Source organism: Anomaloglossus baeobatrachus, chromosome 5 (assembly GCF_048569485.1).
Source record: "Anomaloglossus baeobatrachus isolate aAnoBae1 chromosome 5, aAnoBae1.hap1, whole genome shotgun sequence".
Taxonomy (NCBI): Eukaryota; Metazoa; Chordata; class Amphibia; order Anura; family Aromobatidae; genus Anomaloglossus; species Anomaloglossus baeobatrachus.
The window spans coordinates 27,403,614-27,547,792 of NC_134357.1; the positions used below are offsets into that span (position 1 = coordinate 27,403,614).

Sequence of the window (144,179 nt, forward strand, 5' to 3'; positions counted from 1 at the left end):
CATTGGCATGCCTAGAAAACATCTCTTTCCACTACCTGAACTGTCTTAACCCTTTCGCTTGTGCAGTTTAAAGTTTTCCCACAATTTTGAACTTTTTTAACCCCTGTGCATGCGCAATATAATTTTTTACTATGGTTCTAAACCTTTATCCTAACTGGCACTCACTTCTTCCTTCTTAGAGGCAATTTCTTTATTCTTCATGTTTTTCATCACAATAAATGAATGCGCACATATCGTTTCGATAAATCTTATCTTATTACACTTCTGGCTTAGAAAAATATATATAGATATAATTATACATGTACATATAGAAATTTATAAATGTAGTTAGTTTTTTGAGGACTCACTCAGCGGCTAATCATATAGCCTATAGGGATTGATGACCTCTAACATTCTCCATGCACTGCTTCCACTTATGAGTAGTGATGGGTGAACTCCCTGATTCTCGGGATCGGGAGACTCGCCCGAGCTTTTTGTAAAGTCCGCGTTCGGGGCTGGAGATAACGCGAACTTACATCTGAACCCTGAGCTTGGACGTTACAGTTATGGGATGAGGCAGGGAGGGGCTGTAAAATAAAGAATATAGTTAATAATAAACATTGTCATTATACTTACCAGTCCCGCAATGCGTCCTGAAGACCCACTGTCTCCCGCCTGCTTGTGTGTCCAATCATTAACTTCCGCCGGTATTCACTGCACTGCTCGTCACTCGGCAGTCTTCGGCTTTTTTCGGCTGTGTTCGCGGTGACGTCAGGGTTCACCCGAGTCCATGGCTTAGCCATGGACTTAATTGAACTTTGACTATCACTGTCAGCCTGCTTCTCGCTTTGTATAGACAATTGTCTGTACAGTGCGATGACGCAGAGCTGACATTGCTTTCCCTGTGGACTATGGAGGACTAAAGATTTTTTTTATAGTAAAGATGGAGTCTTGTTTTATTTCTAATAAAAAAAAATGTGTTGTGTTTTTTTTTTTTTTTTTACTGTTCACTATAAAATAATCGTGGCCATGTCTATTTTGGCGTGACAGCATAAACTTTGGGCTTAGTACCAGCTGATGATAAAAAGGTTGCCCTATCCCATTTTTACCCAGCGTGCCACCGCCATCAAGGCTGCTGGACGAGCCGGGTAAAATGCTTCTATCAATGCGCATTTTCCGGGGTGGCTGAGGGCTGCAACTCGCAGCAGGGGAGGCTCAAAACGCTTGGGCCAACCTGCGCTGATGATTCTAGCCCCCCGCTGCCTGGTTTACTTGGCTGGTAATTAAAATATGACTGAAGCCCACACAATATTTCTTTTAATTATTTATTTAAATAATTTAAAAAAATTTGACTTCTCTGAATTTTGATTGCCAGCCAAGGAAAAGCCAGGCAGCAGGGGGTGGCATCCCATAGCCGTCCACTTTATCTGCGCTGAGAATCAAAAATACTGTGGAGCGCAATGTCATTTTTTTTTAATGATTTATTTATTTTTATAGTACTGTGATGTCAGGCAATCACACACACCAGCACAGAGAGTGGGCATCTGTGATTACCTGTTGGAGTAACCTGAAACCAACCCATACATTCGTATGTGGCAGGAACTGTACACAGCCATAAAGCTTATAGAGGAGGGGACAGCCATGTAGTCTTGCTCAGCTGATCACACACAGTAACCTGGAGGCAGATCATACACTCTGGGCTTGAACAAAGGAAGATGACAGAATGTATGGTCTCTTTCCAGGTATGATGTAATTTCCCTCATGTGAAAGGGGAGTGTGCAAAATGCTGCCCAATGTTTCCAGACTGAATAAACTTTTATAAAGTCCACATTTACAAGGAGTTTTTTATGCTATAAGTAAAGGTCTGGGGGCACCACGCCGTTGATTTTATAATTATAGTGGATGGGTGATAACATAGCAATGCCCACCAAGCAAGTTAATGATTGGACCCAGAAGCAGAAGTGGCCGGAAGAGAGCGGCTAAGCGGGCCTGCAGTACACGTTGCTGGACTTCAGTGATTTTATGAATGTTTTTAGTGTTTCACTTGATAATCTACAAGGCCGGTATTGTAACAGTGGACTGTCCCTCCAGTATTTGACATTTTGGCGGGCAGTCCTCTGATGTGGCTCCATATGTGTTTATATAGAAGTTTGTCTTCTGCTGATGTCATACTGTTCTTTGATGTCCTGATAATGGCGACAGCGATCTCTGAAATGCGTTGACCTGTACAAAGAATAAAGAGATTAAATAATTTACATCGGCTTCCTTGGTGATAGTGCGGCACATACCCAATTTCTCCTCCTGTACACTATTAAGAAAGGAGAATTGTTAGAGCAACGGCCATATGGAATACCTCTATTTTCCATTTTGTAACCTTTCAGGTAATTATGTTATTTATTTTATTATAATTGCATAGCTTTTCTTGCCGTAACGCCCAGGCTCATTTTCTTTCTTGGAGTTATGCCCAGATTTTTTGTTTCCTACCATCTACTTCAATCTAATGTTGTTTTACAGTTGCACAAATTAATTGAGCTCTTTCTAGAGAAATGGCTGCTTTTTAAAGGGGACTTTTCACCAGTTGGAGCATGTTAAACTGGCCACACCATAGAATAGGGGCTGCAGAGCTGAATATAAAGTTTTTATTTATTTTCTCTGTTGCAGATATTTTAGCTGTTAAAGTTTTGGTTGTAATTTATGCTAAATCCAAGTGGGCATTATCCAAGACTAAATAAGAGTAAATGGTAATCCAGCACCCATAGTCCAGTCTTCAGTGAATATCAAGACATCCTTTACTCACAAAATATTAGAGATGAGCGAACCGGCGTGGTTCGGCTCAAGTTCGGTTCGTCGAACGGAGGTCTCGTTCGAGTTCAGTTCGGCGAACTGAACTCTAACCAATAGGAAATAATGGGAGGCAATCACAAACACATAAAAACGCATTATAAATGTACACATACAGTTAATAAACATTGCCATAACACTTACCGGTCCCCGCGATCCCTCCTGCACTCTGTCTCCTGCCGCTATTCCATCCGATGATCGCTGAATCCTCCCGGTGACCAGCACTGCCAGCAGTGATGCAGGACCTATCGTGACGTCAAAATAGCCATGTGACCAGTCACGTGGCTATTATCTCATTGGCTACAGACTGGTCACATGGCTTTGACGTCATGTCCTGTCCTAGGTCCTGTCATTGTACTCTCCGGTACACGGTGCACATTTGTGTATCGCCGTGTACCGGCGACATGCTCTAGCACACGGTCGACTCCCCATTCCGTTAGGGACCGGCTGACACAGCCGGTCATTAACGGAGATCACTGTTGCCATAGCAACGCAGTTAGCGGTGACATCACCGCTAACCACGGCTCCGGGAATTACATGATCGGAGCACCGTTGCTATGGTAACGCGTCTGTCAGCATTACCGCTGTTACCGCTAACAGCCAGCAGCACTGATCACTCCGTGAAGGCTGCACGGGAAGCAGCGTCTTCCCCCATGCAGCAGTGATGGAGCAGAGCTGCATTTGTTGAACGAGAAAGATAGAAGACCATGGATCGTGGAGGTGTGACACGGGGTAATAAAGATGGAGTCTCTAATGTGTCTGTGTATTTATTTCTATTAAAGTATTTTTTCTCTGTGTGGTGTCTTTTTTTTAACCCTTTATTGGAGATTCTTAATGGCCGGGTCAAACGTGCCTGACATTAAGAATCTCTGGCTTAATACTAGCTAGTAAAACAAAGCTAGTATTAACTCATTATTACCCAACAAACCACCCAGCTGTTGGAAGACTTTGATACAGCGCCAGATGATGGCGCTTCTATGAAAGCGCCATTTTCTGGGGCGGCTGCGGACTGCAATTCGCAGCAGAGGCGCCCAGAAACCTCGGGCTAACCTGTGCTGCGGATTCCAATCCCCAGCTGCCTAGTTGTACCTGGCTGGACACAAAAATGGGGCGAAGCCCACGTCATTTGCTTTTTAATTATTTCATGAAATAAGTGAAAAAATTAAAAAAAACGGGCTTCCCTATATTTTTGGTTCCCAGCCGGGTACAAATAGGCAACTGGGGGTTGGAGGCAGCCCGTGGCTGCCTGCTGTACCTGGCTAGCATACAAAAATATGGCGAAGCCCACGTCATTTTTTTGGTGGGCAAAAAACTTCTGCATACAGTCCTGGATGGAGTATGCTGAGCCTAATAGTTCTTCAGCTGCTGTCTGCTCTTCTACATACAGACAGACAGCAGCTGCAGAACTACAAGGCTCAGCATACTCCATCCAGGACTGTATGCAGAAGTTTTTTGCCCCCTGAAAAAATTATGTGGGCTTCGCCATATTTTTGTATGCTAGCCAGGTACAGCAGGCAGGTACGGCTGCCCCCAACCCCCAGTTGCCTATTTGTACCCGGCTGGGAACCAAAAATAAAGGGAAGCCCTTTTTTTATTATTTCATGAATTTCATGAAATAATTAGAAAGCAAATGACGTAGGCTTTGCCCCATTTTTGTGTCCAGCCAGGTACAACTAGGCAGCTGGGGATTGGATTTCGCAGCACAGGTTGGCCTGAGCTTTCTGGGCCCCACTGCTGTGAATTGCAGTCTACAGCCGCCTCAGAAAATGACACTTTCATAGAAGCGCCATCTTCTGGCGCTGTATCCAACTCTTCCAGCACCTGTCTGCTATACCTGGCTAGCATACAAAAATATGGCGAAGCTCACGTCCTTTTTTTGTAGTTTTTTGGCAAAAAAAATAAAAAATGCTTCCCTGGATTTTCCATTGCCAGTGAAGGTAACACCAAGCAGTGGGGGTTAGCAGCCAGTAGCTGCTTGGATTACCCTTAGCTAGCAATACAAAAAATGCAGCGGTAGCCCATATATATTTTTTTTAATTATTTATTTAAATAACTAAAAACAAATTGGGCTTCCCTGTATTTTGATTGCTGGACATCACAGTGCTGTAAAAATAAATCTTTAAAAAAAATGACGTAGCGCTCCGCGGTATTTTTGATTCTCAGCGCAGATAAAGCAGACAGCTATGGGTTGCCACCCCCATCTGCCTGCCATTACCTTGGTTGGCAATCAAAATACAGGGAAGCCCATTATTTTTTCTATTTAAAAAATAGTTAAAAAAAAAATGACGTTGGGTCCCCCCATTTTTGATAGCCAGCTAGGGTAAAGCAGACGGCTGTAGCCTGAAAACCTCAGCTGGCAGCTTTACCGTGGTTGGCGATCCAATGTGGAGGTCCCCCCAGGCTCTTTTTTTCTAATTATTTTATAAATATTAATAATTACACAAAAAAAGTAGGGTCCCCCCCAAATTGGATCACCTGCCAAGGTAAAGCGGACAGCTGTGGTCTGGTATTCTCAGGGTGGGAAGGTCAATAGTTATTGGGCCTTCACAGCCTAAAAATAGCAGGCCGCAGGCACCCCAGACGTGGCGCATCCACTAGATGCGCCAATCCTGGCGCTTCACCCCAGCTCATCCCGTGCCCTGGTGCAGTGGCAAACGGGGTAATAAATGGGGTTGATACTAGCTGTAAAGTCACCTGAGATCAAGCCCAGCAGTTTGTGATGTCATGGCGTCTATTAGATACCCAACATCATAAACTGTCAGTACTAACAAAAAAAAAATCGACAAAAGAAATTTATTTGAAAAAACAGTCCCCAAAACATTTCCTCTTTCACCAATTTATTGTAAGAAAAAAAATAAAGGGGTCCCACGACGACTCTGGACCGTCTAGAATATGGGGGGGGAGACACTCAGGGAACGTATCCCCCGTTTTCTAGGAGTGCTGACCCTTCATGTGAGGAGTGTGGGTGCAATGAATCTGCACTCACTCTCCCCGGGTCCAGAGCAGCAGAGTCCATGTCGTAATGGTTGCTACCAAAGCTGCAATGCCCTGCTCATGAGGTAAGGGCATGCCTAATCAGGAGAACTATTCTACATTTCCAAATATTGGTATTTGCTGATATTATTGCTATTCCACCTACTATATATTGGGGATAGGATCTTGGAGATGGAATACCCCTTTAAGTCCAGTTATCCAGCTGAATGAATACTTAACAACAGAGCTCGCTATTTAGATGTGTTTTCTTGTGGCGTATAACGGACTCTCATGTTTGGTAGTCGTTCAGCAGGGAAACTATAAAAGCAAATCCCTCCATTTGGAAATGTAGTATATAGCTCTCCTGATGAATTATGTTCCTTACCTCATGAGCAGGGCGTTGCAGTAATAATAATAATTTATTAATATAGCGTTATTAATTCCATAGCGCTGTATGTCTTTGGAGTGTGGGAGGAAACCGGAGTACCCGGAGGAAACCCACGCAAACACTGGGAGAACATACAAACTCCTTGCAGATGGTGTCCTTGGTGAGAATTGAACCCAGGACCTCAGCGCTGCAAGACTGCAGTGCTAACCACTGAGCCACCGTGCCGCCCTTTTAGCTTACAGATGCATAACCACCACTCACTGTGTCTGAACACAGGAAGCTGAGCTGACAGCCGCTCTGTGCATGCGGCAGTGGCTATTGTGAAGGAGAGGGCCGTGGGGGGATCAACGCTGCACAGGTACCGTGGGAAACCGGGGAACACCGGTGGGGTTATAGGGGGTGACCTGGCAGGGCCTGGGGATGAGTTTTCTGTCGCATGTGTCATGGCACATACGACAGAAATCAGAGGAGTAGGGTGAATGCGGCCGGCGCGCTGCTGTGCGCGCGGCCATCTTGGATTTCTGGGAGGGCATCAGGGGGGGCATTTTGGCGACACCGGGGGACCGGAGGGGACTGGGGAGGAGATTTATCATGTTTGTTCATGCCAGATGGGAGATAAATAATTTTTTACCGGCGCTGTCATTTACTGTAACGTGATCATCGGTGTACGGTGTATACCTGTGATCACGTGAGCGGGGACCGGAAAAACCGTCCTGAATCATGATCTCCAGGGTCTCAGCTAGCACTGAAACCCCGGAGATTTTCTGACGCTGGGGGGCGTTATTCACTTATTTCTGCCTGCTGTTTATAAACGGCAGATCAGAATAAGGCTACATTAACACGACCGATCCATTTTTGCGGTCTGCAAAAAACAGTTCATTTTTTCTGCAAAAAAACTGAAGGAGGGGAAATACATAAATTTACCCAGGATCCATAGCTTCATCCTACACGAGGCGGTCACATGTTCACTCCAGTGCCATTTTCTACTGCTTTTCACAGCGTAGAGCGCTCTGGTGATTTTCCTGTGCTTGTGCACTTCATATCAGTCTTTTCTGTCATTATAATGGCAGAAAGACACATAATGTCCTACTCTCCTACATTTTGTAATTTTGCACCCTTTGGTGCCTTTCATGTGGCACTAAGGGGTGCTTAGCTTTGTATTTACCCAAAAAAATTTAAAAAAAAAAGTGACGTAGGGTTCTTCCTATTTTTGTAGCCAGCTAGGGTAAAGCAGACGGCTGCAGACCACAGCTGGCAGCCTCACCTTGGCTGGTAATCGAAAACTGAGGGCACCCCACGCTGTTATTTTAAATTAAATAAATAATTAAAAAAAAAACAAACACGTAGGGGTCCCCCCAAAATTGGATCAGCCAAGGTAAAGCAGACAGCTGGGGTCTGATATTCTCATACTAGGGAGGTCCATGGTTATTGGACTCTCCCCAGCCTAAAAATAGCAGGCCGCAGCCGCCCCAGAAGTGGCGCATCCATTAGATGTGCCAATCCTGGTGCTTCGCCCCAGCTCATCCCGTGCCCTGGTGCGATGGCAAACGGGGTAATATATGGGGTTAATACCAGATGTGTAATGTCACCTGGCATCAAGCCCTGGGGTTGGTGAGGTCAGGCGTCTATCAGATACCCGACATCACCAACCCAGTCAGTAATAAAAAAAAATAGACGACAACCACATTTTTATTTGAAAAAACACTCCCCAATACATTCCCTCTTTAACCAATTTATTAGAAAGAAAAACAAATCCAGGTCTGGTGTAATCCAAGGGGGTTGCCATGGCGATCCACACTGTCCTGGTCAATGAAGAGCAGGATGTTCCCCATTGGCTGGGAGAGCAGTGCAGTGACCTGAGCTAACATCAATGGGTCAGCCCAGGTCACTGCAGGGGATGACAAGTGCTGCTGTCAGCGAGGTACATTACCTGCGCTGATCTCCTGCACTGCTGACAGCACCTGTCACTGAGTTCAATGACCGCCGCCTTCACAGCCAAGTATCGCGAGCGGCCCGTGACGTCACCGCTAGTCAGTCTCGGGTCGGAAGCGAGAAAAGGTGATGTGACAAGCGGCGGCCATGGAGGATAGTGACAGCGCTGAGGTTGGGACTTCATCACCGCAGGTAAGCCGAGCGGGACCATATGTGCAGAGTGCAGGTGGGCGGAGCCATGTGTGCTGGCAGCGGAGTGCGAAGTGGGTGGCGCTGAGGACGTCAGTGTCGTGGACTGCTTGGCTGGGGACAGGTGAGTGTGAGTGTGAGTGTGTGTGTGTGTGTTTGTGTACATGCTGCGTGCAGGAGGGGGTGGAGTGAGCTGAGCGGGGAAGTGTGGGCTTCCTGCACGTAACTAGGATAAACATCGGGTTACTAACCAAAGCGCTTTGCTTGGATACCCGATGTTTATCTTGGTTACCAGCTTCTGGCAGGCTGCCAGCGATGGCTCCTGCACACTGTAGCTGTAAAAAGCCCTGCTTTTTGCTGCTAGAACCGTTCTTGAACGTATCTAGAACTATCGAGCTTTAGCAAAAAGCTTGAGTTCTAGTTCGATCTAGAACAGCCCCCAAAATCACTCGAGCCGCGAAGTGGAGAACCTCGAACCGCGAACTGCGCTCAACTCTACAAAACATGTTAAAAATATACATGTTTAAAATCAGAACAGTCTTACGCGTTTCAGGTCATAGAGACCCTGTTCTGATTTTAAACATGTATGTTTTTAACATGTTTTGTGAATCAAGGATGTTTTAATATTCACTGAAGACTGGACTACGGCTGCTGGATTACCATTTACTCATTCTGCAAGTCTGGACCTCCCCCTTTTCTTCATCCGCGCACCCTAGCTGGTTTGGATCACATGGCTATGGTAGGCTGAAATTTACTCCATTTCACTCGGAATTATCCAATACTCTTCCCTGGGGTAATGTACATGATTGGTTCACTGGTAGCATACATTTTCTTGTTTTGTTGATTTTATTTTATTATGCTATAACTAAGGGTACGTCTGTGTCAGAAATGCATCAGCAAATGCTCATTTTTGCGTTGTAATGTAGACCAATAAATGGAATGTTTTAATATACCAGATGGTTTGTGCTGCACTTCTGACTCCTCCTCTAAGTGCCTTCAACCTTCTCTGGGGATGGTAACTCTTTTCCCTGCTAGACACTAACCAATGATAAGCAGAAGTAGTCATACAGGGGAAAAAGAATACGCCCCAAAGAAGCTTAGAACAGGCTCTCTTTGTGTGATGTGGACAGACTTATAACTACACACCGTCCTGCAATGCTCACTGACCTCACTGCTAGTATCTACTGCGATTACAAGCTTGGGAGGTGAGTACATCAGAGCCGTGTGCCAAACACCTCTGAAATCTGCATTTTTCACAGCATTGTCAATGTGTGTGGAGGAAAGTTGAGCAAAGCTACAGCATGTCATTACAAATACCTCTGCATATACAGCTCTTATCTCACAGTGGTCAGATATGCTATACACCTGAAACTATGCAAATCATATACTCATTGTCATGTGTTGAACGCTTGGCAAGCAGAGTGAATTCCTAATGGGGTATATACTGCAAAATGCTGGGATATGGCAAGTTGCAAAGATTTCCAAACATTTCCTCAGGGGTAGACATCCTCTTTACAGAACCTTATGAACCTAAGAAACATGACTCATATTGCTATCCCAATACCAAAAGAATTACTTTGTAGGAAATTTTGATACCAACATCCTGGACTGAGATTATACAAGAACAGTTGTGAACAGATTTGGTCTGAGAATAAAATAATACGCAGAGAGTTGTGATAGGTATTGAATAGGGATAATCAGACCTGTGAGAGTTTGGGTTTGCCAGGTTCAGCCAGGCTTTACTTAACAGTTCTGTTCAGGACCCAGACTTTACCCAAGTTTTACCCCGAATCCCATATAGGTCAATGAGGATCTGAATTTTGCTGCTGTACAATGGCTGTAAAATGGACATTGTAAGGGCTAGGGGACTGCAAAAAGGAAGCAACATAAGGGTAAGAGCAGGACAATTGCCCTGCAAACCAATGTAGATAGAGAGTAAATTAAAAAACAAAATTACATGGGGTCTCCCTAGTGTTTGATAACCAGCCAAAGTAAAGCAGACAGCTGATAGTTGCTATAATCAGGCTGAGAAGGCCCATGGTTTTTTGGCCCTTCAAAGCCTAAACATAGCAGCCCACAGCCACCTCAGAAGTAGGGCATCCATTAGATGCTCCAATTTTGATGCCTTGCCCTGCTCTTCCCGATTGCTCTAGAGCGATGGCAATTGTGGTAATACTTTTGGGGTTGATGTCAGCTGTGAATTGATAGCTGGCATCAAATCCATGGGTTAGTAATGGAGAGGCATCCATCAGACACCCCCATTACTAACCTGGCAAGTGTACAGTTAAGAAAACAAAAAGACGCAGGGAAACATAGTTTATTTGAATAAAGACTATTATTAGAATAATACTATATTTATTAGATTCCAATCTTCCGAATTTCAAAACTTTTTTATTATTTAATCCCAATCTAGCTGCTTTAATCGCTGCACTTATCCTAAATGAATGTGAAGAAATCTTTAAATCACTAATGTTCATTTTGACCAAGCAGTTCTTCAAAATTGAATTAAATTGAAATTAAATTGCAGGCGAACAGTTTTTTGGTCTTGCTTTCCTCAATTTGCTATTGTACAAATTGATGATCTGTCTATACTGTTAAGTTTAATACAGCCACCCCTTTCCAACTGATCTGTTTTTGGTCTCCTTATATAGACTAGAACAACCAACTTTCGTAAGCAAACATCATCAAGGACAAGCCCTGAAATCACTGACCTGTTTGGAGACACCTATTCTTCTGACTTCATAACTAAGCTGCAAGTGTTGGGCACTCGAGACCAGGGCTGTGGAGTCGGAGTCGGAGTCGTGGAGTCGGAGTCGGAGTCGGAGCTCATTTTGGTGGAGTCGGAGTCGGAGTCGGAGTCGGTATAAAATGCACCGACTCCGACTCCTAAAATATATAATAAATTGGGGACAGGAGTGCAATGCAGAATGTGCTGAATATTTTACTAAATAATAACATTTAGTATAATGCTTATATTTAAGTGAAAAATTTATTGTAGTACAATGTGAACATCAGACATTTAATTGTTTTTATGATACAATAATCAAGATATTTGGATAGAACATAAAATATTTATTGGAATACAACTTTAGAACACAAAAAACTAATAAATTGTAAATATGTAAAATATATATATATATATATACAGTGTATATACACACACAAGATATATATGTAATCTACTGTATATTACATAGTGTATTACATATTTACAATTTATTACAGTTTTTTGTGTTCTAAAGTTGTATTCCAATAAATATATTTTATGTTCTATCCAAATATCTTGATTATTGTATCATAAAAATTATTAAATGTCTGATGTTCACATACACATATTCATGTACTACAATAAATTTTTCACCTAACTATAAGCAATATATGTAGGAGTCGGAGTCGGAGCCGGAGTCGGAGTCGGAGCCGGAGTCGGAGTCGGTGCAAGAGAATTTGAGGAGTCGGAGTCGGAGTCGGAGTCGAAGGTTTGGCTTACCGACTCCACAGCCCTGCTCGAGACACCATTTCACACAAACAGACTTCACCAGATAGATGGAATTGACTGCAAAAGCATTTTTGAAGATTCCAGAAGAAATGGTTTATTTTCCAGCTGAATTCTTGTACTTTTGCATAATACTGTAGATAAAAAAGACTTTTCTTTACCAGAGCTGCATATAGATGATGCTAGCAAGATGGATGACAAATACTAACTGGGGAAGAAGGAAGGGGTTACTGACATCAGAGCAGCTACAGGGAGAGGAGGACAAGTTTCTAAAGAGGACAAACCTTATTGCATGTCAATGTAACAGTAAAAATACAATGACAATACAATACTGTATATTTCCCAAGTCGTGGCACATGATACTCCCCATCTGAAATCTTTAGATTTCAATATAATCCAAACTTGACGCAATGTCCTTCAACAATGTTCATGGAACCTGAAATACAAGAAAAGAAACACACAAACATGCAACAATTAAACGACAGACAGTTGTATTATTATTATTATTTATTTATAGAGCACCATTGATTCCATGGTGCTGTACATGAGAAGGGGGTTATATACAGAATACATATACAAGTTACAATAGACAGACTAGTACAGAGGGAAGAGGGCCCTGCCCTCGCGGGCTTACATTCTATAGGATTTTGGGGAGGAGACAGTAGGTGGGGTGTAGGTTGGGCGGCAGCTCCGCATGGTGGTGGTGCGGAAGCTCCGCACGATGGTGGGGTCATTGAAGATTATAGGCAGTTCTGAACTGATGAGTTTTCAGGTTCCGTTTGAAGTTTGCAAGTGTAGTAGATAGTCTGACGTGTTGAGGCAGCGAGTTCAAGGAGACTGGGGATGCTCGGGAGAAGTCTTGGAGGCGGTTGCATGAGGAGCGAATGAGAGAGGAGGAGAGAAGGAGATCTTGGGAGGACCGGAGATTACATTTTGGAGTGTAGCGAGAGATTAGTTCAGAGATATATGGAGGAGACAGATTATGGATGGCTTTGTAGGTCAGTGTTAATAGTTTGAACTGGATATGATGCAAGATTTGGAGCCAATGGAGGGATTTGCAGAGAGGAGAAGCAGGGTGGTATTGAGATCAATTCGGGCAGCAGAATTAAGGATGGACTGGAGAGGGGCTAGCGTGTTAGCAGGGAGACCACAGAGGAGGATGTTGCAGTAGTCGAGGCGGGAGAGTATGAGGGCATGCACTAGCATTTTTGTAGATTGAGAATTGAGGAAGGGACGGATTCTGGAAATATTTTTGAGTTGAAGATGGCAGGAGGTGGTATGGGATTGAATGTGTGGTATGAAGGACAAGCCTGAGTCAATTTCAGTCCGAGGCACCGAACTTTGGGTGCTGGGGAGAGCGTGATGTTATTCATTGTAATAGATAGATCAGGTAGAGAGTGTAGGGGAGATGGAGGAAAGTTCAGTTTTGATTAGTTCAGTTTTGGCCACATTGAGCTTTAGGAAGCGAGAGGAGAAGAATGAAGATATAGCCGATAGACACTCTGGGATTCTGGACAGCAGAGAAGTGACATCTGGACCAGAGAGGTAGATCTGAGTGTCATCGGCATATAGGTGGTACTGGAAGCCATGGGACTTTATGAGTTGTCCCAGGCCAAATGTATAGATGGAAAAGAGTAAGGGTCCCAGGAAAGAGCCTTGAGGGACGCCAACAGAAAGATGGCGGGATGAAGAGTGGGAGACACTAAAAGTGCGGTTGGAGAGGTATGAAGAGATCCAAGAGAGGGTGAAGTCTCTGACACCAAGAGAAGAGAGGATCTGTAGTAGCAGGGAGTGGTCGACAGTGTCAAAGGCTGAGGATAGGTCTATAAGTAGCTGTATAGAGAAGTGGTTGTTAGCTTTGGCAGTAAGTAAGTCATTTGTGATTTTAGTCAGGGCAGTTTCAGTGGAATGATGTGGACCGAAGCCGGATTGTAGGTTGTCAAATTGAGAGTTAGAGGAGAGGTGGGAGGAAAGTTCAGCATGGACGTGCTGTTCCAGGAGTTTTGAGGCGAATGGGAGTAGTGAAATGGGGCGATAGCTGGTAGTAGAGGTTGGGTCGAGGGAAGGTTTCTTTAGGATGGGTGTGACTGTTGCATGTTTAAAGGCAGAAGGGAAGGTAGCAGTTGTTAAAGATAGGTTGAAGAGGTGGATTAAGGCTGGAATAAGGATAGTGGTGAGGTTGGGGAGGAGGTGGGATGGGATCGGATCAAGTGCGCAGGTGGTGAGGTGCGCTTTTGAGAGAAAATGTGCAAGCTCTCCTTCAGTGATGGTGGGGAGGAAGTTTTGGGGGAGGGGCAGTGGTCTGTTATATGAAGGGGTTGTGTGGTAGAGCAGAAAAGACTTGTCTGGTTTGGTTGATCTTTTCTTTGAAATATGTGGCAAAGTCTTCTGCAGAAATGAGGGAGGTTGGAGGGGGCAGTGGTGGGTGAAGGAGGGAGGTAAAAGTATTAAATGGCTGTTTGGGGTTGTGTGTTAAAGAGGATATGAGAGCTCTGAAGTAATCCTGTTTAGTAGAGGTAAGGGCAAAATGAAATGTGTGAATTGCATTTTTTAATGTGGTGAAGTCTTCCTGGGAGTGCATTTTCTTCCAGCGCCGCTCTGCAGCCCTAGACACTTGCTGAAGCTTTTTAGTGAGGCTGTTGTGCCAGGGCTGTCTATTGATTTTTCTCACTCTGCCATGCACAAGAGGAGCAACTGAATCAATAGCTAATGTGAGAGTGGTGTTGTAGAAAGTGGTGGCACTGTTTGTGTCATGGACTGAAGATATGAAGGACAGTGGTAGGCTAGAGTCAGAAAGGGAGTGTATGTTGATGTGTGCAAGTTTTCTGCGGGGGTGTGCTAGGTGCTGGATAGGGGGGGCAGGTGAGGAGGACAGGGCTGAAAAGGTCAGTAGATGGTGGTCAGATAAAGGGAGAGGGGAGGCTGTGAGGTTAGATAGAGAGCAGAGACGGGTGAAGATAAGGTCTAATGTGTGTCCATCTTTATGGGTGGCAGAGGCGGACCACTGAGTTAGACCAAAAGATGAAGTGAGGGAGAGGAGTTTGGAGGCAGCTGACTGGCGGGTGTCAGTGGGGATGTTGAAGTCACCCATGATGATAGTGGGAATGTCAGCAGAAAGTGTAGAAGCCAGGCAGAGAACTGGTCGATAAAGGCAGTGGTAGGGCACGGGGGTCTGTATACGATGGCCACTTGGAGGTTGGAGGGAGAATAGATGCGGACAGAGTGTACCTCAAAAGAAGGGAGGACAAGGGAGGGTAGAGGTGGGATTGAGTTAAAGCTGCAGTTGTTAGAAAGAAGGAGGCCCACTTTTCCACCCTGTCTATTGTCAGGGCGAGGAGTGTGGGTGAAGTGGAGGCCGCTGTAGCACAGTGCAGCAGGGGAGGCAATGTTGGAGGGTGTCAGCCATGTTTCGGTAAGACCCAGAAAGGATAGATTGCTGGAGGTAAAGAGGTCGTGAATGATGTGCAGTTTGTTACAGACCGAACGGGCATTCCAGAGCGCTCCAGAGAGAGGGGGCGGCGGAGTGGGTGAGGGGGGAATGGATTTTATATTGGAGAAGTTGCGGTAGTTACTAGTAGGTGGGGAGCGATAGGGGGATGATAAAGAGGAGTGTCTCATCTGTGGGGGTCCAGGATTGGGAGATATGTCACCAGAAGTGAGGCGAAGTAGAGAAAGGGAGAGCAGGTGGGAGAAGGAGAGTGGACGGCATGGTCTGCGTGTTATTAAGAGAGATCTGAGATTTAGGAGCAGGTCAGCAGATGACAACAGGTGGGGAGGTAAGAGGGAAGGGGAGATGAATATTTGTTTGGAGAGTGCTGGCGTTTGGGGATAGCAAAGGAGAGTGAGGAGAAGAGGGGCAAAGACTGTGAGGACATAGGTGAACAGGGTGAGTTTAATGTTTACATATGGGAATACGAAAAAGTGTATGGAAAAAATGCAAGTGACAGACACACAGTTAAAGAGGTAACGCTCACCTTCTGGTCACTTCTGGGACATTTCTGGAATATTTCTGATTGCCCACTTAAAAAATCCCACAGACAAGGGTCATAACAGACCAGTGCCATCAAATTTATACATCTCAAGACCGTGTCTACAAATTGGGATTTTGAACTGGCATATATCCTAAGTCATATGCAAAGGATTGTTAAAAATCCACTTTTGACTTTTAGGATCGCTACTTCCAATAGGTGGCGCTGCGCTAGAGTTTGTCTCCTTTCCTGGAGAGACAATTTGTACATATCAAGAGGCATAGAAAATGACTCGGGTGTGAGCAGAAGGGAGGGGTTGGAGGAAGAGAGGTCTGAGAAACACACCAGGGGTGAATTAGTAAGTATAAACTAAGAGAAACATTTGGACTACTTCACAGCAAGAAAACAAACTACTTAAGATGCAGAGGATATAGACAGGTGTGAACTAGGATCAAAGAGTTAGAAGAATATGAAATTCAGAGAGAGATGGCAGTAGTTGGAGCAATATGACATACCAGTAGAAATAAACATACAGGAAATAATAGGCTTCAATGGAGATGGCAGTAGTTATAGCAGTAGTAGGCAGTAGACACAGACCAGTTGTAAAGTCCAAACTTATGATTGGTGGTTCATAGTCCACAACAGTAGTATAATCAAAGTCCAAAAGGAAACCCATTTTTGGATTGGGGAAGTCACAAAATGCAAATCTTCCACCAACCCAACAATCCAAATTGTGAAAGTTCAATGACCAAACATAGCTTACAGCAAATGCTGTAAGCTATGAGGTAGGCTCTCCGCAGTAAGCTATGTCCAGCAGTAGTGTCCTAGTTCATCTGATGCCTTCTCTCATGAAGTACTTGGTGACATAAGACACATGGGCAATGTACCGCACAATAGATGTACAGCTCAAGAAGAACCCAAAAACATAAGACCTCAGCTTCAATCTTGGCACCAAGGATGTACAGCGTGTAGCAATGGCTGATCTGTAGTAATGAGTGAGCACTAAAATGCTCGATTGCTCAGTACACACATTGAGTAATGAGTGTAATGGAAGTCAATGGGAAATGCGAGCATTTTTCTGAAAGACCCAATGAGGAGGGCTGGGGTACAGGAACATTTCTGAAATGGATGGAAACAGCACTCAAATGGAATGGGAACAGCATGTATAAGATGCCTGGACAAATCGGTGACACCCAGGTCACAGCTGGGACTAATGTTGTCAGAGTATTACGCCACATTTACGGACTGAAAATAAATCACACAAAACCAAAGATAAAATGGATTTTACAGGAAAAATTGTTAGGAAACATTATTTCTTGTATAATAACTTGTACAGTGGCATGTAAAAGTTTGGGCAACCAAGGTCAAAATGACTATTATTGTTACATTAATTAGCCTGTTAGGGTTATGGCTTGTTCAATATCATCGTTAGTAAAAGCCAGGTGATGCAAATTTCATAGCGTTATAAAAACCAGCCTCATCTAACCTTCTGCCAAAAAAAATAACAGCCATTGGTTCTTCTAAGTAGCTGCCTAGCACTCTGAAAATGAAATGAGGAAGAGAAGGCTACAAGAATATAGCAAAGTGTTTTCAAGTTGCCCTTTCCTTAGTTTGAAATGTAATTAAGAAATGGCAGTTACCAGGAACAGTGGAGGTCAAGATAAGGTCTGGAAGACAAAGCAAAATTTCTGCTCATAGATTTGCTAGAGAGGCAAATCAAAATCCCTCCTGACTGCAAAAGACCTTCAGGAGGAGTTAGCAGACTCTGGAGTTGTGGTGCATTGTCCTACTGTTCAGAAACAGTTAAACTTCCTTCATGGAAGAGTAATCAGAAGACAACCTCTCCTGCGTCCTCACCATAAAATTCAGCATTAGAAGTATACAAAAGGACATCTTAATAAGTCAGATGTATTTTGGAAACAAGTCCTGTGGACCAAGGAGGTTAAATTAGAACTATGGCCACAATGATCAGAGATGTGTGGAGAAAAAAGGGCACAGAATTTCAGGCAAAGATTATCTCGCCAACCATTAAGTATGGAAATAGATCAATGATGCTTTGGGGGTTGTGTTGTAGCTAATGGCACAGGGAACATTTAATGAGCAAAGGGAAGAATGGATTAAATGAATTTTGAACAAATTCTTTATGCAGCCATAACAGCATCTGTAAAAATGGCCGAAGTTGAAAAGAGGAGAAAAGAGGAGGAAAGAGGAGGAAAGAGGATGGCTTCTACAAATTGATTATGATCCTAAACACATGTTTTTACCCCTGGTCCCCCTCTTTGCTTCATCTCACTGGGTCCCATACACCAGTAAGGGCAGTAATGCCCTGATAGCAGTCCTGTGTACACACAGGCACATGCACACACATACATAGACATACTGTAGGCAGACAGGAATATGCACGCGCACTCAGGCACATAGACAGGTGGAAGCAGATGGCAGACATTTGAATTGGTGAAAAGTGCTACAAAAACACTGAAAGATTTGACATGCTGCATGTTGGTAAAAATGCCAAAGGGTCAAAATATGTGTGGGAAAAAAAATCCCCTGTGTGCGCATGACATTCAGAAATATCATTGATTAAACTGCTACTGTCAAACATGCATCAATGCTGCCACAACACCATGTGTGAACTTACCTTAATATTTCCATTTATTAGAATAGAAGAGCATTGTTGAGGAAAATGCCTAATACAGATATATCCGACAATAAGAGAGTTGTGTAATTTCTTCTACTCCGTGCATGATCGTAGTGCAATTATCTGCTCTCCCTTTGTCCCACCATATGGTATTTGGGTTTGTGCACACTTTAAGTATTTGCAGGAGAAATTTTTGCACCATTTCTGCAATTCTTGATAGGAGAAATGTGCAAAATCAGCATATCAGCATGATTTTCCCACAATTTTTGTTGCAGATTTTCTTCTATTCATTAGTATTAGCTGCAAAAATACTGAAAGAATTGTAGTGCTGTAGTTTTAAAGGGAACCTGTCAGGTGCAATATGCACCCAGAGCCACGAGGAATTTTGGGTGTATATCGCTATTCCCTGCCTAACCGTCCCTCTATACACTAGCATAGATAAAGGGATCTTTAGAAAAAGTATTTTTAAAGAGCCTTCAATATATGCTAATGAGCGCGAGGACTAGTCCCAAGGGTGTTGCTTTCCTTGCTAGTCTGCCCCATTAGCATGTTAGCATGCCCCTGTAGGCCCTTGTGGGTGTAATATCATGATAATGAATACGCAGCGTCACAGGATGATCTCACCTCTCCGCTGCCATCGGCGCCCGACGCTGGACTTCGGCTCAGTGCACATGATCCCAGAGTTTAGGTCATGCGCACTATAAAGTCGGGTGTACGCATCCTAGCTTCAAACTGAAATAGTGCGCATGACCGAAACTCCGGGGTCATGCACACTGAGCTGAAATCCAGCGTCGGACGCGATGGCAGCGGAGAGGTGAGTGAGATCATCCTTTGACACTGCACATTCATTAGCATGTTAGCACACCCACAGGGACCCACAGGGGCACACTAACATGCTAATGAGGGGTGACTAGCCAAGGGAACTAATGCCCTTGGGGCTACTGTGAAAAAACCCTTAAAATCCTTTATTTAATTTAGATTAAAATTAGATATCCCACATACAAACAAATTGCACACAAAAATACATAGAGATACACAGAAAAAAGGGGATGCTGCAGTGCAGAGTGGGATTGGTCAGATGCCCTCAAACTTTTCCCTACCTTGCCGCGGAGGTTGGCACCCTAGGGGAACGTAGTGGTGCCCCCACTCAACATCGGCTTGGCTTGGCTTGGCTTTCTCTTGGCCACCAGCGATTTGGCTGAAGTATGACTGATTGGCGATTTGTCCAAAATCTGCGCTAAAGCTAAGTATCACTTTAGCCAGTGGAAATATCATATTGGTTATATTGTAGTTACGTTTCGTGCTGTGAATTGGCTTGCAGTGGGGTGCATTTTTTCCATATCTTTATGAATGCTGGGTATTTGTATTTTTGTGTATACTTGCTGTATAGGAGCCTGATCAATGCTGTATGTATATCACAGCAAAATATCTGACACTCATGAAAAGTGGTGCTTTCATTAGCACAACAGAGATTTTTTGAGCAAATAACTGCTACTGCATGCACAGCACTTTAAAGATCTTTATAAATCATATGTTGCTATTATATCAATTGAGTGGAGAGTTTACATAACAGTATGCATAGCACTTTATGGCTTCCTTTGACCATATAGCACTATTGCACTTTATGACCCATAATTTCTCTGGTGGACTGACTGTCCCTTAAAGGCATTCTTTTTATCATAAAGATTGGATACCACATGAGCCTTTTATCTGTGTAGGGTCACACCTCTATTTATTGAATGTAAAACTGTCAATAGGCTATATTCCTGACAGTTTTTGACTTGTATTTTTTGATTATAACTGCAGTGCAGTGACTATCATCTATGCACTCCTATACTCCCAGACAAGCTGCACTCTAATTTAGTGCAGGGAGAGGAGGGCGAGCCGACGTTGAGCGGGAGCGCCACTACGTTCCCCTAGGGTTCCAACCTCCGCGGCAAGGTAGGGAAAAGTTTGAGGGCATCTGACCAATCCCGCTCTGCACTGCACAACCTCCTTTTTTCTGTGTATCTCTATATATTTTTGTGTGTGATTTGTTTGTATGTGGGATATCTAATTTTAATCTAAATTAAATAAAGGTTTTTAAGGGTTTTTTCACGGTTTTCTGTTCTAATCATCCCTTAATGATATTTTTTTACGGTTTTCCTTGGGGCTACTGCCCTCGCTCATTAGCATATCATAAAGGATCTTAAGAAATACTTTTTCTAAAGATCTCTTTATCTATGCTACTAGATACAGGGACGGTTATGCAGGGATTAGCAATATACACCCAGAACTGCTCGTGGTTTTCCCTGCATATTAGACCTGACAGGTTCCCTATAAATCTGCTGTGAATTTGCAAAGAAAAAAACAAGCAACTTGTGCAGGAGACTTCAAGATTCTCATTCACTTTCCAAGTAGTAGGAAATCCTTCAGGTTTTGTGGCAAATCTGCACAGGGAGAAAAAAAGAACTACAAAATGTACACAAACCCTTAGGGTTATGCCTGGCAGAATTGTTTTATGGCTTCCTCACGTCTGCAGCTTCATAACTCTGAAGAAGGGCAGCCCTCCCTTACTGCATACCTGTGACTAGGGGCGTGGACAAATGAAAACGTCTCTGCTGAGTTGCCGGCTATTCCAACCTGCTAGAATCTTCTACCTGGCCGTGAGCACACCGTGTACTGCGTGTAAGGTGCAGACGAGCTGTCGGTACAGACGTTCACTCGGCTTCTGCAGCAGACACAATTGTAATAGTAAAACTATGGAGACCAATGATAATCAAGATCCTGAAAGTGCGGCCATGATGACTCGTGAGAAAACCGGTGAGTCCTACTTTCTTCCTTGTCCGTGTGTGATTGCAGCCCCCTCCAGATTGTGCCGGATCAGCCCCTGTCCTTTCTCCTCAAAGAGCTGTTCATTACTGTTATCCCAAGATGAGTATTTGGCTATACACAGTTGGTTGCTTTTTTTTTTTTCATTCTTTTTGCACACATTTGCTGGGGAAAAAAAATGCCCGTTACCAGCAAAATGAACCAGATTTCTGAAATCTTATGCAAATGCAGCTTAGTTTTTCCTCACAGAATTAAATCTGCAGGATGTCAATTTTTACACCGTTTTTTTTACAGCGTATTTCATTCATATTAATCAGTGGGGAAAAATGTGGAACAAAACACAATAAAAATGTGTATAAAAAGCTCGTACGAAAGGCTGCTGATAAGTCTTTGGCTTTGTGATTTTTTTTTTTGTTTCTGTGGTAATGAATGTTACATCACATGAAAGCCTTAGGCTATGTGCGCACTAGGCCGTTTTACCCGCGGATTTACCCGCGGATTTGCTGCGGAAATTTCTTGAGAAATGTCTGCAATCTTTGTGCAGACATTTCCCAGCAAATCCTATGAGAAAAAAAAATAGCTGTGCGCACGCTGCGGATTTTTCTCAAGAAATTTCCTTGATAAGATTTTCTTGAGAAAATTTCTTGAGAAAATGAGCATGTCAATTCTTTTCCGCAGGTACCTGCGGATTTCTGCAGTACAGCCTGCAAAATCCGCAGGGAACAACATGCGGGAAAATCGTGGCTAATCCGCGGCAAATCCGCATGCGGATTTACCGCGGATTTGGTGCGGATTTTTTCCGGAGGTCCGGAAATCTTCCACTCCCAGAAGTTTCTCAAGAAATTTTCTTGAGAAACTTCACATTTTTAGTGCGCACAAAGCCTTAAGGAGACATCCGGCACATCGCATATAGAGCTCCACAATATATAGGAATAACCCGACCATATAAAAAAATAGTCCAATCGCTCACTGTAAGATCATGTATGGGTGGTGCTCAACAAAGAGGCCAGAGAAAAGCTGAACTTTCAAATGTGATAGGAAGAAATAGCAGTGGCACTCACCCAGTGAAAATGTCTTCTTTTTTTGTTTAAAACATCTAAAGCTCAGTAGGGGATGCAGGAAAAAGAGGGGACGACAGCAGCCATTTCACGCTCAGTGGCGTTTCATCGGGTCCAGTGAAAATACAATTACCGTCCCTTCCTTATTTAACAGGTGTACAAGGGAGTACGTTCTTAGTGAGAGGCAGACTAATTAGTCAAAATAAGCGAAGGGGTGTAATGCACATCAAAATCAAACTATGCAAACATACAAAATAAATACAATTAAAAATATATTGAAAAGATACAAAATTCAGTATACAAGCTTTTAAATAGACTAATGGAAAACAAAATCACATAATAGCGAGTTTATAAAAAGACAGATATTTCATTTTCGTCATTGAGACCAAGCAGCCCTTGAGCCTTGGTCTCGATGATCCAGCTTGCTTCTCTTCTGAGAAGTATTCTGTGGTTATCACCACCCTGTTTTAGATAGGATACTCTTTATACCTGCGAATTGCAAGACCTCCGGATTACCACTATGGACTCCTCTAATATGATGTATTAACCGCGGAACTCCCTTTTCTGTAAGAATGGCGTTAAAATTAAAAGTTAAATGCTCTATAAATCTTATGTATAACGGTCTAATCTATTATAGAAGAAGCCGCAAGGACAAAAAAGGATATAGACAACAAATTTGTTTTTTTTCATGTAATAAAATCTTTCACTATGAGTTTTACACCCAATAATTAATGGATTAGTAACCAGATGAAACCTGCAAAAAGAACAGTCATCGCATTTAAAGTTCCCTGATGGTGCGGTATTTTGTAGCCTTGTTTTTCTAAGAATTAAACGATTACGCACAAGAATGTCTCCTAGATTACGGCTTCTTCCATATGTAATTACAGGTTTAAATCTGACAATATCTTTTAAAGCCTCGTTTGTCTCAAACATATGCCAATCTTTATTATTCGCCCAGAGAATTACTCTATCTAGCGGGCCATATTTAAAATTAAAGAGGAATCTGGTTTTGTCCCTTTTTCTTTACTATGGCAGAATGTGGATTGCTAGGTGAGATCTTAGGAATTTTAAGCACTTTTTATATGGCATTTTCAATCAGATTTCTAGGGATGCCCCTTACTAAAAATCTCTCTTTTAAATGTTCTGCCTGAGATAGAAAATTGTCATTATTGTTATTAATGCGCCTTAACCTCAAGAATTGACTATAAGGAAGAGATTTTTTGATGTGGGTAGGATGGGTAGGATGTGAACTATCGAAGTGTAACAGCATGTTAGTGGAGGTGGACTTTCTGTAAACCTTTCTATCTATTCTTCCCTCATTGATTGTTAATTTAACATCAAGAAAATTTAGTTCTTGATCTCCAAAGACATGGGTAAACTTTATATTCATACAATTATTCTTATTAAGATAACCAACAAAGTCTTGAAATTCCTTGTCTGTGCCATCCCAGATCAGAAAAATGTCGTCTACAGATCTGGAAAAAATATTTGATGTTTTTCAGAAAGGGGTTATCCAAGCTGTATATATAATTATTTTCAAAAACACCCCAAAAAAATTTGCTAAAGAGCAAGCTACTGACATCCCCATTGCTGTCCCGTTATTCTAAATATACCAGCTATCTAAAAATTGGAAGGTATTATTTTTTAGAATAAGTTCAAAAGCCCCACAAATGAAATCCACTAGCATATTATTTTTTTCAGCATGTAAGAGAGTATCTCTTACTACATTAATGCCCATATCTTGGGATATACGTGTATATAGATTTTCAACATCAATTGATGCTAGATGGAAACCATCCTGCCACTCTGTCTCATCCAGAATTAACAATAAATCATTTGTATCTTTTACATAAGATGGGATCTTATTTAGTAAAGGATGTAGATGCCATTCTATGTATCTGGATAGGGATTCAGTAACGGATCCCACACCAGATACAATAGGCTGCCCAGGTGGTACAGTAATAGATTTGTGTATTTTTGGCAGCAAGTACCAATGTGGTTTCGTAGGAAATTCAGGCAGCAATTTTTCAGCTTGTTTTTTAGATAGAGCTCCATCAAGATCACTTTTATTCAGAAACCCACATAATTTGTTTTTGATCTTATTAGTGGGATCAGAACGCAAGGGGGTGTAAGTAGATGTATCGTTTAATTGACGTTTTGCTTCAGTTATGTAGTATTCTCATGACGTCTTCAAGTTTTTTGATTTTTTTTTCAATGGCCAGTAATTCTCCAGGAGCAAGAGTCTTAGGAAATTCTGGATAAAATACTGCCTCTATTTCTTTAATAACTTGTTCTTGGACTAGATCAATATCGTTACCCGGGCTGACAGGGGGAAGAAACGTGGATTTATTTCCGCCAGTAAATGGTTTTTATCAGATTTTTACTGTATGCAAATTTACTGATTTGAGGATTATCAGCATTGATCCCTAATAAAAGGGTAGCATCATCTCTAATAGATTCAAGGGTGGAACTCATAAAAACAATGGGACCAATAGTGTTCTGGGAATCTTCATTTAAGTTGGTGATATTATGACTTATTTCATTTTTTTACCAAAATGTGTAAATAAATGCATTTTGCCGTTTGCCTTATATAAGTCCACCTGGAAATCACAGGTCACAATGACACAAACAAATTGTCTTTTGTTTTACTATCGATGGCTCCCATACAGACAAACTCTTCTAAGATTTTTAACATAAGATTATTATAATGATCAGTAGGGTCATTTTGTAGTTCCATATAGGTATCTGGATCCTGTAGATCAAAAAGAGTTAATTTCCTATATAGGCCAGAGTCGAGCAGGACAATCGCCCCACCTTTATCTGCCTGTCTGATCACTATGTTGGTATTATGGGTTAATTCAGACAGTGCAGTTCTCTCACCTTTTGTGAGATTATCTCTGTGGGGGGAGGGTGTCCTGCTCAGCTCCGTTAATTCTTGTACTATCAGTTCTTGAAAAGTGTCCATTATCATTGGTCGTGATTGAACTGGATAATATGTGTGGTTAGACAGCTAAATTTTTGATCTAATATCCTCAGAGTAGAACTCCTGATTCTGGTCCGACTGGAGTAGGCGGAGGTCCATGATGGCTTTTTGTTCTTGGAACAATGGATAGTCATTCACAGTATAAGGTATATTAGTTGGTACAATATTCTCTTGGATTTTTTCCGTATCCTGAAAAAAGTGTCGCTTTAATGTTATATTTCTGGCAAATTTGTTCAAGTCTAAGGCCCCCTTCACACGTCCGTGATACACGTGCGTGTTTGGTCCGTTTCCGTATATACCGGAGACACGGCCAAACGTGCACCAATGTTAATCTATGATTGTGGTCACACGTGCGTTATTTCATTATGTCCGTGTGTGCGTGTCCGTGATCCGTATGTGTTTGCGTTTTGCACGGGTGCATGTCCGTTATCTGCACGGAGCACGCACACGTGGACACAATGAAAGTCTATGGGTATGTGCACACACGTTAGTAAACACGTATGCATCTACCTATAGTCCGTGTCCGTTTGGTGTTTTTATTTCTAGTGATGTCGGCTATTCTTTCTATTTCTGTGTATGTCGGTCAATCTCCCTGAGTCCGTCGGTCTGTCTCTCTGTCTCTCTGTTGGTCTCTCTGTCTGTCTGTCCCTCTCTCACAGTCTGTCGGTCAGTTTCCCCCCCTCTCTCATACTTACCGTTCCCCGATCTCCGGCGCAGCGCTGCACGGCATTCACACTGCTGCGGCGGCTTTTACTATTTTGAAAAAGCCGGCCGCTCATTAAACAATCTCCTATTCCCTGCTTTCCCCGCCCACCGGCGCCTATGATTGGTTACAGTGAGACACGCCCCCACGCTGAGTGACAGGTGTCACACTGCACCCAATCACAGCAGCCGGTGGGCGTGTCTATACTGTGCAGTAAAATAAATAAATAAATAATTAAAAAAAAACGGCGTGCGGTTCCCCCCAATTTTAATGCCAGCCAGATAAAGCCATACGGCTGAAGGCTGGTATTCTCAGGATGGGGAGCTCCACGTTATGGGGAGCTCCCCACCCTAACAATATCAGTCAGCAGCCGCCCAGAATTGCCGCATACATTATATGCGACAGTTCTGGGACTGTACCCGGCTCTTCCCGATTTGCCCTGGTGCTTTGGCAAATCGGGGTAATAATGAGTTATTGGCAGCCCATAGCTGCCAATAAGTCCTAGATTAATCATGTCAGGCGTCTATGAGACACCCTCCATGATTAATCTGTACATTACAGTAAATTAACACACACACCAGAAAAAATCCTTTATTAGAAATAAAAACACACACATATACCCTGGTTCACCACTTTAATCAGCCCCGAAAAAGCCCTCCATATCCGGCGTACTCCAGGATGGTCCAGCGTCGCATCCAGCGCTGCTGCATGGAGGTGACAGGAGCTGCAGGAGACACAGCCGCTCCGGTCACCTCCACGCAGCTAATGAAGACAGCCGCGCTATCGGCTGAGCTGTCAGTGAGGTTACCCGCTGTCACTGGATCCAGTGACAGCGGGTAACCTCAGTGACAGATCAGCTGATTGCGCGGCTGTCTTCATTAGCTGCGTGGAGGTGACCGGAGCGGCTGTGTCTGCTGCAGCTCCTGTCACCTCCATGCAGCAGCGCTGGATGCGACGCTGGACCATCCTGGATTCGGCCGGATATGGAGGGCTTTTTCGGGGCTGATTAAAGTGGTGAACCAGGGTATATGTGTGTGTTTTTATTTCTAATAAAGGATTTTTTCTGGTGTGTGTGTTTATTTACTGTAATTTACAGATTAATCATGGAGGGTGTCTCATAGACGCCTGACATGATTAATCTAGGACTTATTGGCAGCTATGGGCTGCCAATAACTCCTTATTACCCCGATTTGCCAACGCACCAGGGCAAATCGGGAAGAGCCGGGTACAGCCCCAGAACTGTCGCATATAATGTTTGCGGCAATTCTGGGCGGCTGCTGACTGATATTGTTAGGGTGGGGGGCTCCCCATAATGTGGAGCTCCCCATCCTGAGAATACCAGCCTTCAGCCGTATGGCTTTATCTGGCTGGCATTAAAATTGGGGGGAACCGCACGCCGTTTTTTTTTAATTATTTATTTATTTATTTTACTGCACAGTATTGACACGCCCACCGGCTGCTGTGATTGGGTGCAGTGTGACACCTGTCACTCAGCATGGGGGCGTGTCTCACTGTAACCAATCATAGGCGCCGGTGGGCGGGGAAAGCAGGGAATAGGAGATTGTTTAATGAGCGGCCGGCTTTTTCAAAATAGTAAAAGCCGCCGCAGCAGTGTGAATGCCGTGCAGCGCTGCGCCGGAGATCGAGGAACGGTGAGTATGAGAGAGGGGGGGAAACTTCAGTCACTCGGGGGATTAGCGGTCACCGGTGAATCCTTCACAGGTGACCGCTAATCAGTACTCGACACAGACAGAGCCGCGGTATGAGGATGAAGTCGGGTGAAGTTCACCCGAGTTCATTCTCATCGCGCAACTCTGTCTGCTGTCAGCCGACATTTATAAACGACATTGTGCATCACACACACGGACATTACACACGGACATTCCACGTACACATACACGTTAATTCCACACGCACACACGGACGTTCTGCACACAAACACGGCTAGCATACGCAATTCACACAGGTGCCACACGGACCATAAAAACGGACACAAAAACGGGACACGGACCCGAAAAACGGCCCGTAACACACGTGCGTGTTTTTCACGGACGTGTGAAGGGGGCCTAAGATGGTATGGAAGACATCAAAATTAACTTTGGGTGAGAATCCCAGGCCCTTGCTTAATAATTGGGATCAGACTGGCAGTTGCAGATAATATATATTTATGAATAATATATTAATTTGCAAATTACTCATATAAAATAGATCCTTTTAAATGTATAAATCTAATCTATATTGTATGCACCTGCCAGCTGCAGAAATATTTATCTGTATAAGATACATTTTAACAGCATTTTTTTATTTCATTCCATCACTCCCTTTATTTCATATATGCTGTTTTCCTTTCTTCTTTCTCTTGCCCTTTATTTTCCTTTCTCTTCCCCTTTTTCCATTTTTCAATATTTCTGCCTTTTATTTAACTATATTTTTTCTGAAAACCGCATTCCATGCACTTACTAATGTGAACATCTAATGTGATAGACTTCCAAATGTCGACATGTGTATGTAATTAAGGTGGGTATGTGTTACACCTTATAGGAAACCGACACTCTTTCCTTTTCAGAACATGATTAAGACTATGTGTCGAAACGCGTAGTTCTGTGGGGTTCCTCTCTATGTCCCCTATACTCTTCTAGCTGACCGCTTTGTACACCACTTATTTTTAACGGATTTATCAAATAAAAGAAAAAAAAAAATTTAATTGCAACTTGAGGACTGCGCTGGACTTTTTTTCATCCTGATACTGAATTTTTTGGGTTAACAGAAATTCAAGCCTTTGGTTAGAACTGATATCATCGAGTCGTCAATAATATGCGGAGTTAGGTTAGTCACACGATTATTATCCGGATCAGAAATGACCAACGGATTTTTCATCTCCAGGAGACTTGTTTCTTTTTATACTGGGATGTTTTCGTGTTCTTTCTCCTGCCCCTCGTGATGCACCTTGTAAAGGTAGGGGGGTCTGGTTCGTAGTGCTAAACGTCGGTTTATCAGCTCTTCTATTAGGAAAGTCCTCTGACATGCTGGAGTCTGAATCTGTTGTCCAAAAATCTTTATTTTGTCTCCTTTTAGCATAGTTACTTTTGTACTGTTTTCTCTTAAACCTGGGATTATCAAAGGAGGAGCTATTCTTATTTTTACTCCAGGAGAAAACTTAGTTTCATAATCCTTTTTATCCCTTAAAAACTTCTCTTCTTTCCTCTGTTTAGTCTCGGTTTGTATAGGTGACATTTTCTTTCCAATTTCTCAGAAAAAACAGTCCATTTTTCAGGGAAGAGGCGCGATTTGAACGCAGTTTTATTTTTATCTAGCTCAGCATTAATCAGCTGGTGATCACTAGCATTTTTATCAAGCACCAATTTAAGTAATTTCGTAGAGCAGTCCATTTGTATATCCTCCCATTCTATATAACTGAATATTTTATTGAATTTACTGTGGTCGCAAAGTGTCCATAGCTGCCAACCCCCTCATAGGGTTAGAGTTACCCTGGTTCCTCCTATAGAAGAGTCGGTAAAGGAGGTTAGGGATTAAGATATTGCTAAAGCTTTATATTATCCTCCCATTCTTTTACAAAGGAGGGGTTATCCTGGGCAAAAGAAATATTCTTTACAATCCTCAGGCTTTGGCTGGACTCACACAAACGTATTAAAAAACGGTCCCATTCTCGTTTGCGAGAATCGGACGAATTTTTCTCACTTGTCAGTGTGCTCTCAGTGTGCTGTCAGTGTGCTGTCCGTGTGCAATCCGTTTTTAACTCAGCAGCTATTAGTCATTTACAGTCAATTACAGGAACATTTACAGTGTTCTATGCTACATGATAGAATTGTTTCCATAAATACAGATATCACTAGGATGGTCCGTGTGCCGTCCGTTTTTTTCTCGCACCCATAGACTTGTATTGGCGATTCTCGGCCGTTTAACGCATGAATACGCAGCATGCTGCCGCTTTTCTCGCATCCAGAATCTGGATGCGAGAAAAGCTGACCAACAGCTTGCACTCCTAGAATAACAATGGTCCGAGTGTAATGCGAAAATTTCTCGCATTGCTCTCGTCCGTTTTTGTCACTCATGTGAGCGTACCCTTCTGGGAACTCTATCGCATTCCATGTAGGATTTTAGAGATTGTATAGTCAAAAATAATTTAATTTATTTTTCTGCCAGGGAATATGTTTTTAATTTTTTTATGGTTTTATTACCTATAATTTCCGTATCGTCTTTTGTGTTGCATTCCATAAAAAATCAGGGAACTTTAAATGTGGTGACTGTTCTTTTTACATGTTTCATCTGGTTACTAATCCATTAATTATTGGTAGTAAAACTCATAGTGAAAGATTATATTACATGTAAAACCAAATTTGTTGTCTATATAATTTTTTGTCCTTGCGGCTTCTTCTATAATAGGTAAGACGATTAGACCGTTATACATAAGATTTATAGAGCATTTTAACTCCATTCTTAAAGGAAAGGGAGTTCCGCGGTTCATACATCATATTAGAGGAGTCCATAGTGGTAATCTGGAGATCTTGCGATTCGCAGGTATAAAGAGTATCCTATCTAAAACAGGGTGGTGATAACCACAGAATACTTCTCAGAAGAGAAGCAAGCTGGATCATCGAGACCAAGGCTCAAGGACTGCTTGGTCTCAATGACGAAAATGAAATGTCCATCTTTTTATAAACGCGCTATTATGTGATTGTTTCCGTTAGTCTATTTACAAACTTGTATACTGAATTTTGTATCTTTGCAATATATTTTTAACTCTATATATTTTTTATGTTTGCATAGTTTGATTTTGATGTGCATTACACCCCTTCGCTTATTTTGACTAATTAGTCTGCCTCTCACTAAGAACGTACTCCCTTATACACCTGTTAAATAAGGAAGGGACGGTAATTGTATTTTCACTGGATCCGATGAAGCGCCACTGAGCGTGAAACGGCTGCTGTCGTCCCCTCTTTTTCCTGCATCCCCTCCTGAGCTTTATATGTTTTAAACAATAAAGAAGACATTTTCACTGGGTGAGTGCCACTGCTATTTCTTTCTATCATGTTTGAAAGTTCAGCTTTTCTCTTATCACATGACGCATCTATAAGGGATAATCAGGTTATCCTGTAAAACACACCCCCCGTACCATATCTACCTAAATGAAGACGAGAACCACGACTTTATTGCAGGAATGGCCACAGTTTTATTTTACCGTATATATGTATACCAAACTTGTGGCCCAACATGCCACTCAATTGTTAAACTTAACCTTATACATATATACCCGTATAACCAGAAACACCGATAGATCCGTCCGAGAGGCAAACCATCATTCCTAACCCCCCGGCCGTAACCTCCAAACCGGCCCAGAGGACCACCTCGGCCGTGACCACCCGGCCCGAGGTGAGGGGTAACAACGTTCCATCGTTAATTACCCCTACCCAGAACCTGCGGGACCTCCACCCACAAGTTCCCATCCACTCCGAAGCCACTCCCCTTGAGCGACTTCGTACCAACAAGCCGACTGTCGGTACTCCCAACCTCTCAGACGGACCTATCACCCCGCTGTGACAACAATAAATTAGCAACTCAACCTTGTATTCTCCTTTATTCCTCTTTTTTTTTTTTTTTTTTTAAAAGTTCTTTTTTTTTTTTTTTTTTTTTTTTGAAAACCATCACCTTTTCACCTTTTTATTTTTTTTTTTTTATCATTTTTTTTTTTTTTTTTGAACATATACATATAATTATATATCAGGGCGGGCGGGTGGGACACAAAGATCTATCGACGGAAGGGGAGGTAAACAGCACACCCCCCTCTCTTATACCTCTCCCAACACCCCACCCCTTCCTTGCTCCCCCCCAATCCCCTTACAGCTCCCTACTACCAATCCTGTACTCCCACACATCCCCCATCCCATGCAAACCTATTAACCCTTTCCTAACCTTGCACCCTCCCGATCGTCATGGGGTCCATTCACCCCTATGGGGCTCACTGCCCTTCTTGACGCATCTATAAGGGATAATCAGGTTATCCTGTAAAACACACCCCCCGTACCATATCTACCTAAATGAAGACGAGAACCACGACTTTATTGCAGGAATGGCCACAGTTTTATTTTACCGTATATATGTATACCAAACTTGTGGCCCAACATGCCACTCAATTGTTAAACTTAACCTTATACATATATACCCGTATAACCAGAAACACCGATAGATCCGTCCGAGAGGCAAACCATCATTCCTAACCCCCCGGCCGTAACCTCCAAACCGGCCCAGAGGACCACCTCGGCCGTGACCACCCGGCCCGAGGTGAGGGGTAACAACGTTCCATCGTTAATTACCCCTACCCAGAACCTGCGGGACCTCCGCCCACAAGTTCCCATCCACTCCGAAGCCACTCCCCTTGAGCGACTTCGTACCAACAAGCCGACTGTCGGTACTCCCAACCTCTCAGACGGACCTATCACCCCGCCACAGGCCGGCCAAGTGACACCCTTACTTGGCCCGGGCCCCCCACACCCCCAGTGCTTGCTCTAGGCCATCCCTCAAACCCAACATCCATAAATCCAGACCCACATCAGTCAGGTGAACCCCATCTCTCCTTAGATACTGCTCCGTGGACTCCTCCAATTCTCTATGCCGCACCACCAACCCCCCATTTCTCGCCACAAACCTGCCAATAGCCCGGTTCAGCTTGCTCCGAGCCCTATTAATACGGTCCACCGACCTCCCAAAACGCCACTGCGTCCGAGCTATAATGTCCGACCAAACGATAACTATGCCCGGGAACGCCCTCCACAAATGTAACAGGTCCAGCTTTATATCCCTTTTCAATTCCCTCGCCGACCTTACTCCCAAATCGTTCCCTCCCACATGCAAAATTAACACATCAGGGACACGATCCATACGGCTATAATAAGCCACCTCTGGGCGCACTCTACCCCAAGTCATGCCCCGAATTCCGAGCCACTTTACTCGGGCTTCCGACACCGACACTCCAAGCTGCCGACCGTCACGCCGCACATCCGCCCGTAACGCTCCCCAATACACATAGGAGTGCCCGAGGATCCACACAAGGCATGGACCTATAAAATACAAAGACCACGAATAAAAACAGCAACAGCACAAGAAATTGCCCACAAACCGGCATCTAACACCAACCTTGAATCCCCCACCCCTGACCATCACCTGACCAAGTGAGGCCTAATGTACAAACGGAACCTGGAAGACTCCCACCTCCCAATCCGCCGGATACAATCCTCACTCAAACCCCACCTGGCGGCCTCCGTTGCCGCCCCAATCCGGAAGGAGTGAGACCCGTACTCACGTGGCTCCTCCCCCACCCTTGCTAGAGCCATCTTCAGCACCGCATTGAATTGATACCGCGACAAAGCCAATCCGTCCGTATGTCTAAGAAAAACACCAGGGTAACCGCCGCGCACCTTTAAAAACTCTGACACATGTAACACTGGGCACAACTGGTGCCCCGGTAAAGCGTACAACACTACTAAGCGCCCCCGGCCCCTCTGATCCGTCTTAGAAAAACGAAGCCGACATTCCACTCTATCCTCCCCCAGCATCACATCACCCAACAGCAAACCACCCATCGCTTGCTTAGTCGGGCTGACCAATTCGCCAATACGAAAGGCCCCAAAAAACGCCAGTACAAAAGCTACCGAGAACAACACCCGCTCATAAGGAGACGAACACAACTCCCCTAAACACCCCACCAAACGCACCAACAATGGCAATGACACCGGCCGCCTACAGTCACGCGACTGAGCCCCTTTTCGAAAACCCTTCATCGCCTGTCGCACCAGAAAATCCTTAGTCGCGTCCCGAACCCCTTGCATCTGGAACAAAAAGGCCAACGCCGCCAACTTGCAACCAATCACCGAAACAGACCTGCCTTCCGAAAAATCCCCACTTATTAACATCAGTACCCCCAACACTCGACCCTGGTAACCCGACTCCATGAACTCCCTACTTTCCAACTCTGCCCATTCCTGCCACACCGCCTGATATCGGCACCAAGTAGCCTCAGACACCGATCTCCGAATTCCCTCAAAAGCTACACCGATGCCAGGTCCCACAGCCAGTTCGGGCAAGGTTCCCCCTCCGCGTCCGCTTCCGGCACCAGCTTCCTGAACCTGCAAAACTGAAACCGTGATAGCGCATCAGCCACCTCGTTGCGAATCCCAGGCACATGCCGAGCCACCACGCAAATGTTTAACTCCAAACAACGCAACACTAGATGCCTTAAATACCCCACAACCGGCGGGGATTTTGCCGACAGTGCGTTGATGGAATGCACCACCGCCATGTTGTCACAATGCATGCAAACCCTTCTTCCAGCAAAAACAGGGCCCCACAACTCCACCGCCACAATAATGGGAAACAATTCCAACAGCGCCAAATTCCTCACCAAACCTGCTTCCACCCACCGCCGCGGCCACTTTCCCACACACCAGCGCGTTTGAAAAATTGCTCCAAAACCTGTCGCCCCAGCCGCATCCGTGTACAATTCCAGCTGGCTATTGGACACCGCCTCGCTCATCCAAAGGGTCCGACCGTTGTACCGGTCCAAGAACTCCTCCCACACCAACAAATCCCCTTTCATCATTTTTGTCACTCTGACAAAGTGATTTGGAGCTTTTACCCCTGCAGTTGCGCTCGCCAGTCTCCTATTAAATATCCGCCCCATCGGCATAATGCGACAAGCGAAATTCAATTTTCCGAGCACTGACTGCAACTCCCGCAACCGCACCTTCTTGGCCTGAGACAAGAACCGCACCGACGCCTTCAAATCCAACAGCTTTCCCTCCGGCAACCGGCATTCCATTGCCAGTGTATCAATTTCGATACCTAAGAAACATAATACCGTCACCGGCCCTTCTGTTTTGTCTTTTGCCAACGGAATACCCAGGCTCCGCGCGATCCGCTCTAACGTAAACAACAACAAGGAGCAAACCGAAGAGCCCGCCGGACCCACGCAAAAGAAGTCATCCAAATAGTGAATCACCGAATGGACTCCTGCCACCTCCTTGACCACCCATTCCACAAACGTACTGAATGCCTCAAAATAAGCACACGAAATGGAACAGCCCATCGGCAGGCAACGATCCACATAGTATTCACCATCCCACATACACCCTAAGAGATGAAAGCTCTCTGGATGCACCGGGAGTAAACGAAAAGCTGCTTCCACATCCGCCTTTGCCATCAGGGCCCCCCGCCCCGCTACCCTTACCAGCTCCAAGGCCCTATCGAACGATACATAACATACCGCCGACAATTCCGGTGATATCCCATCATTCACCGACAATCCCGCCGGATAAGATAAATGATGAATGAGCCGAAATTTGTTTGGCTCCTTCTTAGGTACCACCCCAAGGGGGGAAATCCGTAAATTAGAGAATGGCGGGTCCTGGAATGGGCCCGCCATCCTCCCCAACTCCACCTCCTTCTGCAGCTTTTCCTTCACCACCGCCGGATGTTCTTTTGCGGACCGCAAGTTTCCCGGGCGAAACACCGGCGCCTCAGATTCAAACGGAATCCGAAAGCCCTCTGTAAAACCACGTTCCAACAACTCCGCCGCCCGCACATCCGGATATCTACTTAAATAGGGAAGCATCGCCTCTACCCTCACTGGCGTCCTCCCTTTTTCCAGACCCCTCCCCCGCCTTTCCTTTGCCTTTCTTGAAGCACCTGGCCAGAGGGTGGGACCCTCCACATCCGGAACACTCGTGTCTGAACCGACAAGAGGCCCCGAACTTACACTGTCCCTCGTTATACTGCCAACAAGCTCCCTTTTTCTGTCCAGCCGAGGACCCGCCACTCGCACCCGGGCTCCCGGCACCCCCTCGAAAGGGCTGAGCCGGCGCCGTCATTAACCGCATCCACAAAGAAATATCCTTGTGGCCCCACTGAACTCCCGGCCGCAGAGCCTTCCGCTGCCGGAACTGCTCATCATATCTCAACCACCCCAAACCGCCGTATACTCTATACGCTTCCCCTATCGCGTCCATATATCCAAATAGGGCGGAACAATGCTCCGGCTCCTTTTCCCCGATCACACTGGCTAAGATAGCAAAGGCCTGTAGCCAGTTAGTAAACGTCCTCGGGATCAACCTATACCGCCGTTTTTCCTCATCCTCCTTCTCCTTTTTTGTATCACTAGGTTTCACCTTATCCAAATTAAACTTTTCCAAGGGAAGCAGGGAAAAAATTTCCACATACTCCCCCTTCCAAATCTTTTCCCTCACCTCCTTTTTTAAATGAACCCCTAACTGACCTTCAAAACACACATAAATTTCACTCCGTGCCCTATCATCCAAACGCACTACCTCATCCTCCTTTTCTTTTTCCTTTTCCGCCTCCTTACTCGCACCCACGGAAGCCGCCCCACCAGCCTCCTGTCCCGTACCTGCCGCCGAGGTCGTGTCCCCCGCCGCAACATCGCGCACCGGCGCTTCTGTCCGCACCACTTCCGTGGGGCCTACCCACGCCCCCACCGGAGCCCCAGGCCCAGTCCGACTACCCCGTTCCGCAGACAACCCCTGCAACACCCCCAAAAGCTGCCCCCAAAACTCTGGACCCGGTAAACCAGACTGCCCGACCGCACTCGCCCCCAGCGCAACGCGTCCCGCGACGGAACCCCCGCCCTCGCCCGCGCTACCCACAGCATGTAACATTTCTGTTGTCTGCTCACCAGGCTGCCGTTGAGTCGACGCCGGAACAGCCGTGCCACGATCTTCCAGCTGCCGCTCCGTCCGACCTGCCGCTGCTCCTTCTTCCTCGCTGGAGTCCGATGCGCTGCCGAAATCCTCAGGGGGGACCAGCGAGGGGACAGCCCGCACCTGGCGGCCGTCGACCCCCACGGTCACCGCACCCCGCTCGTCCGGGCGACTCCTGCTTGACCTCTTCCTTTTCTCCCGCCGTGGCGCCCTGCCGCCGTCTCTTCCCGCTGTAATCGTGATATCCTGCTGCGCCGCCCCTTCTCCTGTCGTCCTCAGTGGGCTCCCTCCCTGCCGACTGCCGGAAGGCCGTGCCGAGCTTGCTCCTCGCCGGGACCCACCCCCAGCACGCTCCTCGCCGGGGGGGACCGTGACTACCGATCTCCTCTGTGCCTGTGGGCCACCGTACCCCTCCTCGAATCTCCTGACCTCGCCGCTCACATCCGATCCCGTCCCCCGTCCTGTTGCTCTCCCCTGCGGCCTGCAGGGAGTCTCCTCCAGCAATCCGGCACGCCGAGCGCCACCCCCAGCCGGCACATCACTGGGGGCTGCCGTCATCCATGCTCCGGTCTGGTGCTGCGCAGGCCGCGGACCGGAAGTGGGCCTCGCAGAGGCTCCGCCCACCCCCGACCCACGGGATCTCCGTCGCGGATTCCTCCCGGTGGCCGGCTGCTCCCCTAGGTTAGTTGGAGGGCTCCGCCGCTGCTCCGGAGGGTCCCCGCAGGGGCTCCTTGATCTGATTCTCCCCCTCCAGCTGGGGGAGTAGCGCTCCGGCGGTCGCGCCCGCCGAGCACGTAGCCACGGCCCGGGCGCTGGAACAGCAGGCGGCGCCGCTCCAGCCCCACAGACCGCTGCCAGCTGCTGCCTCAGGGCATCCACTCCCACGACCTCGGATGCTCCCCGCACCATCTCCAGGAGTTCAGCAAGGGCAGCCATGGCAGGAAGCAGCAGCAGCACTACGTCCTGGGACACAAAGATCTATCGACGAAAGGGGAGGTAAACAGCACACCCCCCTCTCTTATACCTCTCCCAACACCCCACCCCTTCCTTGCTCCCCCCCAATCCCCTTACAGCTCCCTACTACCAATCCTGTACTCCCACACATCCCCCATCCCATGCAAACCTATTAACCCTTTCCTAACCTTGCACCCTCCCGATCGTCATGGGGTCCATTCACCCCTATGGGGCTCACTGCCCTTCTTGAAAGCCTTATGTGTCTGACTGTGTGTCTCTGTGGAGCATATGTGTGTCCGTGTGCTCCACATGTAGACATGTCCATTTTTCTTCGGTAGCACAGATGTCACACGGCCCTCACACTCATGTGCTCCGTGTGACATCAGTGTGACACGTACCGGAGAAAACACGTGTCTGTGAAATAAAAGGATTTTCTATACTCACCTGTCTCCGGCACTGCTGTCACTTGCTTCCGACCCCAGCTCATTTTGCTTATTGCATATTCACCACACCGAGGACCGGAATCGGAAGCAGCACCGGACCCAGCAGCACCATGCACAGGTAAGTATAGAAGTTTATGCTGTTTGTCTGCTATCTGGATGTCACATGGAAAGCACACTGACAGCACATGCTGAACACACACACACACACGTACATACGCACACACACGTACATACGCACACACACGTACATACGCACACACATATACACCTACACCACGGACCTTGCAAAATATGTGTGTTTTGCAAGGACGTGTGAAAGAGGCCTAAAAAAAACAAATTGTGCTTCCGTTACTCTTCCCTGTGAGTGGGGGAGTGCAGCACAGGTTGTTTTTTTTTTTTAACTACAAAAGAACCTGGGAACAGAAATTTTCTAAAACCTGAAATTCCTTTTAGGAAAGTGTTAGTTTTATCATTTGGATTGTTATTGATAATAATTATTATGCTTAGTCTATTTATTGCTTTATTTATTTTACAAAATTAAACATTGTGTAATGTAGAGGACAGTCTTTGTTACCGATTGACCTTTATTTCTGCCTTTTAATCTTTATATTCTACACTTTTATTGCAGGTTCTTCAGAATCTTCACATAAGAAGAAAGTAGTTAATAAAGGTAATAAATTATTTAGGATCAGTTGCGATCGATCTATCACTAAAGGCCACTCTACATGCTACGACATCGCTAATGCGATGTCGTTGGGGTCACGGAATTTGTGATGCACATCCGGCCGCGTTAGCGATGTCGTTGCATGTGAAACCTATGAGCGATTTTGAATCGTCGCAAAAACGTTCAAAATCGCTCATCGCTGACATGGTGGTCCCTTCTCAATTATCGTTGCTGCTGAAGGCACGATGTAGTTCATCGTTCCTGTGGCAGCACACATCGCTACGTGTGACACCGCAGGAACGAGGAACCTCACCTTACCTGCATCCCACCCACAATGAGGAAGGCAGGAGGTGGGCGGGATGTTCATCCCGCTCATCTCCGCCCCTCCGTTTTGATTGAGCGGCCACTTAGTGACGTCACTGTGACACCAAACGAACCGCCCCCTTAGAAAGAAGGCGGTTCACCGGTCACAGCAACGTCGCTAGGCAGGTAAGTAGTGTGAAGGGTCCGCGCAATGTTGTGCGCCACGGGCAGCGATTTGCCTGTGATGCACAACCGATGGGGGCGGGAACGCATGCTAGAGATCTCACTAGCGAGATCGGAGCTTGTAAAGCGGCCTTAAGAGTCGGCTCCCTGCTGTGAATGACAGGAGCCGCCGGCACCACAGTGAAAGCTGCTGAATTCTCTTAACGGCTCTGACTTTGCATAAAATTCCATTGTTCTGCAGAAAAACTCCTCCCACCTGAACATAACGCCACCACTCACCATTTTAATTGGTCCCTTGGAAAACGCCAAGTACTTACTGTTATGGAGTACATCTGCTGGCTGATGAGTGTTAAGAAAGTACTCGGTTATGGTACTGAAAGTTCAGCTACTGGGAGAAAAATAACTTTATTTCCCTTGAGTGCTGCCGGCTTTCAGTCATGAAGGCAAGGCTACAGTCATCGCCCAGAGAGCTGCTGTTAGCGATAGCGAAAGTAACCCAGTAAGAGTGCAAAAGTTACTCTCTTTCCCCCCCTCGCTTTCCCCCCCTCACTCTTCCCCCCCCTCACTCTTTTCCCCTCACTCTTTTCCCCTTCACTCTTTTCCCCCTCACTCTTTTCCCCCTCACTCTTTTCCCCCTCACTCTTTTCCCCTCACCCTTTCCCCCTCACTCTTTTCCCCCTCACTCTTTTCCCCCTCACTCTTTTCCCCCTCACTCTTTTCCCCCTCACTCTTTTCCCCTTCACTCTTTTCCCCTTCACTCTTTTCCCCCTCACTCTTTTCCCCCTCACTCTTTTCCCCCTCACTCTTTTCCCCCTCACTCTTTTCCCCTCACCCTTTTTCCCCTCACCCTTTTTCCCCTCACCCTTTTTCCCCTCACTCTTTCCCCCCTCTCTTTTCCCCCTCACTCTTTTCCCCTCACCCTTTTTCCCCTCACCCTTTTTCCCCTCACTCTTTCCCCCCTCACTCTTTTCCCCCTCACTCTTTTCCCCCTCACTCTCCCTCTCCCTCACTCTTTTCCCCCCTCACTCTTTTCCCCCCTCACTCTTTTCCCCCCTCACTCTTTTCCCCCCTCACTCTTTCCCTCCCTCACTCTTTCCCCCTCACGCTTCCTGGCTCTGAAAAACAATAACGGTAAACAAACGGAGATGTGCGGCTGTGGTGGCAAGTCAGCACAGGTCTTATGGGGAGGGGGAGGGGAGTGCAGCACAGTTTGTTTTTTTACTATAAATAAACCTGAGGACAGAAATTTTCTGAAACCTGAAATCCCTTTTTAGTGATGTGAGTTTTATAATTTGGGTTATTGATACAACAATACCTATTATGCTTAGTTTGTTTATTGCTTTATTTATTTTACTAAATGAACCATTGTGTGATGTAGAGGACAGTGTGTTACTGATTGTAATTTATTTCTGCCTTTATTCTTTACATTCTACACTTTTATTGCAAGTTCTTCACAATCTTTATCTAAGAAGATGGTAGCTAGCATTAAGAATAATACAGGTAATAAATAATAAATGATGCACATTCTCATCTCTCTTTATACTATCGTGTGTGTGAGATACAAAAAAAAAATTTTGAAGGGACATTATTGCATCAAATAAACCCACAGCATAACAATGATTGATATTTCCTTTTCTTCCTATTAGCAGAATTTACAAACTTCAGTTTTTGATGCATATTCTGGAGCTTATCCTCTCTCTAAGGCCGGTTTCACACATCCTTCTTTTTGCCGTTTTGCCGGATCTGGCGCTCTCCCGTACAGTGTATACAGTACACTGGCAGCGCAACAAGCGCCGGTCACATGCAGTCATGTGACCGGCGCATGTGACCCGGAAGTTACAGCGCTGTCATTGTACTGTATTCACTGTACGGGAGAGCGCCGGATCCGCCAAACCGGCAAAAAGAAGGATGTGTGAAACCGGCCTAATCCAGCAAGATCCATGAGATTTCTGTAGTGTTGTGCCTATGGGGATTTTTTTTTTCCTTGCAGATTTTGTTGCAGGGCTAATCTGCAGCATGTCACTTGTTGGGGCGTTTTTTCCTGTATGTTTTTTTATGCCTACTACCCATTGACTTCATTAAAAAAAACACGTGGCACTAAAATGCACCAAAACGCATGCGTTTTTAGCAGTGTTTTTTCTGCCAGAAGGTGCAGATTTCATGCAGAAAATCTCTGCACCAAATCAGCAGCGTGTGCACATACCCTTAGATCGTGGAAATGCTCCCTAAAATGTCTGCCTCCTTTAGTAGCACCTCTCTGCTAAATTCATCTGTTAAAGCACCACTCCAGCGGGTTTTTGCTGGAGCAGTCCTGCTAATGTAAGTTCTCTGACCCTGTACCCTGTCTCATACTTTCCAGCTGCCATTTTCATCTGTCATAGCTGTTGGTCTCCAGCAGTTTGTGATCTGTTAGATGTTTCCAATGCCCTGAAAAAACCCCACCAGAATTGCTGCACTTCGGTCACCGCACTTTAAAAGAAAAAATGCAATAAAGCTATCAAAATATTTTATGTACACCCAACATTGTACCACTAAAAATGACAGCAACAACAAACAATTGTTCTGACATAGGAGGTTAATATAAACTATATAGTATAGCAGCAACAGTTTTCATTTCAATTTTATAGTTTCTGAATCCTATAAATAAATTTACAAATGTACTTTTTTTTTTTTTATTGTAAATCACTTTATAGTAGCATAAAAAAACAACAACTTATAAGGCTATGTGGGCACGTAGCAGATTTTTTTCTGCACATAAAACTACATCTCTTGGTAGGAAAAAAGCTGCTGGAAAAAAACGGGGGTTTTGACGCTTTTATGCTTTTTTTCATGCTTTTCATGCTTTTTTTTATCTATTGAGATAGGGAAATCACAGGAAAAAAAAGCAAACAATTGACATGCTGTTTCTTTTTTTCTGCAACAAAATCTGCAAGGAAAAAAGGAGCCACGCGCACACAGCAAGTCAGGAATCTCATAGACTTTGCTGGAATGCGTTTTTCCTTGCTTTTATTGATTTAAAATAAGCAAAGAAAAACGGATGAAAAAAAGCAGCAAAAAGCAACGTGCGCTGTTCAATCAGCAGATAGCAATCACTAAGGCCTCTTTTACATGATTTACGTGAAAATCAAGCACATTTTTCACGGACGTGTCAGAGGTGCGTTTTGCCCTCCTTGAGCCGTGTTTATGGCACTACGTGTGTTCTCCGTGTGTTATCCGTGATAACACACGGAGAATGGGAACTTTCTACTCACCTGTCCCTGGCGTTACTGTCCGTGGTGCTGATCTTCGGTCTCTGGTCCTGCTGCCTCCCCGCTGCTGCTGCTTCCGACCGCAGTGAAGTGAATATTCATTGAGCATAATGAGCGGCGGTCGGCAGCAAGTGACAGCACCGGCAGAGATAGGAGGGCTGGAGAAGGTGAGTACAGTTTTTTTTTTTATTATTTTCTCAGACACCTGTGTTTTTTTCCGGTGCGTGTCACACGGAACACCTTCGTGTGGTCCGTTTGCGTTCCGTGTGACACCCGTGATGCCGGAAAAAAAACTGACATGTCTACGTGTGGCGCACCTGGACACACGTATGCTTCACACGTACACACGGTCCATGGCAGAACACGCACGTGAGAGCAGACCCATTGATTTTAATGGGTCTACGTGTGCCCGTGTCTCCGGTACGTGAGGAAACGGACCAAACACGTACTGGAGACACGGACGTGTGAAAGAGGCCTAAAGAGTATTCACAACCCCTTTCTCTTAATAATTGAACAACCCCTTTAAAGGGAATCTGTCATCAGTTTTTTTCAGAACTGAACCAAAAGTGTCACCTTCTGCAGCTCCTGGGCTACATTCTATGAAGGTGCACCTTGTTCCCTGACTCCCCTCACAGACCCCACAAATACCTTTATGAAATCTGCTGCCACGTAAGTAAATTAACTGTTCTGGTCGTATGGGCGTCCTTTCCTTCGGCTCCTGTCCCTCCTTCTGCCGTTGTTCGCCGTCCTCCTTTAACAATTGACATGGATGTCGCCTCCCTCATCATCCACGTTGGTATGTAAAATCTCACGCCTGTGCAGAATCATTCCCGGCTCACACAGGCGCAGTTCGCTCTGCCCCATCGCGGGTAGAGCCAAAGACATAGGTGCGCTTGCGCGAGCCGGTTAGCTCCTTTACTCAGGCACAAGATTTTGGCTGGCGATGTGGATGACGTCACCTGCGTCATTCTTGTACCTGACCTAATTCTCGTGCCTGCGCACTTAGCTCTGCCTCAATGTTAATGCGCACGCACTAGCCACTGTTTTTGCTGAACAGCACAGCTCAGTCAACTGTATTCTGACCACAGCGGGGTATTGCATATCTGCCCCCTATTTTAATTAATATGGGGTGCATGTGCAGTACCCAACTGTGGACACTATGCAGTTGATGGAGCTGTGCAGCTTCATAAGGCTGGTTTCACATCAGCGGTATTTTGCCGCATTGCCAGATCCGGCACAAATGCGGTACAGTTCTATACAGTTCACAGGCATCGCGGCATCACAGGCATCGCGTCACAATCGGTCATGTGACCGGAGCATGTGAAAGCATGTGACCAGAGCTTGCCGTGATGCCTGTTAATTGTATAGAACTGTACAGCATTTGTGCCGGATCCAGCAATGCGGCAAAATACTGCTGATGTGAAACCAGCCTAACCGAGCACTTCAGTCGGCACCGAGAATAGCTGATAAGTGAGGGTGCTAGGAGGGTATATAAAGAAAAAGTGCAAAAAAAAAAAGTGCTGGAAGGAGCCCATTTTGGGGACCACACTGTGGCCAAAATAGAAGCTCTCCTGGGTCAGCTGAGGATGTTAGAGGGGACGTGTGGCTGGAGAAGCAAGTATCCAGCTTGCTGGTAGGAGAAGTGCCGCAGCCCATTCCTGAGTGATGTGATCAAGAGTCAAGGAGAACAAGGCCACCTGAGAGACTGAGCCCAGACGTTACCCCTCACTCCAGACATCGACTTTGGAGCCCTCCCTGTCGCAGGCGCCCCTATGCTTCTTCCGGACGTTGCCTGCGGCCTGGCAGGAATCTGGCTAGTCAACTTGGGGCTGTGGGAGGAAGTAAGCTGCAATGCATGTTGAGTGTGCAGCCTATTTTTGCTTTTCGACCAAAAGTGTCAGGGAGGCGGTGGGCCCTTGCAGTGATGTGCCAGTCACAGGGCCTGCTTGTGGACTTCAGGGGGAAGTGGTGATTATTTACAGTATGTACAGTGGATGTGGCGTTACTGTCAGGGGACATTACTAGCAAAGACTAATATTGAGGCAGCTTTTAAGCTGCTAACGGTTCATCCAAAGAGTATACACTTACTAGGGTGTCGTTGGGATGGTGGCTTTTATCTAGATAGGTGTTTTCGATGGGTTGTGCAATTTCTTGTTCGCTTTTTCAAGCTTTTAGTTTTATTGTTGGAATGGGTAGTTAGAGATGTTTCCACTATTCAGTCTGTTCATCATTTAGATGACTTTTTGTTATGGGTCCACCTAATTCAACAGTTTCTAATAATTTACTTTAGACCATGGTTTAGATTGCAAAGCCTTTCGGCATCCCATTAGGTAAGGAAAAAAATAGAAAGGCTTAGTACACAGCTGAGTTTTTCTTTGGGTAATTTAATTGACTCAGTAGCAATGGAATGTAGTGTGTCTGAGGATAAACTGGTATCCTTACTGCAGGAGGTGGACATAGCCCAACAATTGCACAAGTTGTCATTGAGGGACGTTAATGGCCAAGTTGAAATTTGCATGTACAATTATTTTGATGTTCACTATATTTTGCCAGATGTTGGCGACGGCAGGACTGAGAGAAAAAACAAAAAAAAGAGCATAAGGATGACTTGATAGTTTATGGAATATTTTGAAATGATTATAACAGACAGTCCCTCATTCAGAGGGAAGTGCAGAAAAACTTTGATCAGGAGATTTACATGGATGCTGCAGGTGGTGCCGGGTTTGGAGCTTATTGTAGAGGTCAATGGTGTGCTGGTGTGTGGACCGGAAGAGTGAGGCAAACAGGGGTTTTTGAAGAATTTGACATATTTGTAACTATACCCAATTTTAGTGGCAGTGTCCATTTGGGGAGAAGAGTTTTAAGACCGCAAACAGAGTTAATTGTAATAACCTGGGCATGGTAACTGTTATTAATAACCTCATGGCTTGAGATGGGGTTTAGCGGATGTGATACCAATGTGATATGACTGAAAGAATGTGTGATTAGATAGGCATAATCATAAAAGATAGGAGTGATCCCAGATATTATTTGACCTATCAATAATTCAGTATCAAAAAGATGTCCTTTGGATGGCCAATAATGATGACCAAGGAATACATGTCAACCAGGTTTTGACAGTTTTTAGATAATAAGGAAGTAACATTTACAGTTCCACTTACCGGAAACTTGTGGTTAGCTTAAAGACAGGTTTAAGGAAGCTTGCATATGAAATTTACGGCTCATTGCAATATTTCACTAACACTATGGTCAAACTGTGGTCAGCCAGTTGTCAACTGGCAGGATGTGCAGGAAATCTGCAGGAAGCTGCCGGTGCCCACAACAGTTTGTGGTCAAGTTACATGAACATGACTCAGCTGTCACATGCTGGTGACCATGTAAACCCAACCTACAAAGTTTTCCTATAAAAAATACACCGAACTCTCTTAATGTTAAGGGATACCTTCCAGGACATTGAAGTGTACGTACGCACTGTTCCTGTGATGCAAGATGCCATGATGTTGATTCCTTATCATTAACTCGAGTTCCCTCCGATGTGAAAGGATTGCTACAACATAACGGTAATGTTGATGCATATTTCTGTTATTGTATAAGTTTCTATGACTATAGTTCTTATGCCTATGTACCATTGATTATATTCATGTGCTATTAAAATAAATAGTATCTTGCTATAAAGAATATTAGTATTCGTGCCTGATTAGGATATCAGTGAGCGCTTCGTAAGTACGGGCTTTCAGCCCCCTTTTTAGTAGAATTTAGCAAGACAGCGGATGAGGGTAAAATATCTCTATTTCAAGTACTTTGGTTTACATGTGCAAGACCTGATGGTGTCAAGAATCTTCCCAATCTTCGGTTCTTTATAATTGAATTTATATGTTAGTAAATGGCCGTTGTGGGCTATTTCTCAAAAATAAAGTCTCCTATGGTTGTTGTTATTATAGTATAGTAGTTAAGGTGCTGTGAATGAACTAATAGCTGCAGGTGTCTGAATGGAACAAATTGGGCAATGGCCATACTCTGTCATTGGACTTAGACCTGTTAAGACCCTTTTCACACGTCATTGTTTTGCATCAATGTGTCATCAGTATTTGCCAAAAAAACAGGTGTCAGTCTTTCAATTACAGTTCTTTGTAAGTTCCACCCCTGGTTTTGGCATACAAACACTGATTAAACACTAATGCAAAATACTGATGTGTGAAAGAGGCCTTAAGAATTTTTTTTTCCCCTACAGGGATTATGTCGCGGGCGGGGGATGCGCTGCTCGACCACGCTTGCGGCTCGGGTCCGGCTGCTGTTGCTGCTGCTGCTGCTGCTCGGTGGCTCGAGCGGTGGACCGGATCCGGGGACTCGAGCGGCGCTCCTCGCCCATGAGTGAAAGGGGTGGTTTGGTTTGGGAATGTAGTCCGTGATGCCACCCACGGTTTGTGGTGATAATGGGACACCACCGCTGCTCTGGACGGGGATCCCAGGAGCGATGACAGGGAGCAGCTGGGATGTTTCTCTCCCCTCCGTGGGTAGGGGGATTCGGTGGTCCCGGCGCCTGGTAATGTGGACTGGAAGGTGGATGGCGGGAGTTGGGGAGGTGCAGGGTCGCGGGGGCAGCGCGGTGCCAGGCGGCACAGTGGTAGTCACTCAGCCAGTAATGCACACAGAGTCTCTGGTGAAACAAGCGGCTCGATGGACAGGTCCCACAGGCGGCTGCGGTTGTTACTCCCAGTAGGTTGGCGGTGAATGTCTCTCTCTGCACCCCTAATGTGTTTTCGGCCCTGATGGCTTCCCACCGGTAGCCCGCTCCCCAGCGGTGTGTTTGCCGGAGGAGCCCCTTTTTGCCTGCAGGCTCTGGCCCTGGGAACTCTAGCTGTGGCGGTAGCTGTATTTCCCTTCACGGTTGAGCGGTTGCCTTCAGTCGGGTCTTTGCTGCTGGGGAACCCCGGAGGTTCCCGTCGCTGATGGATTTGACCGGTTTAACGGCGACTCCAAGCCTGGCCGGGGTCCGTAGGCCCTGCCGAGTGGTGCTGGCTTTTCTTCGCTCCCCGGTCCGGTACCGGCGGGCCACCGCCCAACCCCGGTCCTTACGGTTGTGCGTCAATCGGCCTCGCCTGCAGACAGTCACCACCGTCTGCCAACCTTGCTCTTAGGTGCCCGGGCCACGTACCCGGACACGGTCAGTCAGCTCCTCTACTACCACTTTTCTGAGCTCTCCAACTGAACTCCAAACTGAACTGAACTCTTTTTCCCGCCTCCAGGGCTGTGAACTCCTCGATGGGCGGGGCCAACCGCCTGGCTCTGCCCCACCTGGTGTGGACATCAGCCCCTGGAGGGAGGCAACAAGGATTTGTATGTGTGACTGATGTGCCTAACCAGGGTGTGGGGTGTGTTGTTGCAGTACCTGTTACGTCCTGGCTTGTCCAGGGTGCCACAATTATACAAAAGTAAACAGGTAAAAAGAAGTAAGTCACATCTCTCCGCCATGGTAAGAGGGAAACACCACTTTAGCAAAGTTCTTTACTTAGTATTACTAAGGCTACTTTTACACATCAGTTTTTTGGCATCTGGCACCATCCGGCATGTGCCTGATGCAACGGATCCGGCGCAGAATATGCAAAAACGGATGCGCCTGATCCTTTTTTTTGATGGATCCGGTATACCTGATCCGTCAAACGGATCCGGCGCATCCGGTTTTTGCAATCATTTCGTCCGATTTTTTTGCTGGATCCGGTTTTTTTCAATAAATTGGAGCATGCTCAGTTTAAAAAAAACGGATCCGGCCTCTGCATCTGTTTTTTGCCGCATTGCGCCGGATCCAGCGTCCATATGATTCCATTATAAATCACGCCGTATGCGTCACGATACGTTTTTTTTTCAGAGACAAAAAACATTCAATGAAACGTTTCATCCGGCCGCCGCACTGAGTAATTACGCCGGATCCGTCAAAAGCCGGATGCAACGCAAGGCCATTAGGCACAATCCGGCACTAATACAAATCAATGGGGATAAAACGTATCCGGCGACATTTTATCCATTTTTTTCCGGATTGTGCCTGATGGGGAAAAAAACTGATGTGTGAACGTAGCCTAAGAAATAACTATTGTGTCTAACTGGGCAGTCTTCTTTTTTTTTTTTTTTGGTGGTGGGTAGTATTAGGGTATGTTCACCTTGTGTGTGTGTTTTTTTGGGGTTTTTTTTGTTTGTTTTTTTTTTGCTGGGGGAGCAGAACCTGGGTGGAAACTCTTCAAATCCTTAAAAGCATACAGTTTCAGCTGCAATACTCAGCAAAAAGACTCAGTGTGCACATACCCTTATAGCCTTGACATCAATATTGATTAAAATAATATTCTTAAGGTACTGTCACACATAACGAGATCGCTAGCAAGATCGCAGCTGAGTCACCGTTTGGTGACGCAGTAACGATCCCATTAGCGATCTCGTTATGTGTGACACTTACCAGCGATCAGGCCCGTGCTGTGAGATTGCTAATCGTTGCAGAATGGTCCAGGCCATTTTCTTGAAAGGCGATGTCCTGCTGGGCAGGGCACATCGCTGTGTTTGACGCTGTGTGACAGGGTCACAGTGACTGCTGAGATCGTTATACAGGTCGCTACTGCGACCTGTATTGTTCTGCATCGCTGGTAAGATCTCTGACTGTGTGACATCTCACCTGCGACCCCCCCCAGCGACTTATCTGCGATCCCTATCAGGTTGCATCGTTTTCGGGATCGCTGGTAAGTCGTTGTGTGTGACTGGGCCTTTAGTGTTTTTTAGTTGTGTAATCATTTTAATCTGTGGTGCATGTGTAGTGGGTTAGTAATAGCATCCCTTGTGTCTAGGAGTTTAGTTAGTATATCCATGGTATCTAATAGTTGTACCCCTGCTGTCTAATAGATTAGTAATTCTTGTGTTGAGTGGATTAATTATTGTAATAGAATCACATACACAAATTGGCCACTTTCAGAATCTGGGGTGTTTCTTGATGTCAGCACAGGATAGCCCTTGTAAAGCTGGTCAATACTTTGTCATTGAAAATGTCCACATTAAAAAATCCCTATACGTAAGCCATGTACTATCTGTTTTATTTAAATTCTTTGTATGGAAACTAAGACATAAAATATTGCCCAAGGAAAGAGCAATCTAATGGGATTATTTATAAGTGAACTAGCCAGTGTGGAATTTTGATTCAGAATGGGCAAATAATTTGAATAATACTTTTATATTTTGGACTGAATTTAGTTGAAAACGTATTCGGAACATCAAAATTGTTTTTCTTAAAATATTTTTTAGATTTTTTTTATTCTCCATCAGTTTTTTACATGTGGACATTTTCCTTGTAAAGCCTGTCAATATATTGCCAAGGGTAAAGACTTTGTTTCCTCTGTCACAGGTTTGCGATATCAATTGAAGAGACACATGAATTGTAACAGCAAAAGTGTCATCTATCTGATAGGTTGTACCACCTGCCTTAAGCCTGCTTTTTACATGTTACGATTTCGCATACGATATCGTATGCGATCGTACCCGCCCCCATCGTGTGTGCGGCACGTTCAATTTGTTGAATGTGCCGCACAAACAATTAACCCCCGTCACGCTTACATACCCGTCCATACGACCTCGATGTGGGCGGCGAACATCCACTTCCGGGAGTGGGAGGGACGTGCGGCGTCACAGCGACGTCACGCGGCAGCCGGCCAATAGAAGCGGAGGGGCGGAGATGAGCGGGACGTAAACATCCCACCCACCTCCTTCCTTTCGCAGAGCTGGCCGGGAGCCGCAGGAGGCAGGTAAGATCTGTTCATCGTTCCCGGGGTGTCACACACTGCCATGTGTGCTGCCTCGGGAATATTGAACAACCCAACGTGCAATTTGTCAGGATTCAACGACGTGTATGCGATGAATGTTTTAACGTTCAATCGCAATTGTGGCGCCCCTGAGGCTTCCATCGCCACAGGTAATTGCACCCCATCCAGCGGTGTGATGCCCCATTCTGGGAGAGGAAGAGAGTGAACTCCGGTCCCCTGGTAAATCCGCACTACACCCATTGCTAGGAACACACTGGGACCAGGGAAAGTGGCAGGCAACCCTCCCATGCTGCATGCTGGGAGGGGTCGTAAGACCCATCCCTGCTCCTATAGGGTAGAACAGGGCAACTGGGGAGGTGGGAGGAGCCACAAGAGAGCAGACACAGAGAGGAAGGTCAAGTTTAGTCAGTCTACCTCAGGGAGTGAGAGAGTGAGCATGTAGTTGGAGAAAAAGAACGAGAGAAAGGAGGGAGGAGGAGGCCTGCTGGAGGCAGGCAAGGAGGAGAAAAGAAAGAAGGAAAGAAAGCTCCAAGTCAGACAGGAGCAGAGAAACAGAAGGAGACGCTTCCTGGTGAAGATCCTGGGACCCAGAGGTCCAGGTGACACCACGTAGGAGACAGAAGGAGTCGCAGGGCCACGGGTAGTCTGTATAGCTGTCGGGGCAGTTTAGAGCTACGGTGGCCTGTTCCACAATAACATCGGTGGAGGGATCAAGCTGCGACAGGGGACGGTCCCTAGAGACTGGAGGAGTGCAAAATCATCTCCAAACAGTAAAAAAACCGAGGCCCAGGGAAGGTTGTAGACTCCCAGGGCCAGAACCCATAGCAGACTTCCAGAAAAGGGGTAATCAGCCGACAGGTGACCCCCCCCCAGCCTGGAGGCTGTAGTGGAGGCCAAGCCAGGTTCATCCTAACAAAGGCAAGGCTAAGAAAGACAGCAGAAGAAAGAGACACTAAGAGAAGGGTACCGGCTTTTACTCTCTGAACCACCCAGAAACGGCGGAGATCCCTGACAGTGGTCCCAGCAGTCCAAGGGTTCCTGCCGGCCTTGACAAGAACTGTGAGTAAAGAACTTGAACTGCAACCTTGGAGTGGTCTGTTATTTCAGCTGCATAGACATTCACAAGCACCAACTGTGCCCCGGGCATTGCTCCACCTGTGGGGAGCAGTACCACCATTGCTGCCATAACATCATCCCGGTGGCCTCACACAGCAGCGGCGGCTTAATAGCCACATACCACAGGTGGTGTCACGAACACAACCTTTATTCATCAAGCCACATATTCTACTGACACCCACCAGGGCCACGGAGCCGGGCCCAGCCACCACTGACTATCACCGGACTAGTCCGGCCCGGCACCGGGTGTCCCACAGCCCTGGGGTGGGCGAGTCACAATCGCACGTACCTGTCACACACTACAATGTACCTTACGATGCCGGATGTGCGTCACTTACAACGTGACCCCGCCGACACATCGTAAGATATATTGTAGCATGTAAAGCGGGCTTTATTCAATATGTGGGTTGCACTGTGGGACGGCTGAAGAATCGCATTAGACGCCACTTACTGAATGCGGGCAAAACTAATCTGTGTGGTTGTTCAGCGGTATAAAAGCATTTTTCTCTTGAGCATGGGGGCGATGTTTCCAGTTTTAGGTTTAGGGCAATTGAAAAGGTTGTGAAATCAAATAGAGGAGGCGACTGGCAAAGAAAAATCCTCAACCGAAAGTCATTCTGGATTTTTAAATTATGTACCAGAACACCGCAGGGATTAAATATTCATCAGGATCTTATTACCCAGTATACAGTAGTTGGTTAAAGGGAACCTGTCAGGTCCCATATGCTTAATGAGCTACAAGCAGGGTGTCCTGTAGCCTAATATCTCTTTCCTACCCATCCCTTTCTTGTAATATTGTTGAATATGAAAGTAATAACATGTTTTATTACTTACATATTCCCTATGTAAATAAGCAGGTCTCTAGCACCATGGGCGGCACATCGCCCTGTGGGCATTTGCATGTATTCCATGGTATCACACCCCTGTGGGCGTTATACCATGGATTTACATGTGTGACGTCATCATCAGCGTCTGCTTCAGACGCGCTCCTCTGCAGGAGTCTTCTGCGCATGCGCAGGGCGCATATGAAGCAGAGGAGCGAGCACCCTGATAACGGCTGCAGGAATGGTAAGTGCGCATGCGCAGGATCTGAAGACGCTGATGATGACATCACACATGTAAATCCATGGTATCATGTGACTCGCCCACCCCAGGGCTATGGGACACCCGGTGCCGGGCCGGACTAGTCCGGTGGTAGTCAGTGGTGGCTGGGCCCGGCTCCGTGGCCCTGGTGGGTGTCAGTAAAATATGTGGCTTGCTTGTTAATGGTTGTGTTCGTGACGCCACCTGTGGTATGCGGCTAATAGGCCGCCGCTGCTGTATGAGGCCTCCGGGGGATGTTATAGCAGCAATGGTGGTACTGCTCCCCACAGGTGGAGCAATGCCCGGGGCACAGTTGGTGCTTGTAAATGTCTATGCAGATGAAATAACTGAGGCAACTTCAGAGGTGCAGTTCAAGTTCTTTTACTCACAGTTCTTGTCAGGGCAGGCAGAACCCTTGGACTGCTGGGACCGCTGTCAGGGACCTCCGTCTTCTGGGTGATTCAGAGTGTGAAATCCGGTACCCTCTCTCTTAGTGTCTCTTTCTCTGCTGTCTTCACTAGCCTTGCCTTTGTTAAGATGGACTTGGCTTGGCCTCCATTACAGCCTCCAGGCTGGGGGGTCACCTGTCGGCTGATTACCCCTTTTCTGAAGGGCTGCTCTGGGTTCTGGCCCTGGGAGCTTACAACGTCCCTGGGCCTCGGTTTTTACTGTTTGGAGATTGTCTTTTCACTCCTCCAGTCTCTAGGGACCGTCCCCTGTCGCAGCTAATCACTCCACCGATGTCACTGTGGACCAGGCCACCGCAGCCTGCAGCTACTCGTAGCGCCTCGTAGCACCTCTGGGCCCTCGGCTTCGGTACCCAACAAGGACAGCTCGTGGTACCTACAGGACTACCCGCGGCCCTGCGACCCTTTCTTTCCTTCTCTTCTTTCTCCTCCTTGCCTGCCTCAGCAGGCCTCCTCCTCCCTCCTTTCTCTCGTTCTTCTCCTCCAACTACATGCTGCTTCTCTCACTCCCTGAGGTAAACTGAAACTAACTTGACCTTCCTTTCTCTATCTGCTCTCTGGTGGCTCCTCCCACCTCCCCAGTTGCTAAGCTACCACCCTATGGGAGCAGGGATGGGTCTTACAGCCCCTCTCAGCATGCAGCATGGGAGGGTTGCCTGCCACTTTCCCTGGTCCCAGTATGTACCTAACAATGGGTGTAGTGTGGATTTACCAGGGGACCGGAGTTCACTCTCTTCCTCTCCCAGAATGGGGCATCACACCGCTGGTGGGGTGCAATGACCTGTGGCGACGGAAGCCTCAGGGGCGCCACACTCCCCCACAGCAAATCCCAGCACGTCCTCGGGCTGAAAAACAACAAAAACATGTGGAGACACTGCAAAAACATTTTTGTATGCAATAACATAAAACAGTAAAACATTTCTTCCCTTTATGGGAGGCACATATCATGAACGTTGCAAACTTCTTATAAAGAAAACTCTAAGTGTGCACTTCCAGTCCATTGCACAGTTCAGGCAAATCCCCCATAATTCTGGTAGGGGGCACAACGGGTGCAACTAATTACATTTTTGGCTACTACAAGTCCAGTAGCCCGTCAGTTCGTTTCAAACAAACAAAGTAACATCTTCAACCAGCCATTAAGTCCAATGGCCTGGTTGCATCAGACAGATCAACAACATACCAGCCATTAAGTCCAATGGCCTGGTAGGACATAAAACACATACACCACACACCAGCCACTAAGTCCAGTGGCCTGGCATGACATGACACCTAACCATTCACCGGGGCCCACATTCCAGTTCAGTGGCCCGGTAGCACATAACATGGGGGGGTGACGTCTTCACAAAGAATCAGGGGCAGTACAGTAAGGAAGAGTGTCATCTTCGAAAAGAATCAAGGGCAAAACACAAGGGACTTCTTCACAAAGAATAAGGGGCTATGTACAGTTTGGCAGCTCTTCATCTTCCTTACTCTCTAGGATAGATGTCAGGATTAGAGTTGAGCGCGGTTCGTGGTTCGTGGTTCTCCAGTTCGCGGCTCGAGTGATTTTGGGGCATGTTCTAGATCGAACTAGAACTCGAGCTTTTTGCAAAAGCTCGGTAGTTCTAGAAACGTTCGAGAACGGTTCTAGCAGCCAAAAAACAGCTAAATCATAGCTTGGTTTCTGCTGTAATAGTGTAAGTCACTCTGTGAATCAAACTATTATCACATTTCAGTGTATAGTGTGCGTGAACAGCGCCTTCAGATCACTGCTGTTTCTATAATGGCGATCGCCATTTTTTTTTTTTTTTTTTCTTGTCTTCCTTCCCTAAGTGCGCGCGTCTTGTGGGGCGGGCCAGCATGTCAGCCAATCCCAGACACACACACAGCTAAGTGGACTTTGAGCCAGAGAAGCAACGGCATGTGTGATAGGATCTGCATGTCACATGTCCCTGCATTATAAAACCGGACATTTTCTTCACGGACGCCATTATCTGCCTTCTGCGTCTTTGGTGTCAGACATCACTGTCGCAGCTCCGTCTTCCTGAGTCCTATAGCCGATACAGCTGTATGCGCTGCATACACAGCGTTAGACAGCTTAGGGAGAGCACTTTATAGCAGTCCTTTTAAGGGCTCCAACCGGCAGGGTCAGATAGCCATAGGTGACAGGTCCTGCAAACAGCAACAGCGTCTGTGTAGCCCAGGTCAGGGATTTCCTACCTGCATTTCACCATTAGGAGGGAATAGAAAGGCAGGCTTCCATTCCTCTACCCAGAGCACCACAATCCTGCCACTGTACCCTCTTGTCCTCTGCACACTCCAACTGATAACTAAGCCATTATACTAGCAAACACTCAGTGTACCTAGTGGCATCCTATACGTGGCTATTGGACTTTGCTATAGTCCCACTAGTGCAAAGACATTTGCAGAGCGCGTCTGCCTGCGTTGCACACTACAACTCATTCTAACCAAGCCATTATACTAGCAAACACTCAGTGTACCTAGTGGCATCCTATACGTGGCTATTGGACTTTGCTATAGTCCCACTAGTGCAAAGACATTTGCAGAGCGCGTCTGCCTGCGTTGCACACTACAACTCATTCTAACCAAGCCATTATACTAGCAAACACTCAGTGTACCTAGTGGCATCCTATACGTGGCTATTGGACTTTGCTATAGTCCCACTAGTGCAAAGACATTTGCAGAGCGCGTCTGCCTGCGTTGCACACTACAACTCATTCTAACCAAGCCATTATACTAGCAAACACTCAGTGTACCTAGTGGCATCCTATACGTGGCTATTGGACTTTGCTATAGTCCCACTAGTGCAAAGACATTTGCAGAGCGCGTCTGCCTGCGTTGCACACTACAACTCATTCTAACCAAGCCATTATACTAGCAAACACTCAGTGTACCTAGTGGCATCCTATACGTGGCTATTGGACTTTGCTATAGTCCCACTAGTGCAAAGACATTTGCAGAGCGCGTCTGCCTGCGTTGCACACTACAACTCATTCTAACCAAGCCATTATACTAGCAAACACTCAGTGTACCTAGTGGCATCCTATACGTGGCTATTGGACTTTGCTATAGTCCCACTAGTGCAAAGACATTTGCAGAGCGCGTCTGCCTGCGTTGCACACTACAACTCATTCTAACCAAGCCATTATACTAGCAAACACTCAGTGTACCTAGTGGCATCCTATACGTGGCTATTGGACTTTGCTATAGTCCCACTAGTGCAAAGACATTTGCAGAGCGCGTCTGCCTGCGTTGCACACTACAACTCATTCTAACCAAGCCATTATACTAGCAAACACTCAGTGTACCTAGTGGCATCCTATACGTGGCTATTGGACTTTGCTATAGTCCCACTAGTGCAAAGACATTTGCAGAGCGCGTCTGCCTGCGTTGCACACTACAACTCATTCTAACCAAGCCATTATACTAGCAAACACTCAGTGTACCTAGTGGCATCCTATACGTGGCTATTGGACTTTGCTATAGTCCCACTAGTGCAAAGACATTTGCAGAGCGCGTCTGCCTGCGTTGCACACTACAACTCATTCTAACCAAGCCATTATACTAGCAAACACTCAGTGTACCTAGTGGCATCCTATACGTGGCTATTGGACTTTGCTATAGTCCCACTAGTGCAAAGACATTTGCAGAGCGCGTCTGCCTGCGTTGCACACTACAACTCATTCTAACCAAGCCATTATACTAGCAAACACTCAGTGTACCTAGTGGCATCCTATACGTGGCTATTGGACTTTGCTATAGTCCCACTAGTGCAAAGACATTTGCAGAGCGCGTCTGCCTGCGTTGCACACTACAACTCATTCTAACCAAGCCATTATACTAGCAAACACTCAGTGTACCTAGTGGCATCCTATACGTGGCTATTGGACTTTGCTATAGTCCCACTAGTGCAAAGACATTTGCAGAGCGCGTCTGCCTGCGTTGCACACTACAACTCATTCTAACCAAGCCATTATACTAGCAAACACTCAGTGTACCTAGTGGCATCCTATACGTGGCTATTGGACTTTGCTATAGTCCCACTAGTGCAAAGACATTTGCAGAGCGCGTCTGCCTGCGTTGCACACTACAACTCATTCTAACCAAGCCATTATACTAGCAAACACTCAGTGTACCTAGTGGCATCCTATACGTGGCTATTGGACTTTGCTATAGTCCCACTAGTGCAAAGACATTTGCAGAGCGCGTCTGCCTGCGTTGCACACTACAACTCATTCTAACCAAGCCATTATACTAGCAAACACTCAGTGTACCTAGTGGCATCCTATACGTGGCTATTGGACTTTGCTATAGTCCCACTAGTGCAAAGACATTTGCAGAGCGCGTCTGCCTGCGTTGCACACTACAACTCATTCTAACCAAGCCATTATACTAGCAAACACTCAGTGTACCTAGTGGCATCCTATACGTGGCTATTGGACTTTGCTATAGTCCCACTAGTGCAAAGACATTTGCAGAGCGCGTCTGCCTGCGTTGCACACTACAACTCATTCTAACCAAGCCATTATACTAGCAAACACTCAGTGTACCTAGTGGCATCCTATACGTGGCTATTGGACTTTGCTATAGTCCCACTAGTGCAAAGACATTTGCAGAGCGCGTCTGCCTGCGTTGCACACTACAACTCATTCTAACCAAGCCATTATACTAGCAAACACTCAGTGTACCTAGTGGCATCCTATACGTGGCTATTGGACTTTGCTATAGTCCCACTAGTGCAAAGACATTTGCAGAGCGCGTCTGCCTGCGTTGCACACTACAACTCATTCTAACCAAGCCATTATACTAGCAAACACTCAGTGTACCTAGTGGCATCCTATACGTGGCTATTGGACTTTGCTATAGTCCCACTAGTGCAAAGACATTTGCAGAGCGCGTCTGCCTGCGTTGCACACTACAACTCATTCTAACCAAGCCATTATACTAGCAAACACTCAGTGTACCTAGTGGCATCCTATACGTGGCTATTGGACTTTGCTATAGTCCCACTAGTGCAAAGACATTTGCAGAGCGCGTCTGCCTGCGTTGCACACTACAACTCATTCTAACCAAGCCATTATACTAGCAAACACTCAGTGTACCTAGTGGCATCCTATACGTGGCTATTGGACTTTGCTATAGTCCCACTAGTGCAAAGACATTTGCAGAGCGCGTCTGCCTGCGTTGCACACTACAACTCATTCTAACCAAGCCATTATACTAGCAAACACTCAGTGTACCTAGTGGCATCCTATACGTGGCTATTGGACTTTGCTATAGTCCCACTAGTGCAAAGACATTTGCAGAGCGCGTCTGCCTGCGTTGCACACTACAACTCATTCTAACCAAGCCATTATACTAGCAAACACTCAGTGTACCTAGTGGCATCCTATACGTGGCTATTGGACTTTGCTATAGTCCCACTAGTGCAAAGACATTTGCAGAGCGCGTCTGCCTGCGTTGCACACTACAACTCATTCTAACCAAGCCATTATACTAGCAAACACTCAGTGTACCTAGTGGCATCCTATACGTGGCTATTGGACTTTGCTATAGTCCCACTAGTGCAAAGACATTTGCAGCACGTCTGCCTGCGTTGCACACTCCAACTAATTATAACTAAGTTGCATTGTCAGGGATATTTATTCTTTATTATTCTGCTGTTAATAAAGCTAGACCACCACTGCAATCTTCACCACCTCTCAATTTTTACTACCACATTTTCAGTCCACAATCTTGTCGCAATCAACATGAGTGGCAAAATGACAGATGCTGGTGGAAAGGGGAAGAGGCGTGGTGTAAAAGGCAAAAAAGGTTTTGTCCGTGGGGAAGGTGGCAAAGCTCCATTATCATCTGCTGAAGATAGACCATCTACCAGCAAAAGTAAGATGTCTACTACTTACCGTGGACAATCCGATGTGCTCCCTTTGTTACGGACACGAACAACAGGAACAAAGGTAGATGATGGGCAAAAAAGGAAAATGCTTGAATGGATCTCAAGTGGTCCAACAAGTGCCCTCTCTGCCACTTCAAGTACCGCATCCAAAAAACACCAGTCCTCTGAGTTGTCATCCCAATCAAACTTGCTTTCTCCCAGCTCTGAAGTCTCCATCAGCCCTGCACAGTATGGTGGAACTGAGATGGCTGAGTCTGCAGAGCTGTTCAGTCACACTATAGCCTGGGAATCAGAGGTCTGCTCCCAAGCTACAGTGAGTACAGAACAGGAAATGGTCTGCAGTGATGCCCAGAACCTTTGTGACTCAGATTCAGGCCGTGAGGACCAAGTTTCTGAGCATAATGTTGACCCTTTGTCACAAACTGTAACACCTGTGGTTATAGACAATGAGGAACATACTGATGAAGATGAGACGCAGATACCCGATTGGGATGACAACTTAAATATTCGGTCAGGGCAAGAAGAGGCTCGGTCTGAGGGGGAGGGGAGTGCAAACACAACAATTGATGATGACGTTCTAGATCCCACCTACTGTCAACCCCCAGTCAGGCACTCGAGGAGGTCAACAGAGGCGGTGGAGGAGGATGCAACCGACGACGAAGTTACCTTGCGCCTTCCTGGACAGAGTCGGAGCACTGGTAGCACGTCTACAACTGCATCCTCAGCCACCACTCTGCCTATGAGCATTATTCGGGGTGGATCAACAGGTCGCATGGCCTCTAAGCCTTGCCTAGCCTGGTCCTTTTTTCACATCGAAAAAGATCGCCCAACTCATGTGATATGTAACATTTGTCATGATTCTGTTAGTAGAGGTCAAAACCTCAGCAGTTTGACAACTTCTTCCATGAATCGTCACATGACTAAATATCATAAGTCCCGGTGGGAAGCTCACCGTGCTGCAATGCGGCCTAGTGGAGCGAACCATCCACCGCCCGCCCCTTCCACTGCATCCGCGCGCTCTTCATCTTCTAGGACTGTGGGGACAGCTGCCACACCTGTTTTTCCACGCAAAACTTCCACCACTGTAACCGCAACAGGCAGTTTGCTTGTAAGGTCGTCAGTTGGTTTGGAAGGGGAAACAAGTGAGTGTGTACAGCTCTCTCAGACATCGATAGCACCAACGTTGGATGAAGGCAACATCATGTCTCCGCCTGCACTTTCCTCACAAACCTGCATTTTTCAAGGGACACCCTACTCAACACCGTCTACACACAGCAGCCAGATCTCTGTCCCTCAGATGTGGTCAAATAAAAGGCCACTTCCTCCGACCCATGACAAAGCTAAGAGGTTGACTCTATCCCTCTGTAAGCTGTTGGCTACCGAAATGCTGCCTTTCCGCCTAGTGGACACACAGGATTTTAGAGACCTTATGTCTGTCGCTGTGCCCCAGTACCAGATGCCTAGTCGCCACTACTTCTCTAAGAAAGGTGTGCCCGCGCTACACCAGCATGTCGCACACAACATCACCGCTTCCTTGAGAAACTCTGTGTGTGAACGGGTGCATTTCACCACCGATACTTGGACCAGTAAGCATGGACAGGGACGTTACATGTCGCTGACTGGGCACTGGGTAACTATGGTGATAGATGGTGAAGGGTCTGCTGCACAAGTCTTGCCGTCCCCACGACTTGTGTGTCAATCCTCTGTCTGTCCAAGTTCCGCCACTGCTTCTGCATCCTCCACCTCATCTGGGTCCTCCACCTCCGCCCCAAGCCTGCCTGGTCAGGCCACCAGCGTTCTCACTGTGCAGAAGGAATCACGCACCCCTCATTACTATGCTGGCAGCAGAGCGCAACGGCATCAGGCGGTCTTTAGCTTGACATGTCTTGGTAATAAGAGTCACACAGCTGAGGAGTTGTGGTCAGCTTTGCGGTCCGAGTTTAATAAATGGTTGTCTCCACTCAAACTGCAGCCTGGTAAGGCCGTGTGCGACAATGCTGCAAACCTGGGTGCGGCACTTCGCCTGGGCAAGGTGACACACGTACCTTGTATGGCTCACGTGTTGAACCTTGTCGTGCAGCAATTTTTAACACACTATCCCGGCCTAGATGGCCTTCTGAACAGGGCACGAAAACTGTCAGCTCACTTCCGCCGTTCAAGCGCCGCAGCAGAGCGACTTGCATCGCTCCAGAAGTCTTTCGGCCTGCCGGTTCATCGCCTGAAATGCGATGTGGCGACACGCTGGAATTCAACTCTCCACATGTTACAGCGACTGTGGCAGCACCGCAGAGCCCTGGTGCAATACGTCATGACGTATAGCCTGGGCCAACGAGATGCAGAGGTGGGGCAGATCACCCTGATGGAGTGGTCTCAGATCAAGGACCTATGCACCCTTCTGCACAGTTTCGACATGGCGACGAATATGTTTAGCTCTGACAATGCCATTATCAGCATGACGATTCCAGTCATTTACATGCTGGAGCACACGCTAAACACTATTCGGAGTCAGGGGGTGGGACAACATGAAGGGGAGGAACTACAGGAGGATTCATATGCGCAAGGGACAACAACATCACGAAGGTCCAGACGTTCATCATCACCAACGCAGCAGGCATGGGACCATGGGGGACAGGGATCGACAAGGGCGCATAGTAGCAGGCGAAATGTTGAGCAAGGTGCAGGAGAACATGAAGAAATGGAGGACGAACTGTCCATGGACATGGAAGACTCAGCGGATGAGGGAGACCTTGGTCAAATTTCAGTTGAAAGAGGTTGGGGTCAGATGTCAGAGGAAGAAAGAACGGGTAGCACCTCTATGCCACAAACACAGCATGGACTTGGTCCGCATGGCTGCGCAAGACACATGAGTGCCTTTTTGTTGCACTACCTCCAACATGACAGTCGTATTGTCAAAATTAGAAGTGATGATGACTACTGGATTGCCACACTATTAGATCCCCGGTACAAGTCCAAATTTTGTGACATAATTCCAGCCATAGAAAGGGACGCACGTATGCAGGAGTATCAGCAGAAGCTGTTACTAGATCTTAGCTCGGCTTTTCCACCAAACAACCGTGCAGGTGCAGGGAGTGAATCTCCCAGTTGTAACTTGACAAACATGGGACGGTCTCGTCATCTTCAACAGTCTACCCGTACCAGTAGGACCTTTTCTGGTGCCGGTAACAGCAATTTTATGGAATCTTTTCATAATTTTTTTAGACCCTCTTTTGCAAGGCCACCAGAGACAACAAGTCTGACACATACTCAACGGCTGGAGAGGATGATACAGGAGTATCTCCAAATGAACATCGATGCCATGACTGTGCAACTGGAGCCTTGCTCCTTTTGGGCTTCAAACATAGAAAAATGGCCAGAGCTCTCCAGTTACGCCTTGGAGATTTTGTCGTGTCCAGCTGCCAGCGTTGTCTCTGAACGTGTATTCAGTGCTGCTGGGTGTGTGCTGACAGATAAGCGCACGCGTCTGTCCAGTGACAATGTGGACAGACTGACGTTCATCAAAATGAACAAGTCATGGATCCAGAAGGAATTTACTACCCCTGTGTCATCCTGGGGAGAGTAAATGCTTGTGGATTTGGAATGTGCTTGATGCAAATCAAAACATCCTGTTTGCAACTAGGGCCCAAGTGCTGCCACTGATGGGGTGGGTGTCTGTGTGGCCCAATTTTTGGAAAAAAGGGAGACTCCGCTTGGAGTAACCCTTGCTTGCTGTGTTTTTAAAAGAAGCCAAGATGAACAGAGCTGGGATCAGGAAAGACTTTGCTACCTACCCCGGTGTCATCCTGGGGACGGCTAAGAATAGCGTATTTTTGAATGTGCTTGATGCAAATCAAAACATCCTGTTTGCAACTAGGGCCCAAGTGCTGCCACTGATGGGGTGGGTGTCTGTGTGGCCCAATTTTTGGAAAAAAGGGAGACTCCGCTTGGAGTAACCCTTGCTTGCTGTGTTTTTAAAAGAAGCCAAGATGAACAGAGCTGGGATCAGGAAAGACTTTGCTACCTACCCCGGTGTCATCCTGGGGACGGATAAGAATGGCGTATTTTTGAATGTGCTTGATGCAAATCTAGCTGTGAAGTGTACAACTGGGGCACAACTGCTGCCACTGAATGGGTGGGTGTGTGTGGGGCCCAATTTTTGGAAAAAAGGGGAGACTCCGCTTGGAGTAACCCTTGCTTACATTGTTTTTAAAAGAAGCCAAGATGAACAAGTCATGGGTCAGCAAAGACTTTGCTACCTACCCCAGTGTCATCCTGGGGACGGCTAAGAATAGCGTATTTTTGAATGTGCTTGATGCAAATCAAAACATCCTGTTTGCAACTAGGGCCCAAGTGCTGCCACTGATGGGGTGGGTGTCTGTGTGGCCCAATTTTTGGAAAAAAGGGAGACTCCGCTTGGAGTAACCCTTGCTTGCTGTGTTTTTAAAAGAAGCCAAGATGAACAGAGCTGGGATCAGGAAAGACTTTGCTACCTACCCCGGTGTCATCCTGGGGACGGATAAGAATGGCGTATTTTTGAATGTGCTTGATGCAAATCTAGCTGTGAAGTGTACAACTGGGGCACAACTGCTGCCACTGAATGGGTGGGTGTGTGTGGGGCCCAATTTTTGGAAAAAAGGGGAGACTCCGCTTGGAGTAACCCTTGCTTACATTGTTTTTAAAAGAAGCCAAGATGAACAAGTCATGGGTCAGCAAAGACTTTGCTACCTACCCCAGTGTCATCCTGGGGACGGCTAAGAATAGCGTATTTTTGAATGTGCTTGATGCAAATCAAAACATCCTGTTTGCAACTAGGGCCCAAGTGCTGCCACTGATGGGGTGGGTGTCTGTGTGGCCCAATTTTTGGAAAAAAGGGAGACTCCGCTTGGAGTAACCCTTGCTTGCTGTGTTTTTAAAAGAAGCCAAGATGAACAGAGCTGGGATCAGGAAAGACTTTGCTACCTACCCCGGTGTCATCCTGGGGACGGATAAGAATAGCGTATTTTTGAATGTGCTTGATGCAAATCAAAACATCCTGTTTGCAACTAGGGCCCAAGTGCTGCCACTGATGTGGTGGGTGTCTGTGTGGCCCAATTTTTGGAAAAAAGGGAGACTCCGCTTGGAGTAACCCTTGCTTGCTGTGTTTTTAAAAGAAGCCAAGATGAACAGAGCTGGGATCAGGAAAGACTTTGCTACCTACCCCGGTGTCATCCTGGGGACGGATAAGAATGGCGTATTTTTGAATGTGCTTGATGCAAATCTAGCTGTGAAGTGTACAACTGGGGCACAACTGCTGCCACTGAATGGGTGGGTGTGTGTGGGGCCCAATTTTTGGAAAAAAGGGGAGACTCCGCTTGGAGTAACCCTTGCTTACATTGTTTTTAAAAGAAGCCAAGATGAACAAGTCATGGGTCAGCAAAGACTTTGCTACCTACCCCAGTGTCATCCTGGGGACGGCTAAGAATAGCGTATTTTTGAATGTGCTTGATGCAAATCAAAACATCCTGTTTGCAACTAGGGCCCAAGTGCTGCCACTGATGGGGTGGGTGTCTGTGTGGCCCAATTTTTGGAAAAAAGGGAGACTCCGCTTGGAGTAACCCTTGCTTGCTGTGTTTTTAAAAGAAGCCAAGATGAACAGAGCTGGGATCAGGAAAGACTTTGCTACCTACCCCGGTGTCATCCTGGGGACGGATAAGAATGGCGTATTTTTGAATGTGCTTGATGCAAATCTAGCTGTGAAGTGTACAACTGGGGCACAACTGCTGCCACTGAATGGGTGGGTGTGTGTGGGGCCCAATTTTTGGAAAAAAGGGGAGACTCCGCTTGGAGTAACCCTTGCTTACATTGTTTTTAAAAGAAGCCAAGATGAACAAGTCATGGGTCAGCAAAGACTTTGCTACCTACCCCAGTGTCATCCTGGGGACGGCTAAGAATAGCGTATTTTTGAATGTGCTTGATGCAAATCAAAACATCCTGTTTGCAACTAGGGCCCAAGTGCTGCCACTGATGGGGTGGGTGTCTGTGTGGCCCAATTTTTGGAAAAAAGGGAGACTCCGCTTGGAGTAACCCTTGCTTGCTGTGTTTTTAAAAGAAGCCAAGATGAACAGAGCTGGGATCAGGAAAGACTTTGCTACCTACCCCGGTGTCATCCTGGGGACGGCTAAGAATAGCGTATTTTTGAATGTGCTTGATGCAAATCAAAACATCCTGTTTGCAACTAGGGCCCAAGTGCTGCCACTGATGTGGTGGGTGTCTGTGTGGCCCAATTTTTGGAAAAAAGGGAGACTCCGCTTGGAGTAACCCTTGCTTGCTGTGTTTTTAAAAGAAGCCAAGATGAACAGAGCTGGGATCAGGAAAGACTTTGCTACCTACCCCGGTGTCATCCTGGGGACGGATAAGAATGGCGTATTTTTGAATGTGCTTGATGCAAATCTAGCTGTGAAGTGTACAACTGGGGCACAACTGCTGCCACTGAATGGGTGGGTGTGTGTGGGGCCCAATTTTTGGAAAAAAGGGGAGACTCCGCTTGGAGTAACCCTTGCTTACATTGTTTTTAAAAGAAGCCAAGATGAACAAGTCATGGGTCAGCAAAGACTTTGCTACCTACCCCAGTGTCATCCTGGGGACGGCTAAGAATAGCGTATTTTTGAATGTGCTTGATGCAAATCAAAACATCCTGTTTGCAACTAGGGCCCAAGTGCTGCCACTGATGGGGTGGGTGTCTGTGTGGCCCAATTTTTGGAAAAAAGGGAGACTCCGCTTGGAGTAACCCTTGCTTGCTGTGTTTTTAAAAGAAGCCAAGATGAACAGAGCTGGGATCAGGAAAGACTTTGCTACCTACCCCGGTGTCATCCTGGGGACGGATAAGAATGGCGTATTTTTGAATGTGCTTGATGCAAATCTAGCTGTGAAGTGTACAACTGGGGCACAACTGCTGCCACTGAAGGGGTGGGTGTGTGGGGCCCAATTTTTGGAAAAAAGGGAGACTCCGCTTGGAGTCACCTTGCGGTGTTTTACATGACTTTAGAAGGGCGTGCCATGCCTATATCTGTGTGTCCTCCTCTTTTTCCTTGTCCAGCTGTTTTGTTTTCGCATGAGTACATGTCCTTGTCACTTTCCCATGTGTTTGTGTTGTGTTGTGAGTTGTTTGTCACCTTTTGGACACCTTTGAGGGTGTTTTCTAGGTGTTTTACTGTGTTTGTGATTGCCTGCCATTGTTTCCTATGGGCTCGAGTTCGGTTCGTCGAACGTTCGACGAGCCGAACTCGAGCCAGACCCCCCGTTCGGCGAACCGCCTCGAGCCGAACCGGGACCGGTTCGCTCATCTCTAGTCAGGATCCCACTCCGGCACGGCTCTTGGCAGCAGGTCTGCTGACGAGATCATCGTCTGGGTCCCTTGAGCACTGGTCCCTGACCTTCTGCGCTGTCCTGCAGCCTGGGTTGGAGTGGGGCTGCCTGTAGGCGTTGCACGGCGCTGCTGCAGAGGGCTGCTTGTCTGCAGGGGGCTGTTGCTGTGGTCTCTAGGGCCCTGCTTTGGCCGAGCACCCTGCATCACGCGCGCCATGGAGATCCTGGTCTGCGTCTCCTGGGTTACTGTTGCAGGCCGGCTGCAATGTTCTGCGGCCTGAGTCTGTCTGGAGGTGGCGCTGTTGCTTGGGGAGATGCTGCGCTCTTGTGCTGTGCGGCGCCACTCTGGCTCTCCTGGGGCCGCTTCTTCCTGCACAATGCGCACATGCAGCGCATACCACCCGCGGTCCCCCATCAGCCGGGTATACTCCACTTCATCACCCAGCTTGGCGTCGCGGCCTGGGTGGCCTCTGGGCAGGTGCTCCTCAATGTCTCTCCGTGCTACAAACACGTCCTTGCCCAGGCCAGGCTCCTGGATGAAGCCCCATCCACCTTTCTGCCGGAAATCGACTACAGTGCCCCGTTTTACTGGGCACTCAGCTCCCTTCAGGGCCTTCCTGACCTCTTCCTTGGAGGCCAGATTGGCGACTTCTCGGGCCCTCCTTTTCTCTTCCCGGAGTTCCCGCTCCTGCTGGTACTCGACCACCAGCCTTTGGCACGTCAGCTCGTTGGCCAGGGGAGTTGCCTTGGGGCGCAGCGGCCGCTGCAGTCCCTTGGTTTCTATGGGCACAGCGTCCCAGTTCACTCCCGGGGATGCCATTCCCAGGAGGTTCACAGGGGGACTCGGCAGAGGGCCCGCTGGTTGTTCTGGGTCCACCCCCCCCCAAGCTCCGTCTGCGGGGGTCTCAGGCAGGCCTCCGGTGCCCCACCGGGCTTCCGCGGGTCCGGCGGGGGAGGCCAGAGGGTCGGTGAAGTGACTGGTCAGGGGCGCGTGGCGGGGCCATGGGTCCGGACGGATCGGGGTTTCAGTTTGCTCACCCTTTGGCTGCTCCGCGGCATCCATCCACCGGCCCAGGCCTTCCGGTATCAGCGGTGTCCCTCTCCACCGGTCCGCTTCCACTCCCACGCTGCTCAGCCTCCGGGTCAGGGCTCGCACTTCCTCTCTCAGCAGGTCCAGCTCGGGGTCCTCTCCTCCGGCTCCTGGGGCACCTCGCTGCAGCTCCTCCGCCATGCTTCCGGCCTGGGAGATGCTGCCTGGAACACTGCTCGAGTGCTCGACCACGCCACTTGGCTGCTCCCTTTTCCTTCTTGGAGGCGGGGCCGGAGGCTGTACTAGCAACTGGCGCCAGACTGGCGCCCAGCCCATCACGGCCGGCACCGCTCCACTTAGTATCAGGTACATTTTCTTTTTCTTTATCTGTTGATCGGGCGTTTAAGCTTTTTCTGCCAGCCGGCCAGCTTATTCGGTCGCCGCTTCCTTTTCTTCCGCTTTCTATGGCGGGCACCGCTTCGCGCGCTTTTCTTGGACAAGGGGGCGGGGCGTCTCTTCGCGCCCTTTCTTCTTGCACGCCCCCCTTCTTCCCGCTCTCAGCAGCGCTAATGGCGGCGGTTTCTCAATAAAGTACACAGTCTGTCACACGGTTCTTCAGGCGCACAGTACCCGGTGTGACCGGGCACGAAATCCTGTTCGTGACGCCAAAAGTTGACTCGCCCACCCCAGGGCTATGGGACACCCGGTGCCGGGCCGGACTAGTCCGGTGGTAGTCAGTGGTGGCTGGGCCCGGCTCCGTGGCCCTGGTGGGTGTCAGTAAAATATGTGGCTTGCTTGTTAATGGTTGTGTTCGTGACGCCACCTGTGGTATGCGGCTAATAGGCCGCCGCTGCTGTATGAGGCCTCCGGGGGATGTTATAGCAGCAATGGTGGTACTGCTCCCCACAGGTGGAGCAATGCCCGGGGCACAGTTGGTGCTTGTAAATGTCTATGCAGATGAAATAACTGAGGCAACTTCAGAGGTGCAGTTCAAGTTCTTTTACTCACAGTTCTTGTCAGGGCAGGCAGAACCCTTGGACTGCTGGGACCGCTGTCAGGGACCTCCGTCTTCTGGGTGATTCAGAGTGTGAAATCCGGTACCCTCTCTCTTAGTGTCTCTTTCTCTGCTGTCTTCACTAGCCTTGCCTTTGTTAAGATGGACTTGGCTTGGCCTCCATTACAGCCTCCAGGCTGGGGGGTCACCTGTCGGCTGATTACCCCTTTTCTGAAGGGCTGCTCTGGGTTCTGGCCCTGGGAGCTTACAACGTCCCTGGGCCTCGGTTTTTACTGTTTGGAGATTGTCTTTTCACTCCTCCAGTCTCTAGGGACCGTCCCCTGTCGCAGCTAATCACTCCACCGATGTCACTGTGGACCAGGCCACCGCAGCCTGCAGCTACTCGTAGCGCCTCTGGGCCCTCGGCTTCGGTACCCAACAAGGACAGCTCGTGGTACCTACAGGACTACCCGCGGCCCTGCGACCCTTTCTTTCCTTCTCTTCTTTCTCCTCCTTGCCTGCCTCAGCAGGCCTCCTCCTCCCTCCTTTCTCTCGTTCTTCTCCTCCAACTACATGCTGCTTCTCTCACTCCCTGAGGTAAACTGAAACTAACTTGACCTTCCTTTCTCTATCTGCTCTCTGGTGGCTCCTCCCACCTCCCCAGTTGCTAAGCTACCACCCTATGGGAGCAGGGATGGGTCTTACAGCCCCTCTCAGCATGCAGCATGGGAGGGTTGCCTGCCACTTTCCCTGGTCCCAGTATGTACCTAACAATGGGTGTAGTGTGGATTTACCAGGGGACCGGAGTTCACTCTCTTCCTCTCCCAGAATGGGGCATCACACCGCTGGTGGGGTGCAATGACCTGTGGCGACGGAAGCCTCAGGGGCGCCACACATGCAAATGCCCACAGGGCGATGTGACGCCCATGGGGCTAGTGACTTTTACTTTGACTCATTTACAGAGGGAGTATTTAAGTAATAAAACGTATTTTATTACTTTCATATTCCACAATATTACAAGAAAGGCATGGGTTGGAAGGAGGTGTTAGTGTGACGCCCTGGCCTATCAGGTCGTCACAAGGGTGCCGTGCAATCTGTCCTTCTGCATGGTACCCGCTCCTCCTTGTTTACGGGTCCTGTCCCTTTGGTGTTGCTAAGAACAGGTATACACAAATCGTGAGGAACACTCTGCACCACACCCACCAAACGCCTATTGGACATCCTGAGGGGAATAGGGCCACCCAGATGGAGGGATAGAAGTAGGACGGCCAGAAGTGTCAGGAGAAGAGGAGAGAGTAGTGGAGTGCCAGTGAGCGGTGACAAGGCAAGGTCACGCTGCGGAGCTGGGCTCCTGTAACAGTCCCAGGTGCCAGACGTTGGTCTGGCCTAGAAGGGGCTGGAACCCCAGTCGCAGGGGGTATTGACAGGGGGCACAGTACTGCCATGGAGGGCAGACCGGCGGCCTTGTGCTACAACCGGGTAGGGGCCAGGGCACGATGGGGTACGCGGACCCTAGGCTGGGAAGTAGCTTCACGCAGCCCAGTAATTCCCCCGACGGGAACGGAATCTTCAGGAACCGCTCCCCACCTGCTCTAAAATCGGGGTACTAGCGCAACGGAGGGATACGACTTCCCAAACCGTCCAGAAAATCCCACGCGTGAACCCTGAGAGCAAGCTCACCCTGCTAGCCACGAAGGTGAGCGGGACCCGAGTAGTTCTAGGCGAAAGGGATCCACCAAGTGTAAACAAGGTGCCAAGGGACAAGGCTTCAGACCAACCAGCCACGCCAAAAGGGCACAGACCCAACGTAATCGGATTAAAGCTGCAGGATGTACAAGACTTTGGTTTACCCGTTGTCAGTGTCAGCATCTCTGGACTGTGTGAATACGTGGTGCCCCTTTGCTCCCAACGGGTCCCCAGCCTGCTAGCACCGAGCCCCGGGACACCTTCCCCTGCCCACGGAGGGGTTAACATCTACCGTTGCTATTCAATCGCTCCCGGGCGCTCCCCTCTTCTCTAAACGCAGTAGCGGTGGTATCCCATTTTTACCACAACCGTGGGTGGCGTCACGAACATTATCCAAATCCACCCTCCCCCCCCCCTTTTATTTTCGAGAGGCCACACGACCCTGCCTCCGGTCCGGAGGCCCCTCGAGCCACTGCGGATCCGGATCCGAGCAGCCCGTCGGCTGTCACGGGGGCGGTACGTTAGGCTACAGAACCCCCTGCTTATAGCTCAGAATGCATATGGGACCTGACAGGTTCCCTTTAAATGTATTTCATGTGAAATGTATTTTGCATATTATGTTAGTTTATTCTCAGTTTGGATCTATCTCTTTTCATGCACAGGTGCTGGTAACAGGTGTGGAGGTGGTTGAACTACAATTGATTGTGTGGCAGACCAGTTGCAAGATGGGAAATTTTTTTCTTAAACTATTTAAGGCCTGTTTCAGGCGTCAGTGATTCTGGTACATTTGTGCTTTTTTTTATACGTACCAGAAACACGGACATACGGAGACCCATTATAATAAATGGGTCTGCGCGCACACAGTGATTTTTCACTGACCGTGTCTCCATGTGGTGTACACTCATGTCCATGATTGCCGCACGGAGACAAGTCCGTTCTTTTTCTGGCATCACTGATGTCCCACGGACCACACTATGGTGAGATCCGTGAAATACGTACCAGAAAAAAAACGTACATATCAAATAAAAAACATTTTCAACTCTCCTTTCCAGTGACGCTCTGTGCAGCCTCCGCTCTCTGCAGCTTCCTGGCCGGTTCATAAATATTCATGAATGCAGCCAGAGCTGACCCGGAAGTAGCTGCAGAGAGCGGTGGACGGATGCTGCAGAGCTGAGGAGTTCAGCACCACGGACAGCAGGAACGGGACAGGTGAGTAATGTCCGTGTGCAATTACGGATCACGTATCACGGATTGCAGATGGACAACCGCTGTGAATCACGGCACACTGTGGGACATAGGCGTTTTCTACACGTCAGTAAAGAACGTCTGTGTTTTTTACTGACGTGTGAAACAGGCCTAAGAGGTATATGTCGGTTTAGTCAGTATCCATGAATAAGATTTAACGACTTGTTATCTGTCGAAACATGTTGGATCGCTAACCTTGTGTTTCTGTGGACGTCTATACCGCTGAATTTTTAAAAATATTTGCATTAAAAGAAGGTTTTTATAAATCTTGAACTGTAGACTGCTGGAATTGTTTCTATATTCTGATTTTGCTATACCCGGACCAGGGATATCCTGTGCAAACGACATGAGACACCCCAGATTCTGAAAGTGGTGAGCTGGTCAATTTGTGTATGTGATTCTATTACGTTTGGTGTAAGCCGTGCACACCGTATACCACAAATTTTTGTTTCCACTGATAACAACTGGAGCGATATGTATTGTTGAGATGGAAAATCACGATGGCAGACTGGGATTGTTTGATGTGATTTTTTTAATCGCAGTGTGGTGGATGGCAATAATGATACCACAGAACCAAGGTCTGACAATATAGTCACTTTATGCAAAAAATTGGAATCATTGAGAATTAAAGAGTTGAAGTTGTGGTGGAATTTTACCAAATCCTTGCAATCTTATATCGACAAAAATATAATACCCAGAGGCCTCCGGAGTAATACAAAAGCCACCTCTAATTATCCAGAGACTTTCTATAGATTGGAATTATATTTTATCCACATGTTCCATCAAATTAATGCAACTTTTGGTCAAATATGACAGACTTGAATCGGATCATATTAACAAGGAAATATTGGATGGAAAAAATAAGGTTAGTCAACTTAATCAGCTTGAGGAATATACTAAACTAAATAAAAAAAAATACATGTTAACCTGAAAAAAATTAGACGAAGAAAACCGGAAATCTGACCGGGACATTAAAGACTATGAAATAGTAGGGTGTATTCCTGGAAATTTTTCCATACAAGAAAATCTATTTTATAGCAATCTGGATATAATTACAAGGCGTTCAGCCATACAAGAGTGAGCTTTTCAGAATTCTCTTCTGTTACCTCGGGAGAACTTACAGATATTAGAACGGATAATCACAATGAATCATATGATAGACATTTTCCCCAGCTTCCTTCTAATCAGAGGTCAAAAAACACTGAAGGAGGGCGAGGAGGAAGCATGGACGTAAGGCCAGAATCACACTTGCTAGTGCCTCTCGTGTAACTCGCGCGAGTCTCTCATGGTAGAACCCGGCCTGGCCGCACACTCCCCTGACAGGAGCGGGTCGGTTGCATGTATCTCTATACAGCTCAGACGCTCCTGTGTGCATAGTGTGCGGCCGTGCCGGGTGATTCAATGAGAGACTCGCGCGCGTTACACGCGAGGCACTCGCAAGTGTGACTCCGGCCTTAGAAGAAGCTTGCCGAGATTCAGGAAAAGGAATTAAGTTGTCCGGTGATTAATCTGTCTAGTCAAATTCTAACATCTGATCAGATCTGAGTCGTGTCCAGGGGTTTAGGTTTCTCTCCAACCAGTAAATTTGATGTATTTCAAACATTAGATGTGAATAAGTTGTCGAGAAACCTCACCCTGAGATGTCACTTTGCTCATAATAATGACGAGTATGTAAATGCACTATGGGGAGATAAGGTATGCACACCAGTGACTATGTAAGGGGAATACATGAAATAGCAGAAACTGCTGTGTGAATACTGACTTGAAAAATCCAATAGCTATATGCAAGAGTGAAAATGTGAAAAATGGAATCTGCATTACTGCCATGAACATATGAATCAAGAGAAATTTAGCTACTGAATTGATCAATGCAATAGAGCCCCAACACTACGCCAAAGTATTTCTCTACGTTGGGGTCCCTAGCTTGTGTGTGTCCTCTCATGCAGTTAAAAAACTTACCGTGTATGGGAAGCTGAGACCCAGGCTATTTATGCGTATGATATGGATTCATACGCATAAATAGCCTGGGTCTCAGCTTCCCATACACGGTAAGTTTTTTAACTGCATGAGAGGACACACACAAGCTAGGGACCCCAACGTAGAGAAATACTTTGCCGCAGTGTTGGGGCTCTATTGCATTGATCAATTCAGTAGCTAAATTTCTCTTGATTCATATGTTCATGGCAGTAATGCAGATTTCATTTTTCACATTTTCACTCTTACATATAGCTATTGGATTTTTCAAGTCAGTATTCACACAGCAGTTTCTGCTATTTCATGTATTCCCCTTACATAGTCACTGGTGTGCATACCTTATCTCCCCATAGTGATGTTTTTTTAGGTTTTTGCACCCAGTTCGGACTGAGTATGTAAATGCAGCTGAATTTTCTGATTGTTCACAGGATTTTTCCGTTGGAGGGGATGTTGGTATTTTTTACTTTAAGGAATTAGTGCACATATCAGCACTCAGACATTTAGAATCAGAAAGCCGCCAGTCAGATATAACACAATACATTTTTTCTAAGCCTAATCCACACTATTAGGCTGGCGTCACACTTGCGATTGACTCGCACAAGTGCAATGCAAGAAAATCTCACATTGCACTCGAACCAATGTTAATCAATGTTGCACCTCCAATCTGCTTTTTTTTTTTCTCAGCTCAAATCGGACTGAGAAAAAAATCGCAGCATGCTGCGATTTCTAGAGTTTCTCGTGCGAGTCACTCCAATGCAAGTCTATGGGTGCGAGAAAAAAAACGCATGTCACACGGACGGCACACAGACCATCCTAGTGACATGCGTTTTTCTTAATACATTTATCGCATGTTGCAGAAAACACTGCAAATCAGTCCCGGGACTCTACCCGTCTCCTCCCGAATTACCCTGGTCCAGTGGCAATTGGGGTAATAAGGAGTTAATGGCAGCCCATAGCTGCCACTAAGTCCTAGGTTAATCATGGCAGGCATCTCCCTAAGATACCTTCCATGATTAACCTGTAAGTTAAAGAAAATAAACACATACACCCGAAAAATTCCTTTATTTGGAATAAAAGACAAAAAAAACACTCTTTCACCACTTTATTAATCCCCAAACACCCATCCAGGTCCAACGTAATCCGCATGAGGTCCCACTACTCTTTCAGCTCTGCTACATCGGAAGCTGACAGAGAGCGGTCACAGACCACGATCGCTCTGTGAGCTCCCCGCAGCAATTGAAGTGTGTCGCGCTATCAGCGATGACGTCACTCAGGTTATCCGCGGCCACAGATCTCAGGTGGAGGACTTCAGCTGGGGCCGCGGATAACCTCAGTGACGGTGCCGCTGATCGCACAGATCACTTCAGTCACTCAGGGGATTTGCGGTCACCGGTGAGTCCTTCACCGTCCTTCAAGAGTCCTTCAAGAGTCCTAACTAGCTAATTACATAATACATGATATGAGAATTCAGCAAGTTATATTTCCTAGGTGTACATGTTTTCGCTTTAAAATCTAACAATTCTTTTTCACATTGACTTCTCTGCAGTGTGTTATGTGTTTGCTGGTTTGGTGATAATTGGATTGATAGTGGCTCTAATCATTGTCAGTACTTGTAAGTATAAATATTCCGTACCCTTTACCTGGAATGATATAATCATTTTCATTCTTTACTTTTATGTTACATGTTAAAGAGGACCTTTCATATCTTTTTACATTTTAATCTAGCTACATTCTGATATAGGGGCAGAAGTACTGAAAAACACATGTTGCCAATTTGTTATAAACTTCTTTGTTTGTGAGATACAAGATTATAAAGTTTATATGTATATTTTCCCTTTAGCCACATGGGAGGTAATAGTCTTCTTGGGGGCGTGTACTTTTTTCTAACCTCTGTGACTCTGGCCAAAGAGAAGCAAAAGGCATCACAGAGGTGGACAATAAAGAACACGCCCAAAATTGAGGTTGATATTAGTTAATCCAATCCAATATGTGCAGAGACAGGCAATGGAGAAGATGGAGGAATTAACCTCTCACTCTTCTACGAGGGAATTACATCTCAATAAAATAGAATATCCTCAAAAAGTTAATTTTATTTCTGTAATTCAATGCAAAAAGTGAAACGTATATTATATAGTCATTACACACAGAGGGATCTATTTCACTTGTTTATTATATATTATATAGTCATTACACACAGAGGATCTATTCCTTTATATTATATAGTCATTACACACAGAAGGATCCTTTTTTTTTATTGTTTATTTCTGTTAATGTTGATGATTATGGCTTACAGGCAATGAAAACCCAAAAGTCATTATCTCAAAAAATTAGAATAATTACCACAAAACACCTGCAGAGGCTTCCTGAGCGTTTAAAATGGGCCCTTAGTCTTCAGTAGGCTACACAATCATGGAGAAGACTGCTGAATTGACAGATGTTCAGAAGGCAGTCTTTGACACACTCCACAGGGAGGGTAAGCCACAAAAGGTCATTGCTAAAGAAGCTGGCTGTTCACAGAGTGCTGTATCCAAGCATATTAATGGAAAGTTGTGTGGAAGGAAAGTGTGGTAGAAAAAGGTGCACAAGCAATCGGGAGAACCGCAGCCTTGATAGGATTGTTAGGAAATGCCACTCAAACATTTGGTGGAGATTCACAAGGAGTGGACGCTGCTGGAGTCAGTGCTTCAAGAGCCACCACAGACAGACGTATCCAGGACATGGGCTACAAGTGTCGCATTCCTTGTGTCACCACTCATGACCAATAGACAATGCCAGAAGCGTCTTACCTGGGCCAAGGAGAAGAAGAACTGGACTGTTCTCCGTGTCCAAGGTGTTGTTTTCAGATGAAAGTAAATTTTGCATTTCATTTGGAAATCGCAGTCCCAGAGTCTGGAGGAAGAGTGGAGGCCACAGTCCAAGCTGCTGAGGTCAAGTGTGAAGTCTTCACAATCACTGATGGTTTGGGGAGCCATGTCATCTGCTGGTGTAGCTCCACTGTGTTTTATCAAGACCAAAGTCAGCTCAGCCGTCTACCAGGAAATTTTAGAGCGCTTCATGCTTCCCTCAACAAGTTTTTTGGAGATGGAAATTTTATTTTCCAGCAGGACTTGGCCCCTGTCCACACTGCTAAAGGTACCAATACCTGGTTTACTAACCATAGTATCACTGTGCTTGATTGGCCAGCAAACTCGCCTGACCTAAACCCCATAGAGAATCTATGAGAGACACCAGAGCCAACAATGCAGACGAGCTGAAGGCGGCTATCAAAGCAACCTGGGCTTTCATAACACCTCAGCAGTGCCACAGGCTGATCGCCTCCATGCCACATTGCTGCATTGATGTAGTACTTCATGCAAAAGGAGCCCGGACAAAGTATTGAGACATTTACTGTCCAGATTTTTCAGTAGGTGCCAACATTTCTTAGTTTAACATAATTTCTTCAGTTGGTCTTATATAATATTCTAATATTCTGAGATAATGAGTTTTGGGTTTCATTGGCTGTAAACCATAATCATCAACAATAACAGAAATAAACACGTGAAATAGATCCCTCTGTGTATAATGACTCTATATGATATATAGGAATAGATCCCTCTGTGTGTAATGACTCTAGATAATATGAAATAAACACGTGAAATAGATCCATTACCTTATCACATATGATTCTTTCTTATTGGATTCTACATACCAGTGCGACTCTGGCTTTAGATCTGTGATTTTCACTGATGTCTGATTTAGATCCATTAAACACTGAGCCCGTGTTTTTTTCCGATAAAAATTGGAATATAGCCTAAAACAAAAATATCTGGAGAAAATGAGTTTAGACAAATTTTTGCTAATTACGTAAAATCTTCATTGTTTTCTAAGATATGTAAAACTTTATATAATGAACAGTTAAACATAAATTACTAAATATTTTATACTTTTCTGTTTTAGGTTCTGTATCATGTAACCTTAATAATAAGGAATGTACACATGTTACCGTAATCATACCACCAGGTGAGTAGATATATTGATGATTTCCCAGTTCTCTTTTCTTGTACTGGCCGTGTCTGTGCTGTACTGCAGTATTACAGTGTCCTCAGAAGTTACACTGTAATCAGGAACACAGGGAATAATCCAAATCTTTAAAATATTAGAACTGTCAGTTTTATATATTCCCATCAAATCATGAAACTATGATAATAAATTGATTATTTCTACAGACAATTCAATGTTATTAAAATTTGTATCACATTTTTTTCTATGCAAAGTGCCTCTTCAGAGAGGAAGAGGACTTGAATGCTAGCGCCGCTTATTGGAAGTAGGAATTGTAGATGTCAATATCGATCCTTTAACAAGCTTTGCCATATGACTTAGGATAAAAGCCAAACCAGACTATGTTTCGAGATGTTGCTCCTCCTCAGTAGGAATTTTTTGAATGCAGCGAGTTCAAACAATCTGTAATTCAGTTTGCATAAATCACATAAAATATCTGTTTTACACATTGCAAAATGCTGCATTATACATAAGATAACATGGGATCTCAGGCGTGGCCAGGTTAGCATCCCCATAATGGCTTGCCGTCATTAAATCATATGATAGAGCACAGCCAATCGTGATGGACTATCACCTGTTGCTGGTGGTAGAGCTGCCATTTCTGGCCCTAGACAGCCAGACGTCTTTTGCCTGTTCTTCATGTTCCATACTGTGTTGTTACTGCTGCCACTTCCACTACCAATAGACAGCCAAACTTCTCCTGCTCATCCATTATGTTTAATATCTATACTTTATTAGTACTAGGATGAAACATAAACCTGCTCCCAAAAAATTGATGATTTTGGACAGCTTTGTAAGGGAATCAGTCAGAGGCCCTGACTCATCATTGCTGTTTCTCCAATTTTCTGGAGTAACTTTGCTCTTTTTTAGGCCATGTGCGCACGCTGTGGAATTACCCGCGGAATTGTTTATAACCTTTCTGCAGTCATTCTCCAGCAAAATCTATGGGGATTAAAAAATGCTGTTACCACACTGCGTTTTTTTTTTTGTCCCTGCGGGTTTTGCTGCGGAATTTCTGCTGCGGAATTAATGTGCATGTCACTTAATTTCCGTAGGTACCTGCGGTTTTACCATTAATTATTGGTAAAAACCAGCAATTTCGCAACAACCTACGGCAAAACCGCATGCGGAATTCGGGTGCGGATTTTTGCCGCGGGTGCAAAAATCTTTCAGTGGGTCCTGAATTTTCTTAAGAAATTTCCATTTTCTAGTGCGCACAGGGCCTTATACTCTTATACTTTTATACTCTTTTAGCCACTTAAGTTGTCTGGTTTTTTTTACTTTACAAGTCTGCTTATACAGATGATTTATCTGAGAAAAAGAAGCGCTGATAGTGTAACACCAGATAGAAAAGTGTAGTATATACAAGATATACACTCACCTAGTATAGTTGTGAAAGTCACAACTACTGATAACGCATGGAATAATGGTGTCTGCTGCAGCCCCACGTGGAAAGTGTTCAAGGAGATATATAGAAGGGGCACAGCATTAACCCCTTCTATATATCTCCTTGAACACTATACAGATGATTTAGACAGATTCATGAAATGCAACTTTTCCGTCACATTTTTTAGCGCGCCTCTCTCCAGTCCCTGCCTAGAGTAAGGCTTCTGGAGGAGTTTTTAATTTGTCACATTTTTGAGATTTCAAAACATTTCAATCTTTTGGTGCTGCAAAGGCACAAAAAATGAGAACACTTCCCAATAAATGAGCCATATGGTGTGCATGCTATTGGTATGTATTTACCCCGACAGGGTGCATGCACTACTCACACAATATACAAAGGAGCTGCTACGAGTATACAGTGCCTACAAGTAGTATTCAACCCCCTGCAGATTTAGCAGGTTTGATAAGATGCAAATAAGTTAGAGCCTGCAAACTTCAAAGAAGAGCAGGATTTATTAACAGATGCATAAATCTTACAAACCAACAAGTTATGTTGCTCAGTTAAGTTTTAATAAATTTTCAACATAAAAGTGTGGGTCAATTATTATTCAACCCCTAGGTTTAATATTTTGTGGAATAACCCTTGTTTGCAATTACAGCTAATAATCGTCTTTTATAAGACCTGGCCGGCACAGGTCTCTGGAGTTATCTTGGCCCACTCCTCCATGGAGATCTTCTCCAAGTTATCTAGGTTCTTTGGGTGTCTCATGTGGACTTTAATCTTGAGCTCCTTCCACAAGTTTTCAATTGGGTTAAGGTCAGGAGACTGACTAGGCCACTGCAACACGTTGATTTTTTTCCCTCTTGAACCAGGCCTTGGTTTTCTTGGCTATGTGCTTTGGGTCGTTGTCTTGTTGGAAGATGAAATCACGACTCATCTTAAGATCCTTGATGGAGGAGCAGAGGTTCTTGGCCAAAATCTCCAGGTAGGCCGTGCTATCCATCTTCCCATGGATGCGGACCAGATGGCCAGGCCCCTTGGCTGAGAAACAGCCCCACAGCATGATGCTGCCACCACCATGCTTTACTGTAGGGATGGTATTCTTGGGGTCGTATGCAGTGCCATCCAGTCTCCAAACGTCACGTGTGTGGTTGGCACCAAAGATCTCGATCTTGGTCTCATCAGACCAGAGAACCTTGAACCAGTCTGTCTCAGAGTCCTCCAAGTGATCATGAGCAAACTGTAGACGAGCCTTGACATGACGCTTTGAAAGTAAAGGTACCTTACGGGCTCGTCTGGAATGGAGACCATTGCGGTGGAATATAAAATACAGTCTAGTTAATACAAGGACAATACCTAATACATAATCAATACAAAGTGCACATACCCAAAAAGAGCAGAATCACCACCAACGCGCGTTTCGCGAAGGTATTGTTGCTTTCTCAAGGAGGAAACCCTACTAGCAGTGTATACTCGGTAGATATAAATAGCCCCATAATAATTTACTATTGCAATCAGGTGCACAGGCACAGGAAGAGGAAGGGGTATGGTATAACAAGTAGAAACGCCCATACATAAATTTGATAGGGTATTTGTTAAGATGGATAAGGCCAAGCACCAATGAATAGCAATAGAGAATCGCACAAAGAGTAATCAAAATAAGATATATGCACCTTATCACAGTATGAAACCATCATGGTGCTGCATTTATAAAGTGAAAGGACTAGAGATGTACATTTCGTACATAACGTAATGCAGGAAGTGCCCAGCAGTCCGGACGTCCCGCCCTCCGGCTGTGTGTGGAAGGAGCACGGGATGTGTCACCCTGGCAACAACGCGATCCAACCCAGCACAGAGCCTGACAGGGCAAGAGACGTCACAGACAGAGGGAATCCCGAAAGTCCCGCCCATAGTTACACAGGCTGGGTATAGCAAGGTAAGAAATGGATATCTCAGCGATATCCAATACATCAATAAGGTGAAATAATATAAAGCGGGGGGTACCGCAACAAGGGAGCCCCAATAATCCCGCCCACCACCATTAAAGAGACAGGGACATGTCACACTGGCAAATCGTTCAGATAATAGCCACTCCATTATTAAGGAGGACCAACTACTAAGGGGAGGTATACAGGCATAGGGAACCAGTCTAAGGTATATAGCCACTATTTATCAATAATACGGGGTATGTTGTGTCAGTGAGGTGTTCAAAGACTGTCCCTGAATAATATATAATTTATAAAGTGTGAAATACAAAGTCGGATAAGGGGCAGATGAAGGGATATATGTATAGAAGCTGATGCAAACGAACCAGTCCTATTGTCAGCAGAACACATAATGGGGAGAAGGCACGCTACCCTAGGTACGCGTAACCAAAAGGGCAGAATGCCAGCCCCCAAAGTGGACCGCCAAAAAATAAGGACGTCAGTGAGCATCAGAGATAATGGCTGTCTATATATTAACCCTAATGTATCCTAATGACATAACAATGAAATCTCCCCATAGGTCAAAAAAATGGAAGAGAGACTCAAAAGATATAGACAGGAGAAATCACCTATCCACTTAAACTATGTTGTCTAACAAGGGGCAAAAAAGGGGAAAAATGCGGGGGTACCCAAGGAGGTTATTGTTACACGTCCCTCACAAAGGTCTCCACTAGGAGAGAGTATAATGCACAAAATACACAAATTACGTTGCAAGTGAATGAAGCGTCCATGTCTAAACATAGTAGAACGGGAGAGAGAATTCAACTTCCGTCCATGGGATTGGAAGATGGCAGCATAAGCTGGAGGCAGTAAGCTTGAAAACGTCAGATTGTTGAAAAGACTAGTCCTGGACTCTTACGGTGGATAAAACGGTACATCAAAAAGGCGACTCTAATAAACAAGGATGAAAAGAGGCGATATGAATATACATAACAAATAACAAAAAAGGGTATACATACCAGGATAAAAATGGATTAAAGGTAGAAAATACAGACAAAATTAAACATAATGATTAAAATAGACCAGATGATGATGAGAGGAGCTAATATGTACAGAAACCTGAAAAAGGGGAAGGGCCCTATAGGAAAGGAACAAAACTGATATTTTCGTTTAGGCCCGCAGGGGTCAAGGTACCAAGGGTAGTGATCCAGCGGGCCTCGGCTTGGGCCAAGCGCTTTTTGAGATCACCACCCCGGGACCCACCACGAATGACATCAATTCCTCTTATTTTAAGGCCAGAGGGATCGCACTTATGGAATCTCCTGAAGTGCCGTGGAAGTGTCTTCAGGAGACTCTCATCCAAAATGTCAGCTGCAGCACGGATAGCACGTACGTGCTCTCTGGTACATACCCGCAATTCACGTGATGTGAGGCCTATATATACCAGAGAGCACGGACAAGTGGCGTGGTAGATCACATGCGTAGTAGTGCATGTGAGTTAGTGTCGTATGTTCATAGTCCGTGTGCCATCTGATGAGGAAAAAGTCGTGGCACGTAGGATGTTTGGACATGCGACGCAACGTCCACAGGGAAAACATCCCTGTATCGGGCCACGAGGAGTGCCAAAAGGATTGGAAGGAGGGGGTATATAATGACTCCTTACCAAGATGTCTCAGAGACTTTTAGCATGACGAGCCATCATAAGGGGACCTGGAGGAAGTATATCTGCCAAGATTGGATCTGTACGTAGAACAGGCCAGTGTCTCCTGAGGATGTCCTGCATCAACTGCCATTGGTTATTGAAGGTCCCTATAAAACGAATAGGGGCTCAGCTTGTGTTTGTTGTTGTTTACACTTATACTGAAGCAGTTGAATGCGAGGGGTGTTCTTAGCCGGCAAATAACCCTTTTTGATGCAGCGGTTACTATATCCGCGGTCCTGGAAGTGGCGTCTGAGTTCAATGGCTTGTTGTTCGAATGCTTGGTCGGAGGAGTAGATCCGCCTAATCCTCAAAAATTGACCGGTCGGGATGGCGCATACAGTGGCAGAAGTATGAGCTGAACATGTGTGCAGCAGGGCATTGACTGAGGTGGATTTATGGTACATACTCGTCTGTATAGATGATAAGGAATCCACCTCGATATTGATGTCAAGAAGGTCAATGCACCTGCTGCTATATTTATATGTAAGTTTAATATTCAAATCATTGGTATTCAATTGAGCCATAAACTCGTCAAGCTGCTCCACTGTGCCCTGCCAAAAAAATAATACATCGTCGATGTATCTGAGCCAGCACTGCACATGAGAACTGGCACTGATGCCCCCATCACCGAACACCAACCTCTCCCACATACCGAGGAAGAGGTTGGCATACGCGGGGGCACAGGCCGCTCCCATGGCAGTGCCGCGCTGCTGCAAGTAGAAAAAAATCTTTAAAAATAAAAAAATTATGTGTGAGGACAAAGTGGAGCAGCTCAAGGATGAATATGTTCAATTCACCATCACGACCACTCATCTCAAGGAAAAGGCGGACCACCCTCAGACCATCAGAATGTGATATACATGTAGAGGCTCTCCACGTCTGCCATCACAATTAGCATATCTTGATCCATAAAGATGCCGTCAATCCTCCCGAGGACAGCCGTCGTGTCACGGACATACGAAGGTAAGGTTTCCACAATGGGTTTGAGGTGGTAATCAATAAATTCACATATTGGGTCACACAAACCCTCGATGCCGGACACGATGGGGCGCCCCGGGGGACTCAGGGCATCTTTATGGATTTTAGGTAATAGATAAAAAGTTGGTATCTTGGCATGCTTCGTGGAGAGCCCCTCCATCATTTTTTTGTTAATAATACCACTCTCAGACGCCGCCTCCAGAATTTTGGACAATTCCAAAGAGAAGCGCTGCAAGGGATTATAGGACAACCTCAGATAGGTGTCCTTATCACGAAGCTGCCGAAAGGCCTCTTTTTCATAATGTTCCACTGCCCAGATCACAATGTTCCCCCCCCTTGTCTGCTGGTTTGATGACGATGTCTTTATAACTACTCAATTCGGTAAGTGCAATTCTTTGCTTATGAATTAGATTATCACCATGTCTCCTGGCTGTAATTTGTTTAAATTCATCAGTCACCAGTCTGTTAAAGACATCGACAGCAGGACATAGCGACAAGGGGGGAAATTTAGTAGATCTGGGCAGTAGTGACCCGGGGAACACACCTGTAGAGACACTGGACTGTTCAAGTAGAAGATCCTCAAGGACCTGTAATGCCTCCTGTTCAGCCGGGCTATCCAAACCACTGTTCTCTCGTTTATGGTGAAGTTTTTTTGAGGACTATCTTGCATGCAAATATATGCATATCTTTCAGTGCTGAAAAAAAAGTCAAACTGGTTAGTTGGGGAGAAGGTTAGACCCCTGGCCAGGACATCCAATTGAGCGTCAGAGAGTGTGCGTGAGGAAAGGTTAATCACCTTAAGTTTGTTTTTTCCTCCTTGTTTATCATTTTGTTTAATAGACGTTTGTTTACTACGGATAGCCTTCACACGGGCTCCTACACTCTGTTCTGACTCGCACACTCCACTCGACGCCCCAGAGGATGAACCACCAGCAGAAACCAATGAAGACATAGAAGCTGACTGTCCACGAGATAAAGTCTTAGTTCGATAGCCCAGATGTGACCTGGAGTGCCATCTGTAGACTGTGGCATTATTGTAGTCTAACAGATCCCTGTTGTATTTTTTTATTTTTTTGACCGCTGGTCTCCTTTTCTAGTTTAGAAATGTCGTGCTCAATCTCCGCGTCCATCTTGGCAATCCTTTCGGCTGAACAATTATTCTTAATCAGCTGTTCCAATTCCTCTAGTTCCGTCTCCATTGAGGATAAGGAAGTACTATTGTGAACCCTGAGCAGGGACCCTGCCTAGAGTAAGGCTTCTGGAGGAGTTTTTAATTTGTCACATTTTTGAGATTTCAAAACATTTCAATCTTTTGGTGCTGCAAAGGCACAAAAAAACCCAGCTAAGGCAAAAACGACTTTGATCCTGTGACAAATTAATGACTGTATGTGCCACTTTGAAAAATTTTCCCAAAAATGTCGAGTACATCAAGAAAAAAAAAAAAAGGAAAAGTGACTTTAATAAATCACAAATGATATAAGGGCAAGGGTATCTGATTCCAGCAATGTATCTCTTTTTTTTTTTTTTTTAATCAGATCTTTTTTATTAAACATTTAGGAATCAATACAGAGAAAATATATTGCATCTTATATAACTAGTAAAGGTGTACATTGAAAAAGCATATGCTGTCTTTAAATCAGGTTCTTCCTCTGTATATAAAAAAAGGAATTCTCAAATCACAGTTATATTATATAAATTGAGCCTACAAACAATCTGGCTCCACAGACAAACAAAAATTAAATTATGCAACAATGCCTCAGTCTAATAGAAAAGTCTCCTCCATCAGCCGTGTCGCTCCGCATCATATTTCCATACCCGCTTGCCTCTCTCTCCCCGTTTCACACCCTTCCGGCCCCTCCCACAGCGCCATTCAAAGTCCACTTCGCCACAGAAAACATTAGTTTTAACTTTTACCTCCCAAACGTTCCATTCACTGCAAGCACAACAGTAACTGGCCCACCATTGCACCCTGCACTAGTGCCCCAGAGGGAGACCCGGCCACTCCATCCATGGCTGCCAAATTTTGTAAAACTTTCTCAGTGTTTTTCTTTTTAAATAAACTCCCCTTTCCAATCTAATGACATTATTTAATTTATTTTTAAGCTCCTGTAATGTTGGTGGTAGAGGATCTAACCAATGGTATGCCAGTATCTTCCTTGCTTGGTACAGGATACGGGCTATTACCAGGGCTGTTGGAGAGTCCGGGTCCACTCCTCCCTCCTACAGACTCAACAAACATAGATGAGGCGACGGTTGTATTGTGATAGGATAGATTTGGTCTATGAGTCCCAGGGTTTGTTTCTAGAAATCACCAATGTGTGCACACTCCCACATAACATGCATCAATTGGGCATCATCCTGTCCACACCTAACACATTGTGCATTTGGTCTAAGTCCCATCCTGAATAATAGGCTGGGAGTTTTATGTACCCTGTGGATGAGATATACTTGAGAAAGCCTTTGGCACTCAAAGACCGCCAGTTTAGGGACTTGTTCTAGAATATCGGACCACTGGTCTTCCGTCAGGGGACCAACGTCCCGTTCCCATTTGCTTTTAACAGTCAGTGGGTATGTCTCCATCCAGATGGGCAGGTAGTAATCTTTTGTATAATTCCAAAATAAGACCTTTAGAGGACTCAGATGTAAGTTGCATATGTAATGTTAGTGACTCATAATCAATCACCGGATTTGTCCTCCCCTGTCTTTCCAGTGCATGCCTCAGCTGTAAGTATTTATAAAAGAAGAAATGCGGGAGGTGAAACTCCGTTCTCAATTGCTCAAAACTCTTAAGAGTATTATTTTGTAGTACTTGTGACACTAAATGGATCCCTTTATCTTCCCATCCTCTGACCCCCACTAATTTTTTCATTTCTGGCAAATCCGAATTCTGCCACACTGGCCAGAACTCCGTAGGCCCATTTATCTTCAAAAGAGCCTTACCTCTGTCCCATACCCTAAATATCATAGCCAGTGTGGGATATCGTGCCCCATTTATCTGTCTTTGTCTCACATCCAACTGGCAACCCGGATATTTCCATATCGATCCCTCTCTCACTATATCACCACTGGTATTACACGCTCCTTCTTTGCCCCAACCCCTAAGATGTTGCATCTGGGAGGCTATATAGTATATATATGGGTTTGGTACCGCCAATCCTCCTTCCTCCTTTCCCCGCTGTAGCACTTCCAATCGAATCCTAGCCTGTTTTTTATTCCACATAAGTTCCCGGAATAATGTATTAATTTTTGAGCAATGTATCTCTAAAGGCCGCTTTACACACTGCAATATCGGTACCGATATCGCCATCGTGCATAACCACCACCATCAGTTGTGCGACACGGGCAAATCTCTGCCCGTGGTGCACAACATCGCCTGGACCCGTCACACTACTTACCTTCCCTGCGACGTCGCTGTGACCGGCGAACCGCCTCCTTTCTAAGGGGTCACAGCAACCTCACAGCAGCGTCACTGAACCGCCGCCCAATAGAAGCGGAGGGGCGAAGATGAGCGGGACAAACATCTCGCCCACCTCCTTCCTTCCGCATTGTGGCTGGGAGGCAGGTAAGAAGAGGTTCCTCGTTCCTGCGGTGTCACACGGAGCGATGTGTGCTGCCGCAGGAACGAGCAACAACTTCGTTACTGCTGCAGTAACGATATTTGAGAATGGACCCCCATGTCACCGATGAGCGATTTTGCACGTTTTTGCGACGATGCAAAATCGCTCATAGGTGTCACACGCAACGGCATCGCTACAGCGGCCGGATGTGCGTCACTAAATCCGTGACCCCAAGGAGATCGCTGTAGCGATCTCATAGCGTGTAAAGCCCGCTTTACTAGGCTGCCTACTGTTTTGATAAAATTCCTGATTTCTTTGCTGCAGATTTACCAGTTATCTGAACGTTGAGCTCTACATAACCCTGCCTACTTCACTGATTGGTGGCTTTCTGTGTACACTGTGCATTGATAGAGAGCTGGCAATCAGTGGTGGGTGCAGTATTAAGGCCCCTTTACACACTGCGACTTTCTAGCGATCCCACCAGCGATCCCGACCTGGCCGGGATCGCTGGAAAGTCTCTAAACAGTCGCTGGTGAGCTGTCAAACAGTCAGATCTGGCCAACGACGCAGCAGCGTTTAGAGACTTTCCAGCGATCTCGGACCTGCAGAATGACCTCGCTGGTAGGGAACGCTATAGCTCGCCTACGGGAAAGTCGCTAACGATGTCGTTGTAACGGTGTCAAACACACCGATGTATGCTGCGCAGCGGGAAACAAAGGACCTGAAATATTTGTAGCGATCAGCGACCTCACAGCGGGGCCAGGTCGCTGATGCGTGTCACACACTGTAATGTCGCTGGGGAGGTCGCTATTACGTCACAAAACCGGTGACGTTGCAGCGATATCGCTAGCGATGTTGCAGTGTGTAAAGGCGCCTTTACACATAGGAAGAGGACTACATGGCATGAGGCAGCTAGTCCTCTAGTGATAATCTCTTGCTGATAAAACACTGATTGTACTTAAACAACTTAGTTAATAATACATTGCTAGAATCAGGCTCCCAGCTCCTACATCATGATGCTCTCAGATGATACTGCAAAAAAAAAACCTGCAGACATATTTCCTTTAAATAAAACCTGTTGCTGATCCCAAAAAAGGGATAATTTTGGGACGGCTTGTTAAAAATGCTTAGCTTCTACACTTTCCAAACAACAAAACTATTTTCCAGGTCGTCCTTTCATGACAGCACCACCGGAGGTTGCTCCCCTATCCTCAATAGGGACAGGAAACATGCAAGAGGTTAAAACCCCTCCCATCCCCAACCTACTCAGTGTTTTTCCTGTCCCTACACAGGACCGGGGCATGCAAGAGGTCGCGTGGATAGACGCGCGGCTTACCGGATCCAGGGAGAGGGGGACACAGGCCTCTTGTTCCCCATTCAAGCGGATCCTCCGGTGGCCGAAACGCGCTGGTAGAGCGGGAGCTCCCAGCTTGGACCGCATCTCCCAACACAGGAGCTTCCCTAATTCAGCGTGCGGTGAGTTCCGGGTTGTGAACAGCCGCACGGCACGTCATTCTCCTTCCGGTCCACGTCACTTCCAGGAGCAGCGGCGTGCGCGGGAGATTTGAACGCTGCAGTGGCAGGGTCGGACCAGGGACGCCGAGGATACGGTATAGTACAAATGAGGGGGATCCGGGTGCTTTGTGGATTCTCTGCTGTTCTCTGCAATGGATGTTGTGACCCGGCCTGACGCCCCCCCGGGGTCTCCCCTGGTCCATGTAAGGCACTTCCTGCTTCACCTCACCGGTTGTTAGTTCTGTGTGACCACTGGCCTTATCCTCCCTTCTGTGTATTTTAGGACAGGGACGTTTCACCTCTCCCGATGCAAAAGAGGTCGGCCGGCCTGAAGGTGGCCTCTAAGTCATGACGCTGCCTTGTCTGCCATGTGAAACTGGCAGATTCCTCTGTTAAAGAACCATGCCCTGCCTGTATTTCGGCCATAGTTAATGAGGAACAGTCCTCCCTGCTGGCACATATGAGAAGCATGATTCGGGAGGAAGTCCAGGCTTCCGTGATTTCCCTGGCCTCCTCTTCATCCGCCTCCCAGGGGAAACATAAAAAGCCTCGATTAGAGTTGGACTTATCTTCCGACGAGGAAGGCTCTCGCTCGGTTTCATCCTCTGATGTCGGCGGCGAGTGCTCTTCGTCCCCCGCAGTGGACCGGAAGAGATATCTCTTCAATTCCAGGGATTCGGATATGCTACTTAAAATGGTCAGGAGCACTATGCAGGTGGATGAGCCTGAAGAAGTCGCGTCAGTGCAGGATAAAATGTTTGCAGGATTTCGGTCCCGCCGCTCTAGGGTTTTCCTGGTCAACTCCCAGCTCAAAGAGATGATTCTGGAAGAATGGGAGAACACTGAGCGTAGCCTCTTCATCCCTCGAGACTTTAAATCCCGTCTTCCCTTTAATCCTGATGACGTAGCCTTGTGGGATACGGTGCCTTGGATCGATGTGCCGATCGTCAAAATCGCTAAATAGACCTTGATTCCTTTCGAGGATTCTACGGGGCTTAAAGATGCCATGGACCGCAAGGCCGACACGTTGCTGAAAAAGTCCTGGGAAGCGTCCGCCGCTACCATTAAGACCAATATTGCGGCAAATTCGGTCGCCAGATCAATGGGCTTCTGGCTCACTCTTTTGGAGGACTATCTTAGGCAGGGTACTCCTACTAAAAGCATCATTGAGGCATTACCACTGTTGAAAAATGCTACTGCTTTCTTGGCTGATGTGTCGGCCAAAATCGGTTAGATTCGCAGCCAAGAACAGCGTCCTTTCCAACACTGCCAGAAGATCCCTCTGGCTAAGATCTTGGTCAGGTGACCTTGCATCTAAGCAAAAGTTGTGTTCCCTTCCTTCTCAGGATTGCGAGTTTTTGGGCCAGCATTAGATGAGATATTGGAGAAAGCCTCTGACAAAAAGGGGTTCCCTGAGGAAAGGCACAGGTTTTTGCCCCATAATAAGCCCTCCTCTTCCCGTCGGCCGTCCTTTCGAGGCAGGAAGGGGTTTACTTCTTGGTCCAACAGGGGCCCAAGACATTCAAAACCCAATCCTGATTACCAGCCCAAGTCCAAGCAGTCCTGACGGTTTTCCAGTGGGGGGATGGTTGTCCCATTTTCTGGACGGGTGGAAGGGTGTAACCAGCAATCCGTGGGTTCTCTCACAATTGCTCAGGGTCACAGGATAGAATTCTCCCATTCTCCCTCACGTCGGTTCACGGTTACCCGGGGGTCCATCTCCTCCATGGCTTGTCTTTGGGCAGATGTCACGGACCTTTTTACAGAAAGATGCAACTTCTCCGGTCCCTCACACAGAAAAGTTTCAGGGTCATTATTCCCGTCTGTTTTCGGTCAAAAAACCTTCCGCGCAGTACCGAACGATCATCAATTTGAAACCCCTCAACCGTTGGGTCACTTACAAGAGGTTTCGCATGGAATCCATTCGTTCCACGGTCCCTCTGATATCCCCGGGCTCATTGATGTGCACCATAGACTTGCGGGATGCTTACTACCACCTTCCCATTCATCCCGCAAGTCAAAAGTATTTACGGTTTGCCCTTCAGAAAAGAAGGGAGGTGTTCCATTTCCAGTTCTGTTGCCTCCCTTTCGGCCTCTCTTCAGCGCCATGCGTTTTTTCAAAGGTCGTGGTAGAAATGGTGGCTTACCTTCGCTTGCAGACTGTACCCTGGTCCCATATCTGGACGATTTCCTCCTGGTGGCAGATTCCGTCCAGGCCATGGAGTGTCATCTTCGGCTCGTTCTACAGACCCTGCACGATTTGGGTTGGCTCATCAATCTAGAGAAATCAGAATTGCACCCTCAGCCGCGGCGGATCTTTCTGGGAACTGTCCTGGACTCTATCAGTCAAGCTTAATTTCTTCCTGCAGAAAAAGTATCTTCAATCAGTCAGGAGATCGGAAGATTTGCACTGCGGCACAGGACCTCAGTAAGGCAAGCTATGTGAATACTGGGTCTCATGACCTCCTGCATACACTGCGTGCAATGGGGTCAGTACCATTCCAGGGCGCTGCAAAGGAACATTCTGGCTGTCTCGGTCGGTCACCAAGGAGACTTGGACCTGTGATTTTCCTTAACAGATGAAGCCCGAGGGTCTCTGGACTGGTGGTGCGACGCGAGCCATCTCCTCTGGGGAGTCCAGTGGGTGTTGTCCCCATGCGTCTTGATCACCACCGATGCGAGTCGTTCCGATTGGGGAGCCAAGGTGGACCAGTCTTACCTGCAGGGACCGTGGCCCTCTCAGATGTCGTCCCGGTCCTCGAATTTCCGAGAACTACGGGCTATCCTGGAAGCTCTGAAACGGAGTCGACAGTCAATCTAGAACAAACATGTAAAGATCCTTTCTGACAACACTACAGCAGTGTCATTTGTCCGACATCAGGGAGGAGCACGGCACCCACCTCTACAGCGGCTGGCGGATGAGATCTTCCGGTTCTTGGAGACTTTGGTCCTTTCGGTGTCTGCAGTCCACTTGAAGGGGGCAGAGAACACAGAAGGGGACTATCTCAGCCGTCACCCGGTTCATCCTTCCGAATGGTGTCTGAACACAGTGGTCTTTCGGAGTCTCACCCGGCGGTGGGGACACCCGAAGATAGATCTATTTGCCACCCGGCCGGCGGAAATCCAACCTGCCTCTCTTCTTTTCCCTCAAACCGGCAGACAGGCTGTTGGCGGTGGATGCTCTTTCTCATTCCTTGGGGACTGGTCTGCATTACGCCTTCCCTCCAATTTCTCTCATCCCCAGGGTACTGAAGATTCAGGAGGACTGAGCACACGTGATCATCGTGGTCCCCTACTGGCCAAAACTGAGTTGATTCTCCCTTCTGCAGGTTCTGGCCCAGGACGCCCCTGTAGTTCTCTCTTTCTGGAGCGACCTCCTCTCTCAGGTCCTCTGCAGCATCAGAACCTTCAACAGCTTCAGTTGTCAGCATGAATCCTGAATGGCGGGTCTTGCAGTGTCGGGAGCTTTCAGATCCAGTCATAGCTACAATGATGCGCGGCAGGAAGCCGGTCACGAATTCCATCTATAGGAAAGTGTGGAAGACCTTTTGTGCCCATCAAGATGCCAGTCTCTTGCCCACGGGCGAAGTCTGTATTGCCAAAGTGCTGGAATTTCTTCAAGCAGGATTCAGTAAAGGCCTGAAGCCGAGTACCCTGAAGGTACAGGTGGCAGCACTCAGTGTCTACCTGGACACGCACTTGGCTGTTCATCCCTGGGTCACTCATTTTATGAAGGCAACATAACGCCTTAGACCTACAATTCGGGTTTCCTCGCCTCTTTGGGACTTGAGTCTAGTTCTGCAATTCCTATGTTCCCCGCCATACCAGTTGGGAGATACGCTATCCATCAAGAACCTCACTTACAAAGCGGTATTCCTGGTCGCCATAACTACTGCAAAACGAACTGGCGAGATCCAGGCACTGTCGATATCGGAACCTTATTTCCAGATACGAGATGACTGCATCATCCTGAAGTTGGATCCTGGTTTTTCTCCAAACGTTGTGTCTACAGCTACCCTCAATCAGGAGATTGTTCTTCCGTCTTTCGGCACCACTCCTGCCACTGCTAGTAAACATGAGCTTAGTTCCTTGGATGTGCGCAGCGTATTATTGACCTATCTGGAGGCAACCTAAGCCTGCTTTACACGCTACAAGATATCTTACGATATGTGTCGGCGGGGTCACGTCGTAAGTGACGCACATCCAGCATCGTAAGGTATGTTGTAGCGTGTGACAGCGACGTGCAATTGCAATTGAACGAAAAACCGTTCATCGCATGCACGCTGTTCATTCCTGACGAATTGAACGTCAGATTTTTCATCGTACCCGGGGTAGCACACATCGCAGTGTGTGACACCCCGGGAACGATGAACAGATCTCACCTGCCTCCTGCGGCTCCCGGCCCACAATGCGGAAGGAAGGAGGTGGGCGGGATGTTTACGTCCCGCTCAGCTCCGCCCCTCCACTTCTATTGGCCGGCTGCCACGTGACGTCGCTGTGACGCCAAGCGTCCCTCCCACTCCAGGAAGTGGACGTTCGCCGCCCACAGCGAGGTCGTATGGAAGGTAAGTATGTGTGATGGGGGTTAATCGTTTGTGCGGCACGTTCAACAAATTGAACTTGCTGCACATACGATGGGGGCGTTGCAAATCGCATGCGATATTGTATGCGAAATTGCAACGTGTAAAGCAGGCTTAAGAGCTGGAGATCGGACAATTGTCTATTCGTTCAATTTGGGGGTGCACACAGGGGCAGAAAGGCTTCCAAAGCTACACTAGCCAGATGGGTTAAGACCTTGATCTCATCAGCCTATTCCGGGGTGGGCCGGGACCCTCCTCTTCCATTAGGGCCCACTCTACCCGGGCTATTGCCACTTCTTGGGCTACTAGAGCAGGTGCTACCTTAGAGCAGGTCTGTGATGCAGCGACTTGGTCTGGTCCCAGTACCTTCTGTAAGCACTACAAGCTAGACTTATCGGCTGACGAGTGTTTAGCTTTTGGTAGTAAAGTTCTTCAGGCAGTCGACCCCCCCCCCCCCCCGATATATGATTCCTTTGGTACTCTCCGGTGGTGCTGTCAAGTAAGGATGACCTGGAAAATAAGAATTAGACCTACCGTTAATGCTGTTTCCAGGAGTCCGTCATGACAGCACCCTTTATATCCCTCCCTGTTTGTTTACCATTGTAATGCTGTCTTGTATTGCACAGTTTCTGTTCCTATTCTGTTCCAATAAAATGGCGTTGTACCCATCCTGAGGTAGTAATTGGAAAATCACAGAGTAGGTTGGGGATGGGAGGGGTTTTAACCTCTTGCGTGTTTCCTGTCCCTATTGAGGATAGGGGAGCAACCTCCGGTGGTGCTGTCATGACGGACTCCTGGAAACCTCATTACCGGTAGGTCTAATTCTTATTATTCATACTAGAAAATTGGAAAATATTTGCATGTTTTTTTAAGTCATTGCTTCTTTACAGGCCATAGTTTCTTTGTGCAGTGGGCAAAGAAAATGTGCAATCTTTTGTCACGGCTGAATTAAGATTCTTTCTTAACTAGGAACTGCAGCTTTATAAAAAGCTTCAGACCCACTTGTGCGACATAACTTTGCAGTTATGTTAGTTCAATATTGCATTATTTTATAATCTTTATATATTTTATAATATTTATAGTTATAATTTAATATTTTTTAATATTTATAATATATTTTTATAATATTTTATATATTTAATTTTAGTTTATGTAATTTTATGCTGATTCTGAGCTACATAAGAAAGCTGAAAAGCTGCAAAAGGAAAGAAATATCAGTCTAATTATGTATTATCCACAGACTAGAGTAAAGCGGGCTTTACACGCTACGAGATCGCTACAGCGATCTCGTTGGGGTCACGGATTTTGTGACGCACATCCGGCCGCTGTAGCGATCTCGCTGTGTGTGTGTGACTCCTAGGAGCAATTTTGGATCGTTGCAAAAACATCCAAAATCGCTCCTCCTTGACATGGGGGTCCATTCTCAAATATCGCTGCTGTCGCGTGGGCGAAGTTGAAACTCGTCCCTGCGGCACCACACATCGCTATGTGTGACGCCGCAAGAACGAGGAACCTCTCCTTACCTGCCACACGCCAGTAATGAGGAAGGAAGGAGGTGGGCGGGATGTTCGTCCCGCTCATCTCCGCCCCTCCGCTTTGATTGGCCGGCCGCTTAGTGACGTCGTGGAGACGTCGCTGTGATGCCGAACGTCCCTCCCCCTTGAGGGAGGGATTGTTCGGCAGTCACAGCGACGATGACGACCAGGTAAGTGCGTGTGACGCTGCCGTAGCGATAATGTTCGCTGCGGCAGCGATCACCAAATATCGGCATAACGATAGGGGCGGGTGCTATCACGCTCGCCATCGCTAGCATCGGCTAGCGATGTCGCAGCATGTAAAGCCCGCTTAAGAAAAGTCAAATGGGTCATACAGAAAGAACGAGCTTTTATTATAAACATAAATAGATGTCTTTCTACCAATAATTGTGTGTCTTGTACAGGTAATGGAACTAAAATAAAGAACCAGAAATCTGCTCCATGTGATGATGATTGGATCCAAAATCGGGGAAAGTGTTATTACTTCTCTAATGAAAGTGACACCTGGAGAAACAGCGAGAAATTCTGTAACTCACACAATTCATCACTGGCGATTATAGATAGTAAAGTGGAACTGGTGAGAATCTGATAATATAGAGAAAAAATGTGGATATATAATAACTGTATACTAATATAATATATCCACACAGTATTATATATAATAACTATGGTCTTTTCTTATTGCAGAATTTTCTGTTCCGGTATAAGGGTAAAGGCGATCACTGGATCGGTATAAGACGCACAGATGATAATATGGCCTGGACCTGGACTAATGGGACATTATATAATGAAAGCTTGTAAGTCACCTCATGGGAGATAATACATTTATACGAGGGGCTGCTGATAAGTCTTTGGCTTTGTGATCTTTTTTGTTTCTATGGTAGCGAATGTTACATCACATGAAAGTCTTATGTGTCTAATATATGTTTTCAAAATGTTGTGTTTGCTGCTTATGGCAACAGTGTTCTACACACGCGGGAAAACAAAATGTCGGAGTCTAATGTGATATTCCCAGCAACTGAGAGCAGAGGAGGGATAAAATTCTTGTTTCTGCAAGGAAGTCCGCAAAGGATATTCATGGTGATATGTCGCAGACATTGGGGGATCAATGCCCTTCATATTCCACAGTTAAGATCTGGGTTGCCAAATATAAAATGGGCCACTTCAGCCCCAATGATGAGGAACGTCCTGGACGCCCGAGAGTGGTTGTTGTTCCGGAGATCGTTGATGCTGTGCACAACCTCATACTGGAGAATCAATGAATTTCAGCTAAAGCAATAGCAGACATCATGGGGATTTCCCGTGAACGTGTTTGTGTCATTATCCATGAACATTTGGACATGAGGAAGCTTCTGCAAAGTGGGTCCCCAAGTTTCTGACAACAGATCAGAGAAGCATGCGAGTGAAAACTTCCCGGTCCATTTGTCAGCGTTTCCAGACTGATAAGAACTTCTGGATCCACTGGTCACTATGGCTGAGACCTGGATTTATGTGTATTACGCTGAAAACAAGGAACAGTCAAAAGAGTGGGGGCAGTGGTTCTCCTTGTCCAAAGAAGTTCAGGGTGCAAAAATCAGCCTCTAAGGTGATGGCGTCTGTATTCTGGGATCAGGGGGATGTGCTGCTAGTGGACTACCTTCAAAAGGTTTCCTCCACCAATACAAGGTATTACATTGAACTATTGGACCAATTGAAGGCAGCTCTGAAGGCCAAAAGACGCAGCAAGCTGTCCAAAGGAATCTTGTTCCTGCAAAACGCCACCGCTCACACTGCACAAGAGATCACAGCAAAACTGGCAGAGCTGGGCTTCCAGCTGGATGACCACCCACATTATTCACCAGATCTAGCTCCCTCCGACTATCATCTGTTTCCAAACCCGAAGAAACACCTCAAGGTACCAAATTTCACACCATTTCTGATGCCAGGGCTGCTATGTTCGGTTCGTCGAACGGAGGCCGCGTTCGAGTTCGGCTAGATGAACCGTTAGACGAACTTCTCGAACCCCATTGAAAACAATGGAAGGCAAACACAAACACATAAAAACACATAGAAAACACCTTCAAAGGTGTCCAAAAGGTGACAAAGAACTCCCAAAACACCACAAACACATGGGAAAGTGACAATGACATATACTCATGCGAAAACAAAACAGCTGGACGAGGAAAAAGAGGAGGAGACACAGATATAGGCATGTCATGCCCTTCTAAAATCATGTAAAACACAGCAAGGGGACTCCAAGCTGAGTCTCCCTTTCTTCCAAAAATTGGGCCCCACAGACACCACTTCAGTGGCATCACTTGTGCCCCAGTTGCAAACTTGACAGGTAGATTTGCATCAAGCACAGTCAAAAATACGCCAGCCTTTAGGGGTACTTTGCACGCTGCGACATCGCCAGCCGATGCTGTGATGCCGAGCGCGATAGTCCCCGCCCCCGTCGCAGCTGCGATATCCTTGTGATAGCTGCCGTAGCGAACATTATCGCTACGGCAGCTTCACATGGACTCACCCGCCCTGCGACGTCGCTCTGGCCGGTGACCCGCCTCCTTATTAAGGGGGCGGGTCGTGCGGCGTCACTGCGACGTCACACGGCAGGCAGTCAATAGTAGCGGAGGGGCGGAGATGAGCAGGATGTAAACATCCCGCCCACCTACTTCCTTCCGCATATCCTACGGGAGCCGCGGTGACGCCGGTAGGAGATATTCCTCGCTCCTGCGACTTCACACACAGCGATGTGTGCTGCCGCAGGAGCGAGGAACAACATCGGACCGTCGCATCAGCGTAATTATGGATTACGCCGACGCTACACCGATGATACGATTACGACGCTTTTGTGCTCGTTAATCGTATCATCTAGGCTTTATACACTACGATGTCGCATGCGATGCCGGATGTGCGTCACTTTCAATTTGACCCCACCGACATCGCACCTGCAATGTCGTAGTGTGCAAAGTGCCCCTTACTCTCCCCAGGATGACACAGGAGTTGTAAAGTCCTTGCGGATCCATGACTTGTTCATCTTGATGAATGTTAGTCTGTCCACAATGTCACTGGACAGACGCATGCGCTTATCTGTGAGCATACACCCAGCAGCACTGAAGACACGTTCAGAGACAACGCTGGCTGCGGGACACAACAAGATCTCCAAGGCATAAGTGGCAAGCTCAGGCCATTTTTCAAGATTTGAAGCCCAAAATGAGCAAGGCTCCAGTTGCACAGTCATGGCATCAATGTTCATTTGGAGATACTCCTGTATCATCCTCTCCAGCCATTGACTGTGTCAGACTTCTTGTCTCTTGTGGCCTTGCAAAGGAGGGTCTAAAAAACTTATGAAACGATTCCATAAAATTGCTGTTAACAGCACCAGATATGGTATTGCTGGTACGAGACAGTCCCATGCTTGACAAGTTACAACTGGGAGATTCACTCCGTGCACCACTGGTGTTTGGTGGAAAAGCCGAGCTAACATTGAGTAACAGCTTCTGCTGATACTCCTGCATACATGTATCCCTTTCAATGGCTGGAATTATTTCGCCAAATTTGGACTTGTACCGGGGATCTAATAGTGTGGCAACCCAGTAGTCATCATTACTTCTAATTCGGACAATCCGAGGGTCATGTTGTAGGTAGTGCAGCAAGAAGGCGCTCATGTGTCTTGCGCATCCATGTGGACCAAGTCCTCGCTGTGTTTGTGGCGGCGAGGTGCTAACCGTGCTTTCTTCCTCTGACATCTCCCCCCAACCTCGTTCAACCGAAATTTGACCAAGGTCTCCCTCATCTGCTGAGTCTTCCATGCCCATCGAGAGTTCATCCTTCATTTCTTCCTGGTCTCCTGCACCTTCCTCAACATTTTGGCTGCTACCATGCGCCCTTGTTAATCCCTCTCCCCCACCGTCCCCTGCCTGCCGCCTTGGTGATGCTGAACGTCTGGACCTTGTAGATGTTGGTATCCCTTCCGCATAGAAATCCTCCTGTACTTCCTACCCTTCCTCTTGTCCCACCCCCTGACTCCGAATAGTGTTTAGCGTGTGCTCCGGCATGTAAATGACTGGAATTGTCATGCTGATAATGGCATTGTCAGCGTTAAACATATTCGTCGCCATGTTGAAACTGTGCAGAAGGGTGCATAGGTCCTTGATCTGAGACCACTCCAGAAGTGTGATCTGCCCCACTTCTGCATCTCGTTGGCCCAGGCTATACGTTATGACGTATTGCACCAGGGCTCAACGGTGCTGCCACAGTCGCTGTAACATGTGGAGAGTCGAATTCCAGCGTGTCGGCAGATCGCATTTCAGGCGATGAACCGGCAGGCCGAAAGACTTCTGGAGCGATGCAAGTTGCTCAGCAGCGGTGGTTGAATGGCGGAAGTGAGCAGACCGTTTTCGTGCCCTGTTCAGAAGGCCATCTAGGCTGGGATAGTGTGTTAAAAATTGCTGGACAACAAGGTTCAACACGTGAGCCAAACAAGGCACGTGTGTCACCTTGCCCAGGCGAAGGGCCGCACCCAGGTTTGCAGCATTGTCGCACACGGCCTTCCCGGGCTGCAGGTTGAGTGGAGACAACCATTTACGAAACTCGGACAGCAGAGCTGACCACAACTCAGCTGTGTGACTCACATTTCACAGACATTTGAACGTAAAGACCGCCTGATGCCGTTGAGCTCTGCTGCCAGCATAGTAAGGAGGTGTGCGGGATTCCTTGTGCGCAGTTACAACGCGGGTGGCCTGACCAGGCAGGCTTGGGGTGGAGGTGGAGGACCCAGACGAGGTTGAGGAGGCAGAAGCAGTGGAGGAACGTCTACATAAAGAGGATTGACGCACAAGTCGTGGGGATGTCAAGACTTGTTCAGCAGACCCTTCACCATCTATCACCATAGTTACCCAGTGCCCAGTCAGCGACATGTAACACCCCTGTCCATGCTTACTGGTCCAAGTATCCGTGGTGAAATGCACCCTGTCACACACAGAGTTTCTCAAGGAAGCTGTGATGTTGTGTGCGACATGCTGGTGTAGCGCAGGCATACCTTTCTTAGAGAAGTAGTGGCGACTGGGCATCTGGTACTAGGGCACAGCGACAGACATAAGGTCTTGAAAATCCTCTGTGTCCACCAGGCGGAAGGCAGCATTTCGGTAGCCAAGAGCTTACAGAGGGATAAAGTCAACCTCTTAGCTTTGTCATGGCTTGGAGGAAATGGCCTTTTATTTGTCCACGTTTGAGGGACCGAGATCTGGCTGCTGTGTGGAGACTGTGTTGAATAAAAACTGCAGGTCTGTGAGGAAAGTGCAGGCGGAGACATGATGTTGCCTTCATCCAAACTTGGTGCTCTTGATGTCTGAGAGAGCTCTACACCAGCACTTGTTTCCCCTTCCAAAACAACTGATGACCTGCCAAGCAAACTGCCTGTTACGGTTAAAGAGGTGGAAGGTCTGCGTTGAAAAACATGTGTGACAGCTGTTCCCACAGTCATAGAGGATGAAGAGCACGCGGATGCACTTGAAGGGGCAGACGGTGGTTGGCCCGCTCCGCTAGGCCGCATTGTAGCACGGTGAGCTTCCCACTGGAATTTATGCTTGTTATTCATGTGACGATTCATGGAAGAAGTTGTCAAACTACCGAGGTGTTTGCCTCTACTTATAGATTGGTGACAAATCTTACAGATCACATGATTTGGGAGATCGTTTGCAAGGTCAAACAAGGACCAGGCTAGGCAAGGCTTAGAGCCCATGCGACCTGCAGAGCCACCCCGACTTGTGCTCAGAGGCAGAGTTGTGGCTGAGGATGCAGTTGTTGACGTGCTTCCAGTAGTCCGACTCTGTCCAGGAAGGCGCAAGGTAACTTCGTCGTCAGTCACATCCTCCTCCTCCGCCTCTGGTGACCTCCTTGAGTGCCTGACTGTGGGTTGACAGTAAGTGGGATCTAGAACTTCATCATCAAGCGTTGTGTTTGCACTCCCCTCGCCCTCAGACCTAACCTCTTCCTGCCCTGACTGAATAGTTAAGTTGTCATCCCAATCAGGTATCTGCGTCTCATCATCATCAGTATGTTCCTCATTGTCTCCACCAACAGGTGTAACAGTTTGTGAATGAGGGTCTACATTATGCTCAGAAACTTGGTCATCAGGCCCTGAATCAGACTCACAAAGCTTCTGGGCATCACTGCAGATCATTTCCTGGTCTGTACTCACTGTAGCTTGGTAGCAAATCTCTAATTCCCAGCCTATAGTGTGACTGAACAGCTCTGCAGACTCAGCCATCTCTGTTACACCATACTCTGCAGGGCGGGTGGATACTTGAGAGCTGGGAGAAAGCAAGTGCGATTGGGGTGACAACTCAGAGTGTTAAGGTGAACTCTTAACCAGAGATCACTAGTTGCCTACTGCCTGGCCGAATTGATATGGGCCAAGTACATGCATAAAAGAATTCACACCAGACACAGTCGGATATGAAATCTCTTCTTGGTGACAGTAAAGATGGCACCAAACAGAACAGGGAAGAGCATGCGTCCTCTTGATATAGGCTAGGGGCGTACACAAGTTCAGATATGCACATTTAGTGGGACAGTTCATAAGCTAGCCAATGGGGAGATCCGTGTTGCTGTTGATGGACGGGTCTGACTCCAGTGGATGAAACCATGGTGATGGGAGGGACGTCATTTAGTGGATCCATGCTGATGGTTTGGTCTGTGATGTCATCTGATCTGTGGGTTGGTCTTCTAGCTTGACCAGGGGTCTTCCCTTATATGGTGGTCTTCTTTCATCTGGACATTCCTTGCATTCCATATGAAGAAGAAAACGGCACTTCCTTCGTATATTTCAAAAGATGTTGGGGTGCACTTCAGGTTCCAAAGCCATAAAACAAGAAGTAACAAGGCACTCCCAAAGTGTGATGAAAAAGTGTATTTATTGTGCTTGAAGAACGTTTTCGGTCCAAATTGGACCTTCCTCAGTAGCACTAAGCATAAAAAATAAAATACAAAAATAAATAACATAGATACAAACGGTGTATACAACACTGAGGACAAACAAAATAATTACATGTACGTAACAGTATACATTGCAGTATTCAAATTCATATTCTTTGATAGAAAAAATCTCATACATATATTCATTTCATATATGTGACAATTTATACATTATTCTGTGATAAATAAATTTCATATTGACTCAGACTTTTTTTGAAAATAAAACATGAAAATGAAGAAAAAAAAGGAGTAAAAATGGAGAAAGAGAAGAGGAGCCAAAGAGAAAAGAAGTTGGTTTGTATAGAGTTAATGGAAAAAGGATGTGTGGTAAATGTCTATAACAGTGAATAAGTGCGGTGGCAGGGAGAGACCGATTGATAGCATATGTATATAGTCATCAGGGGTATAGAATGTGATGATATGATACAGAGTAGAGTGAGATAGTATGAACATAAGCGCTATGTGTAGGAGAGAGTCATATAGGAATTGTAAGCATAGTGTAAATGAAAGACTGGATATGAGTAGTTTGAGAGAGAGGGGGAAAAAATTTATTGGATAGTATGTGAAGAGGTAAATAGCCGTCAGACAGAAAGAGTCTCATACGTATGTTGATTTCACAGATGTGACAATTTGTACATTATTCTGTGATAAACAGATTTCATATTGACTCAGAGATTAACTAGAAAAATGAGACATGAAAATGAAAAAACAAGGAGTAAAAGAAAAGAAAAAGAGAAAGAAGAAGAACCAAGAGAAAAGCGGGGGAATGTTGGTTTGTAAAGGGTTAATGGAGAGAGGGGGAGGAAGAGGTATAGTAGATGTCCATATGAATGAATGAGAATGGTAACAGGGAAGGACCTGTGGGTAGTATGTATGTATTACCATCAGGGGTGTAGGATGTGATAGTGTGATTACAGAGTAAAGAGAGTTGATATGAACGTAAGCGCTGTATGTGAGAGAATGTTATGTAAGAGATGTAAGCATTGTGTGAATGACAGTGGGTGACTGAAAGGGATTTATAGGATGGTAATGTAACGAGATAAATAGCCGTCAGAGGAGTGTAAAGAAGGCTGAGAGGATTAAGTGAATCATGACAAGAACAAACAAGTGAGGACACCGAGGTGCTTACCAATTGTGAGGAGTGATGTGGCATGGACTGCGGGCGCGGAATCCACCGCTGCATGGGGGCTGCCATGACAGTGGCTGAGGAGGCCGGGCTAAATAGAGGCAGTAATCAGTCCAGGCGGTGCTGGTGTGGGATCGCGCGTGCGCAGTAGGGGCAAACAGCTCAGTGAGTTCATCACAGGACGCATGCGTCAAGTCTTTGAAGGTGCAGAGGCTACTCATATCCAGTCTTTCATTTACACTATGCTTACAATTCCTATATGACTCTCTCCTACACATAGCGCTTATGCTCATACTATCTCACTCTACTCTGTATCATATCATCACATTCTATACCCCTGATGACTATATACATATGCTATCAATCGGTCTCTCCCTGCCACCGCACTTATTCACTGTTATAGACATTTACCACACATCCTTTTTCCATTAACTCTATACAAACCAACTTCTTTTCTCTTTGGCTCCTCTTCTTTCTCCATTTTTACTCCTTTTTTTTCTTCATTTTCATGTTTTATTTTCAAAAAAAGTCTGAGTCAATATGAAATTTATTTATCACAGAATAATGTATAAATTGTCACATATATGAAATGAATATATGTATGAGATTTTTTCTATCAAAGAATATGAATTTGAATACTGCAATGTATACTGTTACGTACATGTAATTATTTTGTTTGTCCTCAGTGTTGTATACACCGTTTGTATCTATGTTATTTATTTTTGTATTTTATTTTTTATGCTTAGTGCTACTGAGGAAGGTCCAATTTGGACCGAAAACGTTCTTCAAGCACAATAAATACACTTTTTCATCACACTTTGGGAGTGCCTTGTTACTTCTTATTCCTTGCATTCCAAGCAAGGTGTGGTGAACAGGAAATGGCAGCCATCTTTATATCTGTGTCATGTGTATGATCTGAAACCTGAATTATGTAAGGCAAATCGACATATTTCCCACAATCCCTTGTCAAGAGGTTAATTAAGTATTTGATGGAAAGGTCCTCCTCAACAAGAGGACTGTTGTTTTTTGGATGTTGAGGTGGAGGAGAGGCCACTTGTTGGAGCACTTGCGATCCATTCAAGCATGTTCTTTTTTTTTTTGTGCATCATCTACCTTTGTTACAGTTGTTCGGTTCCATAAAAAAGGGCACACATCCGATTGTCCATGGAAAGTAGTAGACATCTTACTTTTGCTGGAAGATGGCATTTCTTCAGCAGATGTTAATGTAGCTTTCCCACCTACCCCACGGACACAAACTTTTTTTCCTTTTCCAACACGACTGTTCCCCTTTCCACCAGCATCTGTCCTTTTGCCACTCATTTTGTTAGCAACAAGATGAGACACTTAAAATGTGGTAGCAAAAATGGAGAGGTGGTGTAGATTGCAGAGGTGGTCTAGCTTTATTGACAGCTGAAGAACCAACACTGACTATCACAGTCAATTTTTGTATGCCCCTAACAGTGGCAGCACAGTTTGCAATTAGAATTGCGTAGCAAAAATGGACAGGTGTGTACAATGCAGAGGTTCTCTAGCTTTATAGACAGCTGAAGAACCAACACTGACTATCACAGTCAATTTTTGTATGCCCCTAACAGTGGCAGCACAGTTTGTAATTAGAATTGCGTAGCAAAAGTGAGCAGGTGGGTAGAATGCACGGGTTCTGTGAGTCAGTGGACAGGAAAGGAAGACTAAGTTAGTATTCCAGACTCCTTTAGGATGGCAGAAAAAGTGTCAGCTCTTTGGGGAAATAAAATAGCGTGGCAAAAATGGGCAGGTAGGTAGAATGTACGGGTGCTGTGGGTCAGTGGACAGCAAAGGAAGCCTCACTTTCTATCCCTGCTAATGAAAAAATGCAGCAAGGAATTGCCTGAGCTGAGGTAGCCAGACATTGTTATCTAAAGCCCTACACGGCGTTTGCACGGACCGGCCTAGCAGCTATGGCTATGAACACCTGTAAATCAGCCCTGAAAAGGGCTGAAATAACCAGTAGTCCCTAATCCCTAAAGCACTGTGTAGAGTGCACTGTATGTCTATAGCGCACACAGCAGCGGGAGCGGTGACTGTCACCCACACACAGCAGACAGATAATGGCTGCGACGGGGAAAATGCCCGGGTCTTATAAGGCAAGGACATGAGACATTCACAGCCTATGACATATGCCCTTGCTTGTCTAGCAAAAATCCACTTTGCAGTGTGTGTCTCTGTGCTTTGCTGATAGCCTGGCCCGCCCCACTGCACGCGTGGTTAGGGAAAAAAAAATGGAGATCAGCATTATCTCAGCACTCAGCCGCAGCACTGATCTAAACCCCCCCCCCTCACACTATATGCTGAATTTTGATAATAGCGTGATTCAGTGACTCACACTATTAGAGTGAAAAGCCAGCTAGTAACTAGCTAGGCTTTTTGTTGATCGAACCGTTATCAAACGCTACTTGAACTGTCGAGCTTTTAGCAAAAAGCTTGACTTCGTCGAACGACTCGAACACCCCCCAAAATCACTCAAACATGAAATTGGCGAACCTCGAGCCTCGAACATCGCTCATCTCTAGTGGAGAGTATGTGAAATAAATGTAAAGTTTTGTTATCCTATCTCATTTCTTTCTGGGTAAAGCCAAAGACTTATCAGCAGCCCCTCGGGACTCTTTTATCTGTCAGGTTCTGAATTAATTTCAAACAATGTAAGGTCACAAAACAGACCATATAGGCTGAGATTAGTTTTGATGTTTACTTCAATGTTTTAACCGGGTAATGATAAAATATAACTTTTATTAATATGATAAAATTGGGGAAAACATCCGAACATGAAAGACTATAAAGGGTGCCAATGAAAACTACAACACCCTAATTAGCAAGGCGTAAAAAGAGAACAGTCTCACAGGAATCTCGTCAGAGTTCAGAATAGATGTTTTGGTGACTGCTGGATCTGCAAAGGGGAGCTATTGTACATACCGTGTTTTTCCAAAAATAAGACACTGTCTTATATTTTATCACTAGGGCTTATTTTTGGAGGAGGTCTTATTCTTGGAGAAACACGGTTGGGGGTAAGTTTACTCCCCAAAAAAGAAGACCCCCCCACTTCCCAGGAGACTCATACTCACCAGGTTCTCCCTGTGATCTCCGGTCGGTGCTGCATGCCGTTCTCCCCTGCTGCTGGCTGACACACTGACACACACAGTCCGATCGCAGACACACACAGCAAATCACCACACAGCAGATCACACACACACACACACACAGCAGATAGCAGACACACACAGCCGACCGCAGACACACACAGCCGACCGCAGGCACACACAGCCGACCGCAGGCACACACAGCCGACCGCAGGCACACACAGCCGACCGCAGGCACACACAGCCGACCGCAGGCACACACAGCCGATCGCAGGCACACACAGCTGATCACAGATACAGCCGAACGCAGACACACACAGCCGATTGCAGACACACACACAGCCGATCCCAGACACACAGCCGATCGCACATATCACATCACATCCAGCGCTTATGGCCGCAGGGAATGATGAGAGCAAGTTACGTGTCCCGCCGCAGGTCCTGTTCGTTGCGCTCCACCGCACAGCCTCTCAGGATTCTGCCGGCGAGAAGACATCGGTGTCGCTGGATGATGTGAGTGTGTATGCGATCCGATGTGTGTGCGATCCGATGTGTGTGTGTGTGTGATTTGATGTTTGCGTGGGATCCGATGTTTGTGTGTGCGATCTGACTGTGTGTGCGATCCGATGTTTGTCTGTGAGATCTGGTGTGTGAGTGAGATCTGATTGTGTGTGTGTGTGAGAGAGAGATCTGATGAGTGCGGGTGTGTGATCACTGCAGGTCCTGCCGCTCAGCATCGGATGAGTGTAATTGCCGGGTGCCGCTGTGTATAATGAAGTGTCCTGCAGTATCTGTAACCTTTTTTAGCTGCACAGACACTTCATTATTGATCCGGGACTAGGGCTTATTTTCGGGGTAGGCCTTATATTTAACCTTGCTCCGAAAATGCTGAAAATCCCTGCTATGGCTTATTTTTGGGGGAGGTCTTATTTTTGGAAAAACACGGTAGCTGCACCAAACCCCTCAACTGCTGATCCGTAAATAGCGTGCTCCAGTCTCCCTACGCGTTTGGTTGTGGACTCATCAGGTGAGCTTCACTGGATCAGAGCACCAAACAAAACACCTCCTAAAAAGAGGTAGATGCCATGTTTAGGAGGTGTTCACTTTACTTGGATAGTAAAATGCTGCACTTTTTTTCATCAAAAAATATTGGATCCATATCTGAAGGTGCATGGACCCGATATTCCACAAAATATATTTTTGGCTTTAGCCAATCCCCTTCTAAAATGTCTCTTAACCATTAGGCTATGTTCACACTAGAAAAATGATTTTTCTTAAGAAATTTCTTAAGAAATTTCTTAAGAGTGCACCTGTGTTAAAAAACGCACCAAAAACGCACCTGCGTTTTTGGTGCGTTTTAGGTCCGTTTTTGGTGCGTTTTTACCGCTGGTTGCTCCCTGCGTTATTGTGCCAATTATCTATGGCAAAAAACGCAGTTAGCTGCAGAAAAGAAGTGACATGCTCATTCTTTTTCTTAAGAAAATCTACTGAAAGAATTTTCTTAAGAAAAAAACGCAGTGTGTGCACAGCTAATTTTTTTTGCCATAGGTTTTGCTGGGGAATGTCTGCAGAAAGGTTACAAGAATTTCTCAAGAAATTTCTGCAGCAAAAGCGGACCAAAAACGGACCAAAAACGCAGGTAAAAAACGCAGTGTGTGAACACAGCCTTATACTTTATATACAGTAAGAATATTTTGTGATGTCACATGGTCAGCGGAGGGGGAGTTATAGACGCAGACACAGTTTGTGAAGCAATGGAGAAGAAGACAATGGTCTGAAACTGTAACAAGAATTTTGTTTTCTGATCTCCAAATGACGAGAACAGATTTATTTTTGGTACCAAAATGATCGAGGTTATTGAATTGTAGAAAACAAATATCTTAAAAGCACAAGGAGCTGGTGTGCAAAGTCTACAGTCATATCCACTATGCTACAGTAGCAGTTTAACTCTTTTTTTTATCTGGGTATACTGAGCTGCTGATTGTCTAAACACAATGTCTTCTTTTCCAGATTCCACATCGAAAGTAACAAGAATGATGGAAAAGTTTTTCTTAATAACAACAGTGTAAAGAGTCAAGATGGATTTATTATATCGAAATATATATGTACCAAAGTTTAATGTGTTGCTCATCATCAGACGGCTGGGAATACACATCAGTCTTATCCGAGAGTTTGATATGTTTGTCACAATGCAGATCATAGATTCTACCTTGAAACTACAGGAACAAAAGCAAAATCTGTAACAGGACCCCAATTACTATGTGCCTTGAAAATGGATTCTTCTCCCTCACCTAAGTATCTTAGATTGTTGCCTTCTACATCTCCATTGTTACATGCTGAATTGTTCAAAACTTTCTAGCATTGTATGAACCTCTGTAATGAATGATCGGAGGCGTGTGAGTTTGGCATTTCTTCATTTCTCTGCCCTCTAGCTATTGAGCCCCCTTCACACTAACATTTAGCACGGTCCGTGTTGAGGGTGTGTATGGGCGTCCGTGTCTCCGTGTGTGTGCTTTGCCTTTACTATCTGTGTAACACCCTCCCCAACCCAAGACTGTCATCTCCCTTCCCACCCTCCCACTCACAGTGTGCATTACAGTAAAGCAATACTATACAATTGGATGTTCCACTTAGACAATTACCTCCTCCCCAGACAGGCAAAACTCATTATTTACAGGGTCAATAAATTAAATAGGGCAGCCCTGGCCAGCACCTCCGAAACCACAGTTGCGCACCTAATCCAGTCTCCCCACACTTTACCAAATTTACCAGTTGCCCCCTCTTAATGTATTTTTTTTTTTAAATAGTAGTATTGAAAGCCTGGATCACCTCTTAATTCACGTAAATCAGGAGGGCCCGGCGCCAGCGCTGACATTGCTACCCGCACCCACTACCCAATATCGCACTCTCAATACTATCAGTTTTACAGATTCATTATACTATATAGAGAACTATGCGGGGGCATAATAATACATGCAGGGCTATGGGGAGTGAATTATAATACATAGAGGACTATGTGGTGCATTAAACTATATGAAGGACTATGAAGTGTGCATTACAATATATGAAGGACTATGGAGTGCATTATACTATATGAAGGATTATGAGGTATGCATTATATGAGATGAAGGACTATGGGGTGCATTATACTATATAGAGGAATATGGGGTCATTATACTATATGGAGGACTATGGGGGGGTCACAGTTGAGGATCTTACTGTGTTGGGCAGTTGAAGGAGGGTACTGTAGGATCATCACTCTGTGCCTGTGGAGGTTACGTTGGCAGAATTTACTGTGGGGTATCCTACAGTTTTTGGTGGGCACTTTTGTTGACCTCTTACATTATGGCTGCAATGAAAGGGGAATCTAAGGGCTTCAATAGGAGGAAAATTACTTTGTTAGGATTGCAAAGTTGTGAAATATACTCTTTTGTGACCCAGCAGAATATTATTATTATAATTCTTATTCTTATTATTTAGAAACTCTGCTATGGGGCCCCATGACTTTTATATAAACCCCTGTACATATGGATCAATATATATATATTTATTTAATTATATATAATTAAATCAATCAATAAAACAATTTGTTGCATCAGTGGTGGATAGGTCTGGTTCAGAGGCTGGTTAATTGCTTATGTTCTTCGGGGTGAAGGCACTATTGGGGAATAGTGGCTTCTAGTACAGCAATGTAATTAGCGGGAATAGGTCCTGCAAAGGTTATGGGTATTAATTATGGGATATTAATACCTCTATTCTTGGGCCGGTGAGGTGCGGCCAGGGGAGATTTGGAAGGTTGTGGGTTTTGCATCTGGACTACAGTAGATCTATTAACTGTTAGTAGTTATATTATTGTGGGGTCGCCTTTGTTGTGGGTGCCCCAGGATTTGTTATAAATATTAATAAAAGGCTGCTGTTGCCAACTTAAATCCAAGTCATGGCAGTCATGTGTATATTTTGCATGCACCAAAGGGAATGGATGACACCAAAATGCAAAAACCAGAGAAGAGTGTTATTGTGTAGTTTGGTGCAGACACCTACAGAAAACATAACACCTCATTTATATAAAACACCGCACATACAGACACAAAAAAGCAGCATGTCATATAGTGAGGCTACATAAACAATGAAAATATTATGGCTGTTATAAACTATGAAGGAATGAACAAAAAAAAAATTATAGGTCCCGCCACATGATTTGTCTCTTTTTGTGTTGTGTAAAAGTTGGGAGTTATGAGAAATGAAGCTCCTATGTTCCTGCTTGTACAGATCATATAGTACTTATGAAAACCTTTTATATTGCCTTTTTCTTGACTATGAAGATTAAAACTACAGAAGAGTCCAAGCCCTGATGCCTAAGTGAAAAGAGGATTGTCTCGTAGGAGATGTCCAGTGAGTAGCGTCCGTGTGCGAGGAACCCATCTCTTCCGACAAGCCTTGAACCTACAATAAGCCTCAGTCCACCAAAGCGTAATCAATTCTGCCCTCACCTACGGTACCCTCACCCATCCCCTGTAGACTATGAGCCCTCGTGAGCTTGGTCCTCTCTTCTCCTGTAGACTATGAGCCTCGCGGGCAGAGTTCTCTCTCTTCCTGTAGACTGTGATCCCTCGCAGGCAGGGTCCTTTCTCCCCCTGTAGACTGTGAGCCCTCGCGGGCAGGGTCCTCTCTCCTCCTGTACCAGTATGTTTTTATATTGTTCATGATAGTTGTATTTGTTTTTATGTGTACCTTTTTCACTTGTAAAGCGCCATGGAATAAATGGCGCTATAATAAATAATAATAATAATAATAATAATAATAATAACTGTGACATGGAATGAGTAGGCCACAGAGTGCACAAATGCAATACAAGAGTTGTAACCAGCACTGTATTCTGCTGTATTCCAGTGTGTGAAATACAAAGATTGTGCTTGAGTGAAGGAGGTGCTTCCAATATGGTTGCCAGCGGACTGTGAACAATGTACAAAGTTAGTTTGTTACTAAATATAAACTGTTAATATTTGTTAAAATCTGTTGCCTCTCAAAATAAGTTTGTAACCATCAAGCCTGTTGCCTCCCAGTGAGTAAAATATTCTTGATCTGTTGTTGGTGTCTGACTGCATTCTTTTCACCATTCCTGAGTATTGAAACTAATTTTTTCCATCCATGCTATTTAAAGGGAACCAACCACCAGGATTTTGCTATATGAAGTAAAAGCAGTGCCATACAGGCAGTAAGATGCTGAATCCAGGCATACCTGCTATAGAAAGATCCGATGCTTCGTTGCTGGAATACCGTGGTACCTCACTTAACGAGTAACCCACTTAACGAGAATTTCGCTTAACAAGCAAAGTTTTCTGTAAATTTGTAACCCGCTTTACAAGAAAGCTTTGCTGTACGAGCAAAATTCTCACCTCACACACTTCCGGTTCCGTACATCCACCGCACTCTGACCCGCACTTGCAGTCCACACAAACACACACATGCACGCAAAAACACACACAAACACACATGCATGCACAAACACACACAAACACGCACACACATACAGTATTATGCTCACCTTACCTTCCGTTCCACTGCCGGGCTCATGGTTCTTGTAGTTCCCGGGTACATTGCGATGTCCTCGCGGCGAACTACAAGACCCAGGAGGCCTGCGATGGAACGGAAGGTAAGGTGAGCATGTAATTACCAAAGAACTGTCTGAGGACTTGAGAATCCAAATTGTGAGGAAGCATGAGCAATCTCAAGGCTACAAGTCCATCTCCAAAGACCTGAAAGTTCCTGTGTCTACGGTGCGCAGTGTCATCAAGAAGTTTAAAGCCCATGGCACTGTGGCTAACCTCCCTAGATGTGGAAGGAAAAGAAAAATTGACGATAGATTTCAACGCAAGATTGTGCGGATGGTGGATAAAGAACCTCGACTAACATCCAAACAAGTTCAAGCTGCCCTGCAGTCCGAGGGTACAACAGTGTCAACCCGTACTATCCGTCGGCGTCTGAATGAAAAGGGACTGTATGTTAGGATACCCAGGAAGACCCCACTTCTTATCCCGAGACATAAAAAAGCCAAGCTGGAGTTTGCCAAAACTTACCTGAGAAAGCCTAAAATGTTTTGGAAGAATGTTCTCTGGCCAGATGAGTCAAAAGTAGAGCTTTTTGGGAAAAGCCATCAACATAGAGTTTACAGGAAAAAAAAGAGGCATTCAAAGAAAAGCACACGGTCCCTACAGTCAAACATGGTGGAGGTTCCCTGATGTTTTTGGGGTTGCTTTGCTGCCTCTGACACTGGACTGCTTGACCGTGTGCATGGCATTATGAAGTCTGAAGACTACCAACAAATTTTGCAGCATAATGTAGGGCCCATGGTGAGAAAGCTGGGTCTTCCTCAGAGGTCATGGGTCTTCCAGTAGGACAATGACCCAAAACACACTACAAAAAGCACTAGAAAATGGTTTGAGAGAAAGCACTGGAGACTACTAAAGTGGCCAGCAATGAGTCCAGACCTGAATCCCATAGAAGACCTGTGGAGAGATCTGAAAATGGCAGTTTGGAGAAGGCCCCCTTCAAATCTCAGGGACCTGGAGCAGTTTGCCAAAGAAGAATGGTCTAAAATTCCAGCAGAGCATTGTAAGAAACTCATTGATGGTTACCGGAAGTTGTTCGCAGTTATTTTGGCTAAAGGTTGTGCAACCAAGTATTAGGCTAAGGGTGCCAATACTTTTCTCTGGCCCATTTTTGGAGTTTTGTGTGAAATGATCAATGATTTGATTTTTGTTTCATTCTCTTTTGTGTTTTTTCATTGCAAGCAAAATAAATGAAGATAATAATACCAAGAATTTGTGATTGCAATCATATTCAAGAAGAAACTGAGTATTATCTGACAGAATTGTAGGGGTGCCAATACTTTTAGCCAGCACTGTATAGAATCAGCCTGATAGTGCCAGTATAGCACTGGCTTTAGGTTATATACAAAAATCCTGGCGATTGGTTCCCTTTAAAGAAGGGGGATAAAGAGAAGTGGTATTTTTTAATTTCCTACTAAACATGATGGTAGGTGGCCATTTGGACTTTTAATGCCACTGCATCATTCTCCCATTCATTATCCTGTAAAATGCTACACAACGAAAACAGGAGTCTGTTTTATGATCTTGCCCAATTATAGGTAGTGTTTTCATGTTTGAAGCTCAGTGCTGTAAGTTTCATTTCTTTAGACAAGGGAAAGCGTTGTGGCTGGAAACATTTGTAGTACGTGTACATCATCCTGACCACTGCAAGAGTAGGAACATCGGTTTTATTTCAACGCATAGATAGCAAAAATACTTCTAAATTGTGTGACGAACAATTGAAATTGACACTGAAAAATCTAAAATAAAGATACCATGTAAATATTACTGACAATAAATATTACGAGGATGGTGCTAGATTTGTTTAGTCTCTGCGCTTGAAACTATATTGTCTATATATAAAAGGATATACTGTATATGTCTCGGGCGGAGGAGGGGACGCTGCGCTCACCCACTGCTCGGGTCCGGCTGCTGCTGCTCGGTGGTGGCTCGAGCGGTGGGCCGGATCCCGGGGACTCGAGCGGCGTTCCTCGCCTGTGAGTGAAAGGGAGGTGGTTTGGTTTAGGGATATTGTCCGTGACGCCACCCACGGTTGTGGTGAGGTTGGTGACACCACCGCTGCTCTGGACGGGGATCCCGGGAGCGGTGACAGGGAGCAGCTTGGATGTTGGTTCTCCCCTCCGTGGGTAGGGGGTTGGTTGTCCCGGGGCCCGGTGAGGGAGATAGGGATGGCAGGCGGGTTACGGGGCCTGGTGAGGTGCAGGGTCGCGGGGGCAGTGCTGTGCCGCACGGCACGGTGGTACTCACTCAGCCAGTAATTCACACAGAGTCTCTGGTCAAACAAACGGCTGGATGGACGGGTCCCACAGACGGCTGCGGTTGTTCTCCTCCCGGCAGGTTGATGGTGACTGCCTTTCCCTGCACCTGTGTTTTGTGTATGGTTCCAATGGCTTCCCACCGGTAACCCGCTCCCCAGCTTGGATGGGTGCTGAAAGAGCCCCTTTTGCCCGCAGGCTCTGGCCCTGGGAACTGTAGCCTTGGCGGTGACTGTGTTTCCCTCTACGGTTTGAGCTGTTGCCTTCAATTGGGTCTTGGCTGCTGGGAAATCCCGGAGGTTCCCTTCGCTAACGGATTTGACCAATCTACGGCGACTCCTAGCCTGGTCGGGGTCCGTAGGCCCTGCCGAATGGTGCTGGCTTCTCTTTGCTCTCCGGTCCGGTACCGCCGGGCCACCGCCCGTCCACGGTCCTTACAGTTTGCTCCAATCGGCCTCTCCTGCAGACGGTCACCACCGTCTGCCAACCTTGCTGTTTGTGCCCGGGCCACACACCCGGACACGGTCAGTCTCCTCTACTGCCACTTCACTCTTCAACTCCTAAACTGATCTGACTCCTTTTCCCGCCTCCAGGACTGTGAACTCCTCGGTGGGCGGGACCAACAGCCTGGCCCACCCCCTGGTGTGGACATCAGCCCCTGGAGGAAGGCAACAAGGATTTTGTGTTTGGCTTCGGTGTGCCTAACCGGGGTGTGGGGTGTGTTGGTGTAGTACCTGTGACGACCTGGCTTGTCCAGGGCGCCACATATATAAACCTCCATACGTGTGATTTTCTTTTTTGTCCTGTTGAAGGAGATTGATTCTCAGAAACACGTTGATAAATAATTCATCAATTCACAATCCTTGGATCAATAATAGTGTAAAAGTCCAGATCTACACGGTTTCAAAGATACCCAAAGTGCCGAGCCTGAGCCCGAGATTCCGGCTGTTCATTCTGGATCCGGCACTCAAGAAATTAAAAAAAAAAAAAATTAAAAATAAAGCAAATAAAAATAAAGCAAGGGCCCCATATTTACCGAGATTCTGTCGGGGCTGTATACTGCTCCCACGGCCTCTCCTTCACTTCCTGGGCCGCTCAAGAGTGAAGAATGAATAAGCAGTACCCCCTGCTGGTGCTGCTTATTATACAGGCCGGAAGAGGACATCAGCATAAACAGCTGAACTGCATAAGGAACACGTTTAATAAAATACACAGAAGGCAAATCAATTGCCCTGAGCTCGTCACAAGTCACACGTCAACTATTGGGATAGCGTGACAAGGATTAAGGATGTACTGGAAGGCTGTGATATTCCCATTACTTTGGATAACCTTTTCCTTTCCTTAGCTACTTGAGTCAATCTCAGGTTCCAGGAGTGAACCATGGAAGTGACACATAAAAGGGAACCTGTGCTCCTGGCTCCACCCGTCCAGAAACCGCTGGTTTCCCAGTTTCCAGTTGACACTTCTGCTCTTGAGCCCATACAGATTGACCATATCAAGATGTCCAAACAACGTCAAGACCATTGTTGAGCCATGCATGAGCCTGTGCTTCTACTGAGGTTGGTATCCTCTTATCTAAGGTCAGTAGGAGGGGATCACCCTTTGTTGAGAACAAATCCTCACTGCCCTTGTCCTTATTGCACAAAGGTATTTGGTTCTCTGAGACAGCCCACCTAGATTCCGGAACTGCTGGGAGCTTCATTCAACAGACTGTCATGGATCGGTACCAGATTCCAGTCTGACACTTCTGAAATCCCCTGACGGTGTCTTTGGTAGATGGAACACTCTGGATGGAACCAATACACTTTGTTTATGAGCAGATGGAACTTCAAGTGGGAGTTTGAATTCGGAAAATATATCTTTCCTGGTGCTTCTGAACTTGTCCTATCAATTTGTCCTGGGTCTGCTTTGACTCTGTGCTTATGAGCCTGCCCTGGACTGAAAATCTGGAGAGGTGCTCCATTGGGGGCAGAATTGCCGTAAGAGATGTCTGATCTCTGAAACCTCAGTGATAACTACCCTGGTTGTCTGTGCCATCTGCCTTTCAGGGTTCAGGAAGAGCCATCCACCCTACCCTTTCCACCAGCCTGGTGAAGAGGGGATGTAATGGGAGGTATTGTAACTGCCTCTCCCCAGCAGGGATACCAACTCATTCACCACAGTGACCAGACTGCATCCTCCTCCGCACTCACACAGCCTTCCACATGCTCTTCTGCCTCCTCTTCCCGGGGCCTGTGCACACTGCACAGATCCTCTGGGAATGCACTTAGTGTGCGGGTGCACCTGGCCTCCTCTTAAAGAGCTGGCACACCATTTTCCGGGAGTGCCTTTCAGCATATGGCAAAGAGGCACTACGTACTTAAGGCAGCCTCCCATTAGGGGAATTGCCTGTGTAATGCCATTAGTAAGTCATTCATTATTACTCCTCTGCTAGCTAGTTGTCAACTGCCATGCTCCTGTACCATTACCTACCTGTGTCTTTCCATACCTGCCTGCCGCTGTCATGCCCACCGTACCTTTTTTCTCCAGCTGTCATGTCTACCTCAGTCGCACCAGAGACTGTACTCGACTGCATCTGTGTCCATCCCTGTGTTCCCTGCCCTGAGGGTCAGCTGCTACAGTCCCGGACACTACCCTAAATGTGGCACCTGGCATCCACCCCAGTGGTTGCTAAGTTAAGCCCCTCCTATATCAGGATAAGGCCGAGTTCCACCTGTGGTCTAGCGGGTCCACTCCTACTAATGCTTGCCCCAACACCGGCGAGCATTACAATGAGGTTTTCTAAGACCCTCTTCTACATATTTTCCATGGTGTATTGCAGTCCTTCCTTCTAATTTTTGCCATCTATTGTACTTATTGCATAGGCTTTAGCAGTCAAGGAGTCACACTGATAAAAATGGGAAAAAATGTTTTCTGAGGCCCTCTACTATGTGTTTTCCAGGGTGTATAGCATTCTCTCATTCTAATTGTTGGCAGCTCTTGCACTTAGTGCTTTATGAGTCTAGGAGTCCAACTACATGACCATATTAACAGAATGTGTATAAGGCCCTCATTCATGTCCAATACAGGGTGTATCAGAATCCCTCCTCCTTCTAATTTTTGTCAGTTCTTACATTTTCAGAATGAGCTTTGTGACTCCAGCCTTCATAAATTAAACAGGATGCACCATATGCCCAAATAAGGTAGTAAAATATTATAATTTAATTTATATGTGAGTATCGGTGGGGTGTAGTTTTATTTTACCCTCTACTATGTCATCTACTATAGTCATATGGTATTGTGAGAGATGGCCCGGCTATTAAGAGATGGAGGAAAGAATGTTTCCTAACATTTTTTTACTGTAAAATCAATTTTATCTTCAGTTTTGTATATTTTATTGTCAATCCGTAAAAGTTGAGTAAGGGTATGTGCACAAGCTGAATATTTGGTTACAGAAATTTCTGCACCATTTTATCTCTTGGCAGGAAAAACCCAGGCGCAAAAAAGCTTTTTGCAGCATTTTTGATGCATTTTTGCATGCCTTTTTTACCTGTGTCTTTCTAGTGTTTTTGAACACCAATAAATCTATATTATTCATTGGTGTCCAAATACGCTAGAAAAGGCAGGTGTAAAACGCATGGAAAAATGCAGCTGTAAAAACTCACATTTTTTACTATTTTTCTGTGTTTTTGTTGAACGTGTTTTGTGAAGATTTTTCCCACTCATTATTATGGGGGAAATCTGCAGCAAAAACTATGGAAGAATTACCATACTGCAGAATTAAATCTCCAAGGAGAAAATATTCATGAGACTTCAGGATTCTCATTGACTTTTTTGTCATCAGGACAAAACCCTTCAGGTTTTTTGAAAAATCTTCTCTCAAAAAGGTATAAAATGCATTGTGTGCACACAGCCTAGTACTGTAGGACTGTCTTTATTAACCTTAGCAACCAATTAACGCTCAGGTTTCATTTTACCAGACCAACCAATTAGAGCTCAATTTTCATTCCCCCCAGAGCAACTAATAACAGCTCAGCTTTCATTCCACCAGAGCAACCAATCAGAGCTCAGCTTTCATTTTACCAGAGTAACCAATAACAGCTCAGCTTTCATTCTACTGAAACAAGTAATCAGAGCTGAGGTTTCATTCGACCAGAGCAACCAATCAGAACTCAGCTTTCATTTTACCAGAGTAACCAATAACAGCTCAGCTTTCATTCTACCGAAACAAGTAATCAGAGCTGAGGTTTCATTCCACCAAAGCAACAAATCAGAGCTCAGCTTTCATTCCACCAGAGCAACCAATCAGAGCTAAGCTTTCATTCCACCAGAGCAACCAATCAGAGCTGAGGTTTCATTCTACCAGAGTAACCAATAACAGCACAGCTTTCATTCTACTGGAGTAACTAATCAGAGCTTTCCTTTCATTTTCTCAGTGGTGTGTAGGAAATAAATGAGGCCCATCTTCCCCTTCTTAGGGTGGAGTGGACCTCTGAGGAGGACAGTAGTGTTGTGTGTGAGTATATAACATGGTGATTATAATATTAGAAGCCGATAGACACTCAGGCTCAATCACAGACTAGCTGCTCACCAGTTTCCTTTTATTCCAATTATATCAAAAACATCATATACTGTACACGGTTCAGGACAGAAACGGTGTGACACAGGATCTAGGGTGATGGTGAAAAAATAATCACAATTACATTTTTAGATACTTGTTATTGCAGAGGAATAGAAGAAGACTAAGGAAATCGGTGTGAAAATGTATCAGCAGTGCAAGAGTTAAAGTAGGGGTATAAACAGCGGCCTAGTGCAATGAGCCACTGGATGTGATGGTAGATGGTCATTTAGAGGAGTTCGATGTAAAAAGACAATGTAGAGTGGAAGGGGCTCCCTCTGGCATGCGCAGGGTCCCATCGGGGGTTTCACCTGCTCCCCTGTGGGTGTAAATGAAATGCTGCTGGATTTTAAATGATTCAAAACCAAGATTTTCCAAATAACAAATCTCGCTTATTTTTGGTGATTTACTATTCTAGGTACAGTTGAAAAATCTGGGGCACCTGTGAGTGTTCACAGATTCATGCATTGTCTCTGCTACACCTTAATGTCCGTATTAATACCATATCATCAATGTCAGCGCCGAGGGTCAGATCCTCACTGCTTTCTTTATACATATCCATGGGTAAGTAGAATTGCAGCTGATGTTATAATAACCAGATAGAGTCATTAATACGCAGCGTCCTGAGGGTTCTCCACTTATCTGGAACCTGAGAAATAAGAGAATAAAGAGGAAATGAGAAATCAGTGATTATAAGGGAGGTCCAGACCCCGGTGATTAGATGTATCACAATAATGACCGGTGAGTGCTGGTGTCAGGAGTCACTTACAAGCTGCCGGAATAATGTTCTCCATCCACCCATCTCCAGACGTCTCCATCACGCTGAAGTCCGAGCCAATATTTGTCATCTTCCTGCTTTTCCAGAGTTTTCTTTATAAAGTTCTAGAACAAGACATATAAATATGCACCGGTGTGTATGTGTATATATTATTATTATTTTTTTTTTCCTGAATATTTGAGTTAAGTCTAATTGGTATCCTTGTCTTCAAAGGCTATGTGCCCGCGTTGCGTATTTGCATGCAGTTACGCTGCATATTGTACTGCAGCGTAACTGCATGCGTCCTGCGTCCCCAGCACAATCTATGAAGATTGTGCATAATCTATGCGTACGTTGCGTTTTAGAACGCAGCATTTCGGCTGCTGCCAAGACGCTGCGTTCTAAAAAGCAACATGTCACTTCTTTTTTTGCGTTTTGGTTGCAATGTCGGTCTCTCTGTCTGTCTGTCTGTCGGTCTCTCTGTCGGTCGGTCTCTCTCTCTCTGTCGGTCTATCCGTCTCCCCCTCTCTCATACCCACCGATCATGACCAAACACCGGCGCGGCGCTGCACGGCTATCACACTGCGGTGGCTCCTCCTGCTTTTGAAAATGCTGGACGCTCATTATTCAATCTGGTATTCCCTACTTTTCCCGCCCACTGGCGCCTATGATTGGTTGCAGTCAGACGCGCCCCCATGCTGAGTGACAGCTGTCTCAATGCAACCAATCACAGCCGCCGGTGGGTGGGTCTATGTAGTGCAGTAAAATAAATAAATAAATCATTTTAAAAAAACGACGTGCGGTCCCTCACAATTTTGATACCAGCCAAGATAAAGTCACACGGCTAAAGGCTGGTATTCTCAGGATGGGGAGCCCCACATTATGGTGAGCCCCCCAGCCTAAAAATATCAGCCAGTAGCCGCCCGGAATTGCCACATCGATTAGATGCGACAGTCCCGGGACTCTACCCGACTCATCCAGAATGGCAATCTGGGTAATAAGGACTTAATGGCAGCCCATAGCTGCCACTTAAGCGGGCTTTACACGCTGCGACATCGCTAATGCAGAGTCGTTGGGGTCACGGAATTCGTGACGCACATCCGGCCGCATTAGCGATGCCATTGCGTGTGACACCGATAAGCGATTTTGCATCGTTGCAAAAACGTGCAAAATCGCTAATCGGTGACATGGGGGTCCATTCTCAAATCTCGTTACTGCAGCAGTAACGAGGTTGTTCCTCGTTCCTGCGGCAGCACACATCGCTGCGTGTGACGCCGCAGGAACGAGGAAGCTCCCCTTACCTGCCTCCCGGCCGCTATGAGGAAGGAAGGAGGTGGGCGGGATGTTACGTCCCGCTCAGCTCCGCCCCTCCGCTGCTATTGGGCGGCGGTTCAGTGACGTCGCTGTGACGCCGCACGGACCGCCCCCTTAGAAAGGAGGCTGTTCGCCCATCACACCGACGTCGCCGACAGGTATGTATGTGTGACGGGTCTGGGCGATGTTGTGCGGCACGGGCAGCGATTTGCCCGTGTCGCGCAACAGATGGGGGCGGGTACCCACACTAGCGATATCGGGACCGATATCGCAGTGTGTAAAGTAGCCTTAAGTCCTACGTTAATCATTGCAGGCGTCTGTGAGACACCCGCAATGATTAACCTGTAAATGAAAGTAAATAAACGCATACACCCAAAAAAATCGTTTATTTGAACTAAAAGACAAAAAAACACCCTCTTTCACCACTATATTAAAATCTCCAAATACCCCTCCAGGTCCGGCGTAATCCTCACGAGGTCCCACGACGCATCCAGCTCTGCTACATGAAGCTAACAGGAGCGGCCGTAGAACCCTGCCGCTCCTGTCAGCTCCACGCAGCAACTGAAGTGAGTTGCACTGTCAGCGGAGACGTCACTCAGGTTACCCACGGGCACAGGTCTCGGGTGGAGGACTCGAACTAACCGCGGGTAACCTGAGTGACGGCACCAGTGATCGCGCGGCTCACTTCAGTCACTCAGGAGATTTGCGGTCACCGGTAAGTCCTTCACCTGTGATCCCAAATCAAGCCGCGGCACACGCACAGAGCCGCGCGATCACAATGAAGTCGGGTGAAGTTCATCCAAGTTCATTCTGATCTCGCGGCTCTCTCTCGCAGCCAGCCATGATCTTTTTGACAGTCCGGTCCCACTCGGCTCTGCTGCAAGTCTATAGGGATGCAGTAGAGCCGAGTGGGACCGCACTGTCAAAAATGTGTGTTCTGGATGCTTTTCCCATGGCAGAACAAGCATCCAGAACGCATGAATTCTGCAGATTATTACAGTACCAGCAAAAGATAGGAGATTTCATAAATCCAATGCAAACAATTAATTTTTTTCCTGACTGCAATGGAACACTGTTAATTTTGTTTTTTTTTAAAAGGCAGCTTGTCAGTTTTTTCAATGTTTTTACAGCTTTTTTTCAACATTGAAATCAATGAGAAAGTGCAAAAATGCTACATGTGAACATAGCCTAAGTGTGTAGGAGGTATTTTCTCTTCTCTTTTTAATTTTGCCTTAAGGCCGCTTTACACGCTGCGACATCGCTAGCGATGTCGAGCATGATAGTACCCGCCCCCATCGTACGGCCGATATGTGGTGATCGCTGCCGTAGCGAACATTATCGCTACGGCAGCGACACACGCACATACTTGCTCTGCGACGTCGCTGTGACTGACGAACCGCCTCCTTTCTAAGGGGGCGGTTCGTTCAGCGTCACAGCGACGTCACTAAGCGATCGCCCAATCAAAGCGGAGGGCGGAGATGAGCGGGACGTAACATCCCGCCCACCTTCTTTCTTCCGCATTGCGGGCAGCCGCAGGTAAGGTGAGGTTCCTCGTTCCTGCGGTGTCACACATAGCGATGTGTGCTGCCGCAGGAGCGACGAACTACATCGTAGCTGCAGCAGTAGCGATAATTGAGAATAGGGGGACATGTCACCGATGAGCGATTTTGAACGTTTTTGCGACGATTCAAAATCGCTCATAGGTGTCACACGCAACGACATCGCTAAAGTGGCCGGATGTGCGTCATAAATTCCGTGACCCCAACGAGATCGCTTGAGCAATATCACAGCGTGTAAAGCGGCCTTTATATACAAGTCATTATATAGGGAAAAATTGTTTCTTAACATTTTTCCTGAAAATTCTATTTTATCTTCTGTTTTTTTTTTTATGTTTTATTGTCAGTCCGTAAATGTGGCGTAATACTCTAACAATTTTGTTCCCAGCAGCGACCTGGGAGTCAGAGATGCATCCAGGCATCTTCCCCAGAGAATCATAGAATCATAGAATATTAGAGTTGGAATGGACCTCCTGGGTCCTCTAGTTCAACCCCCGGCTCATAGCAGGATTCACTAAATCATCCCAGACAGATGTCCATCCAACCTCTTTTTAAAGACTTCCATTGAAGGAGAACTCACCACCTCTCGTGGCCGCCTGTTCCACTCATTGATCCCCCTCACTGTCAAAAAGTTTTTTTCTAATATCTAATCTGTGTCTCCTCCCCATCAGTTTCATCCCATTGCTTCTAGTCTTTCCTTGTGAAAATGAGAATAAAACGGATCCCTCTACAGTGTGACAGCCTTTAAGATATTTGTAGACCGCTATTAAGTCTCCTCTCAGTCTTCTCTTTCCCAAGCTAAACAATACTAAATCCTGTAACCGTTCCTCATAGGACGTGGTTTGCAGACCAGTCACCATTCTGGTCACTCTTCTCTGAATTTGCTACAGTTTGTTGATGTCTTTTTTAAAATGTGGTGCCCAGAACTGTACACAATATTCCAGATGAGGTCTGACCAAAGAGGAGTAAAGGGGGATAATGACTTCACGTGGTCTAGAACTTATGCTTCTGTTAATACATCCTAGAATGGTGTATGCCTTTTTTGCTGCTGTATCACACTGTTGACTCATGTTCAGTCTGTGATCTATTAGTATACCTAAAGGGTACTTTACACGCTGCGATATCGGTACTGATATCACTAGCGAGCATACCCGCCCCCGTCGGTTGTGCGACACGGGCAAATCGCTGCCCGTGGCGCACAACATCGCTAGCACCTGTCACATGGACTTACCTGCCCTGCGATGTGTGATGCCGCAGGAACGAGGAACAACATCGCTACGTACGAGACAACGATTTTTGATAAATGAACGACCTCTCATTTACCAACGATTTTTGTCCCTTTTGCGATCGTTTAAGGTCGCTCCTGCCTGTCACACGCTGTGATGTCGCTAACGGCGCCAGATGTGCGTCACAAACACCGTGACCCCGACGATTTTGTCGCAGCATGTAAATGGCCCTTCTGTCTTTTTCACACATGCTGTTGGATTGCTCTATTCCTCCCATGCTGTATGTGCTCTTTTCATTATTCTTGCCAAGATGTATGACTTTGCATTTCTCCCTCTTAAAAACCATTCTATTAGTTGCTGCCCATTGTTCCAGCTTGTTTAGATCTTGTTGAATCCTCTCTCTCTTCTCTAGTATTAGCTATTTGTCCTAGCTTTGTGTCATCAGCAAATGTAATCAGTTTACCCTTAATTCCTTCATCTAAATCATTGATAAAGATGTTGTACAACACGGGGCCCAGGACAGAGACCTGTGGTACCCCACTTGAGACAGTCTTCAAACTGGATATGCAACCATTTATGACCACTCTTTGACTCTGATCACTAAGCCAATTACGAATCCATCTAAGGGTAAGTTCACACAGTGCGTTTTTCGCGGCGTTTTTGCGCAGTTTTCGGGTGCGTTTTTGCTCAGAAAACTGCATGACTTTGCTTCCCCAGCAAAGTCTATGAGTTTTCATTTTTGCTGTCTGCACACAGCGTTTTTTTTCAGCTGCGTTTTTGTGGTGCCACAAAAACGCAGCATGTCAATTATTCCCGCGTTTTTCACTGCGCTTTTCATCCATTGAGTTCAATGGGATGTTGAAAGACGCAATGAGAAACGCAAATAGCTGCGTTTTGGTGCGTTTTGGTGCGTTTCTAAGACCAAAAACGCAGCTATAAACCCAGGAGGTGGGTAGTAAAGTGACGTGTACAGGAAGAGGATTCCTTCTGTCAGTAAACACAGAAGCGTGAATCCTCCCGGTACCGTCACCGCCGCTTCCACCTCCCGTCCTGGGCATGTATGCTGCCGTGCGGCGCCATGTACAGGCAGGAGGTGGAAGCGGCTGCGAAAACAAAAGTTAACAGTAGAAAAAAAAAAAAAAAGTTATACTCACCTGTCTGCAGGGTCCCGGTGCCATGCCCGCTCCCAGCTCCTCTCACGGTATCGCCACCCCCGCTCCGGCTGTGTGCAGACGGCCGGGAAACCTCCGATGGATGCAGGACCTGGCGATGGATCACCTGATGCAGTGACCTGACGCATCAGGTGATCGTAAGTATCGCGGTGACGCGGGCGCCCGGCCGGTATCAGCGGATGCGTCAGGAGACTTCATCCCTGATTACCGGCAGCTGCTGCAGTGATCGGACGGGATGAGACTCCCGCCCCATCGCTCCAGGAGCTGCCGGTAATCAGCACATAAGTGAGTATTATTTTTTTTTTTTGCACCGATGCATCTGCTGATTGTATAAACGGCTTTTATACAATCAGCTGATGTGTGATGGGATTCAGGCACTTGATCCTGACACATCATCTGATCGCTTTGCCTTCCAGCAAACCGATCAGATGATATTGGATCCGGATTGGACGGCGCGAGACGCTGACCCAGGATTACTGCGGAGGGGGGGTTCTTTATTTCAATAAAGATGGAGTCACTAATTGTGTTGTGTTTTATTTCTAATAAAAATATTTTTCTGTGTGTTGTGTTTTTTTTTTATCTTTACTAGAAATTCATGGTGGCCATGTCTAATATTGGCGTGACACCATGAATTTCTGGCTTAGGGCCAGCTATACAGCTATCCCTAACCCCATTATTACCCAGCGAGCCACCCGGCATCAGGGCAGCTGGAAGAGTTGGATACAGCGCCAGAAGATGGCGCTTCTATGAAAGCGCCATTTTCTGGGGTGGCTGCGGGACTGCAATTCACAGCGGGGGTGCCCAGAAAGCATGGGCACCCTGCACTGTGGATTCCTATCCCCAGCTGCCTAGTTGTACCCGGCTGGACTCAAAAATTGGGCGAAGCTCACGTCATTTTTTTTTTAAATTATTTCATGAAATTCATGAAATAATTTTAAAAAAAAAGGGCTTTCCTATATTTTTGGTTCCCAGCTGGGTACAAATAGGCAGCTGGGGGTTGGGGGCAGCCCGTACCTGCCTGCTGTACCCGGCTAGCATACAAAAATATGGCGAAGCCCACGTCATTTTTTTTGTTTGGGGGGCAAAGAAATCCTGCATACAGTCCTGGAAGGAGGATGCTGAGCCTTGTAGTTCGACAGCTGCTGTCTGCTCTCCTGCATACACTATTGGATGGAGGATGCTGAGCCTTGTAGTTCTGCAGCTGCTGTCTGCTCTCCTGCATACACTATTGGATGGAGTATGCTGAGCCTTGTAGTTCTGCAGCTGTCTGCTCTTCTGCATACACTAGTGGAGAATGAAGAACACATTGAAGAAGGAAATGACATCAGACCTTTTTTTTTTGTTCACTGATAAAAAACGCATAAAGACGCAGTGAGCAAAAACGCAGCAAAACACAGCAAAAAAACGCACCAAATCACGGCAAAACGCGTGCGTTTTTTGCCGCATTTTTTTGACGCGGGTGCGTTTTTGTGCAGTTTTTGCCGCAAAAAAACGCACAAAAACGCAGCGTCAAAAAAACGCAGTGTGTGAACCTAGCCTAACAGTTGCCTTGTCCATTCCACACTTGGGCATTTTTTCAATAAGGATTGTATGAGATACTGTGTCAAATGCTTTCCTGAAGTCAAGATATACTATATCTACTGCATTTCCTTGATCCACCCAGTCAGTGATTCTGTCATAGAAGGAAATTAAGTTAGTCTGACATGACTTATTAGTTCCAAACCCATGTTGGCTCTAGTTAATCACTTCATTCTCATCCAGGTACTTGCATATATGTTGTTTAATAATTTGTTCAAAGATCTTTCCTGGTATGGAAGTCAGGCTCACAGGCCTGTAGTTCCCTGGGTCTACCTTCTTCCCCTTTTTGAAGATAGGGACAACATTTGCTCTTCTCCAGTCTTCTGGAACGTCTCCTGTTCTCCAAGAATTTTCAAAAATTATGAAGAGTGGTTCTAATATCTCCTCTGCTTTCTCCTTCAGTACTCTGGGGTGTAATTCATCTGGACCTGGGGACTTGAATTTATTAATGTTAGCTAAGTATTCCCTCACTATCTCTTTGTTTATAGATGGCCTGGATTCTTCTAATCCTTCAATAGAATGGTGAAGATCAGATGATTTTACATTTACTTTTTCAGAGAAAATAGATGCAAATAGGAATTTAAAAGTTCGGCTTTCTCAACATCATTTTTTTACAACTTCACCATTTTCATCCTGTAAAATTCCTACAACATCTTTGACTTTTCTTTAATTTTTGACATAACTCCAAAATCTTAATGCTTTTGACATCTCTTGCAAGGCATTGTTGATATTCTGGTCCTGAGGAAGAGGTTTGTACACCTCGAAATGCGTAGACCTATGGAATAAAAGAGTTATTAATTTATCAACATTTCTACATCTCATTCTGGTGGATTGCATGGGATTAACCCCTTTTTCTCCTCCTACTTTGAAGACATTTCCATGTGGGGCCACGGCAGCTGCCATTATCTCATGCTCTCTATGGTGGTTGTGACCCTTCACAATCACAATTGGTGAGTGTATTATATACTACCTCGCTGTTTATCTGATAAGACCCTATCAGCGCTTCTGTTTTCTAGCTATATTAAGCCTTATTTCATTATCAGCTTTGGCTAATCTGATGCGTGCTCTGCAGGTTTTGCAGACTGTGTTATATTCTTATTTAGATAAGCCTCCCTCTTTCCATTTGATAAACATTTCTTTTTTCCTTTTTAGCATGTGTTTAAGTTCTGTGTTCATGCATCCATGTTGTTCCAATTCTATTTGAGCACGGTTTCCCTCCATTTCCACAATTTTAGGGCCTCCCCAGCTCTGTTGGGGGGTGTTCCGAAAAAATGTTTGCATTTCCCATTCACGTCCATTATACTTGTTACTCAAATGGAACCTGTCCAAGTGTTTGATCTTCTCGACTTGAGTAACGAGCACTTGAGCATTTTAGTACAAGCTCAGAATGTTCTGTAAGATGCTGTTCTGTAGATAACATACTCATAGAAATAAGATACCTGAAAATCTTTTGAGAGTTATTCATGAAAACTAATAATTGTTTATATTTTACTTATAAACTGTTTAATTATCTTTTGGTCTAGTCATGCTCAGAAACTCCATGGCTTTGACCCAAAATTTGCATTAATTGCTGCACCTTTTTGCAATAGGTCAAATCACTCTCATATATTCATAGGTAAATAATATACACTATTTATATTGTGTTTATCTATCTCTTAATTGTCACTGGATTTATGCTGAATTTTTCCATATCAGTAGTTTCTACAATTTAGTAGCACCAGATTGTATAAAAGATATGCTATAGATATTCCCATCTCCAAGAAGGGATGCACAGGAAGATTAGTGAATGAACGCCATTAAGCAATAATGTTTTTTTTTTGCAACTTTATAAGAACCATACCTTTTCTTCCTGGTTCTTTATCACCAGTAGATCGGCTCCCATCATCTTACAATCCTCCCGACTCTGTCTCCAGGTTCTCTCTATTAGGTCTGAGTAGTAATAACACTGATCTCCATGTAGCCGCCAATCATTAGGACACAGAAGACAGACTGAAATACAACAACCAAGAAGTGCACAACATCGTAGTGGTCATTAGTTCATCACACTCATAAAAAGTGATCAAAAAAGAAAAGCACCCAAAATAGTACAAAAAAAAACTGATCCTGCAAGAAAATACGCCCAAAGGCAAACTCCATTCACAGAAAATAAAATCGAAAGGCTCATATTATATGTAACCATTAAAAGGTGCCATTAAAAAATACAATCCTACTCACAAAACTCAAGGGCTAGGGCTCTAGGAGCTCAGTATGAAAAAAAACAGCAAAAAAAAATAATATTGTCAAAATGCCCCAAATAGCTGTATCCTGTATCAATTTTGGATTGCTCAGTGCCTGAGGTTTGGGACTTTATTGTCCCTTATATTCCTGTGAAGCACTATTAAGGAATTACATGTAAGTGCTCCAGACTTATGAGTCATACCCCTGTAGCGCGGCACAGGGTGGTAGTCATGGATGACATCTACATCATCTGCATCCCGGCATTAAAGATGAGCGATCCTGATCGGCAAAGAGCAAAAAATTGTAAAATCGTACAATCTTTAGTCAGATCGGATCGGGGTCTGACATCTGATCATTTACCGTAAAAGTAGTTTAAGCAGTAGATATTTACTGAGTACCCGCGGCTGCAGCATTACTTCCACGTCTGACAATTATCTCTAATGAATATTCACTCCTTTCCCCTTCCACCGATGTCTCTGATTGGCTGTCGTTTTGACCACGCCCCCACCCTCTAAGACAGTGTCTTGCTACAGCAGTATCCATATGGTGCTCAATGTCACCAAGGTGCTCGCCAACTCTCCGCCTAAACTCCAGAATATACATACTTCTTCCCGCATTCACAGGTCACTTTGTATATTACCCCTTGGGTACGACAGTTAACAAAATGTCATATGTCATAGTCTCTGTTAGATACATTACTTATAAAGGTTTTTGTGACCTATATATAGGGACATGCTATACACTTTGAGCATTTGAAACATCCATTGACTCCCCTTCCAATATGTGTGTGTGGAACGCACATGGTGTGCATAACGGAAGATTAATGCCTGGGGATAAACAACTCATGGAAATGTTGATCCAATATGGAGAATGCTTTACAATAATGGTAAAAAGGATTTTCAGGTGAGTGAATCATTGATCAATTAAGCTTAACCGGCCAATGATATGTGTGACTATAAATTACCCATCATTCAGCTTGCCTGGCTCTCTAGCAGTTTGGTTGAGTGCGTGTTCTGGCATTAAGACCTTATCCCCTGGATGGTATTACGTCCCCTGAAGAGTCTCAATAGACAAAACGCTTTGGGACACATGAAGGGCTATTGTTGGTGCTTAGCTTAATAGGGCCAGATGTGGACTGCCCTTGTGAGGGCGGGAGCTGTTGGGTAACAACAGTTTTGAGTAGTTCCCTAGGGTACTCTAGGATCAGTGATGAGGTGGACACTCGAGGACCCCAAACTTGTGAGAACACATGTCTACCTTTGCTCCTACAAGTCTGGTGAGACCACTCCATTTATTATTATTAATTATACTCTGTCTAGCTGATCTAGCTCTAACATTTGACCACTGTTGTTAAGGTACCGTCACACATAACGAGATCGCTAGCGAGATCGCAGCTGAGTCACGGTTTCTGTGACGCAGTAGCGATCCCATTAGCGATCTCGTTATGTGTGACCTCTACCAGCGATCAGGCCCCTGCTGTGAGATCTCTAGTCGTTGCAGAATGATCCAGGCCATTTTCTTCAAAGGCGATGTCCTGCTGGGCAGGACACATCGCTGTGTTTGACACTGTGTGACAGGGTCACAGTGACTGCTGAGATCGTTATACAGGTCGCTACTGCGACCTGTATTGTTCCTGCATCGCTGGTAAGATCTGACTGTGTGACATCTCACCTGCGACCTCCCAGCGACTTACCTGCAATCCCTATCAGGTCGCATCGTTTTCGGGATCGCTGGTAAGCCGTTGTGTGTGACTGGGCCTTAAGACTATAATTGGGCTATATTGTGTTTTTCTTTTCCTTTTTTTTTGTTTGAATTGGATGACCGCTGTCTATCCATGGAAATAGAAGAAACATGTAGCGCCCCTAAGACCATCAGGGTGCTACAAGGTTCTGAATCCTCACCAGGATGCAGGGCCTACCCCTTAGGTACTCAGAACCCCACTGCTGGTAACATCAAAAACCCAGGTAATACCAGTTTTCCCCCAAAAATCCCCCATACAATGGTACCTAGCTAGGGTGGGACCAATGGATCGCTGCCTAGAGGTGGAGCCAATCCAGTCCACTAGTTGAGCAGGTGGGAGGGACGGACTGAGGACTCTGCAGACAGACAGACAGAGAGTCGAGCTGTGACGGTTGAAGTGTGAAGGTGGAGAGCAGTGAGTTTGCAGTGACAGGGAGCAGACAAGTGACACCCTGACTTGGGGTAACAGTGACCTGGTACCCAGAAGTGATGGTTGCCAGTGGAGTACGGTGGAGTACTCCCGAAACTACACACCAACAGGGTACAGGACCCTAGGACAGGAAAGAGCTTCAAGCCAACCTGTTAACACCTGCACAGCAAAGGGGACCATCAAGGACCTTGCTGACCCTAAAGAATTCGAAGATTCAGTAGCAAAGGGAGAACCGGGGACAGGACCAGAGACTCCAACCCCACAGATTTCATGCTACAAACCACAGACCGGGGACCCCCAGTGTTCCATACCACGGGGACCCACTTACCAGAGACAGGTGCAGGGAAAGAAGGTACCAGAGAACCAGACTGGCACCGGGACGAAGGGGACCTGGAGGTGAAACCAGCCGGCCTCCGGCAACCAGTTAACATCTCAGCAGTGAGTAAACCAGTTGCAATGAATACCTGTCGGGACTCCTACTTCCGACGCCCACCAAACCATACACCCGCTGGGGCAATAACCTAGTTGCGGAGGGATTACCATACTTGCTGCTAATACCATCAGCCCCAGTAGAGACATTTTGCAGCGGCGGCTCCCTACATATAGCCGCAACACGGCAAGTGGCGTCACGAATAAACTTTATTCACCAATCCCCTGTAAATATCGGAACCGGGTAACGGCCACCTTCGTAACATTCCCAAGATGTACACTGCCCGGAACCGAGTACCCCAAATCCCTGGGTGCTACAAACACATATTGCTGATTGTTTATGTTTTGTTGACTTGTGTTATTTTGTAAAAATAATCTTTAGTGGCTAACTAGGTAGATTATAGGAACTGTGAATATGGCTGAAATAGGTACTCTCTGTCTGTGACAGGGTACTGGATATAGTTCTCCTTTATGTTTGCATTCTACTTACCTGTAGACATATTAGTCCTGGTTGCACACAGCTCCATGATTGCAGAATGGTCAAATTCTGCAAGGTGAGGTTCACAAATCTGATAATTTCCCTTTCTAAGAACTAAAAAAAAAGGGCAAACTTGTAGGTTGGGGCAAATACATTTTGTACAGTAGATACAGATGTAATGATATTTTAAGGAGTCAAAAACACATAAACAGAGTAAAAAAAACCCTAAAATTACGTGAAAGTTATAGGTAAGACAGCTGGATAAAGCTATTCTGCTCAAAGAGTCTGAGTCAAGCTGTAGGTGTAGAAATCAATGGTATTTAAAGGGAACCTGTCATGATGAAAATAGTCTCTGGTCAGTTTGCAGGATGGAGCTGATCAGATTGATATATGATTTGTGGGAAAAGTTGCAGCAAGCCTTTTATTTTATTCAGCTAAGTCCCTGCTATTTGTATACAGGAGTCCAATGGGTGGTCCTATTAAGTAATGACCTCCCACTTGACTTATGTGCTGTCCACAGATCAAACTGCAGGCATAATGTGACAGGTTGCTTTCAAAATGTATAGGTTTAAGAGTTGTCATAATTACCAAGTGCTTCAATAATGCGGATGAGAATAATAATGACTCCTAAGAGGACAGTAATAATCACACCTTTCCAAGACGGCGTCCAGATCCTCTGTTTATCTGTGAGGATTGGGAATAAGGCACAATTATTACTAAATATTTGACAAAAAATAACTGTTTTACATATTTATAGAGCTCATTTTCTACAAGGAATAAGGCTGTGAACCCCGTATAATAATAATAGTTATTAGCTAAGAAGTTGTCAACCTTTTGAAATTGTTTTTTTTTTTCTACGTATATGTGTGACGCTAGTCATCATCCACTGTCTAGCCCTGAGGTTTGTAGTCAAGAGGTCCGGCGTCAGATACCAAAAAGGCTTGTCTTAGATAAAGGGGTAGAACAAAGGCGTAGTCATTTTTCGGTCCAAGGTCAAAATTCCAGAAAGGTAGCGGATAAAGACAAAGGGGATAGGCAAATGAGTAGTCAGAAGCAAGGTCAAAGGTCAGGTAGCAATATATTAAATACTGAGCATAAGAGCACAAGGCATACAGACACCACTAATTGGAGTTAGGGAGCCAGTTAGAGTCAAGTAATCACTACAAACAGGAGACAAATTAAGGAAACCCTGCATGCCAAGGCCCTGATTTGGAAGCTGGACTGTCACTTAACACTGATAGCTTACCACACCTCAGCCACCGATTAGACGGCTGAGCTGTCTATAACAATAGTATCAACTCAGCACACTGCTGGCCAAGATTATATGGCTGAACTGTCACTCACTGTTTCCAGACACACCGAACAAAGAAATTGTGATAGTACCCCTTCTTCTAGGGGGAAAGGAGGGCACAGGACCACTAGATTTAGCAGGATGTAAGACGCTAACCATATGATTAGCCTTCACAATACCCAGGATCTCTCCTCATGTCCGTATTCTTTCCACTGAAAGAGCTATTGGAAAGATATTCTGACCCTTCGAGAATCTTTGATCCTCTGCACCTTGTATTCCAAACCTACAATTGACAGAAACATGAGGAAGGGGGGACAAGGTAGACAACATCGATGGGACAAACTCTTACAACAGGGATTTGTGGAACACTTTTGGGATGTAAAGCACTGGAATAAGTTTTAATCTAAAGCCCACTGAATTAACAACCTCCAGAATATGGACCAATAAATTTAGGACCTAAATTCACTGATAGAATTTTTAGCTTAATATTTTAGGATAATAACCAAACATTATCATCTACTTTGAAAATGCCAAACGTTTCCTATTCGCCTTTTTTTTGTAGTTGCTGAGCCACCTCAATATTCTTCAGAACCTCCATCCAGACATTCCCAAGTTTCCCAAGTAATTTAAAGAGACACCAGGGATTCCGATAGATATGATTAGGTTTCCAAGATTCGGTCTGGCAGCCACAGACTGCTTATATGATCACTGGACTAGTGTTGTGTGAATAATTTGGCTTAACTCTACTGGATGCTTTTCTTGAAAGGTATATTACAAATTAAGAGCACTAGAGTTCTACAGATGAGACGATAATCGGGGGAATCAAAAATCCCATTTTATGGTTTGCACAAAAAAAAAATGATTCCATGATGCTATAGGCTGACATGACAGTTGTTTTGTAACAGCTAGAATGCCACAGATTAGGAAAAACTGACTTACACTATGGATTCTTTATAGATTTTTTTTAACAATATGTATTTTATTGCTATTTAGAATATTCAGTTCTATAAACATACATTTTTATAGTTTAATACATTTTAAAATATGAAACCTGCCTAAAATAAAATTCTGAAATATAGAATTGCTAAAAAATATTAGAACCAGATTAATTTGAAAATCACATTTGTATTTTCTTCTTTATAATTTTGTTTGCTTTGTTTACATTGTTTAGTGTTCTTGCCTGACTGATTTACTGACATTCATTATCGATTTATTAAAGCTCTGATTAACTTTTACACAAAAATGCAAAATGGTTAAAAATGTGGATTAATTTGAACTTCTTTAAATAAAATACATGTATATATTTTTAACCGTTTACATTTATCTCCTGTCTAAACCTAAAATGTTTTTTTTTTATTTGCTGTAATTAAATATTTAATTTTACAACGTTCACAAAAAATGTAAAATTTGGAAGACTGGACAAACTCTTTCTTCCCATATTTTATAATTTATCTCTTAGTTGATTGAGTAATTTGATTTTCATTTTTATCATTTTGTATTGTCTTACCTGATGCCTCCATGTATGTAGCAGCACAATGTAATTCTTCGTGTTCAGTAATCTGATCCTTCTCGGAGTGACTGTGGTCTATGGTCAATGCGCACAGTGTCTACTCTTCCTGTGTAAGGACTCATAACATTACTACATAGAAAACAGGAAATTACCACCATGGTCAGTGACCAGGATCCACCCCTATAAAGCAGTGAGGCTCACTGACCAAAGTTTTTAAGTCGCTTTAAATTGTTAACATCTAAGCCACTTCCATAATGTTTTTTGCAAGTTTTGGAACTGTGTATCATAGGATATTACTCTAACTTCTGAATTTCTTAAAAATGATATTTTTTGTTCTTCAAGTGAAAATCCATTTAAAGGAAATGTATCTTCTATATTATTTTGTAACATTTATAACAAGCTTGTAAAAACAATTTTTTTTCTTGTAAACTGGTTTTATTTTGCAAAAAAATTTTTTTTTTCCTAAACAGAATTATGGAGACGGCCATCTTCCCTGAACTGTTTTTAGAGATATGGTTTACAGCAACCACATAGACAACAATAGACAGACACTGACTATAGAAGTGTGTGCATAAAGGTCACTGAAGAGGCAAAGGAAGGGGATGAGCTACAACATAATTTATGATCTGTGGATCTCGTATTATCTACAATGTGCGCAGAAATATTAGGCAGTATTTTGATCACATCATTATTTTTATGCAGATTTTCCACCTCTGAGTTGCATAAACTTGAATGCTGATTGGATGAAGCAGATCAGGTGATGTGTATTTGTGTATTGAGAGAGGGTCTAGCATAAGGATATGATGTCCTTCATTAGGGTGTGCACAATTATTAGGCAGCTTATTTTTCTCAGGCAAAGTGGGCTAAAAACATATTTAACTGACTGAAAGTCACAAACTGTTACAAGTCATACAGAATGCAGCTCTAAAATTGCACAGACATTAGGGTGATCACAGAACCAACTAAAGTTTTTTTACACATAGTCAACAGGCTTCCAAAAAAATCTGTGGAGAAAAATAAGTTGCGCAAAGAAGAATCAAACAAGAATCAAACTTTTATGTTTCAATAGTTTTTATTAAAACTTTTTTTAAATAACACACAATCATCAAGTAAAACGTACATAGAAAAATTATAAGATCAATCATAAGTTCTTTCAGTTTATCAATCGTATTTAAGTAATGAAGTACTAGCAACCAGCAAGCCATTATCCTCCAGTGCTGTCATAGTCTAGAACTTCTGCCTTCCTGGAGGCCCAGAAGTGCAAGGTGTTCAATGCTCAGAGGCACAGCCGAGGTAAGGAGGCTGAGCATGAACACCACTGAGCAAGACACAATAATACAAGGTGTTCAGTGCACAAAGACGCGGCCAAGGTGAGGAAGCTGAACCACACCAACTGAGCAAGACACAGAAGTACAAGTTGTTAAGTGCTCAGAGAGATGGCCTAGGTGAGGAGGCTGAACCTGATTACTACTGAGCAAGGCACAGACATACAAGGTGTTTAGAGCTCAAAGACACAGCAGCGGTGAGGAGTCTGATACCGACCTCCACTGAGCAAGACACAGAAGTACAAGGTGTTCAGTGCTCAGAGACACGGACTAGGTGAAGAGACTGAACCCAACCACCACTGAACAAGACAAAGAAGTACAAGATGTTAGGTGCTCAGAGACACGACCCAGGTGAGGAGGCTGAACCCTACCACCACTGAGAAAGACACAGAAGTACATGATGTTCAGTGCTCAGAGACACGGCCTACGTGAGCAGACCTAATCCAACCACCACTGAGCAAGAAACAGAAGTACAATGTGTTCAATGCCCAAAGACACGGCTGAGGTGAGGAGGCTGAACCCGACCACCAGTGAGCAAGACACAGAAGTACAAGGTTTTCAGTGCTCAGACATGGATGGACCTGTGGATAGGTCATTGCAAAAACCCGCACTTCCAGTCAGATGCCATCAAGGTGGAGGTGGGGTCCTGTCATGGGCTGGAATGATTAAAGATGAGCTTGTTTCACTTTTTTGAGTTAAAGATGGACTCAAAATCACCTCCCATCCCTCCTACCAGTTTTAGAAGACAATTTCATCTTGTAGCGGTACAGGAAAAAGGGAAAAAGTCTGCATCTTTGAAGAAAAAAACCCACAAGTCTGTAAGAAAATTATATAAGGAGTTTACTAGAACAACAACCAAAACCTAACAGAAAAACTGCCAAAATATAAAATAAAAAAAAAAGCAGCCCCAGAACATAACAGAGCCTCCTCCATGTTTCACAGTATGGACAGTGTTATTTGCTTGACATGCTTCATTTTTCCATCTGTGAACATAGAGCTGATGTGTCTTGGCAAAAAGTTCCATTTGTGTCTCATCTGTCCATAGGATATTCTCCCAGAAGCTTTGAGGCTTGTCAACATGTAGTTTTGTAAATTCCAATCTGGCTTTTTTATGGTTTTTTTTTCAACAATGGTGTCCTCCTTGGTTATCTCCCATGAAGACCACTTTGGTCCAAACAGCGACAGATTGTGCAATCTGCCACTGATGTTCGTTGAGCTTGAAGTTCACCTTTACACTCTTTAGAGGTTTTTCTGGGCTCTTTTGTTACCATTTGTATTATCCATCTCTTTGATTTGTCATCAATTTTTCTCCTGTGGCCACATCCAGGGAGGTTGGCTACAGTCCCATGGATCTTAAATTTCTGAATAATATGTGCAACTGTAGTTACAGTAATGGAACATCAAGCTGCTTGAAGATGGTCTTATAACCTTTACCTTAAACATACTTGTCTATAATTTTCTTTCTAAGCTCCTGATACAACTCTTTCCTTTACTTCCCCTGGTCTATGTTGAGTGTAGTACACACAATGTCACCAAACAGCACAGTGAGTATCTGTATCCCTATATACAGGGCCACTGACTGATTACAAGATTGTTGGCACCTGTGATGCTAGTTAGTGGACACACCTTGATTTAACATGTCCCTTTTGTGACATTAGTTTCAGAAGTACCATCATTTCTGTGGAAGCAGAAAAGCAGCAATGTCTGACTGTCATCTGTTCATTACTATAGATTATTTATTATTACTTTTGTCAGATTCAAGATTATTTCTGTGATCATTGTGGGTTTTTCTTTCATTAAATGAGGGGCTCCAACAATTTTGACCAAGTGTGTATATAGTAAGTTATATGGCAGCAGAATGGATCCATATTGTACTTAATGTCTTACATACAAGTAAAATATTTTTACATTTATAATTTGCAATAAATATTTGATACATAAAGTTTGGGAGCATCTGCTTAATTTATTTTTTAGTCTATTAAGAGCAAAATAGATTTTTTGACTAATCACAGGGTTTGAATTTATGATAACATTCTGCTTTATAATATTCAATTTATGCTTCTACAAAGTAAATTTATTGAGTCATCCAAAATTTGGAAAATAACATTTTATAGTGTAAAAACAAAATAAAAACATGTAGAATGTGATTTCGTTTAAGTTTTATAATCTTGTTTTCCTTATTCCCGTCTATGTGTAATCTGATTAAATCCTTTAATCTTCCTTGATTATTGAAAGACATACAAATTCTGATTATTTCATTCAAATTAACCCCCTCCCCACATTAGGACATGAATTAACATCTGTGTAAAGCCCACTTTACACGTTGCAATTAGTTGTACAATCGCATTTGCGATGTGACACGCCCAGGTTGCATACGGGATCTTATGCGATTGCACGTTGGTCGTTCATTTGCTGTCACACGAGCGTTAGTAGTCTATGTTAAATTGGTCAATTTTGTGTGCGATCCTTTGGATCATGTGCTCTGTGACGTATGCATTGGGCATCTTTTTTTTTTTTTTTATTTATTGACTTGCCAAGCGTGTGTAATGTGTAGGGATGTGTTTTTACTATGTCATCTGCCATTCAGCTCTGCTACATGGCCGCTAACAGCAGACACAGACAGCCATGTAGCAGAGCTGAATGGCAGATGACAGCAGACACAGACAGAGCCGCACTGTCAGAATGAACTCGGGTGAACTTCACCCGACTTCACGGTCATGCTGCGGCTCTGTCTGTGTCGCGCCCTGATTAGCGGTCACCTGTGAAGGACTCACCGGTGACCGCTAATCTCCTAAGTGACTGAAGTTAGCAGCCCTCTCTCATACTCACCAATCCCCGATCCCCAGCGCTGCACGGCGTTCACACTGCTCCGGCGGCTTTTACTGTTTTGAAAAAGCCGGCCGCCCATTAAACAATCTCGTATTCCCTGCTTTCCACGCCCACCGGCGCCTGTGATTGGTTACAGTGAGACACGCCCCCCACGCTGAGTGACAGGTGTCACACTGCACCCAATCACAGCAGCCGGTGGGCGGGTCTATACTGTGTAGTGAAATAAATAATTAAATAATTAAAAAAAACGGCGTGCGGTTCCCCCCAATTTTAATACCAGCCAGATAAAGCCATACGGCTGCAGGCTGGTATTCTCAGGATGGGGAGCTCCACGTTATGGGGAGCCCCCCAGCCTAACAATATCAGCCAACAGCCGCCCAGAATTGCCGCATACATTATATGCGACAGTTCTGGGACTGTACCCGGCTCTTCCCGATTCGCCCTGGTGCGTTGGCAAATCGGGGTAATAAGGAGTTATTGGCAGCCCATAGCTGCCAATAAGTCCTAGATTAATCATGTCAGGCGTCTATGAGACACCCTCCATGATTAATCTGTAAATTACAGTAAATAAACACACACACACACCAGAAAAAAATCCTTTATTAGAAATAAAAAACACAAACATATACCCTGGTTCACCACTTTAATCAGCCCCAAAAAGCCCTCCATGTCCGGCGTATGAATAAGACTCTCTGGTCGAAACGCGTCGGATAGATCCACTTTTTGCACTTGTGCCTCTGTGTCCACTGCACAGTCTGTATGTTTTTATAATCATACAAATAAATACAAGTTTTATTTTTATCCTCCTTGATGCTGGACATTTGATTCTTGCTGCCTTCATTCCCGCCCAGGCCAGGGCGTTCCGTGCATCGGTGCAGAGTCCAGGAGTGAAGAGGGGTGAGCTGACAAATTTCTCTTTCCACATTATGTAGCAGGCTTAAGAGGTGCACATATGTAGAGGGGGCTCAGGAGCTTAACTCTCTCCAATCGTGGCTGATGCTGTCTAAATTATATAACTGGCATCAGTCTCTAACAGCTGCCGCCATAGATGTTAGCCATGTAAAAGCCACTGTCAGAGAATTTAATTGGATGTCTGCCAGTGCTCATGTGTAGTCTCTCCCATTGACCCTCATCCATGCAATCACAGGGGACCAATATACTACAGTAGGTCTTATGAAGATGCCAGTCATTGTCATTGCGTTCTTCAGATGTCCATTTTCTCATGTACAAGAAAAACAGACCAATTATTTTGATCAGCTTGTGATCAGAGTTTCATCAGATTGAGGTCCGAGTGTCCTCCAGTTGTCTAGTATGTGGAGATAAAAAAAAAAGTATTACTAACTCCTATGTGACAGTCCGTGAAACTTTTTAACGGGCCCATAGTCTTGCATTGGCCATTTTGATCCAATTCTCATGTGGCACCCCTGAGGCTGCCGTCGCCGCAGAGGTACTGCACCTCAGTCAGAGGTGTGGTGCCCCATCTTGGGTAAGAAAGAGGCCATCTATCGGTTCACGCACCAAAAGCCTGCAGATACCCAATTGTTAGCTCACACATTAGATCAGGGCTGAGGCAGGTCCCATTAATGCATTGCAACCAGTAATCCAGTTATAGCACTTAAGCCCCATGCACTGTCTCTAGAATCATCCAGGGGGTGGAGCTTAGTGGGTGAGCTGTCTGATGAAAAATAGGTGGAGCCATGTTTGAAAGTTGACAGCTGACAGAGTCAGTCAGGCAGGAGGAGACCGACTAGGGGTCAGGACCCTAGAGGTCCTGTTCAACTCTGAGGAGATGGAAGAAAGGATCCCAGCGACTTAGGGGAAGAGTGTCAGACCCCCTATAGTCAAGTATGACAAGCAACAGCTAAAGTTTAAGGGATTGGTCACAAACGTGGTCCCGGACCCTAAGCTAGGAAGATACTTTAGGACTTCCTAGTAACACTGGAGGCCAGGGTGGCTGTACGCACCTTTGGGCAACAAGTAGCACATGAATCCGCTGTAAGGGGACCACAGAGAATCAGGGAGCCAGGCAGGCAGAAATCCATTTGAAGGTTCCCGGAGGGAACCACGCAGGTAACATTCCTACTAAAAGGTCCGCGGTTCCTGGCTCAGGGCACTGTGTGTGGAGGCGCAGGACAGGAGGGTGAAGTCAGCGCAGAGAGACGGCCAGGAAAGGCAAACAGAGAGAGAACCGGTACTGGCCTCGAACTTACTCAGGATCTGTGGTTGCCCATCACAGGGGATCCCAGCATACCGTGGTGGAATAAATTGACTGTTATCCTGAAACTGTTATCGTGAGTAAAAGACTGTTATTGTTGTCTCCATTTCTCCTGCATCACAACCTGCCCTAACAGACTTTTCAAATCCCAACAGTCATCACGGATATGTAAATGGTCCCATAGACTAGTGACTCGCCCACCCCAGGGCTATGGGACACCCGGTGCCGGGCCGGACTAGTCCGGTGGTAGTAAACATGGGGGTGACATCTTCGAAAAGCACATTAGGGCAGAACACAAGGGACATCTTCAAAAAGAATGAGGGGCAGACAGGGGCTATATACAGTTCAGCATCTCTTCACTTCACTCTTACTCCTTTACATGTAGGGATTCTTCTCCGGCTCCCCACCTGGCAGCAGGTAGACAGCGGTCAGCACAGTCTGCGTCTGCTGGTCTTGGCGGGCCGCATCTGCGGCATGGATTAACGTCGCAGCTGCGGCGGAATCTTGCTTGTGCGAGCGGGGTATCGCTGCTGGGGCCTGAGCTGGACGGGCCGGGCTTGGCGTCGCTGCTGCGGTGTGGATGGGCGTCGCTCCGGCGGCAAAATCTTGGCGGGCCGCACCTGGCGTGGCTGCGGCCCGGATCGGCGTCGCCATGCCGGGCATCTCTCCAGGGACCGTGGGCATGGTAGCGGGGGTTGGGGCACTCGCGCCGGCAGGGGCATTAAATGACTCACCCCTCAGTAGCATCTCCGGTGTTCTGGCGGTCGCTGCTCCGCGCGTCGCTTGCCGGATCTGCTGCATCACCTCCGCCTGCAGCCTTTCACACCACTGGTCCATCTCCCAGCCCCACCAGTCAGCGGAGTCTAGCTCTGGATCGCTGCGTGTGGACTCCATTCTCTCTGCGTCTCCTTCTGCACAATCTCCCAGCAGCAGGCTCGTCGCTTCTTCTAGTAGCAGACTTTTGATGTTGCTCAGCAGCAGGCTGGTAACTTCCCGCTCCTTCATCCTGTCAGCCATCCTCCCGACCTCAGCCTTCAGCTCAGCGGCGGTCACAGGCCTGATCCAGGTGAGCTCTTCCTGGCCTCCACTTACAGGAGCCATCTTCTTTATCTGCTGGTCTGGCATTTAGACTCTTTCTGCCAGCCGGCCAGCTTGTCTAGTCGCCATTTCTTCTTCCTCCGCCTTCCATGGCGGGCACCGCTTCGCGCTCTTTTCTTGGACAAGGGGGCGGGGCTTCTCTTCGCGCCCTTTCTTCTTTCACGCCCCCCTTCTTCCCGCGCTCAGTGGCTTCAATGGCGGCAGTTTCTCACAGTAAAACACGGCTATTTCACGATTCTTCAGGCGCACAGTACCCGGTGTGACCGGGCACGAAATCCTGTTCGTGACGCCAAAAGTTGACTCGCCCACCCCAGGGCTATGGGACACCCGGTGTCGGGCCGGACTAGTCCGGTGGTAGTCAGTGGTGGCTGGGCCCGGCTCCGTGGCCCTGGTGGGTGTCAGTAAAATATGTGGCTTGGTGAATAAAGTTTGTGTTCGTGACGCCACCTGTGGTATGCGGCTACTAAGCCGCCGCTGCTGTGTGAGGCCTCCGGGATGATGTTATGGCAGCAATGGTGGTACTGCTCCCCACAGGTGGAGCAATGCCCGGGGCACAGTTGGTGCTTGTGAATGTCTATGCAGCTGAAATAACAGAGACCACTTCAAGGGTGCAGTTCAAGTTCTTTACTCACACTTCTTGTCACAGCGCTGTAGGGACCCTTGGACTGCTGGGACCACTGTCAGGGACCTCCGCCGTTTCTGGGTGATTCTGAGAGTGAAAGCCGGTACCCTTCTCTTAGTGTCTCTTTCTTCTGCTGTCTTCCTTAGCCTTGCCTTTGATAGGATGAACCTAGCTTGGCCTCCACTACAGCCTCCAGGCTGGGGGGTCACCTGTCGGCTGATTACCCCTTTTCTGGAAGTTCTGCTATGGGTTCTGGCCCTGGGAGTCTACAACGTTCCCTGGGCCTCGGTTTTTACTGTTTGGAGATGATCTTTGCACTCCTCCAGTCTCTAGGGACCGTCCCCTGTCGCAGCTTGATGCCTCCACCGATGTTCTTGTGGAACAGGCCACCGTAGCTCTAAACTGCCCCGACAGCTATACAGACTACCCGTGGCCCTGCGACTCCTTCTGTCTCCTACGTGGTGTCACCTGGACCTCTGGGTCCCAGGATCTTCACCAGGAAGCGTCTCCTTCTGTTTCTCTGCTCCTGACTGACTTGGAGCTTTCTTTCTGTTCCTTCTTTCTTTCTTTCTTTCTTTCTTTCCTCCTCCTTGCCTGCCTCCAGCAGGCCTCCTCCTCCCTCCTTTCTCTCGTTCTTCTTCCCCAACTACATGCTGGTTCCTCACACTCTCCCTCCCTGAGGTAGACTAGCTAAACTTGACCTTCCGCTCTGTCTGCTCTCAGATGGCTCCTCCCACCTCCCCAGTTGCTAAGCTGTACCCTATAGGAGCAGGGATGGGTCTTACGGCCCCTCCCAGAATGCAGCATGGGGGGGGGGGTAACTGCCACTTTCCCTGGTCCCAGTATGTACCTAACAATGGGTGTAGTGTGGATTTACCAGGGGACCGGAGTTCACTCTCTTCCTCTCCCAGAATGGGGCATCACACCGCTGGATGGGGTGCAATGACCTGTGGCGATGGAAGCCTCAGGGGCGCCACACTCCCCCACAGCAAATCCCAGCACGTCCTCGGGCTGAAAAACAACAAAAACATGTGGAAGAACTGCAAAGCATTTTTGGTATGAATAACATAGAACAATAAAACATTTCTTCCTTTTATGGGAGGCACAATTACTTTAACGTTGCAAACTTCTTATAAAGAAAACTATGTGTGCACTTCCAGTTCATTGCACGGTTTGGGCACATCCCCCATAATTCTGGTAGGGGCACAACAGGTGCAACTATATACATTTCTGGCTACAACAAGTCCAGTAGCCTGGCAGTTCGTTTCTTTTCAAACAACAATGGGGCAATTACTCAACCAGCCACTAAGTCCAGTGGCCTGGTTACACAGGACACATAAGACATCACATTTACCAGGGACCACATTCCAGTCTAGTGGCCCGGTACACATAAACATGGGGGTGACATCTTCGAAAAGCACATTAGGGCAGAACACAAGGGACATCTTCAAAAAGAATGAGGGGCAGACAGGGGCTATATACAGTTCAGCATCTCTTCACTTCACTCTTACTCCTTTACATGTAGGGATTCTTCTCCGGCTCCCCACCTGGCAGCAGGTAGACAGCGGTCAGCACAGTCTGCGTCTGCTGGTCTTGGCGGGCCGCATCTGCGGCGTGGATTAACGTCGCCGCTGCGGCGGAATCTTGCTTGTGCGAGCGGGGTATCGCTGCTGGGGCCTGAGCTGGACGGGCCGGGCTTGGCGTCGCTGCTGCGGTGTGGATGGGCGTCGCTCCTGCGGCGAAATCTTGGTGGGCCGCACCTGGCGTGGCTGCGGCCCGGATCGGCGTCGCCATGCCGGGAATCTCTCCAGGGACCGCGGGCATGGTTGCAGGGGTTGGGGCACTCGCGCCGGCAGGGGCATTAAATGACTCACCCCTCAGTAGCATCTCCGGTGTTCTGGCGGTCGCTGCTTCGCGCGTCGCTTGCCGGATCTGCTGCATCACCTCCGCCTGCAGCCTTTCACACCACTGGTCCATCTCCCAGCCCCACCAGTCAGCGGAGTCTAGCTCTGGATCGCTGCGTGTGGACGCCATTCTCTCTGCGTCTCCTTCTGCACAATCTCCCAGCAGCAGGCTCATCGCTTCTTCTAGTAGCAGACTTTTGATGTTGCTCAGCAGCAGGCTGGAAACTTCCCGCTCCTTCATCCTGTCAGCCATCCTCACGACCTCAGCCTTCAGCTCAGCGGTGGTCACAGGCCTGATCCAGGTGAGCTCTTCCTGGCCTCCACTTACAGGAGCCATCTTCTTTATCTGCTGGTCTGGCATTTAGACTCTTTCTGCCAGCCGGCCAGCTTGTCTAGTCGCCATTTCTTCTTCCTCCGCCTTCCATGGCGGGCACCGCTTCGCGCTCTTTTCTTGGACAAGGGGGCGGGGCTTCTCTTTGCGCCCTTTCTTCTTTCACGCCCCCCTTCTTCC

At 46.0% G+C, this 144,179-nt stretch overlaps 2 protein-coding genes across 2 annotated transcripts; one reads left to right on the plus strand and one right to left on the minus strand.

The window, feature by feature from the left end:
• Positions 1 to 21,034: 21,034 nt before the first annotated feature.
• Positions 21,035 to 110,602, plus strand: LOC142313239 (C-type lectin domain family 2 member A-like). The gene is made up of 6 exons (XM_075352224.1): positions 21,035 to 21,203; positions 38,709 to 38,750; positions 77,040 to 77,102; positions 94,725 to 94,897; positions 95,008 to 95,117; positions 107,527 to 110,602. The coding sequence occupies exons 1-6, from the start codon at positions 21,143 to 21,145 to the stop codon at positions 107,633 to 107,635; spliced, it is 558 nt and encodes a 185-aa protein (XP_075208339.1). The 5' UTR covers positions 21,035 to 21,142; the 3' UTR covers positions 107,636 to 110,602.
• A 7,903-nt stretch (positions 110,603 to 118,505) lies between these two features.
• LOC142312589 (C-type lectin domain family 2 member L-like) lies at positions 118,506 to 133,685 on the minus strand. The gene is made up of 6 exons (XM_075351581.1): positions 133,673 to 133,685; positions 131,463 to 131,558; positions 130,887 to 130,988; positions 127,421 to 127,569; positions 118,747 to 118,859; positions 118,506 to 118,626 (listed from the first exon to the last, which is right to left on the minus strand). The coding sequence occupies exons 1-6, from the start codon at positions 133,683 to 133,685 to the stop codon at positions 118,506 to 118,508; spliced, it is 594 nt and encodes a 197-aa protein (XP_075207696.1).
• Positions 133,686 to 144,179: the final 10,494 nt, after the last annotated feature.

What these genes read in the sequence shown, in the direction of transcription:
- LOC142312589 (XM_075351581.1), bottom strand. An exon ending in TAAAGAACCAGGAAGAAAAG is followed by an intron (nt 118,860 to 127,420) that starts GTATGGTTCTTA and finishes GTCTTGTTCTAG; the next exon opens with AACTTTATAAAGAAAACTCT. An exon ending in GAACATTATTCCGGCAGCTT is followed by an intron (nt 118,627 to 118,746) that starts GTAAGTGACTCC and finishes CTTATTTCTCAG; the next exon opens with GTTCCAGATAAGTGGAGAAC.
- LOC142313239 (XM_075352224.1), top strand. Translation starts at nt 21,143, where the DNA reads ATGGAGACCAATGATAATCAAGATCCTGAAAGTGCGGCCATGATGACT. An exon ending in TACCGTAATCATACCACCAG is followed by an intron (nt 77,103 to 94,724) that starts GTGAGTAGATAT and finishes TGTCTTGTACAG; the next exon opens with GTAATGGAACTAAAATAAAG. An exon ending in TAGATAGTAAAGTGGAACTG is followed by an intron (nt 94,898 to 95,007) that starts GTGAGAATCTGA and finishes TTCTTATTGCAG; the next exon opens with AATTTTCTGTTCCGGTATAA.